We start from the raw sequence: 101,682 nt of genomic DNA, 5'->3' as shown, positions 1-101,682 counted from the left end.
TCAGTGAGGCCTTCCCCTGAACACCCCGTGTAAGGCTCTACACATCCACTCCTCCTCTTCCCTGACTTATTTTTTCTCCATAGTACTCGTTACCATCGTACAAGACTACGTATTCTTACTTATGTGTCCTGCTCATCAACTCTCCCTTCTCGCTAGAAAAGCCAGGTCCACGGGCTCAGAGGTCTGTATCTACGTCTCCATTTCCTACAGCCGCGCAGACCATTACGTTCATTAACTATTTGTTGATTGGGAGGGAGGGTGGGGAGGGGAGGAAGGAAGAGGGCGCCATTAGAAAGAGGCTGCTCAACTAGGGTGACCAACCATCCCAGTTTGTCCAGGACTGGGAGAGTTCCTGAAACAAAGGACTTTCAATGCTGAGACCAATAAAATTCTACTTGGTCACCTACCCTAGCTCAGCCAACCGCGTTTACTTCTCTGATGCCGGGACCGGACCGAGAGCTCTGAGGAATGCCTCCAGCTCACTATCTCTGCATTTCACACAGCCTCCCACAAAGTCCATCTGGGGGAGAAGGCAGAAATGTGGGCTGCAAGATAGCATGCTTAAGCTGTCTGCAGTTGGCCGAGTGGCCATCCCAGACGTATTGACTGATAGAGCCTGTCAAGGAGATGGGAAGGCTGCCGCGGTGAGCCACAGAACCGTGTCCTGGCTCCGTGGACGAGCACATGGAAGGCAAGGGGACCTCTCAGTGGCATGCCCTAGGGAGGGAGAGCTACTACACTCAACAGAAATCGTCTCAATAGATGGAAATGATAGGCCCTACGTAACACTTTAAAATTTAAGGGGAAGTAAATATTGCTTTCTATTTAGGGTTAAAAAAAAAAGGGCAATCTTAAATGTATAGAAGAGACCAGGCTTAATAGCTGTTTTGTTGGTTTTAGACCCAGCATGTTCAGTTGCCCACAGGCTCGGTCTAGTGTAGAAGCCGGGACGGCCAGTTAGGCTGTCTAAATAGACCTCCGGGGCACGGTCGCGCTGTCCCCCCCCCCCCCCCCCCGCCAGGCAAAACACACCCGAGCCATGCACCTGGCTCTCTGTGCCAGGGGAGAGGCTGCTCACTCTCCTTTCCTCGGTTTCTAGCTCTTCTAGGACACAGCAACCCGCAAGGTGCCTCTTCCTCCCTGTCCCCAACTGGCTACGGATGTCCCTCTAGTGGCATCTCTGTGACAGAAAGGAGGTCACTCGCTCCATCCTCTTCCACCTCGCCTAATTTCTCTGGGATGGCCACCACGTTTAGGACTGGGATTCAGAGGAGAGACAGGTTAAACCCCTGTGACTGTTTCTCCCCCCAAGAAGGAGGGATTCAAGGGTGCAAGCAGTATAAGCTCCGTGGCAACGGGGAGGCGGCTTTGCCGCGAGAGCCTGGATGCCTGAGACCAGGAGGGAGCGAAACCTTCTAGCCCCCGCAGGCCGGACTCCGTGGTTCTCCAAGTGTGGTCCCGAGACTCTGAGAGGAGCGCTGCCCTCTGGCTTGGGGTGAGTGTCCTCCTTCTAGGTTCCGTGGGGCCCGATGCTCCGTCTCCTGGCCTGGCTTCCACCTGCGTATACGTTTGCAATCCCCATGGCGGCTTGGAGCCAACCCGCGATGAGTCTGCCCTCTGGGTCTGTAGCACAGGGGCGCTCAGGTTCCGATGCTGCTTCTTCAGTCCCAGGAAACCCAGGGCCGTCTCAGCCCGTTTCCAAAACCAAAGCTGTGGCCAGTGGCCTCTGCCCTGGAGCGGCCCCCTTGACCGGGCACGGCAGCCCCCTCCCCTGGGCTCTATTGCCTTTCCGACAGAGACCCCTCTTCGCATTTGGTCCTAACAAGTCAATCTGTCTTCAAAACCAAAAAAGCAAAAAAAACCCCAAAACCAAAAAAAACCCACCAAAAAATACTGCAAACCAAACCAGGCTCATGGCAAATGATACCGAAATGGACCGGAAAGATCCATGCAGCAATTTCTTTCTCCCACAGCCTTCCCCTCCCCAAATCCTCTATCACCCCACTCCCCCTTCTGCCCCAGTGAGCCAAAGTTCTTGCTGTCTTGATGATTTGCAATTCTCTGCATGACTCTGCCTCTTGGGTTTGTTTAATTAGAAATAGGCCGGCAAGTGCTTCCTATGCACTGGCATGTTAATTGCTTATCAGGGAAAGAGAAGGGGTGACAATGTTTGGTGATGGAAATTTCCACTCCCTCTCCCTCTCTCTCTCTCTCTCTCTCTGTGCTTTCCTCCATTTTTCGCTCCCACCCTCTCCTTGCCTCCTGTGGTTCCTCCCTCTCCTGTCAGCCTCCCCCAACCGCCTCCCCCCACCCCAGCAGGCCCGAATTCAGACCTACAGGGAACACCTGTGCCCTCTGTCACCTTCTCCCTCTCCCCTCCAGTCCCTTCCCAGCCCCTCCCTCCAACCACCCCCTGGGTGTGAAGAGATTCCAGAGCACAGAGCTTTTCAGTTACACTTAGTATTCAAAGATTATCCTCCCTTGGTTTCCTTTCCCCCCTTACTATTGTTATTCTTGTTTATTTTTATTTTTTACAAAACAGGAGAAAAGAGTGAACTGGGTTGTGGGGAGGTGACACGTTTCTCCACAAAGGTACAAAATTGCCTATAGAAAGTCAACCTCAGAGTGCCAAACCGGCTGCCAAGATCAGGCGTTCCTGGGCATCCCTCTCCCCAGATGTCCTTCAGATCCGACCAGAGACCCACTTTGGGAGCGGTCACCCCATGGTGGGGAGGAGAGGCCTCCCTCAGCCCTTGCCCAGGAGGGGAAAGAGCAAGCAACTGAGACTGTGCAAAGAAAGAGAAGAGGAGGGGGCGCATCCTGTGGGCCAAGGGCCTGGGGACACAGGCAGGGGACATCCAAGCAGAAGCCCGGGAGCCTCTGGGCACACAGACAACTAGGGGGGGTGGGAGGAGGCTCTCGCCAGAGTCCCTCCTGTCCCTTGGAGATGCCCGTCAGAATGTCAGCGGACAGGCTCCCGGAAGGTAAGGGCAACTTTTTGGAGGCGGTGGGAGCGCCCCCCTGAGGCTACAAAGCCCGTCTGTCTTGGTCCAGCTGCCAGGCCTCAAGCACGCGGGTCCATGTCACTTTCCTGGCAGGGCATCTGGCCCAGATCGCTTCCCTTTTGGTAAAAAGTAGTCCTCGTTATTTGTCTACTGCTGAGAGCGGGCCGAGCTTCAGGAATTTTGTAGCAATAGTGGTGATGGTGTTTCCCCTTCCGAAGACCGGGACAGCTTCCTTCCAGGGTTCCAGGGCAAGACAAGGGGCACGGATACCACTCGAACGGAGGGGGCACTCCCCCAGCCCCAGAAAGCCCAGGCCGGAAGGAGAGGCCGCCCACCCGCCCCCTGCCTGGGCTGACCACCGCCAAGGTGGGCGGCTAGCCCGGCTGCCAGCAGGAGGACAGCCAGAGCCAGGATGGCTATGAGCCCTGGTCGGTCCCCTAAGGCTCTGCGGCAAGGAGCGGCCTCTTTAGTCCTGGTCCATACACATGCCAGCTGGGTGTGGGCATCGGCAAAGGCCACTTGCAGGCAGGCCCAGTACTCCGTGGCCTGAAGGAGGCGGGTGATGTTGTAGCTGTGGGTTCCCCTCGGCAGGCGGGCCAGAGCAGGGGCCCCCTGGCCCCGGGGGGAGGAGGCGCTGGACCAGGTGAGGTTGGTAGAGACTGTGTTGGGTGGGGGGACCCAAGACAGCAGGATGTGGTAAGGGTGGGTCTCCTGCACCCGGAGCTCCAGCCCCCATCCCTTGTCCCGGCCCGGCTGCGGGGGAGGCCGGCCGACGACCACGTTAACCGTCTTACTGTCAGCCCCCACCAGGTTCTGGGCCACACAGGTGTACAGGCCTGTCTCTTCTGCCGTCACCCTCCGCAGCTCCAGGGTCCCCTCGGGGTACACCCGGTACTTCCTGCCAGCACGGGCAGGCGTCAGTCGAACCCCGGCTGGCGTGACCCAGTAGATCTCGGGTTCCGGTTCAGCCAGTGCCCGGCAGTGTAGCACCAGGCTCTCTCCGCTGGCCACCTGGAGGCTGGGGGGGAAGCTGCGGGGGGAGATGAGGGGCAGGCAGTGGTCCGTCATCTCCCGGAAGGGCACCTCGCGGACTGGGCGGCGCTGGAGGTCGGGCGGCTCGGCGCACAGGGTGGACTGCGGCTCGATGAAGCGGACGCGGGTGCCCGTGGCGTTGGCCCAGCGGATGACGCAATCGCAGCGGATGGGGTTGCCATGGAGACCCACCTCCTGCAGGTTGGGCAGGGACTCCACCGTCTGCTGGTGCAAGGCACTGAGAGCGTTGTTGTTGAGCATGAGGGTCTCCATCTGGGGCAGGTGGTGGAAGGCGCGGGGGTGGATGAAGGACAGCCGGGGGTTGTTGGTGATGTCCAGCTTGGTCAGCTCGGGGAGGTTGACCAGGGCGAACTTGTCGATGGAAACCAGCTCCTCCATGTTGTTGAGACCCAGCTCCTTGAGGTGCAGCATGTTGGCAAAGTCCCCAGGCCCCACCCGCTGGAGCGGGTTCTTGTTCAGGTCTAAGAACTTGAGCCCGGGCACCTGCTCCAAGGCCCGCCTGGGCACCTGGGCCAGCTGGTTGTCATAGAAGGAGAGGCTCTCCAGGCTTTGCAGCCCCTCCAGGGCGTAGTCGGAGATCTCCCGAAGGTTCATGCCTGCCAGCACCAGGCTGCGCAGGTTGGCCAGGGGCCGGAAGTTCATGTCCAGGATGGCGTCTACCTTGTTGCCGCCAATCATGAGGATCTCCAGGTTGGGCAGCATCTCAAACCAGCGGCCGTCAACGGCCCTCAGCAGGTTGGAGTTGAGGTGCAGCCTCAGCAGGTTGCCGAGGCCGGCAAAGGCCCGGGGGGCGATGCGGTAGAGCTGGTTGTGGTTGAGATAGAGCTCCTGCAGGCTGGCGAGCCCCGCAAAGCTGTGGTCCTCCAGCCGGCTCAGCTGGTTCTCCTCCAGGTGCAGGCTCAGCAGCTGGGGCAGGGCGCGCAAATCACAGTCCCGAGCGTCCGAAAAGCTGTTCTGGGACAGGTCCAGCTCTGTGAGGTTGGCCAGGTAGTTGAGCTCACTCTGGTCCACGCGGACAATGCTGTTGCTCTGCAGCAGTAAGGTCTGCGTGCCCGCGGGCAGCCCGGGGGGCACCGCCGTCAGGAACAGGTCATTGCAGTCCACGGTGGTGGCCTCACGGTAGGATGACCGGGGCGTATACCAGGGCCGGATCTGGCAGGCGCACTGAGGGGGGCAGGGCACACGCCAGGGTACCACGGGCACGGCGGCGGCGGCACCGGCCACCCACGCCAGCAAAAGGGGGGCCACGAGGAGCCTCATGATGGAGCCGCAGGGTAGGGAACCATCCGCAAGGAGAGTCTGGAGTCCTACTCTTAGCGGTTCGCAGGCCGAGGGTCAGCAGCCTTGCCAGGGCCTGGGGAACCGCCCTCCCGGGACGGTCATTCTACGTGGGGATGGGTGGGCATCGCTTCTTGCCCTCCTGGGTACAGCTCTCCATCCTTGTCCGCTGGGGCGGGGCCTGCTCATTCCTTGCCACGCCCCATCGGGGCAGCCCTGGAAGAAAAGGATGCACAGTCAGGAGGTGGCAGAGAAGCAGAATCTACTCCCTCCTCCCGTGTCACCCCTGCTTGACTCCAGAGGGCAAAGGAACGGAGAGACGGGGACAGCCAGGGCTCCTGGGTTCCGTCCTACAGCCCTGAGGCTTGGGTGTCCTTTTCTACCATCCGCTGGGGGAGGGAGCAACTGTGAGTCTTCAGGGAAGGGGGGAGAGATTGAACTGGGAAGCTTCCGGGAGAACTCGGGAAGGGGTGTACGTGCACGTGTGTGGAGGAGAGGAGATGCTAGAATGACCGTCATCTCCACAGTCCTTCTGAGCCGAGAGATGTGGAGTAGATTCTCTTACCTTCTCACATCTCCCCTGCCTTCTTTGGCTCACTGGGTAAAGTTTCCAGGCATCCCTCTGAGCAGTGTGTGTGTGTGTGTGTGTGTGTGTGTGTGTGTGTGTGTGTGTATGTAGGGGATGGCGGTGGTTGTGGAAATAGTACAGATTCGAAATTCCAGGGTGGGCTCTCAGGACTCTGGAAGTAGAAAGGCAATGGTCCCTGACCCTATACCCAGACAGGCTGGGGAAGTTGGTGCTCCAGCCTGGGGTCGGCATAGGCTCTCCTAGTGTATGGCTTTGGTTTTTGCCAACTTTCCTGCCCGGAGGCAGGACCTGCCGACAGCCTGACTGAGCTCCCTGGAGGAAGGCGGTGGGGTTAGGAAGCCTGGGTCTGAGCTCCTGAGCCCTGCAGGTAAGACCTTACAGGACCTGTCCCTGGCCGATCTCCTGGCTTCTCTTGCTGTTCTCTTGCTGTTCGCCTCTCCTTCTATGACGTCCTGTCACACATATACATCCCAGAGGCCCTTGCCTCCTGCCTCCCACTTACCAACTATGCACAGCAACACTTTTGAGTTGAAGTTACCCTGACGTGCCCCCCTTCTCGTGTCTCCTCATGGCCTCCTAGACAAGTCCTAGTGGTTCTCCAAGCCTCTACTTAAGGTCAGTCACCTCCTACAGAAGCTTCTCCCATCCCCCTCCCCAACTCCCGGCTGGCTAAGGGGCCCACCTTACGCTCTTACAGTGTCCCATGCTCCCCTTCTGTCATAGCCTGGACCACACCACATGGAAATGTCTCCCCAGCTGGGGACCTGTCTTGGTCATCATTGGGCTTAGAGCACACAGCAGGTGCCCAGTGAATGTGTACTCTACGAATCAATCTCTGTGGCCCCAGAGCCCCTTCCCCCAAGAGGTCGCTCACCCCGCCCCCCACCCCATAGCCTAGAATCTAAGCCACTGTTTCCCACCTCCTAGGTATGGGTAATCCAGGCTCCCACAGACCCCAAGGCCAGGCTGAATCACCCTGGAGGCAAATCCAGCCTTGGTTTACAACGAACATGGGGGAAAAACCAGGGGGCCTTCCTGGGCCCGGTCCCCTCACGAGTAGAAGTCCGATCTGGGTAGTTTTCCAACCGTGGGTTATGAGGGAAGCACACCAACACTTACTCGTCACCTGAGATTTGCCAGGACTCCACAGACTCTGAGTATCTTATTTCACTTAACCGTCAAAACGAGCCGACAAGATAAGCATTAATATAATACCCCCAGTTTGCGCATGAAAAAATTGAGGTTCTTCGAGGTTAAAGAACTTCGCTGAAGACACGTAGCTGGGAGGCGGCAGGAGACGGGAATCCACCCAAGTTCTGGGGTTGTGCCATTTACATCACGTTTCTTCGTCCTCAGGTCCGGCCGCGGGCCGGGTGCCCATTCTAGTGTCCTGGGACGATGCGTTCTACCACCTTCCAGGCAGGTGCCGCTCACCTGGCCAGAGGGGCTCTTCGCCCACCTCCCCCTGCTTCCAGGATGCTGGGGAGGGGAGCGGCTGGAGGCGCCGTCCCTCCCCTGAGCAGGAGAGTGGTATGCCTGTTTACATTCGACTACCTCCCACCTTCCTCTGCAGCTATTTCTGAAGGTGGGAAAACAACCGTGACTTAAAATGCACAGAGGTTTTGCGTGGGGGTGTGTGTGCACTGACACGTAAAACTCAGAGCAAACAAACACACGTGCGCACACGCACGCACGCCCGCATACACGTGCAGCGGGAGCCCAGGGAACCTGGCCGCCCAAGCTAGTGACTGGTGGGCAGGGAGAGGGCAGGGGACTCTGCGGTGTACTGTGTGGGTGGAGAGGAGGCAGAAACGAGCCGAGTCCCAGGACGGCCCTGTCACCGAACGGGACCTAGGCCGGTGGGCCTGTCACACGTACACATCCCAGAGGCCCTTGCCTCCAGCCTCGACCCGGCACGAGAGAGAGCAGAGCCCACAGGCGAAGAGATCCTACTCTGACTTCCCACCTCCCGCCAGAGCACGCTGGGAAAACGGATCGGCTTCTCAGAGCCTCTGTTCCTTCTGTCTAACATGAGGTTGCCGTTAGGATTAAGGGAGCCGAGTGGGGCGCACCCAGAAAGAGCTCAATAAATGTCAGTTGCCTCTCGGCTCCGGTCCTCCCCCAGGGCTGGGAGGCTCCCCAGCTGTAGGACTTCTCAGGGGGAACAGAAAGTGCGTCCAGGTCCTCCACGAGCCCCTACTGGGCTTGCCCACCGTGGCCCAGCGTTGCCTCCGGGTGGCATGGAGGAGCGAGGAACAGAAATAGATAACACGTCACGACATTAACCTCCTCCACTCCGGCAGGGCTGAAAACTGCAAAGTGATTAGAAGAGCGCAGGACAGTCCCGAAGGGCAGAGAAGCCTGCAGTGAGTGGAGAGGGGTCTCCCGCCAGGCCGGGCCGGGCCGGGCCGGGCCTCCCCCTTGGCCTTCAGACACGATCTGAGCCGCAGGGGTCTCTCCTCCACCACCTTGGCTCTAACGCCTCCGTTCTGCGGAGGCTCAGCTGCGTGGCGGGGATGAAGGAACCACTTAAGACTGAATTCAAAACCTTTTCCTCCACCCCACGCAGCAGTCCCTCTGGCTGGATGGGTGAGGCAGTGCACCTGCTCCCCCGCCAGGAGCCCAGGGCGGGCGTTCGGCGCCCAGAGGGAGGCGGTGGCTCAATGACTCACGTTCGGCCGCACCTCTGATCCCAAGGCTTGGCAAAGGCCCAGAAGAGTCCTCCCCCTCGCGGCTGAGCGCACAGCCCCTTCCAGGGAGGAAGGCAGAGCTGCCCACTCACCTGCCATCGCCGTCTCAGACTGTCTTGCACCTGCCCACCCGTGCAGGCTGATTAGCAGTTTCTGCCGGGAGCTGCGGAGAAAGCTAATTGTCTTCTATCTGTGATCTCCGGGGTGAGCAGGAGTTCACACGACTGCGTGGACATTTTCCCCACCTGGATTTCGAGCTCCTCGTGGCGGGGGCCATGCCGCACACGCTTTCTGTGCCCCCACGGCACCAGGCGCAGGGCCAAGCACGCGGAGGGGCCTTGTAGATGGACGCCAGTGGGGAGCCCCCCCCCCCATCAAGCCCGCGCGTGGGCAGAGGAGGGATTTTGTAGTCTCATCCTGCAAGGGAAGCAACTGAGGCTCCGACGGGTCACATGACTCGTCAGAGGTTGAGCAAACGTCCACATGGCAGGGTTGGGATTAAAACCTAGGCCTCGGACTCCACAACCTGGGCCACCAGCCCAGCCAAAGCTTGCCGCCTGGCGGATCCAGGCCGGCCTTACGGGAGCAGAGCACGGGGCCGGCCCCGTGTGCCTTCAGAGATGACCTGGGTCCTCAGCTCCTCCGCCCCTACAGCCACCTGATGGGCCCTGCACACACCATTCCTTGATTCAGGGCTAGAGCGACCCCCTGCCCCCGACTTGGGGGACAGCAGAGGGAAGACATTGCTCCTGTGTGAGTGTGGCTGGGCCGGCATCGCAAACGGACAAACAGAGCCAGCGGGCTGCACGTGGACCTCGGCCTGCCCTCTGATTGGGGGCTGGGGGCTGCCTGCTAGCCTTGGCCTGCAGTGACAGGAGACTGAAAGCTCTGGGGCCACAGTCAGGGAAGCAGGGCCATCCACTCCAGGGTGGCACTGGTCCCTTACATTTCCTGTTAAACTCGGGCCCTTGGCAGAGCAACTAATGAAGACTTTGGGAAAAGCTGTGTGTGCAGCTGCTCCATCCGGCTGCTCCTACATGACAGGGGGCTCCCCCAGGAGGTCGGTCGGTGGACGTGGGCTCTCGCCTCGCCCTCCCCTCTCTCCCCTTCCCTCCGGCGCGGCCTCCACCCAGCCTCCAGAGCTGGAGCCAAGGGTCCGGAAGGAGCAGCGGCGGTGGTGATCGATGGCCTGGCCTTCGCTGCTTCAGCGTCAGGTCCCCCTGAGCTGCGGAGACAGATGGGCAGCGTAATTGAGTGTAGCGTTGATAAACTCCGGCCTCCTCACCGGCAGATAAGCGCGGGGTGGGAGGGGTGCAGAGGGAGGGAGGCCAGCCCTCCATCTGCGCACCTGGCCTCCTGCTCCTCCTGGGAGGGGAGCCCGGCCCCTCACTCCCACCTCTCATTTAATCGCAGACAAGCAGGACCTCAGAGCCGGAGGAGACCTCCGCGTTTATCTAGTCTTGCAGAGTCTGAATTCCATAAATAACTTATGCAAAGGAGGGGCGGTGGAGTGGGAGGCCCGGGCTCTGCCATCAGAGTTGGAGCCTGGCTCTGCCGCTTGCCGTGTGACCTTGGGCCAGGCAGGCAGCCTTCGGAGCCAGTGCCTGAGCTGGGAAGTGGGGGTGACAGCCTCCTCGCAGGGCCTCGGGGAGGAGTGCGGGAGTCCCGGTGCAGGAAGCTCTGCGTTCCCTTCATTCGCCCCCCCTCACCCCTGCCTCTCCTTCCATCTTACCACCTACTTCTCATCTCTCACCTCTTGTGATAAAGAAAAACATTCTGAAGTGTGACATATGTACAGGAGAGTGACTACATGGCCCTCGTCCCAAGCGCACGGCTCGATGAGTTTCTCCGTGAGTAGGTACCCAGACGGCCACCACCCGGAACAAGACGTAAATGTTTCCAGCCCTCCAGAAGGTTCCCGTGTGGCCCTCCCGGTGAGTCAATATCCAGCCCCCACCTGGACTTAACCATTGTCCTGACTTCCGTCACCATCAATCAGTTTCATCTTTTAAACCCAGAATTCCTCTTCCTTCTCCATCACAACTCGGGACCGGGGACTCTGGAAACAGTTGACTCTGGCTTTAGGGACCCCCAGAGCTTGACGCTTGAAATTCCCTCACTTCATCTTCCTGCCGCAAAGTGGGCTACACTTCTCGGGGTGTCTCGCGGGACCGGCCATCTCCAGGAAGGCGGGAAGGCTGGTTCCTCTTAATCCCTCTTTGTTCTTCCACAATTCCCATATCTGGAAATCGCTCTAGACCTCGGGTCCCCCTCTCCGGGGGGGCTCCTCGGGGCTGGGTCTGTGAGTGCCATGTGCTGAAGAGGGCGGGAATGACCTCCTGGCCCCACGCAGCTCTGTGCCTCTCACCCGACCTCCTTCACCCAAAGCCCTGCTGGGTTTTGGCCACCCCCCGGGGTGGCCCTATTGCCTCCTTTCCACCCCCAGACTTCTGGGTCTTCTCATTACAGAGTGTGGGGCACCAGGCAAGAGGACAAACGTGGGCGTGGCCAGGAAGGAGAGGCCCAGACCTGTGGCTAGCTGCCCCCGGACCCCTCCACCTGACTGCCTCAGAGCCTCTTTGCCTCGACTTGTCCCACACCCCATGTCTCCCACCAAGCCTGCTTTCGCTCCGGCCGCCCCATCTCTGTCCTTCGGCACCACCGCCCAGCAGTCTCCGAGGCTGGACATCTCTGCCACCTTGACCTGTCCCTCTCCCGCCTCCCACACCCACCACGGTGCCTGCACTTCCTTCCCCCTTTCGTTTCTTGTCTTGGCCCTTAGGATAGCCTCTCCTGGGGCCGCCTCCTCGCCTCCCTCCCAGCAGCCCTCTCCTTCCCGGGCACCCCATGCTCCCACCAAACAAGACTTGCTAGTTTCTGCCACGCCTCGGACCCCTCCACTCTGCACAGCCCTCCTCCAGCTTCAACCTCAGCCACAGAGGCCCGTCCCAAATGCTCCCTCCTCTGTGATACTGTCCACGATTCCCTCCAAGAACGGTGGGCTCTCCCACCGCCTCGCAGTCCCCGAGACTCTTGGGACAGACCTCCTCCTCCCCGACAGCACCTTCCTTACTGTCCGTCTGTGAGCCTGTTTTCCATACGAGGCTGTGAGCTGCTGGAGGAAAGGGTGCTTTGTTATTGATCTGCGTGTCCTTGGAGCGTGGCACAGCGCGCACTTTCCCGGTAGGGGCAGGAGATGTGCTGCGTGAACGGTGAATGGCAACCCGTCAGTGGGTCATAAAAACAACTTAAAGTGGGTCACAATCTGCATTTCAAAAAAATGAAACACAACAGAAAACGCCAGAGCGCATTGACGGTAGCTAGACTCAGCACCGTTTTGAGAAGTTTTATGCACACACATTCACACTTGGGTACAGACAAGAGCATGAGGCAAAAACCATGCAGTTTTTGCCCTTGGGTCACAGTGATCAAAGCTCGAAAACCATTATTCTACTGAACATCTCTCTTTGGTAAGGTGAGTCCCCTCCGCTCTGACGCCACTGGACGGGTGACATAAAGGAGAGTCTCAGGAGATAGACGGGACATTCCCGAGCCCCTTCTCTGTGCCAGGATTTCTATTCGCTCCCCACGACCTGAGAGGTGGCTGCTTCACAGACCAGAAGGCTCCGGCTCGGAGCCAGGGGGTCAGACCAAGGGCCCGCAGCTAGAGTGTAGAAAGCCCGGCCTGGAACCCAGGGTGTCATTCGCCAGCCCTTTCTATTTCCATGGCTCTGGTGCCACAAGCCGACATCTGAGAGTCCGGGGGTGGGGGCCTGGGGAGCAGGGAGGGAAGCGGTAAGGTATCTCCTGGGGAAAGGATGAAGGTTCCCTCCTCCACCGCTGCCCTACCTGCCTCTGCGATGTGAGGAGTCAGCGTTCAGTAAAATCCCCTCCTTGCCCCGGAGGACAGGGCCTTGTCCCAAGCAGAAGTCCCGGCTGGCCTGGGCAGAGGGTGCTAGAGTTCTGGGGTCCGGAAGGGAGCCTGCCTCTTTCCTTCTTAATTAGCAGGGGAGGGCGCCAGGAGGTAGGGCACAGCCACCGCTGTCTGGGGGCACTGCACACAGGACAGGTCTGCCCCCGCCCGGCTGCTAGGTCCTGCCGATCATCTGCCCACCCGCAGGTAGCCGGCCCGGACCCCTCTCCCCCTGTCCCGGCTCCCAGCCTCCCTCCATCATGAGCCGGCTGGTTGTCGGCCTGTCTCTCCCACCAGGACCGTGAGCCCCTCAGGAGAAGGAACTGTGCTCGAGTCGCCGGTCCCTCCCACGGTCTGGCACACAGTAGGAGCTCAGGAAACATCTGTGGAAGGACAGCGAGCGGGAGGGCAGGAGGGAAAGGAAGGCGAGGAAGGGCAGGTGGGGCAGAGCTTGCTTCCCAGCTCCCGGAGACCAGGCAGCTCAGAGTCTGGGCTCAGGCCCTTCCGCCTCCTTTCTTGCCACCCGCAAGGAGACCACACTCGCTCCCAGGGCCCGTCTCCCTTAGGTTTGCACCCCTGCCCCTGGCTTGGGCCTTCCCCTGGGCGGGGGTGGGGGTGGGGGTGGGGGGAAGAACGCACTGCTCTCTGACTCAGGCTTCTGCCTCTGGATTCGACCTGCTCCTACGATGGTCTTCACCCTTCTAGAGCTCTCCAGGCCCCTCCTCGGGAAGTCCCACGGACTCCATCAAATCCCGTGAGAGCTCGGGTTAGAGGTGCAGGGGTAGGCGCTAGAGGCAGCTCTGCGCCTGAGTCCTGGTGCTGGCTGTGTGACCTCGTGCGTCGTCACTCGGGTTCTCCCTCTGGACATGGAGCGGTAGCCTTGCTCATGGGGGAACCTGAGAAAGATGATGTCTGTAAAGTGCGTGGTGTTGAGTAGCGCCCCCTTCTTTCTTTGTTTGAGGCCCGGTCCCTGGCTTCTAGACCACCTTTGCACCAAGCCAGCACCGGACTGCCCCCGTCAGTGGTCATGTGGCCTCGAAGGCAGGCACCTTCTCCTAGGGACCCTACCACCGCAGGCTGCCGGTCCCTCCTTATGCAGCCAGCTACCCTCCAACTGTGGTCCTGTTTCTAGTCTCCAGGACAGTCGCGGAACTCAGCTCATTTACAGGTCACTGATGTCTGACACAACTCGCACTCAGGAAACAAGGCGGCTCCTCCTGGCTTAGGTGAGCAGTGCCTCTGTTTCCCCCAGGTGCTCCCTGGAAGCCGGGAGAGGGCCCCTCCTGCAGCAGAGTTTAGATGTTTCAGCCCGAAACATTCCACACTGGCCACAGTCCCAAGTCGGGGGGGGGGGGGGGGGCGGGCAGCCAAGCCTGGCTGCTGATCCACAAGCCTCTCCAGCCTCCTGCCCTGGAGCTCCCCTTGGCCCTCCTACGATCAAGTGGGCATGGTGGGAAGACCCTGCACAGTTCTGGAAAGGCTCCCTCCCACAGCCAGTGTCCCAGGACATCTCTTCAAACACAGTAGGTCCCTGGGAGCCAGGCGCAAGGGCAGGGGGAAGAGCGGGAAGATTTCAGAGAGAGGCAAACAATGCTCTTTCCTGCCCCTGGGCCTTTGCACGTGCAGGGTCTTTGCCCAGAAGTCCCATTCGTCACTCGCGCACCTTGGGCCTTCCTTCCCATCCCCGAGGTCTTCTCTGACCGCAGCCTCTCCTACAAATTAATCCATCCCTCGCTCCCCCCGCCATCCTCTGAGAACCCACGCCCAATATGATGTTCGATGTTCGTCCCTTCCCTCAGATTGTGAGCTGTCCCAGCACGGCACTGTGGCTTTGAGGCCCTGGAAGGAACGGAGGGAGGCAGCGCCGTCTGACGTGAATGGGGAACTAGGTGAGGAGGTTTCTCTCTCCCTAGTGTTGGGGTGCGGACGGAGGGAACCCCAGGGCACGCTGGGGCGGGGTCAGGGGAGATACCTGGCCGGGGAGGGCCTGGGGCCCCGGGGCGGCTGAGGAGAAAGGCAGGCAGAGCGAATGGGGAGCAGACCAGTTAAACGAGGAGAAAGGCCAAACCCCTTCTAACGGAAAAGGAAAATGAAATCAGAATGAAAATTGATGAGGCGGAGAGAAAAGGAGACCCGTTTCATCAGCAGGTTTGCCAGACGAAGCTCGGAGATAAATCACGCGGCGGAAGGAGCCCCGGTGCCCGGCGGGCCTCGCTGCCTTCTCCCTCTGTCAGCTGTCTCATGCAGCCTGGGAGATATATGGCTGCAGCTGAGGCCCCGGTGGAGGTGGTTTCTTCCCCGAACCGCAGCGAGGACGGCCTGTCAGTCCTCGCCACCCCCCTCCGGGCCTGCCCTGACCATCCCTTCGCCGGGTCCCCCTCCCCGGTGCCACCGGCCTGGCCCTCAGCAGCTCACGGCGGGCCTGCAAAGAACACTTCTCGGAAGCTCCGTCCAACCTTCCCCACCCCTCACCCAGCTTCTCGAAGGCCCAGAGGGGGAAGCGGAGGCCAGGCATGGGAGCCGGTGGTAGACGAAACAGGACAGGACAGGGCTGGGTTCCAGTCTCGGCCTGGGGACAGACCTGGGGTTATGCCCCCTTACTTCTCTCTTCCCTCTTACTTCTCGGGCTCCTCCCCGTGAAATGAGGCAGCTGGGCTGGAACAGCGGCTCTAAAACCGCGGTCCCCGGACCAGCCATGGCAGCATCACTTGCAATGCAGGTGACCCCACCCCGAGAATGGCTCCAGAGTCACGAGCTCAGGGAGTGGGGCCTCGTAACCCAGCGATGAGCAAGCCCTCCGCCGGGTGATTCTGATGGATGCTCCTGTTGGAGAATCCCTGGGCGAGATCATCTCGAAGGTCCCTCCAGCTGAGACCAGAACTCTGTACACAGGAATGGTGCAGGCTGGGAACGCTCAGCTACAGGCATGACGATGTGATAACTCTGCTGACGGTTAGGACCGCGGTATTCCAGATCCCCTCACCCCTTCTGTCCTGGCCACAGGGAAACTCCTTACCCAATGAGCATTAATAGAGCCCCGACTGTATGTTGGCACTGGGAAGGGTTCAGGATGCAAGGGCAGGCAGAGGGTCACAGATTAAAAAAAAAAACACCCAATCTACTAAAGCATGATAAAAGTGGTCATGGAAGTATATACCGAGGGCAGCAGGGGCATAGCCTAGAGGAGAGAACATGCCGGAGGCCTGATGTGAGTGTGCACCGAAATGACAGGGGTTACAAGTCCCTTCACAGATGTGAGAGGGTAGGTACTTCGCTCAAGAACATCCAGCTGGTGGTGACAGGACTCAGACGAGGTTCCGGCTGGTGCCAAAGCCTAAACGCTTCTCTAAAACCTGTGCTCTGAACCCCGACCTCACATCCTCCTCCTCCTCCTCTACCTGCCCCTGCCCAGTTCAGCTAGGGCTCAGAATGGAATGGGATTTCCAGTGACTTCTCATTCAACTTCCCCTGGCCTGAGCCAACGTTATCAGAAAGAAACCGGCTCCTGGTCTATGCTGAGCAGCTGTCCTTCAAGAGAAGGCCCTTTCCAATCGGGCACAGGCACCCTCTCCTCCAGGCCTGTTCATGCCTTCTGAGCCCAGTGCACCTGCTGGGGGACCGAGGGCTCCCAGACGCCCCCAGAGCCCAGTGGATGGAAACGCTTCCATCTGTGATCGATAACAGGCATAATTCAGTGACTGCGGCAAGTACAAAGGAGTGTAGGTTAAATCAATATTTAGAAGCTTCAAAATTAAACTAATTAAGAACAAGTCGTAGTGATTTTTACTGTCTGGGAATAAAAAAGATAAAAAGCCCACCTATATTTCATGATTCTACCTTAGTAACTTGTAATGATTTGGGAAGAGCAGAAGACGAACAATGCTCCCGGCCAGCCCCACTTTCTCCACTGCAGGGGAGGGGAGCCCCTTGTCCTCGGGGGAGCATGGGGAAGAGAGAGGGGGGTGGGATGGAGCATAGGAGGCCAAGAGCATGCTATAGAAGGCCACTGGCTTGGGACAAGGGCCATTGCGGGTTGAACTGTGGCCCCCAAAACGTATATTTAAGTCCTAACACCCAGTACCCGTGAAGGTGACCTTAATCTGGAAATAGGGTCTTTGCAGGTGTGATCAAGTTAAGATTATACAAGGTAAGGTCATACTGGATTAGGGTGGGCCCTTCTCCAATGTCTGGTGTCCGTGTAAGAGGAGGGGAGTTTGGACACAAAGAGGCACAGGGAGAATTCCACGTGATGACGCAGACAAGGACTGAAGCCCGGCAGCTACAAGCCGAGGACCTCCAACGACAGCCAGCCGGCACCGAGAGCTAGGAGTGCTCCCCGAGGGGTTTCGGAGGGAGCACGGCCCTGCCGCGCCTTGATTCCAGACTTCGGGCCTCCGGAACGGAGGCGATAAATTTCTATTGTTTTTAAGCCACCCAGTTTGTGATACTTGGAGATGGTAGTCCCAGCAAACTGATACAGGGCTCTTGGATTCTAGTTCCCGCTCTGACATTTACTAACCATGCAAGCTTGGCTTCACTTCTATGAGCCCCCGCTTTCTCCTCTGCCAAACAGGGGTAAGACCAGTACCTTCCGTCTTTTGTGCAGAGATGCGGTGCAGATGAGATGAACACATGAGTGTGAAAGGCACGCTCTGAGCCGCCGGGGCTAACACAAATGTCACCTAGGCTCGGTGGCGGCGGGAAGATTCTGGGAAGGGGCTCAGGAGTCCCTAGCAGCTCGCTGGCCTGGTCAAAAACCCGAGTCAGATCCCAGGTGTGAGAGGTCTGCATCGGTAGAGATATTATATGCACGAGGGGTATTTTTATTGTCATTCTCAACACTATTTTATTTGCTGCCCACTTGGCCCTGGTTTTCTCATCTGTAAGATGAGAAAGGGTTGGACAACGTTATTTTTATAGGCGTTTTTCAGGCAGATATATACTCGTTAATGTATATATTTTAAAAGGGCAGTGTCTCTTGAGAGCCCGACCTCATTCTCAGCCTTGAAAATCTCTCTGAAACCCAGTAGCCCAGGACAGCTCAGAGACGTGCTGGCTAAGGGCCGTAGCGGGAGATCAGGAGTGTTCTGGGGCTTTCTGCCCTCTGCCCTTCCCGCCTGGGTCAAGGGAGAGGGACCCAGAGCGGTTTTCCTCTGTCTTCCCTCAAGCGTACCGGTCAGGAAAGGAACGGGAAACCATGGAGGCGGCAAATAAAATCTCTACCGATCATGAGATGGCTGGCATCCCAACCAGGCTGGCTCCCAGGACTGTTCATCTTAAATAAACGTTCCTAATGACCCACTGGTACTTCATACCAGAGCTGTGTCTTGTTAAAGTGCAGCAGGACAGGGCGGCCGAGTGTGGAGCTGCTGTCGCTCTGTCGGGGCCTCTTCCAGGTCTCTGGGGGGGGGGGGGGGGCGGATAAGGTTCGCAGGTAGCTTCTCTGAATCTTGGAAGGAGCTGCCCCTTGCGGCAGCCGGGTCCTCAAACGGGGGGGACCAACCTTCTGGTCACGTGGCGAGCAACATTCTTCTCAGACGGTATTAGCGTGGGGAATGCGCGTCTGTCTGCACACCGCCCTCACAGCACAGGTGACCAGCAGCATCACCATGAGGACGGTCACCACCGCGTCATCATGACGGTTCCCCACCTGCAGCCTACCCTCTCCGCCAGTATCACCAGCCTCACCCTTGCCACACTCGCTGCCATCCCCGGACACCATCGCCTCCTCCGTCCGCTGCCACATCGGAAGTGCCCCATTCGTCACATGGAAACCTGCACGCTTTCGTCACTGTCACATGTACAGAATCTGAAACGGGTGTGGCCTTCGCCACTGGAAATACACATCAGACGGTGAGACGCCCGTGATCCTAACACGAGAAGGAGTGGATTCACATGCACACACAGGTACCCCCCAAAAGAAGCACGAATGTGGTTGTACGAGGTTCACACGGAGAAAACCAGGGGAAGGGAATCCGCAGGGGACAGACCAAGGTGCGGCCAGGAGACCTGCACGTTCTGCTTGGGGGAACTAAAAAGGACAACCCTTTGCGTCTCATTACCCTGGGTTTTTCAACTCTGGCTGCACCCCACAGAGCCATAGAGGGATCCTTTAAAATATTCTGATACCTACATGTAACTCCAGGCCAATGAAATCAGTCACTGGTAGTGCCATGCAGCCATGGTATTAGAAAAAAAAAAAAACCTCTCGGGGCGCCTGGGTGACTCAGTCGGTTGAGTGTCCGACTTCAGTTCAAGATCTCGCGGTTCAGAAGTTCAAGCCCCGCGTCGGGCTCTGTGCTGACAGCTCAGAGCCTGGAGCCCGCTTCAGATTCTGTGTCTCCCTCCCTCTCTCTCTGCCCTTCGCCTGCTCACGCTCTGTCTCTGCCTCTCAAAAGTAAAATGTTAAAAAGAACTCTCCAGGATTTCTCTATACGTAAATCTTACATCGAAAGAAAAAAAACTGCTGTAGAACAGGATTGAACTCCATTGTCATTGATACTGAAGTATTTAGGAAAAAGGGTACTGACGTCTGCAATTTATTTTGAAATGCACCAAAAATGAGATGGCTGGATAGGGAGAGGGAGGTGAGAGCAAGTCTAGGAAAAGGCTAAGGGTAGAATCTAGGTGGTGGGTATATGGTTGTTTGCTGTGAAATTCCTTCAACTTTGCTGGATATTTCAAATTTTTCGTAATAAAATATTGGGGAAAAAAATCCCCAAGTGGTTTAAGTGTGAAGCCATGACTGAGAACCACTGCATCTGATGGAAAAATCCATAAGCAGGGATGTTTCTCTCTCCTCCACCCTCCTCGTGTGAAAGAACATAATCCCCGCCCTGTGCCCACGCCCCCCCCCAACCCTGCCAGCCCCTCCGGTTCTCATCAAACCAATCAGGCTCTCGCCCAGCGCTTCTCCATCCTTCTTAGGTCACGGCACACACAGCAAAGTGTGTTTGTATAGTGCACCGGGGGAGACGGAGGAGGCCACTTGCAGCAGGAGCGAGGGCTGGGGAGAGGCCAGGCTGCCCCCGGGCCTCCCAGGGCTTGCCTGGGACCCACCGTGGCCCTGCCGGCTGGCTCTGCTCTGCTCAAATGCCCCTGAGTGTCCCCTTTGTGAAGCCCTGGCTCAGCATTCTTAGCAAGGATTCAGTGCTTTCCCAGGAAAACCAGACCAGAGTCTATTGCAGTGCGTGTGTGTGTGTATGTGTGTGTGTGGTGGGGAGGACACCGCGGGCAGGGCTGACCCCGCGCCTCATCTGTATGCTCCTCCACGGCCCCGCTGGCCCTGTGTGTGTGTGTGTGTGTGTGTGTGTGTGTGTGTGGGGAGGGGGGGCGAGTGCCATGGCAACACCGTGCCCTTTAAACACGGGAGTTTGTGCTGCCGTCGCAAAGCAGCATTAGGCAATTTAATTAAGGAGCTGGCAGCAGACAAACTTTGTGAGTTAAAGGCATTTTATTAAATCCCATTGTATTATGCAGCTCAGATCCCCCAGGAGCTGCAGAGCTGGGGGAGGCAGAGAATTTGCTGGGGTTTTCTTTTCTCTTCTCTGCTTTTTCTGGCCTCCCTTCTGCTTCATGAAAGCATTCACTGAGCGTAGGGGGACCCCGGCTGTGACTGCCACTCCCCCCAGCTTGGGCCTGGGCCTAGGTCTGCAGGCAGCAGTCTGGGGACCATGATCAGCAGCTCTGACCCTGTGTGTCACCTTTCGGAGAGCACCTCGAGGCCGGGACTCAGGCCCTGGCTTCAGGATCCACACAGCACACGCCTCACGCTGCGGACACCAGCTCTGTGCTTCCCGGGCATTATCTCAGTGAATCCTCCCACACCCTTGGAGTAGGAACTGCCGGCATTCCCATTTTATACCCAGGGAAACTGAGGCTTACGGACGCTAAGCAGCTTGCCCAAGATCTTGTGAGTAGAATACGTGATGGACAAGCACAGCCGGATAGGCTGACTGCAGAGGCCAGGGTCCAAAACATGACCCCAGATACCTCTCAAGGCTGGGGGTTGTCCTCTCCTATTTCAACCTAAAGGGTGGGTTCCACTCCAGCCACCCCGCCAGGAAAACAATCCCAGGGTAAAGCTGGGTGGGAGTGGTGGTGCCAGGACCCTGGCCTCCTAACCCCAGTAGGTCCAGAATGTGCGAAGGTGTCTCATGAAAGGCTACACCCGGGCCCCGGGAACCTGCTGACGTGCCCAGGGGGTCCGATCACTCTTCCTGGCCGCCCATCTCTGTCTAGGACCAAAGGTCAGGAAACCAGACGAACTACCCGAGGATGCTGCGGCTGGTTGTGGAGAAGAACTTTCTGGGCAAGAGACAGGTGGAAACGTAACAGGCGTGACCTGCCAAGAACGGCAGGACACCCAATCTGCCCTTAGTGGAGCAGGGCTTGGGGCCTGCCTGTGGGGGCCTGCCACCAGGCTCCTGCTCCCAGGCCTGGGGGAGGTTCTCTGGAATTCTGTGAGCCCACGGAAGGATCCCATCCTGACAGCGCCCTCCTCTGGCGGGCCTCCTCAGCTCCTCACCTATGGGAGTCCCTCTCGTGTGAGCAAGCATGGGGAGTCCAGCATGACCCCAAGCCGCTCAGGAGAGGCCCACTGCCTTCCAGGGCTCCAGTAGGCCCCTGGGCCACTGGGGCCTCCTCAGCCTCCCCAAGTGGTCAGCCGGGCTGAGGGGGGGAGCCCGGGCTCAGGAGCGGTGCCAGCAAGGGGCGAATCGTCTCTTCCCGTGCAAACATTTCCTGAGTCCCGCCCTGCGCACGGCACCGCAGAGATGATGCCACAGGGTGCCTGACCTCCAGACCTGTGCTCTCTCCTGGGCTCAGTCTCCTCAGCTCTAAAACGGGGGCAACGACATATGCCTTGTGTAGCTAAAACAGACGCAAAAAAAAAAAAAAAAAAAAAACAAAAAAACGAGCTAAGTTCATTAAGGCTGCCAGGGACTTTTGCCCCTCGTTATCTCTTTTTTTTTTTTTTTTTTTTTTTTTTTAATTTTTTTTTTTTTCAACGTTTATTTATTTTTGGGACAGAGAGAGACAGAGCATGAACGGGGGAGGGGCAGAGAGAGAGGGAGACACAGAATCGGAAACAGGCTCCAGGCTATCAGCCCAGAGCCCGACGCGGGGCTCGAACTCACGGACCGCGAGATCGTGACCTGGCTGAAGTCGGACGCTTAACCGACTGCGCCACCCAGGCGCCCCCCTCGTTATCTCTTAATCCTCATAATAACTAACTACCATGCCCACTATGCAGATGCCGAAACTGAGGTTAAAAGAAATTAAGCCTCTTTCCCAAGGTCATACAGCTAGGGAAGGGCAACAGCCAGTGCTCTTAGCAATGTGTATCTAGCTAAAACTCGAACACGTACGTGTGTGTGTGTGTATGTGCATTTGCACGTACGTATTATATGATTATATATGTTAGCAGCAGCTTTGAGATACAATCCATACACCATAAATTCACAATCACATTATATCTGACAAGTAAATTTAATAGCTGGATTTGCCACCAAGCTTAAAGATGTGTTATTGCCTGATAGATAGGAAGACGGGCTTTGTGAACGTGGGGTGTCTCATCTTGGAAGGGGCCCTCAGGAGCTGCAGCGAATCACGCTGGTCCCCGGAGGTGGCTGTGAGGCTTGTGTCCCCTTCCCTGCCCCACCTCTTTTCTCGGCTCTCCCATCTCTGCCCCTCCTCCACCCTTGCTCTCCATCCATCACCATCCTCTCCCTGCCCCTGCCAGACCCTCAGTTTTCCACCCCAGCTCCGGGGTCTCCCCTCCCTGTCCCTCACTGTCTCGCTCTACCCAGCAGAGACTGAGCCACGGGTTGCTGGAGCTATCCCAGGCGACACCCCCCCCCCCTTTTTTTTAAATCAATTAATTTATTTTGAGAGACAGACAGCATGAGTGGAGGAGGGGTAGATAAAGAGCGAGAGAGAGAATCCCAAGCAGGCTCCGCACCATCAGCACAGAGCCCGATGGCGGGGCTCGAACTCACAAACTGTGAGATGTGACCTGAGCCGAAACCAAGAGTTGGACACTTAACCGACCGAGCCGCGCGTGCGCCCCCCAGGGGACCCCTTTGGGAAGTCCCTGGAAAGGTGGCCATGTGTGTGGGGTTCTCCCCGGTGGTGGACACAGCTGGCTGCATGGGAGAAGCCAAAGGGCCAATTCAAGGGACCCCAGTCCCAAACTGCCACCAAGTCGGCCAGGGAAAAATCAGCCTCTGAAGGGTCTGGCAGTAAGAGATCCAGTCTGGGTAGAAATTCAGAGATGATTCTTCTTTTTTTTTTTTAATCTTTATGTATTTTTGAGAGAGAGAGAGAGAGAGAGAAACAGAACGTGAGCAGGGGAGGGGAGAGAGGGAGACACAGAATCCAAAGCAGGCTCCAGGTTCTGAGATGTCAGCACAGAGCCTGACGCGGGGCTCGAACCCACGGACTGCGAGATCATGACCTGAGCCGAAGTCAGACGCCCAACCAACTGAGCCACCCAGGCTCCCCTAGAGGTTCTAATCCCAGATCCACCATGTACCAACTTTGGGACAATCTCGCTGAGCCCTGTTTCTTCTCCTCTGTCACACGGCGACAAGAATGTCTGCCTTGAATTTCAATACAAACCATTTATTGAATGCTTATCGTGTGCGGGGCCTTTTACAAAGCTTACTTCTTACTTAGTCCACACAACCAGCCCGTAAGAGTGAAAGGGAAATGGGGGCTCAGAGAAGGTAAGCAACCTGCCCAAGATCACACAGCTACTACATGTGGAAGCCGTGATTCAAGTCCAGCACTGTGTGAGGCTCAGCCCTCAACTGCCAGGCTGCGAGGGAGCCCACGGAATGACGTGCGCGCAAGTGCCTGTCCGCAGAAATCTCCAGAACGCCAAAAGCAAGTCTTCCCGCGGACCTTCACGTGGCTCTGCTACGTGTAGCTTTACGAGTCTTCTTCCGGTGAGGAGGTAAGAACAAGAGTTCCGGGGGCTACGTGCCCTTCCCTGTGCTGGAGCACTGTGTGTGTGTGTGCGCGCATGTGTGAGCACGTGCACAAGGTGCATGTGTACTGGGGGAGGTGGCGGGCAGGGAGGCGGGTGCCCAGCTAGGTGAACCCGCTTGGCGGGGTGGCGGGGGAGGATCCGGAGGCTGTGCTTTGCCAGGGCTCGCTCCCCTGGGCACAAGGCCTAGGTGTTGGCAACTTGTTTCCACAGCCATTTCCCCAGGGAATGGACAGGGGAGCATGCTCCTCTGTAATAATGATAAAAATAATAATAATTAACACAGCTATAGCTTACGTTTCTCCAGAGCCTCTCTCCCCAGAACTCAGAACTCTGGGCAAGCAGCAAATCTGGCTTTATAGCCACACCCCAGGGCCCGGAAGCCTCAGTATCGCCCACAGTGTCTGACTCCTCCAGCTGGGAGGCCGGGGCAGGTGCACACGAGACTGCCCTGCCTCATGAGTGCCATGGCAGGGCTGGGGAATGATCCGGGGCCTCCCTGCTGCGTCCCCTCACGTTCTGGGATCACCTTGTGCCCAGGAGCAGCAGAGAAGGGCAAAGGAGGGAGCAAGGTGTCAGCCGTCTTTGCCTGACTTCTAAAAGCTCCCCCATCAACCCCGGGGCTCCCTCTCCCCCAGCCAACTCTGCCTTGGGGAGGAGTGCTTCCCTGCACCTGCCGCCAGCCAGGACACGTCCGGCAGGTCTGCTCCCTGCAGAGGACGGCTGATGGCTTTCTCTGGTCCCAGCCAGGAGTCATTATGCACCAAATGTCTAGTTTAAACAGGTGATGAGGCAGCTTTATTAAGAGCGCACGTGTTTCCAGCCAGGGAGGGACAGGAGCTCCCAGGGGCGGCCGGGGCGGCGGCGGGACCCTGTGGGAGCGGGCTTTTCTCCAAAGCATTTTTCAGTGAGTTCAGTGCAAGGTGGAGCTCCCAGGATTCTGAGGGCCGGCATCCTGAGTGGCGGGGAGCCTGACCGATTTTCAGACGGGGGCCCACCACGGATGGCCCAGGCAGGCTGTGTGCTCCCTGACGGATGCAAAGACCCTCAAGCGATCCAAATACGCAGAGAAGCCAGAGCGCTCATGAGGCCACTGACTTCCACCTCCCCCCACCCACTCATGAAAGCAGTTACTGGCCCTGAGTTCCATTTCCTTTGCTTTCTCCAAACACCGCAGGACCAAGAAGGGGGTGAGTAGGGGAAACACGGTCAGGAACTATGTTTATCATGAATCTATTCCCCCAGCATCTCCAGAAAGAACGCCCACCGAGCCTCTGGAGTCCACAGATGGGCTGAAGAGCGTGGAAATGCCTCCAACTGTGTGCAGACACACGTGCGTGTGAGCGTGTGTGTGCACACGGAGAGAAGGGCACCGCCTGCTTCAGATTCTCAGCGGGGTCTGTGACCCCCCAAAGCATTCAGAAGCACTGCCCTCCTCCTTGGGCCGTTCTGAAGATGGTGGGCTGGCCAACCTTTCCACGAAGTTTACTTCATCTTTCAGAATCGGGGTGGGGGTGGGGTTGAGGCCTGGATTCCACCTGCTTGAAGACGGGGGGCTAGGAAGGGTTCGGGGGGTGCAACCGAAACAGAACGACGACAGAGCCTTTTGCCAGGCAGAGCGGTGGCTGCCTCTAATCCGGAAGCAGTGATGAAGTGCCTTCCCCATCACCTCATTTTTCTCATTGTGACAGCTCCATATCTACTGTTCCCTGTCACCCTAGTGACAGCCTTCTAATGATGAAGGCAGCATCAGTGTCATATAAATTCCTCCAGAACCCCAGGGGCTAAAAGGAGATCAGGTTCAGGAAGCTGGGATCCAAATGCTCTGTACAGCAGGGGGGGGGGGGGGGCGGAAAGAACAAAGCTTTTAGAACATGGAAGACCTGAGTTCATATCCCGACTTCAGTCTCTTACTAGCTGTGTGACCTTGAACGAATTCTTTAACCTCTCTGTCAGTTTCTGTAGCTGCAAAATGGGAATGATACCTCACGGGGTTATTTTGAGGATTAAACGATGCAATACGGCCAATCTGGCACAGTGTGGGCACAGAGAAGGCGCTTGAATACGGGAGTTCTCTCCGCCAGCAGGCACGGGCGGAGCCCCGCACTCTCCGTCCGTCTGCTGCGTCGCTACGGTGTCAGAGGAAAGGCCTCCCCCCCCCCCCCCCCCCCCCCGGGGACACGGCTGCTTGGTGGCATGTGAATGGGGATCGGAAGCCGCTTTCTCCACACGGACCGGAATCTTCTGAGCCTTCATGGCTCGCCTGGGGCCCCTCCTCCTCCATGAAGTGTCCCTCACGGTGCTCCGTCCTGACATCCCACAGCTGCCATCTGGGCTTTCTGTCTGTATCACACACATCTTTTGTCTTGCGATGAGAGAGGTCACTGCTCCCCTCGATTGAAGGGCAGGGCCCTTGGCTACTGCAGCAGCGGCGCCCCCCCCCCACCCCAGTCGCATCCCTGCTCACCTCTCCACGCCCTCCCCTCCTCTTCTCTTTCCCCAAGCTGTGTAGGCACTGGCTGTTCTCTTTTGTGCTTTCAGGACTTTGAACTTGTTGTTTTGGAGTGTCCTTCTATTCTCTGCTTGGGGAGCTCTTAAATACCCCCCCGAGCGCCAGCTCAACTGTCCTCTCCTTTGTGGCGCGTTCTCGCCCTCCTCTTGCTCTCACAGCACCCACCCTAGTCCGGCGGGAGCCACGGAGTGAATCTCTGCCTCCCCAGTCCGAGCTTTTCCAGAGCACAGGCTGGGCCTGCGTCATCCTGGCTCTGCCTTCGCCTCGCACAGAGTCCCACAAGAGGTCGGTGCTCAATAAACGTGGCGGGAGGTAAACTAACAAACGACGTGCTTGCCCGTGGCTGGCAGCGGGGTCCCCCTTAACAGAAGGCTTTCTATGAAGGTGGCAGTCCCCCCTCAGGGGTGGCTCACGTGGGTCCTGCTGAAGTAGGGCCTAACCCCATGTCCAGACTAGATGCGTAGGCGGGCGACAGAGGCTGACGTGTCCATCCCGTTTGGATTCCACACGTGGCTAATCCAAGGCCTGAGGCGAGGGCAGAGGGTTCTGCCAGCCAGCCCGGAACCTGTTCCCCCTCACAGCTGCACAGGGAGAGGGAGAGGGTGGGGAGGGATGAGGAAGGGGGGTGGTGACCGCTGGTAGTGTTGGGTCTAGCTCTACGAGACTGGCATCCTTGGCCCATCTCACAGATGAGGACGCCGAGGCTCAGAAGCGGCTTCCTGGCAAAGAACCGCGCCTGAAGAGCTCAAATCGGAGCGGGCTGGTTCAGCTCCAGAGCGAGCATTCTTTTCTTTACGAGATGCTGTCTTCTGCAGAAATCATCACACAGCACCCGGAGGAAGCAGGAACGGGGAAAGGCTCACGCTGAAAAATCGTGTGTGTGTGCGCGCGCGCATGGGGTATTTCTTCTTCACTGATGACGAAGACAAAGAGAATCATCGGAGGATGGTTTGAATCAGTTGCCAAAGTGGTTTTGGACAGACATCCAACACGTCTGGATGCGGGTCAGCGCATCTCATGCTGGGGTTGATGTTTACAAGGTAACCGTCTAGACGCTTCCGTGGCCTGTGGCTATTTTAACATAGCGGTTTCTTCCTCTAACTCAGGGACAAGCCAGGAGCCTTTATGCCACCCGTTTCTAACCCACCGTATCTGTTACTTGCACTACTTGGCCCAAGCCTCAACCCCCAAAGTGTGGGGAGGAACCGTGGGGAGGGGAGGAGGAAGCGCTCCGGAGTGAGAAAAGAGGGGGACTCTAGACACAAGGGTGAAATGGGGGAAGGAGCCAGGAGCCGGCTGCTTGGACTGAACCAGCCCCGCCCATCAAGGACTTGAGTGGCCTTTATTTTTGATCAGAAATATGTGATTGGAAAAACCTCGGCTCTTATTTCTATGCTTTCTCGGCAGCCACAGGCAGGCTCTGGGCCAGGCTCTGGAGGGCTGGAGGAGCTGGGGCAGGGCGGGAGGGAGACGGGGAAGGGAAGGGGGACGGCGCAATCACATTCGGGAAGAGGAGGCTGTCTGCAGAGGAGGCTGGGTTTCCTCCCGGGTTCACGATCCAGGTGAGAGTCACAGGCGACCCCAAGCACCTGGGTTCAGGGCCCGGCGTGTGCCTTCTACGGCTTCCCGAAGGGGCGCCACGAGGGTGGTTGGCTTGACTCCTGTCAGAGCGGGAGAGGAGGTGCCTGAGAGTGTGACTTGCGGTGACTGGAAGATTCTGCCTCCGGGCGGGAAGGGAGGCTGGAGAGTGAAGGGAAAAGAAGCTTCGGGGGAGCCTAGTGTGGCAAGGTTAACGGTTTCTTTCCTTCAGGAGGGATTTCGTGCCATGTTAGATAAATAAAATACTACGCAACTGCGGAAGCCGCATTCCACAGCGTATTAGATACCACCACACCGCTACTGCCTGTCAGCCGCCATCAGGGTGACTGATGACTTATCAAAGGCCACTCTGACATTTCCAAATGAGATGTTTTGATAGAGGTGTCATTCACCGGGGCCAAAAATGCCAGATAGAACCTGAATGTAAATGAGGAACATTTGTCACCTTTGTCTCACCTATTTAAAGGTTTCTTGTCTGACAATAAGGCCTTCTCCAGGAGAGAGCTAAGGAGACAGAGGGGATGAGAGAGAGAGAGAGAGAGAGAGAGAGAGAGAGAGGTGGACTGGAAGATGGGCAGGTGAGAGGGAAGGGGAGAGGAGCACAACCCGGAAAGAGCCCGGAGGAAGGGAAGGGCTGCTTCCTGAGGACAGTAGGAAGTCAGGGGAGGCAGAGGCCAGAGAAGATGGCTCCGGATTTTATGCTGAGTCACCCTGTCCAATATGGTAACCCCATATATGGCCACCCAGCATTTGAAATGTGGCCAAACTGAGATGCGTTGCAGATGCAAATGAACACCAGCTTGAGAAGATTTAATACGGACAAAGGCTGCGGAATATCTCATTAATAAGTTTGTTATGCCGATTAAATGTTGCAATGATAATTTGGGGGATATATTGGGCCAACTAGCATTATTAATTTTAGCTGTTACTTTTATTTTTATTTGAGAGAGAGAGAGAGAGAGGGAGCAGGGGAGAGGGGCAAAGGAGGGAGGGAGGGAGGGAGGGAGGGAGAGAGAGAATATCTTAAGCAGGCTCCATGCTTAGTTCAGAGCCTGGCTTGGGGCTGATCCCACCACCCTGGGATCATGACCTGAGCTGAAATCAAGAGCTCGACGCTCAACAGACTGAGTCACCCAGGCGCCCCTCACTTGTTACTTTTTACTCTTTATTTATTTTTGAGAGACAGAACACAAGTGAGGGAGGGGCAGAGAGAGAGGGAGACACAGAAGCCGAAGCAGGCTCCAGGCTCTGAGTTGTCAGCACAGAGCCCGACGCGGGGCTCGAACTCACAGACCGCGAGATCATGACCTGAGCTGAAGTCGGACGCTTAACCGACTGAGCCACCCCGGCGCCCCCCCACCTGGGTCATTCTGAGGGGCAAGCAGCCGTAATGGCCTGAGGATGGGGGGTGCGGCATTGGTGCTCCCGTGGGTCCTAGGGTGACAAGATGTGCTTGTGCCTTAATGACAAAGACACCGCTGCTCTCTGGGCTGGGGTCTGGAACCCGTGAGGGGCTATGCTGAAGCTTCCATAGCATCCGTATGTGACGTGTGACGCCTGGGGCTGTGACCAGTTGAGTGAGCCCAGGTGAAGGATTCAAAGTGCTTGGATCACAAAGTATGTCCGCAAAGGTGAGAGGGGCCTTAAAACCTTTCGCTGGGACACCACAGCATTGCCTTATCCCCGGGGAGAGAAATACCTTTCCTACAGAGATTGTCCCTGCTCCCAGCTGCCGCCCCCCAAGCAGCCCCTCCCCTCTCCTGTGGCTCCCACTCCTCAGCCAGTGCAGCGGGGGTGCAGGTCAGGATTGCCAGGGGCCACCCAGGCAGGGAGAGGGTGCTGAGAGCAGCCTAGAAACCTAGGGTCAGTCGCTCCTTGAGGCCCCTGACAAGACGGGAGCAGGGAGCTGATGGTTTCTCTCTCTGCCCCTAAACTCCAGGGCCTTAAAGACAGGAGACAAGGGGCGCCTGGGTGGCTCAGTCGGTGACGCATCAGCCTTCTGCTCAGGTCATGATTTCACCGTCCGGTTCGTGAGTTCGCGCCCCGCATCGGGCTCTCAGCTGTCAGCACAGAGTCCGCTTCGGATCCTCGGTCCCCCCCCTCTCTGCCCCTTCCCCTGCCTCTCCCACTCCTGCACTCTCTCTCTCAAATTAAATTAACTTACAAAAAAAATAAGAGCAGGCGACAAGAGCTCTGCCTGGGGGATCCAGACCAATGTTTCACAGACGGTGGTCCAAGGTCTTTCCGAGCCACGATCATCCGGCCAGAGTGCCTGTTCATCACGAAGATTCCTGGAATCCACCCCAGTCTCCCAGAATGGGCCTCTCTGGAAGTGAAACCCAGGGGCCTGCATGCTTCCCTAGGTAGCCCTTGATAACCACAGATGGAGATCCCAGGTCTGCCCTCACCTCCCCACCCCCAGCAGGACACCCACTTCTCCACGGGGCAGGCTGCATTTCCGCGGACCCCATCGGCCGATGGGCATGAGATATCTGAGCAGAAGGGAAAGACCAGGTATGCGTTCTGGGGGGAGGGGGAGACACTCGAACACCTGGGGTCATGGCTCACGCTGCAGCAACAGGGGTTGCCGTGAGAACGTCCTGCCATGAGGAGGCAGCCATGCTGGAGGGGCTGGTTCCTGTTCTTTGGTGACAAGAGACGAGCGTCTGATGATGGGTTCTAAGCCTCCTCTGACGGGAACGGGTACTGAGGCTGTGGACCCGACCTCCCTTCCCTCGGGCCAGGCCCAGGAGAGGTGGGAGGCAGATGCGGCCTCCGCCGGAGCAGACGTGGGTGTGGGGGCAGCGTAGGGAGGAAAGAGATTCCAGGCAGGCGGCCCAGGTAAAGTCACCAAAGGCCAGACAAGCAGTGGGGAAGGGAAACGGGCTGGGGGCACGTGGGGGGGAGGGAGGAGATGATGGAGAAAATGCCAAGAGGAGGAGAATGTTGGAGAAGGGCAGCCTTCCGTCAGGAGACAGCAAGAGGGGCCGGGGCAGGACACTGACGAGGCTGTGAGCCCTTGCAGGCTGCCCTCGCTGTTGGAGGGGTCTCCACCACAGAACTGGGCTCGTCAGGGTTAGAAGCCGGAGACATGATCCAGCCCAGCGGCCCCAGGAAGCCGAGGCCGAGAGAGGGAGAAGCCCTTCCTCTCCCGCTTCCCCGTTTCGTGTACCTTCCACCGGCCCACTTGCCTCCACTGGGGTGAAGGGTGGCGCCTGAGAGGTAGGGACCACCGGGGCACAGTAATAACACTCTCCTAGTCGTGGGGTCCGTGGGCACCTGCCGCTTGTCCGCCGCTTTGTAAACACTTTCACCTGCAGGGAGACCTCACCACGCAGACAGCTGGTCGCCACCTTCCCCGCTTTGCAGATGAGGAACAGGAGGCTCAGGGCCTCCAGGTGACCCGGCGGTGGTGGCAGGCCGGGACCAGACACCAGCACATGGAACCGGGATGAGGTTGCGCCAGAGTCACAGAATCCAGAGGCGGAAGCTGCGGAACCCGGGGCCCTGGCTTCCAGACGGGAGAGCCCGGGGAAGGGATGTGCGCAAGGTCACATGGCAAATTGGTGGGGAAGCCGGGACAAGAGCTCAGGATTCCTGACTCCAGACTTACAAGCAGCAGTGACTCAAAGATGTGGGTGAGCTGAGGGTGGCCCTGCAGCCAGGGGCAGAAGCCAGAAGCCAGGGTTGATTCCTTTACCTGCCGCCACTCGGGATCTGGGGTCAGGGACGAGCCACCCACTGAGGGTTTGGGGCCCAGGGCTGAACCACTAGACTGTGAGGTCCTACAGGGCAGGAATGGGCCTTACTTGTCTCTGTGTCCAGGCACCTAGTATGCGCCTCCCCCCCCCCACCCCACCCACGGCTCCAGCAATGAACGAGTGATGCGTGAATGAATGAATCGAACCCACCTAACCAGAGCCGAGGCTAAGTGGGGGGAGGGGCGTGGTAGAAGAACACAGACGAGGACTCGGGCCCTGGCATTCTTCCTTCTCTCCTGTATCTGCAGTACCCCGGGCATTACGCTGGCTGCCAAGCCTGGGGCCACAGAGGAAAGACGTGTCTGAGGACAGAGGACACCATTCAGTAATAATAACAAAGCATGACGGACCCCTGTGTGACCTAGCACAGGTCCCTTCCCTCTCTAGGCCTTAGCGTGTTCAGTGGGAGTTGGCGTTAGACCGACCCCCGTGACCAGCAGGTGGTGGGCCCGAGAGCCCTCTCCAGCCCCTCTACGAAGAGCAGCGGGGTGGGTGAGGAAGAACAGGGCCGGGCAGAGGCGCCCTGGCCCAGGGGAGGCAGCCAGATGCTCCTGGAAGCGGGTCCCCGGAGACTGCGCAGCCAGAGTTAACTGGCTGTGACAGAGGAGCGAGCCAGTAGTCAATTCTGTTCAATAAAACTTTGATTGCCTGGGGGCCTTGTAAACAGGCAGCTCCCCTGTGGGCCGGAGGCACTCTCTTCTTCCCTCCCTCCTGCCGGCACCTGCTGTCTCCTGCTCAGCCCAGCCACGGCCCCCGTGCCAGCCTGCAAGCGTCCCTCAGCCACTCGTGCGAGGCGGGCAGCTGAGGGTTAAATGCCCCTGGCGGGTGAGGGCCCAGGGCCACAGGGCAGTGGGAAGACTGGCTCACTTAGCCCTCATTAGTCCAAATTAAAATCAGGAGTGAGATGACAATTACAATTTGCACTGGGCTAATTGTTTTCCCTCCGAAGCTGATCGTTTTGCAGATTGGGGAAATTAATTGTTTGAAGTCCCAGGTGGATTGGCTTTGAACCCAGCGGAGGCATAGCAGTCTCTGCCTCCTCCTGGACCGGTCCTCCACCTCTTCACCAGGCCTCGGGTGTCTGCCCTTTAGGACCCTCAGGCAGGGACACCGAGGATCTGGGGGTGCTGGGTGGGAGAAGGGGAGAATAAGTCAGAAGGGCAGGGTGGGGAAGCGGCAGGTCAGAAGGTAGAGCGGAAGCCAGCCGGGCTCAGGGCTCCAGCGCAGCTGCCAGGAGGGGGCGCTCTAGCCTTCGGGCGACTCCCTGCCGGACCGCCTGTGATCTGACCAGCTGAGGGGTGAGCTCTGGGAAGCCTCCTTGGACGTTGCCAGAAGTTCTCATTTCTACTGAGCATTCAGCAGCCCTTGTAACATTCATTCATTCAACCGACACCAGTGACCTACTGCGCGCCAGGTACTGTTTAGGGATGGTTAGGGACACCGTAGTGAACAATAGAGACACGATCCTTTCCCTCGTGGAGCTTAGGATAGGGGAGGAGGATGGACAATGAATGGAGAATCAGCATGTAAGTAAATATGACATCAGATGGTGCCAAGGGCTCTGAAGGAACATGGAAAGGAGGACGGCCCTCCAAAGATGCCCACCTGAGCGAACTCAGAAGCAGATTCTCTCCAGAGCCGCCGACACCTTGATTCTGGCCTTTTGAAACCCGGAGCAGAGGGAAACCAGCCAAGCCAGCCCAGATGGGCTTCTGACCTACAGAACCGTGGGCCGCCATGTGGGTGCTGTTCCAAGCGGCTAAGTGTACGGGAAGTCTGTGGCAGCAACAGAAAACGAGTCCCGTCACTCAACACGGAGTCAGGGTGGAGTGGCTTGGGGCCACTTTCCTCCGAGGGGCCAGGGAAGCCTCCTTGGGGAGGGGACACGCAGCCTGAGACCTGAATGAGGAGGAGGTGGGGCACGGTGACTAACTCATCCCTATTTCCAGGCATTAGCGCTTAAATCCTGAATCCCCCCAAACCCCTTCTGTCCCGGGCAAGCCAAGCGGTTGGTCACTGTCAGGCAGAGGGAATGGCCAGGGCCAAGGCCAAGGCTCTGGGGTGGGGGCTTCTCAGAAAGCATCCTGACCGAGGCGCTGTCGGACACACGAGCCGGCGACAGGGCTGACGGAAACTCTCAGAAAACTCTTTAGAATGGGGACTGGGTAATTCTGCCTAAGGTGCAGGGGTGGGGGTGGGGGGTGGGGACGGGAGGGGTGAGAACTCTTGGCACCTCCCTCCTCCCAAATGTAGGGCTTACTCATTACCTCCGCCTCCCCTACCCCAGCCCGGGGCTGCTTCCTCTCTCCCCTGCTCTGTCCCCCTTCCCCAGGTGTCCCCTGCGGGTGCCCAGGTGTCTCCACGGTGCGAGGGTACCAGGTGCCGCAGCTGCCTTCCCGGAGGGCTGTGGGCACACTGCCAGCAGCACACAGCAGGGGGAATTATTCCTGGCGTCTTTAATTAGGGAGACGATAGGAAGCTGGGAAGGAGGGAAGACGGAAGTTGCGGATACTTCAAGTTGCGGATACTTCACGCCCTGTCCAAACGGCTCCTGGGAGCCTGAGACTGGCCTGAGAGGCAGAGGGACAGGGCAAAGCAGTGATGGGCAGCGGGCCCCTTGTGCCCTCCGCTCCTCCTCTGCATGAGCCCCCCTCCCCTCCCAGTTCAGCAGGGCACCTCCAAACACCGGAGGCAGGCAGGAAACAGCCATTTAGGCCCTAAGCAAAGAGCCAGGCTTGTGCGGTAGAAGGGCAAAGAAGGACCAGAGTTAAAAATGTTGGCTCTTTGTCTGCTTAGCGGTGCAATGTCTGGCCAGTTAATTGCTCTGGGTCTCGGTTTTCTCTTCTGTACAATTAGAGTAATAATACCTACTTTACGGGGTGGTTGTTGTAAAGATCAGAGATGTCAAAAAGTGCCCCTCGTGGAGTAGGTGCTGGATGCATGGTCCTTATTTCGATTATGAGCGCTGAACCTCCTCTCCCAAATCCCAGCCCCCTTGATCCACCAGTTCCCAAGTCAACATGCCCAAGGGTCACCTGGAGTGCTTGTTCACATGCGAATACCCATCCCAGTCCTGTGGTCCCTGAGCCCAGAAACCTGCCGATGGAACTGTGACCAGTTCCGAAGCAGGCGATTCTGATTTGGCGGCTGGCTGCGTACTTGCTGTCCCAGGCCAGTGTCTGCCTCCTGGGGGAAAAAACTGGCCCAAGGCTGTTCCGCACCTGCACCCATTTCAGAAGCTGCGGGCGCGGGTGGAAGGAGGTGGCTGGGAGGTGGAGACTCCCCCCGTCTCTACCCTCACCTGGGGGCCCGCGCCTTGGGCAGCTTCTGCGCCTAAGCAAGGTGAGCTGGTCCTCCGTTGCCCGGGATGTTGCAGGGTCTCAGGTCAGAGCTGGAAGGCACCTCACGCCCATTTCATTTTGCGTCCTTGTTTTTCAGTGGAAGAAACTGAGGCCCAGAGCAGGGAAGAGACGTGTAGGAGGTCACACACTGGAACTCTGGGCTTCTGATTCTGACGAGGCCAGTAAAAGTACTTGGCCACAGGAAAGCTGGTCCCTCTCAACTGTGAAGTTCCATGTTGGCGGGGGGTGGGGGGGGGATGGGGGGGTGGGGAGATTATTTACAGCAGGAGTTGGCTTCCCCGGCCCCAGGCGGGGGAGCCCTGAGGGACGCCCGAGGCTGGTCACCTTCCTTGTTCTCTAGCCAACTTGATTTCCCAGCCAGAAGGTCTATAAAAACTTTATGGCATCCCGACCCTGGTCCCATTCAGTTTCTGGTTTACATTTGGTGGGGGATTTCTCCTTCCTAGTTTTTCTTTTTCCCTCCTCCCTCCCTCCATACATTCAACTGAAGCATTGATTCTGTGCCTGTTCTCTGCCAGGTGTCGGGGATAAACGAGATGAACAAGTCCCCGCTCTGTCCTGGGGCTGTTCTCAGCCTAGCAGAGCAGAGAGACCCTCACGGATCTGGAAATATGGAAAAACATATGGGGGAAATTTAAACAATCTCCTTTTCCACCTCCTCAGGCTAACCACTGTTATGTTGGTGCATATTCCTTCCTGCTCTTCCCTCTGGTGGTAAGTCTTCCTTCCGTCGGTGTCTCTCCCTGGGTTTCGTGTCGTTTTTCTCATGTCGGTGGGGCACATCCTTAAGGTACCGTCGAAAAAGACGTTTCTTGAAAATGTGCATGTTTGAAAATGTCTTCATTTGCTCTCCCTAATTAATTGATAGATTGACTGGAAATATAACTTTAGACTAAAAGCAACTTTCCCTTGCATGTTTGAAGGCATTTTTCCATGATCTCAACAGGGGACTGCTGGGAAGTCGGCCGCTACCCTAGAGCCGGTCTCTTTCTAGAGACTTGTAGACTCTTCCCTTTATCCCCGATGTTCTGAAATTTTGAAATGCGTCTCACGAAGACACAAAGGGTCTCTTTTCATCAATTGTGGGGCACCTCGGGGATCCTTGCAATTTGGAGAGTAATCATTTTCATTTAAGGAAGCGGAATATATAAGTTCACTTTATAAGAGCTCATTCTTATTCTCTGCATTTTCCTTAAAAAACAAAAATCACCCAAAATGCCCATCACGTGATAAATGAATGAAATGTGAAATATCCATACAGTGCAGTGTTTACTCAGCCCTAAAAGGGAAGGAAGCCCAGCTACCTGCCACCATATGAATGAACCTTGAAAACTGTGTGTGGAGTGGAAGAAGCCAGTCACAAAGGCCACGTCTTGTATGCTTCCACTTACGAAGTGTCTAGAATAGGGAGGCCCAGCATAGAGACAGAAGGGAGATCAGTGCTTGCCTGGGGCTGGGGAAGGAAAGAAGGGGGAAGTGACTCTTGTACGGGTATGAGGTTTCTTTTGGGGATGATGAAGATGTTCTGGAATTAGATGGTGGTGATGGGTGCACAACCTTGTAGATGAAAAACCACTACATTGTATATATTAAAAGGGTGAATTTTATGCTATGTGAATTCTATCTCAATTTTTTAAAAAGGCCGCTGTGTGTTCTGTGGGCACCCTCATCTTTCTGAGGATGTCAAGGGTGGTGGTGGTTTTTAAATGCTCTTTTTTATTTTTAAAATTTTTTTTTTTTTCTTCAACGTTTTATTTATTTTTGGGACAGAGAGAGACAGAGCATGAACAGGGGAGGGGCAGAGAGAGAGGGAGACACAGAATCGGAAACAGGCTCCAGGCTCTGAGCCATCAGCCCAGAGCCCGACGCGGGGCTCGAACTCACGGACCGCGAGATCGTGACCTGGCTGAAGTCGGACGCTTAACCGACTGCGCCACCCAGGCGCCCCTAAATGCTCTTTTTTAAAAAAAAAATTTTTTTTAATGTTTATTTATTTCTGAGACAGAGAGAGACAGAGCATGAGTGAGGGAGGGGCAGAGAGAGAGGGAGACACAGAATCAGAAGCAGGCTCCAGGCTCCGAGCTGCCAGCACAGAGCCCGACGCGGGGCTTGAACTCACAAACCATGAGATCGTGACCTGAGTCAAAGTCAGTCTCTCAACCGACTGAGCCACGCAGGCGCCCCTAAAAAAAATTTTTTTTTAGTTTTTTTTCAACGTTTTTTATTTATTTTTGGGACAGAGAGAGACAGAGCATGAACAGGGGAGGGGCAGAGAGAGAGGGAGACACAGAGTCGGAAACAGGCTCCAGGCTCCGAGCCATCAGCCCAGAGCCTGACGCGGGGCTCGAACTCACGGACTGCGAGATCGTGACCTGGCTGAAGTTGGACGCCCAACCGACTGCGCCATCCAGGCGCCCCTAAAAAAATTTTTTTAATGTTTATTTTTGACAGAGAGAGAGAGGCAGAGCATGAGTGGGGGAGGGGCAGAGAGAGAGGGAGACACAGAATGTGAGACAGTCTCCAGGCTCTGAGCTGTCAGCACAGATCCCAACGCGGGGCTTGAACTCATGGACCACGAGATCATGACCCGATCCGAAGTCGGACACTCAACCAACTGAGCCACCCAGGCGTCCCAAATGGGTGGTGGTGGTTTTTATGTTTTCTTTTGTGCCTTGCATAGTACTGGCCTCTTCGGGTTGTTTTCCCTTTACTTTGGCTTATGTTTCTTTTTATATTTGATGCTCTTCTCAAAAATCTAGTAATCCCTGGCTGTTGGCTCATATTTACGAGCAAGGCATTTAAAAGCTGACTGGGAGCTCTGTGTGCATCGGCACAGCTTGTTAACTGCTGGTCTCACCATGGGGAGGGGTCGGTGGAGCCCCCAGATGTGGCCATTTGCCCAGCCACCAGCATTCCTAAAGCCAACAGGAGGAAAAGGGTGGGGGGGGGGTGTCTCCATTTGGTTTGCAAACTTCCAGGAAATCCCCACTTTTCCATATATCGCCTCACCTCCTCTGGGGGATCGCTTTCCTGTTTTTGGCCGTACTCCCTACCCTATTTTCACATGTCACCAATGTCTGAGCCTTTCTGCGGCTCTATAGCAAGAATCCGCCCATTTCTGGGGTGCCTGAGTGGCTCAGTCGACTAAGCATCTGACTTTGGCTCAGATCATGACCTCACAGTTCAGGAGTTCGAGCCCCATCTCGGGGTCTCTCTTGTCAGCGTGGAGCCCTTCGGATCCTCTGCCCCCCTTTCTCTCTGCCCCTCCCCTGCTCGGGGGTGGGGGGTGCACACTGTCTCTTACTCTCTCAAAAATAATGAGTAAACATTTCAAAAAAAAAAAAAAAAAAAGAATGCCCATTTCTCGTTGGTGCCTCTGGGGTCTCCAGGTTTTTCTCTATCAACCCGAGTCAGTTAGCTTCTCAACTTCCGAAGCGGTATAGGCATTGCTGATTGCTTTCGTTCTCTCCCTTGCCCTTGGGGGCTTCTGTAACTTTCCCACTCCCTCACCCTTATTGTGGCGTGGCAGCAGGGTGGAACATGGAGATGTTGGGCCTACCATGTTTAACCGAAGTCCCTTGTGGCTGTGTGGTTCGAAAAGCAGCAGACAGTTGGCGCTGTCCAGTTTATCATAAAGTGATTTCTCCTGCAACAAGCAAACCCCATCTGATACGGAGCGGTGCGCAGTGCTGAGCGGCACGTGCCAGAGACCCGTCCAGGGAAACGTCCCGGCAAGTAGAGCTCGATGACTCTGCCCTCGCTAGCCACGTCCCCCGTGCAGCTCCCCGTCCTCCTTGGCTGTGTTTGATGGGGAAAATTACATGGCAGTCTCCACTCCGTGGATCCAGGAAGGGCTATGATGTCTCCCTCGGGATGTAAAGGGTCTAGTGTACCTCTGTCACTATGGAAACTAGCTCCCTGGTGGCAGTCGGGCTTAGTGACATCCACGATGGCTTGATGCATGTGGATTCTGGCTCTGGTAACGGGCAGACAGGGGGCCACGCTCCCCCTAATGACCAGCCATCATCTTCAGGGCATCTCCTGGGTCCCTTTCTACCTGAGCACCTAGCGTGGGGCCTGTCTTGGAGCACTTCAGCTTAGAGGATGAGGACAAGGACAGGGAGAGGGTGAGCCGGTCTGGCCCACGATCTGGACTCATTCAAGCGTTCCCGGAGCTGCTTCCAAATCTAGCCCCCCGCAGGACTTCTGCGTCACGTCACCCCAGCAAGGGAGATTGGGCTCAGAGCTTTTCAGTGGTCAGCTTTCACAGTGTGTGTGTTGGGCTGCGGTGGGGAGGAGACAGAGAGTCCAAAAGTCATTCTTGCTTGGCTTTGAAATGCATTAGTATTCCCCCTCCCCCCGCATATTTACTATGCAAATGAACTAATACATGGTAAGTGCTTAGAACAGCCTGGCTCATTGTAAGTGCTTTATAAGTGTTTGCCATTATTATTATTATTATTGCAAAAATTGTATTTAGCTTGGATCCATATGAAAACAAATTCGTAGTCCCTGCCTCTCTGCAACAACTTGGACTCAGAAAATGCACGAGTTTCCAGGGATTGAGAACTCCTGGGTTTTTCACTCCTCTTTACACAATGGGCAATACGCCCCCATCTGAATTTTTTACTCATTGGTTGTCTGGATGGGTGAGTTCACTCCCTGCCAGCCACACCCCTCCACACTTCACCAAGAACCGATCAGCTGTTGGTGAGGCTTTCTGGTCAGGCTTCCCTCGTGGTTGGCCTTCCCTGGTCCAGGACTTTGTACCCTTCTGCTCCAGGACATCCCTGGTCTTGAGATGGCCTTGGCTTGCCTGGGGTGGGGGTGGGGGTGGGGATGCTCTCACTCCTCCTTTCCAGCTGTGTGTGCTCATCGATGTCCTGCACACCCTCCAGCTGCTCCTCCCTTGTTTCCTTCTCTTCTCGCTTTTTCTCTCCTCCTCACGTCTTTTCTCTCTCTCCTTCCCCTGGGCTGGGAGCCCCTTAAGGGCAAGCTTTGTCTGTTGTTGTAATCTGAACACTCAGCACAGGGCCTGCACATAGTAGGTGCTCAAAACGTTATTTTTTCCCTTCTTTTTGGAATGACCGAATCCTCTTTTTTTTTTTTTTAAATTTTTTTTTTTTCAACATTTATTTATTTTTCGGACAGAGAGAGACAGAGCATGAACGGGGGAGGGGCAGAGAGAGAGGGAGACACAGAATCGGAAACAGGCTCCAGGCTCTGAGCCATCAGCCCAGAGCCTGACGCGGGGCTTGAACTCACGGACCGCGAGATCGTGACCTGGCTGAAGTCGGACGCTCAACCGACTGCGCCACCCAGGCGCCCCCCGAATCCTCTTTTTGTACTGTCCTGTTTCCGTATCTGCTTTGGGTCCTCTGCCTGTCCCCTCCTACCCCTCCCCTCGCCTCCCCCCTGCTAGCTTCCCCTCAAAGCTTCCTGGGCTGCTCCTCTGCCTGGCCCTGGCCAGATGCGAAGGGGTTGGGGTTCACCGAGGCTGGGAAAGCCTTTCTGACCTCAGCTGCAGGGAAAAGCCTAAAGAAGTTGCTCAGCTCAGCATGTCAGGACTGATACCTACTGATGAGAAGTAGGCTTGTTCTGTGCAATTTCCATCTCATTTGTCTTTTCATTTGTAGCTTAAATTGGCCAATTTCATCTGGAATGTGCTTGGACTCTCTGGCAGTCCACACACAACAAATGAGTGGTCCCGGCAGCTGATGGAGAGATCGGCAGGGGAATGGGCGGCCAGGTCCTCCGCGGCCGCAGAGTGACAGGTCCTGAGCCTCCAAGAGCACTAATGCTTGAAGGCCGGTGACCGAACGTGACTTCCACAAGGCTCGAGGAGGGGAGGACAGAGAGGAAGCTGCAGCAGAGGGGTTTAAGGTCAGGACCTAGAAGACTGTGTTTCCTTTCTTTCTTTTTTCATTTGTTCCTATCTGCCTGCCTGTCTACCTACCTATCTTGGGGGAAAGGGCAAGTGCAGGGAATGGAGGAGATGTCGTCTGGGCCTTTAAGAGTAAGGAGTATTGACGTAACATTGAAAGAAGCCAATGCTCCAATCATATGAAATTTGAAAACAGCGAGACTAGCCCATGTCGCTGGAACTCTGAATAGTGGCCATGTCTCCAGGTCACATGAGGGAGCCTTCCGGGGAGCTGGAAGGGTTCTGCATCTCCATCTGGGCTGGGGTAACCTGGGGGGCATCACGAACCCTGTGGACAAATTCATCAAGTTGCACACCTCACGATTTGTGTGTTTCACTGTAGGAGTCCCACCTCAATAAAAATGAGAGAGGAAAAAAAGACACCAACGGCTTTCAAATTTTACTGTGCGTAAGAATCACACGGGGACTTATTTAAAATGCAGATTTCTGGCCGCTCTGGAATCTATTTAGTTGGTCTGGGGTGCTGTCTGGGAATGTACATTGTTAATAACATCCCTGTCCTCCCCAAGGGTGATTTTTGAGACACGTGGTCCACAAACAAGACTACAGGGGCTTGGACATGTGCCCAGTCAAATGGCCTAAGTGCCATCCTGCTGGGAGCCATGAGGGGTGGCGGGGTGCTTAAGGACTCCCAGATGCCCTTGGCAGGGAGGGTTAGAGGTTGGCCACACTCCAGCATAGAGGAAGCAGTAGTGGGAAATGTGGGGCAGCTCTCTGGGCGAAGAAGGATCAGGACAGGGAGTGGGCCCCCTCATCAGGGAAAAAGAATTGTTCTGACAAGGAGCCCTCTCCAGCACTCCTGTCCCCTGGGCACCCTGGCAAACATCACGGGGCAGCCTGCTGCTGGCTGGGAAAGCAGAAGTGGAGCACCACGGGATGGCCCTTGGACAGAAAGAAGAAACCCAAAGACTGAAGACACAGGCTTAAAGAGGAGACCCTGGGGAAGGTGCCGACAGTGTGGCATTTCCACAGCTAAATGCCAGGACAGGCTGAACGTCTGAAAATGTATGCAAATGATGTCTTCTGAGTCGACCTTGACTTGAAGGCCTGGGAGGGATGAGATACAGGACAGGGAGGAACATTTTGGGAGCACTTACTATACGTCTGACCCTTTACAAACACCATGTCATCTGGACCTCGCGATAATTCCCCGACCCGGCTTACTTACGTCCACCTTATTAAAGATGCAATCAAGACTAGGACACATTCGCCAACTCGTCCAAGGCCACAAACTCTCAAATAGCTGGCCTGTGAACTCTGTAGGACTCAAGCCCTTGATCTTTCCCTGTTCCCTGCCACCTCTCCCTCTCAACCTCTAACTGTGACAGCACATTTGAGAATTTGCACAATGCTTTCTCACATGTTATCTTATTTTCCCAAACATCTTGGTGTTAGGGTATAAGTCTTATGGATAAAAAGTTGACCTGGAGGTAAAGAATAATTTCAAGGTCAAACAACTGGTAAGTAGCTGGGAGGAAGGCCTTAGACACAAGTCAGGCGGCTCTAGATTAGCCAAAGTCCCTGTCTGGACCCTGAGACACAGTCCAGCCCTGTCATAAGTCTGGGAGGAACTAGGGATGCCACTGCCTAGGGCACAGCACAGCTTGGTTTCATGACGACTGGAAACCGGTTCTACTAACCTCCCTGCTCAAGGGACTGAGATGGAAAGATGACATCAGCAGGGACACGGAGGCCCTGAAAGCTTTGGTGAGCTACTCAAGATTAGACAGGACACTGAGGCCGGAGCGGAAACCAGAACCCATGTTTCCTCAAATGGATCGTTTCCAGAGCCTGGATATTCCTTCAATCTTATGTGCTTTCCCTTGGAGGCCCTTTCCGGCCTTCATTTGGACCACACACTAATGCATAGCAAATGTGCAAAGGAAGCATCAACCAATGTTGGGGGTGGGGGGGGAGAGGGAAGGGCAGCAGTCCCTGGGGGTCTTCATAGTTCCTCCAGCAAAGAGCATCCAGAGGCATCAGCCTGTGGACTTGGGGAATGTCAGCAAGGTACAGGTAGGGACAGGGAAGTCCTACTGGACCGCTGCCCCGACATTCCTCCTAAGGGATTTGCCAGCCATTCTCCCTGGTTAACATGGCCACGAAGGGGTCAACACACAAGGTGTGAGGAATACGTTGATCAGGAACCTGCCAGCATCTGGGCTGCTCTGGTGCCTCAAGTCTTAGGACGGCAGCCATCACAGACCCTCCATCCTGCCTGTGCTTGCACTTGAGGATTATTGCCTTGGTGGCTTTCCAACAAACATTTTTTGCCCATCCTGGTTTCTCCTCACTGCCTACTCTACTCTGGGAAATGCAACCAGCGTTCTCCAAGCCAGACGTAATTAGACCAGCAGATCGGAGGCACTGAGGTCACCACAGCACATACCAAGCACGAGTGGAAATACCGTTCGGATTATCCTGCAAGCTCTTCCCTGTGCCTGTTTGTCTCCTTGGATTATCCATTGTCTGTTCCCCGCCTTCCATCACCTCCCTCACGGAGAGGCCCGGGCAGTCCCCCCACCAGCCGGCATTCATCTTCCCCGTCTGACCCTCTTGCAGGCTATTAAGCTGCGGCCTCAAGAGCAAGGAGAGGAGAAAAATGAGAACAGGGCAGAGAGAGCAGGGGAGGGCAAATGCGGCTCTTTTAGAACCGGGCCCACTGATAAGTCGGGCCAAGGAGAAATGGCCTCAAGCTCTGCAAAGTGCAGAGTTCCCCAGGCGACAAGGCCGGGTGAACCGACCTCCTCGCTGGGTCGTTCACAGGAAGAGGCCAGGCTGGGAGGGTCTCTCTGCAGAAGGCTGGGCAGCCTGGGAAACTGAGGCCACTGCTGCCCCTGTCTCAGTTCTCCCTGCCCCCATCTCTCTCCTCCCAAAGCATCGCAGGGAGAAGTACGGAAGCCGACAGACCAGCCCTATTATAGATTCATGATTCCGGCTTCACCCGCCCCCTCTGCTGCAATCCGTTCATTCCTCTCCTGCTGCCGCCCTGGCGCACTCTGCAGAGCCCTTGTCTACACCTGCTGCTCGCTGTGCTTCCTTCCTTCCGCACCCTGCGCTCCGAGAGATGACCTTGCCCACCTCAGGGGGCCTGTGCCTGTGGCGGGCGTGACCCCCTTTGCCCGCCCCCTCGCGGCCCACTCTCTCTCGCTGCCCTCTGACTTGGGAGAGAGGTTTCCTCCCTGTGAACACCACTCTCTTCCCTTCCCCCCTCCTCAGGAAACCTAGTCCTTCATGTATCCTCTCTCCACCTTTGAGAACAACCATCAGAATGCCCCTTCTGTCTGTTACTCCCTCGAAACACACAGCTTCCTCCCTCTCCCGGCCATGCGGCCATGCACCATCATCCAGCAGCGTTTTCTCAGGGGTTGGTGGGCTCTGGGGCTCTGGGGCTCTGGCCGGAATCACCCAGGGTGGCTAAAACCCTTCCTTTTGGGAGCTTTCTTCCCGGCTTCGGTGCTCCCAGCGCTCACCTTCCCTCCGGGACCAGCCTCTCCCCACTCTTCCGTGGCTGCCTCTCCTTACGGCCTCTGTGCAGCATCTCCCCACTCCCCCCATCCCAGCAGCTCTACCTCTATCCCAGTCACCGTCCCAGGGGTAGCTCCTCCCCATTCAGTGCCCTAAAGTGCCGAACCTCCACCTGAGTTCCTTAGGACATGGGTCTCCGATCACACATACCCTCTCCCCAGTGTTGGCCCCACTGCCTAACTTGCCCTTTCCCCCCAACAGACCGTTCTGCCTCCCCAACCACTCCCAACTATCCTCCCTTCCTCCAGCTCTTCCTCAGAAGTGCCTCTGACAACAGAGAGGGGTCATGCATTCCCAGGGGTCTGAGGACACCATCCCGAATCGCCTGCCGCAAGGTCAAAATTACTCTGAAGCCTTGTTTCATGCCCCTTGGTGAACTCCACACTAGCTCCGTATTTGCTTTCGGCCAACGCTTTCTCCTGGAGCCAGGGTCACTGGTTTAGCACCACTGGGAAGCACGTTCCCAGGCTTATTCTTCAGCTCAGGCTTGCGGGGGGCGGGGGGGGGGGGGTACGTGTGTGTCTCACCTCCTCCAGGACATGTCCTCCAATTATGCGGTCTCTCGTTTCCACCCACTACCATAAGCTTTAGGGCCTGTACAATTTAGTTCCTGCGTTTAATTATTCTTCCTTGCTTTGAGCGGAGGTCAACCCATTAGCAGTTCCTTGAGGGCAGGACCTACCTGGACCTACCCTTTTTATCTGTCCCTCTAACCCCGGGCCCTTGGTAAGGCCTTGGTTGGAATAAAACCACAGGTTCCCCTGGAGGCCCTGGGACACGTTTCCCAACACCCTCTGTGAAAGTCTCGCCCTGGAGACCCCGCTGATCTCCGATGTGTCCCTGTCGCTGGAGCCCGGGGCTGGCTCTCTGGCACCTCACCTCTCCCAACCGAGGGAGGGCAGAGGTGCTCAAGCGAGCCCATCTCCCGGGCGCTGTGCCCAAGAGCGAGACTAGTCTGACTTGTGGTTCCCTTCCAATCACTTAATCGCATTTGGCTCTCCACACCTGAGGCTGAGGACTTCCAACAGCTCCACAAATCCTCCTTAATTAAGCCTCCGGAGGCCCCTGCCGAGTGGCAATAATGCGGCTCCTCTTCTACAGGAGAAAACGGCCCGGCGGACTCTTCAGCCTCGGGTGGGTGAGTTCAAGACCCGACCCACTGTTTCTGCAGGCTGTAGTGGCACAGCCTGACCCGGGAGCAGCTAAGAGGGCAGCGGCGACAAGAAGCAGGAGTTGTAAGGGTTTCTCCGCGTTGTGCTAAAATGAGCAACCTGCAAATTAGATGCAAACTACCATGCCAATATGGCACATATTAATTTGGAACCAATGGCTTTGGGCATTTTAGGCAATTAAGTGCCAGCCCTGTGTATGACCATATTTACTGTCCCAATTTTCCTTTTCTGATATTCCAAGAGAAACTGAAAGTGCAGTTATGTAAGACATTGAGAGGGACCTGGTTCTCTCTTGTGAATGTCTAGGCACAGGGCTAGGTTAGGTGTGGCTGCACCCATGTAAATATAGACGCCGTCTCATTCATAGCCTCACTGGCAAGCATCTCTTGAGCACCTACCCTGTGTAAAACACCAGAGAAGAACGTGAAGTGTCCTCATTGAGCTGAGCTTGGTACAATAAACATCTATTAGGTGCCTGTTACTAAATGTATACTAAGTGCCACTTCCTAGTGGAGCAACCCCGGGCAAGTTCGTTTTCTCACTCGAATGGGGTAATGCAAACATACTGCGGTGCGTGAATGGTTAAACTATGGCACATCCCTATCACAGAATACTGCTGGGCAATGGAAAGGAACAAACACTTGACATAGGCAACAACCTGGATGAACCTCAAGGAAATTATACGGATGGTAAAAGAAAAAAAAAAGCCCAAAGCAAAAGATTATAGACAGTGCGAATCCATTTAGGTAACATTTGTGAGGTAATCGTAGCCATGGGGGCAGGGGGCAGATGCCAGGGGTTAGGGATGAGTGGGTGTGGTTAGAAATGTTGGCATAAGGAGCCTCGGACAGGTAAGTAATCTTGATTGTGGTGCTGGTTACACAAAGTTACACGCACACAAACGAACGCATATATGACCGGTGAAATTTGGATGAGCTCAATATATCAATGTCAGCTTCCTGGTTGTGATATTGCATGCTAGCTATGTATGCTGTTAACATGGGAAGGGCTGGATGAAGAGAACTCAGGACGTCCTGTACATTTCTTTGCAGTTCTAGTGAATCTACACATATTTGAAAATAAAACATTTTTTATTTTTATTTTTTTGTTTTTTTGAGAGAGACAGGGCACAAGTGAGTGAGGGGCAGAGAGAGGGAGAAAGAGAGAGAGAGAGAATCCCACAAAGAGCAGAGAGAGAGAGAGGGAGCGGAGCTCACCCGAGGGAGGGCTCGAGCTCACCCAATGTGGGGCTCAAACTCATGAAGCATAAGATCATGACCTGAGTTGAAGCTAGATGCTTAACCGACTGAGCCACCCAGGTTCCCTAAAAGTGTGTGTGTGTGTGTGTGTGTGTGTGTGTGTTTAAATTGGTATAGTACCTACAGCATAAGGCTATTTTTGAGGTTCCCTGAGTTAATATAAAGCACTTAATATAGCGTCTAGCACATCGTAAGCCATTATTACATATTGTTGTTGTGACTACAATACGCCGGGCACTGGAGTCGCAACATGGATATGTCACAGTCTCTGTCCTTGAGGAGCTTCCTTTTCGGCAGAAGAGGAAGACACAGCAAAGAGAGATCTTTAACAGGATGTGCTGAGTGTGCCCCCACATGGGAGGAGTTCTGCGGGCTTGGGGGAAGGTTTCCTGGAAAAGATATCATTACAGCCAAGTATCCAGGCATGGCAAGAATCAGCCAGGCGAGGAGAATATGAAGGGCACCCAGGCAGAAGGAACAGTCCAAGCAAAACCTGGAGGCATGGGTGGCACAGGATGGCTGTGGAACCAGGGGCAGTTGGTTTTACCTGAGCATTTGGGAGGCGGAAGGAAGCAGGAAAAGAAGCTGGAAAGGAGGCATAAGTCAAGCCAAGGAGGCCGTGTATGCCTCCAGAGCCCAGACTTTGTCCTTGGGGAGGCAGGGGTGAGGAGCCATTGTCCCCCACCAGCCTCAACCACCCTGGCTCTTTACTGTGTGGATTCCCCGGGCACTCCGGCTCCGGGGACCCCAGAGAGAGCTGGACCGCTGAGTCTATCCCAGCACTGAATGACGAACTGTAAGTATTTGAGCGAGTGAGGGGCCCAGCACAGGCACCGCAAAGCTATCCCGGACTGGCCTTAATCACACAGGAGGTCAGACTCCTGAAAACCAGACTGCGCGCCACCCTCCAGACCCGCCCTCTTCTTCCCACACCACGTGGGTTTTTGCTCTTTGTGGACTTTTCCTTGGTACCACCGCTGCAGATAAGCCAGAACCCGCAGCATCCTCTTCTCTACAAGCCTGTGTGGAGAGCATGGAAGTGAGGCCACAAGCACCGGGTTCAAGTCCACCTTCTCACTGACCAGCCCCGACTGTGGGAAAGCCGCCAAGCCTTCCTGAGCTACAGGTCCCCCCACTGTGAACCAAGGGTCCGTAACACACAGGAAGCTGGAGTGTGGCTCAAAAGACATAGAAAACTCAAACACCACAACATACGTGGAAGAGCTTTTAGGCTGTAAAGAACTGTTCAGATATAAGAGATTATGGCTATTGCTGCTGAAAACTATTGGTGAAGAGGGGCCTGTACCTCTGCTTGGAAAATCGGAGTAAATCCCCTTTGAATCCGGGCAGAGTCTTTAGGGAGGTGAGGGCAGAGAAGGGAAAGGAGGAGAGAGAGGAACAGTGGGGCCAGGCCTGGTCAGCTGGTCTACCAATGCCTCATTCGGGGTTGCTTTTCCCTCTGGCTTTTCCCATGAGATCCATTTTGTATCTAAAGACCTTTCACTAAGGAAGTCACCCCCCAAATGTTCTCTGAACGCCTCATACGTGCCAGGAACCAGTGCTACAATGGTGGACTGAACAGATAGGGCCCTGGCTCTCATGGCGCCACAGTCTACTGGCAAAGACAGACATTTATCTAGTAAACAATTATATAATTAGGTAACATGATGCATCTTATGAAGGAAGCCTACAGGACATGATGAGAGTGTCTAACACGGGCCTGAGAAGATTCTCGAGGTACCCTGGGGAAACTCTTCTAAGAAAGGGCTATCTGGGCTGATATCTGAAAGACGGGAGGACGAATATGAGGTGGAGAGAGTGACCAAGGGCCAAAGAACAGCAGGTGTAAAGGCCAAGAGGCAAAAAAGAGGCCAGCAGTCCAAGAACTGAAAGAATCCAATGTGCGGGGTGCAGAGCAGGAGAGGGCACTGGTACCACTGGAAACACTGAAGTGTTTTGAGAGTTTGGGAGATTGTGATCAGATCAGATCTGTATCCCTTAAAGGTCACTGCGGTCGCTATTCCGAGATGGGACTTGAAGTGTGAGGGTAGATGCGGGCATACAAGTCACAAGGTAACCCCAGTGGTGCAGGTTGGGGTAACGTGGAAGCTTTGAAGGGGTGGCGGGGTCTGGGTGCTACCCAGGGGACCAGACAGCCACTGGTGAGGGGCTGGACACCAAGGGGTGCAGGGCGGGGGTGTGGGGAAGCTGGACAGTGACTCCCCGCGTATCCAACTGGCTGCAGGAGGTGCCATTCTCTAACACTGGAGGGGAGCCGGCAGGGGGCGGAGAAGGCAGTGAGAGATTTAGGACGAGAATCAAGACTGTCTTTCGATATGCCAGGTCTGAGGTTTCTCGGGACACCCAGCTTCGTCAGCTGGACGGGTGGATGTTAAGGATACGAACGGAGATGAAAGGATGCAGGCTGGGTGCCACCTGCACGTGGCTGTTAACAGACGCCTTTCATGAGATGGCCTAGGGACAAGTGTCTAGTCGGAAGAGAGTGCCTTGAACCAGACCAGACGGAACGCCAACGTTTAGAGATGGAGAAGGGAAGGATGAGTCAGCAAGATGACTTGGGAGTGAGCAGAAAAGCCAGGAATATGGGGCCAGAGAAGCCAAGGGAAAGGAATGTGTCAGAAGGGAGTGAAAGATGCTTCTGAGAACTAAAAACTGTTCCTTGGTAGAGCGCTCTGGAGAGCAGGACGGGGGAGGGAGCCGGGCTGGAGCGGGGCAGGGGGAGAAATGGGAGGTGCAGACACCAGCAAGAGGAGAGGAGCGCCAGGGCGGTCAACTCTCCCGGGAGACCTGGAGACCTGGCTCGGCAGGAGAAAGGAGACAAGGTGCGAGGGAGCAGAGTTGGGTCCTGAGGAAGGCTTTTGCTTTTGTTGTTGAAGATGGGAGAAGCTTGAGCATGGTGGGAAGGATGTTCCCAAGGAGACCGGAGAACAGGATCAAGAACCCAGCTTGGGGGACGAGTGGCCTCCTCCGCTGACACAGGAGGGAAGGAGGGAAGACAGGCACCGAGACAGGTGTGTCTGGGGGTCTGGTGTGACGAGCCGAGGGGTCCTGCCCGAGGCCTTGTGTTTCTCTGTGAAGAGGGAGGTGAGGTCCTCTGCGAAGAGGGAGGTGAGGTCCTCTGCGGAGAGTGAGGGCGAAGGTAGAGGTTTAGGGAAGAAGGTGGGACACAGGCCTTGTGGGGAGTCAGGAGAGGGACAACCAGGGGAATGTGGTGGGAACACCAGGTGCTTCTGGAGAATAAGGTGGGTTGGTGATGGTGAATTTCTGGAGGTACCGATCTGCCTTAGTTTGTGCCTTTTTCTAGAGGGTTGAGTTATGTGGATGCGGGCAGAAAGCAGCAGAGAGTAATTGATCCAGAACTGGGACTTCGCCAGACTGGGGTAATAAAAAGACAGAGGGTCAAGAGAGTTTAGGATATTGGAGGGGGCGGTTCCTAAAATGATGGAAGATGGAATGTATCTGGAATCAGGGAAGGGAAGGCGGAGGAAGGCTATATCTGGAGAGAAAGGAGAGGTGCCAGTGGACCCCAAATCCCAATGGGGTTACAGAATGGTTGTGGGCGAGTCATCGGACAAGCAGGCTGGGAGACCAGAGGTGGTGACCAGAAAGCAGGATGCTCTAATAGGTGATGGCAGCTTTGCAGGCGACTGGCTGAGGTGGGAAGGGCTGATGGGTCTGGGCGTAGTAAGAGCGGCCCCTGAAATCACTGGTCTCATCCAGGACAGCAGATGGGCTCAGAAAGGGGAGGATGTCTATGGGTGGATGCCAAAGGCTTCGCTGAAATAGGAGGGTGGCTGGTGATGACGGTGGGGGGGGGGGGGGAATGTAGCCTGATTTTATGAGATTTGGGGAATCATGGTCTCAGAGAAATTCTATTCCCTTGCCATCTGAAGCATGTTCTCCAGGAAAGAAAATGGAAGGAGTCTTTAGAAGAGGTAATAGAAACAGCACAGGGTCAGAAAGTTGGGAGATTTATATGCAGTCCTGATGAGACGAACATGCTATGTGACCTCCCTGGGTCTCCGATTTCTCATCCATAAAAATAGGCTGGGGGAACTGGCTTGACTAGACCTCCCCAACTTATGTTAGGGGGCCGCAGGAATGGGTTTGGGTGTGCTGAGATGTTGACCGCCCCCCTTAGCCCTCGGTCAGAGTCCCGGAGCCATCATCGCTGTGTGTGTGTGCTATAAAGTGAATGAGAAGGTGGGGGAAGCGTGGGCCAGACACCCTCCAGGGCCCCCGCCGTGTCTGACGTTCCGTTTTGCGCATCTCTGCCGCTCGGTCTCGGAGGGAACTGCAGGGAGGCTGATAGAAGAACAGACAGACTCCTGCTGCAGGCATAAGTCCATCTGCTGGCAGAGGTGGAAGCCAAGTCCCCCGGCTCCCCCGCTGCTCCCTCGCCTCCCTCCCAGCCCAAGCTGAGGGATCCGTGATCCGCTCAGGTGCCCCGGTGAGGGCAAGCCACTTGTCTCCGGTGGCTGAGTGGTCCCTGGCGGCCCCCTCAAGCCTCGGCAGGGGCTTATGAAAGTAGGGGAGTAGCCACCCACTGGCTCCTTCACCCACTTTCCAGTTCCCAAAAGAGACTCACTGTTTCTGGGGAGTCAGGCAGCAGGTCTCGCTGCACAGGACTCAGACGGAGCCTTTACAAGGCACACGTTTCCCTTGGGGCCGCCACGTCTCAGAGATCCACGGAAGGTCCACTTATGTGGCTGATCTTGGCCCGCTCTCCCTGGCCTCCCTCTCCTTCCATCTCCTGTCAGAGGCTATATGCGTAGAGAGTATACACGCAGCCTAATTCCACCCTCATCGTAAATTATCAGGGAAGACCCAGCACTTGACCCAGTACTTTGCACACGTAGATACTCTATAAATATTTACTGAATAAATGAAGACTATTCTCAAATATTTAAAAAAGAAAACCCTACTGAGCCCACTGGAATTTTTTAAATTATTGATCACATCGCTCCTATTTATTTGGGTGGATAAAAGATCACTTTTAAAATTCTTTCGTATTTATTGGGGCTAACTGTGTGCCGAGCATTTTACAGGTATGAGTGGGTTTCCTTTTCACAACCTGCGCGATGGGTATTTTAACTCCATTTTACAGAGAAGCAAACCCAGGCTCAAAGAGAGGTTAAGAAACATGTCCAAGGTCATAGAGCTGGGAAGCAGGGGCCACAGGATCCTAACCCAGGGCCAGCCAACTTTAAAGACGGTGCTCTTTGTGGCCCACCAGGCTGCCTCTAACGGTATACAAACAGAACAGAATGGACAGAGACAGAAGGGAGGGGGGAGGCAGAGAAGTGTGCAGGAAGGTTGTTGCAGCAACGTGGTCGGAGGCTCCCTACTGCCTTCCCCTGGGGAAGTAGTTTTGAGGCTGGGTAAGTTCTGCTGAAGAAAAGTGAAGCCAGTCACCCCCCAACCCCCACCCCATCTCTCCCCCTTTGATTGTTTGGCTGGTTCGCCCACTACCTATGCAAGCTGGCATTTCATCCAGCGCTGCCCAGCTTGGTCCTCTGAGCATATGAAGGGCCGGGGAGCTGCCAGGACTCGTCCTGAGGACAGACCTTCCCTGCTTCCCTTCCCGTGAGGCAGAGAGGCTATGGGGCCTGGGGAGCAGGCAGGAGAGCGTCAGGAAACACAAGCGGTCTGACCTGCTGGGGATGAACACGGCTGTTGTCCCCCACCCCCTGCCTGCCTGCCTCTGCCTGACAGGTGAGCAGCTGTGCTCCACATCTGTCTGTCCATCTGTCTCCTTCTCAGGGGCCTGGAGAGAACGGATGCTCCTGGGGGTTGGGGGGGAGGCCCTGGACCAGAAGCGGCTCCCTTACTCCAGATATTAGTCAGCAGGGAATAGGAAGGGTGGGGCGGGAAGGAAAGTGTGTCTCTGTCTCCATCCCAATCCCCAACCCCCGCCCCACTGCTGCGTCCCTCTTGCTGCCCCCCACCTCCTCACCAGCCCCCCCCCCCCAGCTCTGCCTGCCAAGCTCTGCAAATTACCACACTTGCCAATAAGTCATTAGAAACCAGACCGGCAAATGCGGGGTTGCCATGGAGACCGATACCAGGAGCCTGGCAGCCCTGGGGGCCGGCCTGTGGCTCAGGTGTGCTGTGGGGAGAGCTGGGAGGGCCTGGCAGGGAGGAGATAACGTTATGCTATCGGGGTGCTGATTCTGGGCGTTGGTCCCCTCCTCAGGGCCCAGCCCTGCGCCCCCGAAGAGCGTCAGGTCGACAGATGCTGCAGGGCTGCAGGGGGGCAGGTGAGCCTGGGCCTGGGGGGCCGGGCCCCTCCCTTCACAGAGCTGCACCTCTACCTGAGGAGGTGCCTGTGATCGGGCCAGTTGGGGACCGGCCCTAGGGCCCTAAGCACCCTGTGCGGAAGGCCTGGGTTTGGAAGAAACGGAGTTCAGGGAGGAGCCGAGGGCAGGATCAGCACTCGGGCAACGCTCTCCCACCTTCCGGAGCTTGGAACTTGCTTTTGCTTCTGCCCAGTGCTTAGCACAGCACCGCGTCTTTGCAGGTGAACACGCACACGTACGTTTGTTGAAAATGGATGAGTGGACGAGGGAATTGTGTGTAAGCGCCCGAGATTTCTGACAAGACGGGCGCAGGCCCTGGATCGCAGTTTGTGCGGTTCCGCTAACTCGGTGTGACCTCTGACAGAGGCCCTTCTCCTGGGCCTCAGTTTCATCGTCCGGAAAATAACCGGATTGCGTTTCACACACAGTGTGTTTCCCACCGAGCTGTCTAGAGCGTGTGAGTTGTGAAGCGATTCCTCTGGGGTTATGGGTCAGGAGGAGGCTGAGCCCGTGGGGCTCTGGTCCACTGGCTTTGCTCCACCTACAGCCGCCTCATATTAATTTCCTGTGGCTGCTGTAACATATTACCACAAATTTAGTGGCTTAAAACAACACATTTATTATCTTACGGTTCAGACGGTCAGAAGTTCAAATTGGGTCTCACCGGGCTAAAATCAGAGTGTCAGCGGGTCTGTGCTCCTTCTGGAGGCTCTCGGAAGAATCGGCTTCCTTGCCTTTTCCAGCTTCTGGAGCTGCCTACATTTCTTGGCTCATGGCCCCTTCCATATTCTCAGGATGAAGGTCTTGTCAAGTCTTTGCCCCATCTCATTGCTCTAACAATGACTTCTGCCTCCCTCTCCCACATTTAAAGGACGGTTGTGATTGACTACACGGGACCTCCCTGAGTAATTCAGGATAACCTCTTTATTTGAAGGTCAGCTGATGGCAACCTTAAGACCCTGTGCCACATAACATGGCAAATTCATAGGTTCTGGGGAGTTGTAGGTGAACACCTTTGGGAGACCATTAATCCTGCCAACCCCACATATATCATTGACCCTTGGACAACACAGAATTCAACGCATCGACGCCCCCTCCCCCACCACGCACAGTTAAAAATCCACGTATAACCTTTGACTCCCCCCAAACTCGAACACTTAACTGTTAGCCTCGTGTTGACCTTCCAGAAGCCTTTCTGCTAACGTAAAACTGTTGATTAACACATATTTCACATGCTCTATGATTACATACTGCATTCTTACAATAAAGCTAGAGGAAAGAAAATGTTAAGAAAATCAAAAGGGGGTTCACCCGGGTGGCTCAGTAGGTTAAGCGTCCGACTTCGGCTCAGGTCATGATGTCACAGTCCGTGAGTTCGAGCCCGGCGTCGGGCTCCGTGCTGACAGCTCAGCGCCTGCAGCCTGCTTCAGATCCTGTGTCTCCCTCTCTCTCTCCCCCTCTCCCTCTCGCACTCTGTCTCTCTCTCTCTCAAAAATAAATGAATATCAAAAAAAATTTAAAGAAAATAAAGAGGAAGAGAGAATACACTTACAGCGTTGTGCTGTGTTTATTGACATTGCAAGTTTCTGTCGTCTGTTTGTAAGATGAATCATCGGTCAGGACCTATATCAATACATAATACATGATACAAAACACTATAGATGTGCAGATGTTGTGCGTGTTACTAATGCCACATGTCAAAAATGAAAACAATGTGAAAGAGAAATTCATATTTACTTACAAAATAAAGTTTTTCCAATGCATATATTTTTTCTGATATATTTATGGGGGAAAAGAATCCATGTACAAGTCGACCTGCGTAGTTCAAACCTGTACTGTTCAAGGGGTCAGCTGTACAATCGTTCTGAAGAAAAATGTACCAATTTCTATAAATGTGTGCAAGCCACATGGCCAGAAGACTCTCTCAGTTGCCAGCAGTTTTAAAGTGTTAGGACTTGGATGCTTTTTTCTCCCTGGGGGATCCCCGCAAGCAAGTTCAGAGGAGGTCTGTCGACTGCCCTGAGGGTGAACGTTGGCAGACTTGGGCTGTCCGGCTGGGGTGTGCAGAGACCTGGGTCTCCGTGTCCACCGGAAGAGGAGTATCCGGGAAGGAAAAAAGGAGGGACGTTTCGGGGAACCCACCTGGCCTCAATTCTCTCCTCGCCATTCCATAGGCGCCCATATATTCAGACTAGTCTGCAGTCCTCTGTTCCTATTTTTATGTCTGGGTAAGGTCAGATAGAACCGTGCGTGCATGCGTGTCCGCACATGCACGCGAATAGTCTCTCCCATCAGACTGAAAAGTTCCCTGAGGCCGTGACCTTGTTCTTCTTTGCTCCCCATTACCCACCTCCTTCTCTTGGCGCTACACCTGGTGCAGAAGGTATACCGGTTTAATAGTCATAAAGTTGAGATAGCATCCTTGCTTCCCACACCTTGACCTTCAATACTGTCTGTCTTCTTCCTAGATTTATCCAGAGAAGTCCCCAGATTTTTCATAACAAACTCTGGAAACGGTACCCGAGTTCAGAAAGCATACGTCTTACAATCTTCCTACTAGCACCCTTCCGGGCCCAGAATGAAATACTCCAGCATTTGGAGGTGGGACAGGCTTTGACGGCCCCTGGGGGACACGGTGGCCTCTCATTCTCCTCCCTTGCAGCACGGCCTCTGTTCTTATGTCTGCAAGGCACCCTCTGCTGACCGCCTGGGACCCAGTGGGGCTAAACAACAAAACTCTTATGAGAAAGGTGCCCTGGGTATTAATCACAGCCCTGGTGTTTTAAGATTTTATGCAAATTCCTCACCCTCTCTCAGCCTTATTTTTTCCCTTGGTACAAGCCGACAGCTCATTCTCGTTGTTCCCTCTGTCATATGTCCCAGGGGGTGCTGGAAAAGAAATGTGATGTGGTAGGGAGAGCTATTCTTTGGAGGAGTGGCGCTGGGGAAATTGAGGAGAAGAGGAACTCACATTTATCCAGCTTCTGCTTTGTGGCGGGCACTTTACATAGATTAGCTCGTTTAACACGGCGGTTGAGAACCAGGGCTCTGGAGTCAGAAAGGTTTGGGGCTGAATTCTGGCTCTGACATCTCCTGGCTGTGTTACTTTAACGTTTCCCAGCTCGGTCTCCTCAACTGCAAAATGGGGGGAAATAATACGTAACCCACGGCGCTCTGTGGATGAAATGAGCTGAAGGCAGTAGAGTTTTCGGCTCTCCCCAAGCACCCGACGAGGTTAGCTCTTGGTATTAACGACCCTATGAAGTGGGCGTTATTGACCCAGATGTATGGAGGCTCAGAGAGGTTAAGTCAAATGTCCAAGGGCCTGCGGTTAGGGAGGGACTCTAACCCAGCTCTGGCTGATCCCGGCTCCTCTGGACGGTGAGGCACGAGGAGCCTTGGGTTCAGGCCTGCATCTTCCAGGTCGTTGTGCCAGGAGCCTCTGGGGCAGCGCTGGTGGGCTCTCCCTCTTCCCCGGGCTGCCCACGGCCCAGAGGAGGGGGAGAAGGCTGCTGAGCAGACCGCTTTGCCCATGGGACCCTTGGCTCCTGCTCTTTGCCCTGCCGCCGCGGAGAATGGGGGGCGGGGGGAGTGGGGCAGAGGGTCCGCCTGTGTCTCCAGTACGCAAGGGCACTACCAACGGATCCCACTCCACTCCAGGGCAAGCTCTGCACACATCGGGAGTGAGCCCAAACTGCCGAGACCCAGGCAGCCTCTCTCCAGGGCGAGGGCAGACGCCCCTCATGGGCGAACGTTTGCTCCTATTGGCTCAACTTGACTTCCAGTTCATCCTAACCGAAACTAACTGGAATGTTCTAGGAGTAACTCATCAAACAGGAGCCCAGGCGGTGAGAGGAAAGAAGAAAAGAAGCCAGCTGCAGGCTGGGTGAAAAAATGGAGTTCAATGGGGCAGGGGTGGAGAGATTGGGGGCGGTTGGGGGGGGGGTGTTGGGAGGAGGCTGGCGGATGGTGGCAGACCAGGAGAGCGCAGATGTATGAGAACCGCTGGAGAGCTGGAAACGGGACCTTCTCAAAGCAAGAGGGCTTCACGGGACCGAGATGCTGGCCCTCCGTAGGAGAGGGCAAGAGCCGTGCGGCCCGGTTTTCATTCTCCGGAGGGCTGCTCTCCTGTCCCGGGATGGTGGGGAAAGGCCTGTACCGGGGACCAAGTGCCTGTCCTGGGGGAGCTTCTATCCTGGCTGCGCCCCACCCTGCTTGGCCCCCCCTTCTCCCCCTCTCCAGCTGTAAGTTCCCCACAGGAGGGCCCCCCCCCTGCAGAGCCACAGCCTACCCCCTTTTCCAGGCCCAAGTCAGCCGCACCTCCTGGAGGAAGCGTCCCCTATACCCTCCCACACACAGCTCACACTTCTGATAACATTTATAGTCGAAATCACACAGTTTAGCACTTGGTTTTAAATAACTGTCTGGTATTATTCCCTCGTTATTTCTTGTGAGTGTAAGTTTTGCCTCCCCAGCTGACTGGTAGGTTTCTTTAACAGTAAAGACTGCGTCTTTTGTTTCTTTACATTCTACACCACCACCACCCCCCCCCCCACCCGCCTCCCCGCCCTGCCCCACACCACAGCCCACACTGCTCGGGAGACAGTACCCACGAAAAAGGGACTTAGTGGGTAAGTTCTGATGGACTGACTAGCTTTGCTTCGATGGCTGGACAACTTCCTGACTAGCCACCCAGTGAAATGCTGAAACGGATGGCTGAAACCTCAGGTTTTAAAAGACCCGGTCATGTCACCCCTGCCCTAAACCCTGCAAAGCCTCCCCATCTTGGTCTGAGGAAAGAAGAAATTGTTCGTTCCACCCCCAGGGCTCTCCGAGGTCTGGCCTCCTAATGTCGCCCAAACCCACCAGACACGGCCCTGCCTCTGAGCCCCGCACCTGCTGTTCCCTCTGCCTGGCGTGACCTTCCCATCTTGCTTCCACTTCCTCTTTACTCACATTCTCAGCAAGGTCACCTCGGGCCCGCGCTGTACAAAATTACGAACTCTCCTCTTCCTAACACAGACTCTCCTACCCCGCCTCCTTCCTTCTTTCCTTCCTCCCTCCCTTCCTTCCTTCCTTCCTTTTTTCAGCACTTGCCACTCTCAAACATACAATTCTTTTTACCATATTCCCCAGACCATAAAGTATAAGCTCCTCAAGGGCAGAGATCCCTGGTTGCTCACTGTTGCCTGTACTCCCAGTGCCTGGGATAACTACTTGCTGAAGGAAGAGACCCCAGTCCCACCCTGCGTCTGAGATGGCTCAGGCACGGTTGTGCTCAGAGATGGACGATGGGCAGGAAAATTCTGGATGTCCCCTCTTGAAGTGGGATTCCAGCATTCCACTCCTGGACTAACTCTGGGGAAGCACCTTCTGAAGTTCAGAGGCCTGAAGCTGTGTGAACCACCTTCATCCCACCGGGAGGTCTGTCCGGAAGTAGAAGATGGGTCAGGGGCTGCCAGGCAAGGTCAAGTGCCTCCCCTCCCTTTATGCACAGCTTTTAAATTTCTAGCTTGCCCACCAGCTGCCCCTCTGGGGTCTCTCTCTCCTGGACATCCCACCTCTGCCCCCCCCAGGCCAAAGACAGACGCTTCATCACTTGCCTTTGAATGTTCACTTTGAGAGCACTTTATAGAGGAACATAACCTTTCCTGCTTTCTTCTCTCTTCCCCTCTTTTCTTTAAAAAAGAAAGGGTCAGGTAGGACAGACCCACTTTTCCTGGGGGACCCATGCTGGCTGTCTAACACTGTTGCCCCTCCTTACGTGTGTTTTTTTTCCTGAAGGATCCGCCTTGTGAGATGTTTGTAAAGATGAATGATTGTACTTGTTCCTCCCAAGACACATGAGCCTCCCTACTTAGAGGCACCCCGCTGGTATTTCCAAACCATCCCCACCTAATCTGGGGTCTGCATCCCACCCTCACATCTCCCAGAAGTCACCCTCATATTGGTTCCCACTCCTGTGGGCGTGAGGACTGGCTGTTAGGGTCCCCCTTCCCTAAGGCCACTGGCTCTGTGTGGCCTGGAGGCACTTAGCTGAAACAAAGAGAACCAATGTTGGCTCTCAAAGAGCTGTGACCTACAGAGGCAAAAAAAGAGAAGACCCTCTCTGAAGGTCCCCCAAAGGGGACAGGCAGTTCCTAGCTTGGACAGGATTTGGGAGCTTCTCACCCTAGGGAGGGAGGGGAATGGGCTAGATGCCCCCTGAGAACCTTCCAGGACCAAAGGGCACTGGATTCTGAGAGTGGATAAGGGGCAGGAGCCCTCGGGTCAGAGAGAACTCCTTTGTTTTATCTAGCTCTTTGTCCTTGAGCAAGTTACTGAACCTGAGTCTTGGTTTCCTTGAGTTTAAACTAGAGACAGGCATGCCTGGGTGGCTCCGTCGGTTGAGCGTCTGACTTCAGCTCAGGTCGTGACCTTGTGTTTGGTGAGTTCGAGCCCCTCATAGGGCTCGCTACTGTCAGGGCAGAGCCTGCTTTGGATCCTCTGTCCCCACCCCCCCCCCCCCCGCCCCTCCCTCCTCTCAAAAATAAAGAAACATTTAAAAAGTAAATAAATAAATAGAGACAATAAAAGAACCTACCTAATGGGGGTGTTTTGGAGGATTTAGTAGGATAACGTAGGTAAAGCCCTTGGCACGGTGCCTGGCACACAGTAAGTGCTCAAGAAATGCTGGCTGCTGTCGTTGGTGCCATTCCAGTATGACAGGTAGAGGCTGGGAAACAGTCGTCACCCCAGGAGCCCTCTGCCTTCTCTGCTCTTCATCTCAGGACGCCAAGTCCATCGAATGCTGATCAGCAGGGAAAGTGTGGGTGGAAGAAATGTACAGAGAGCAACAGAATTCTAAACCAAACCTGGTTCAGCTCACCCGCTAAAAGGCAGCTCCCTCAGGCCATCTGAACATCTGACGGACTATGGTCCTGAGACCAGTCCCAGCAGGGATGCGCCAGATCCCTTGCCCAAAGGCCAACAGTTCTAGGCTGAAACGTGTGGGGCTGTTCTGGGCAACCTGCCACCTTGGGAGCTCAGCTCTGAGCCCTGGAAACAAAGAGGCTAAGGAGGGACACGTCCAAGGTGTTCCTGATGTCCATAGGAGGCAACACGCATACAGCACGACACCTTTTCATACCCAACTCCGGGGTCCCAGATGCCCTCGGCACCACGCTCCCCAGACCCACCACCTGTGCCTGGTGGACTCAAGCCTTGCCCCAAATGTCACGTCCTCTGAGAACCATTTCCTGACCTGTGGGCAGAGACGGCCACCGCTTTAACTGCCCGTCCCTGTGTTATAGCACTGGCATCATTATTGCTAGGACTGACCGCCCACTTCAGCACACAGCACTTCCTGTGCCCCGCCCTGTTCTGACCCGTTACATGTATCAACTCATTTAATCACCATGACAACTCTATGAAGTAGGTGCTATGATTATCCTGTTTATATATGAGAAAACCGAGGCTCAGAGAGGTTAGATGACATGCCCACTGTCACCCAGCTAGAAGCGGGAGAGCCTGGATTAGAGCCCCAGCCGGGCGGCTCCAGACTCTACAGTCTTCCTGTGAATTCCTGGAAGGCGGGGGTGACATCTAATTAGTCTCCGTCCCTAGCACCCAGCGCAGGTACGTGGTAGGCGCTTAGAAAAGATGGGCTGACTGCATAAGCAAATGCCTGCTTCAGGCTAAGCTGGTGAATATTCCAGCCTCTGAGCTGCAGGACAGAGAAAGCGAGCCCCTCAGGGAAGTGTAAGATAAAGGTACGCCACCCCCCCCCCCATTCTCCTTCTCTTAGCATTCCCACCGCAGCCTTGTCTGTCCTGTCTGCTTCTGTCTTATCGTTTGCCTTCTGTTTTTCTGTTTCTCAGTTTATCTTCTGCCTTTGTGCTTCTCCTCTTTTGTTCCTTGGTCACTCTCTCCCTGTCCTGCCCCATCCAGCCCCCACTCACTGTTCTTCCCAGTAGCTCTTGCATGCTTCAAAGCCACCTCCCCCCATTCTTGGCGTTGGAGCGCTTATGGAGCCCAGGCTTGCCCAACGAGGCTGAGAGCCCAGTGATATTGACTCATTACACTGGCTGTGGACCAAGCCTCTACACCTTGACCCTGAATGAAAACAGCAACTTCCCATCAATTCTACCTGGATGCAGAGTGGGGGTGCAGGTTGGGGGGGGGTGGTTAGTTGCCTACCTACAGCTAGTCACGGATCTGTATGGGACAAGGAAGATCCACTGCTCTCCCTGCCTCCTCGCTCAGGGTCCCAACTCCTCCAAACAGTCTCGCCTGATCACTTGAGACAGTTTATTCATGCAACCATTCAGCGAATCCTTATATATTCCAATACTCTTACTGAGAAGAGGAGGCGTGCTTCTGAAAAACTTGGTTACGATGTAACTTCGGATAACTGTGCAAGTGACCGGATGTCACAGACATCATAAAGACCAAAGGAACTGCAGACAATCAGTGATTTTAAAAGAGACCTATATGACCTGGGGCCAGTGGTTTATTCTCTGTGGTCCTCAATATCCTAGCTATGAAGAAGGGGATGATAATCTAGACCTTAGAAGGTCAGGAGCATTGAATGGGATAGTTTTTGTAAAGGTCCTGATGGATTGGTGCTTGGTATGTGCCAAATAACACGTTTGGTTCTTTCTCCCTTCTCGGTCTAAAACAGTGGCCTTCTCCTCCACCTCTAAGATAAATGGTGAGATACGAACGGGCCCAGCCTTTCAGATCAGAAATGTCTTAAGGACAGGATGACCCTGGTCTGTAAGCTTTGTGGTAAGTGGTAGGTTGTGGAGACGGGCCTCTCATGCTAGAGGTCACCCACTCACTGTGATGATGACAATTCACTAGAATTGTCTCCCCCCCCCCACCCCTTTCCCCCAAGCAGCGGGTCTTTGAAAAAGCCTGGTGGATGCAGAACTAATCAGGTGGGAAGTCCAAATACAAGTTCGGTTCTGCCCTGAGATATGGAGGTTTGTTGAAAGTGTATTTATTTATTTTAAGAGTGGCAGAGACAGCATGAGCAGGGGAGGGGCAGAGAGAGGAAGAGAGACAGAATCCCAAGCAGGCTCCGCACTGTCAGTGTAGAACCTGATGCGGGGCTCGAACTCCCAAACCATGAGATCATGACCTGAGTCAAAACCAAGAGTCAGACACTTAACTGAGCCACCAGAGACCTCGACGTAGAGGTTTGTTTCATTGCTGTATCCTCAGTTCTTAAAATAGTACCAGGTACATAGTAGGTGCTCAACAAATTATTGAATCATTTATTTTTTAAAGCAATGGGTTTTCTTTTTCTTTCAAATAAAAAGATGGGCGGGGGGTTAGAAGGGGCAAATGGTAGGGTTACAGGGGGCATGCCAGGGAAATGCAGCTGCCCGGCCTGCCAGCCGTGGCTCCTCTTCTGCAAAAGGAATACAGCAAAGTCAACAGTGCATGTGTCCCCCCCTTCAGGATGTTGGGGAGCGCACATGCCTGCCTTGTGGTTTACGCTGCAGTTTTCAGAGGAGAAGGGGGGCAAAGGTGGAGACAGAGATCAGGGAGGGAGGAGGGGGAGAGGTCCTGGAGAGCAGGGGGACAGAAAGGGAGACACGGGGATGGAGATGCGGGTAGAGGAAAGAGAGTGAAGGGGAGGAGAGAAAGAGGAGGAGGGAGGGAGGCACAGGGAGAAAGAATGGAAGTAGGGAACAAGTGTGGACAGTTCCAGAGGAAGCCTGCTGTCTCAGCAGACCCCTGGTTCCCACTGCCTCTGCCGTATCTTTCCGGTTAGGCTGTGCCAGCGAGTGGGTCGATTTGGGGATGCTCCTAATACCGGGTGTCCACCAGGCCCCTGGCAGGGCACTGAGGCCTGAGTTCCATCCCTTCCAGATAATGAGGTCCCATCCAGGTCCGGAGGGACCCCCTAGGCAGGAAGGAGGAGACTCAGTGTGAGCCAGCCCAGGGGCAGGAAGGCTGAGCCTGGAAGGCTCAGACCCCTAGCTGTGCCCTTCTCTTTCCACCTTCCCACATAAGGGCACCTGGCCAGCCGAGAAAGTGGGTCAGGCCACCTACATCGGACTTTTTCCTAACAACAACAGGGCCCACAGGCAAGGGGGGCCTCAGTGCCCTATACACGGCCCTTGATCACCCCATGCCCAGTGGTCTTTGCTGGTGGGACCTTTAAGAAGGAGGGGGCAGTGGAAACGGATCCTGGCTTTCTCACTCAGGAAGAAGACACGGGGGGGGGGGGGGGGGCAGGACCCATCCCAGGCTGGCAGGGAAGAGGGAGTCTGCTGTTGGTCCGGGTGCATGGAAAGACCCAAATCTCAGTGATGGTGACAGAGCTGGTGGGGAGCCACTTCTCTTCCTCTGACCCGGGGCAGATGTTCTGTCTACGACCCCACCACCTGGGGGCCTCAAGCTGCGGCCCCACCGGTCCATCGCTGGCCACTGAATGCTGTGTCCGGCCCACCCCCTCCGACCCTGCCAGTCGTCCAATTAGAAGCTGCGTTGGCTCCAACAGATGGGAGCTGCGGCAGCCTGAGGAAGAGAGCACAAAGCCCAGCTGACATTTTCCTTCCTGCTCCTTCCGCGGGGGAGGAAGAACAGGGACATAGGGGGAGCACAGCAATACCCCTAGGGCCCACCCCCAGTGCCCAGGTCTCCTGCACCTCTTTAGTTTCTCAGCTCAGCCCTGAATAGAGGTCAGTCCCCCCATCTTCCCCCCCACGCAACCAGCGGCTCCTCGCTGGCTGGGCATCAGAGCCTGCGCCGCCCTTCGCCTGCAGGACAGACGGACCACCTGTGGCTGGCCAACCCCTCCTGTCTCCTGGGTGCTGCGGTGGGCCCAGAGCTGTCCTTCCGATTCCGCTTCCCACTCCCAGAGCCCCCAGGCTGGGCCCAAGCCCGGCCCATCCCCCACCGCAAATGTCCCATCCCAGGCTGCGGACAGACCCCTGCCGGCCCGGGAGAAGCCTGGCTCCTGGTTCCAGATACTTCGAACAGACACATCAAGGCCACCTTGTCCCTCCGCACGGACACCCGAGCTCCAAGGAAGGGGAAGTCCCCGCGGCCCCGGAGAGCTTCCACCCCGCCAGTCGGCCCCTGTCCCGCCTTCCCTATCCCCTCGGCCACCGCTCGGGTCCCCGACATCTCCAGGCGCCGCTCTGCCACGCAACAGTTTGGGGCGGCCCGGGCCTCCCCTGGGGCGATTAAGGCCCCCCTGGGGGATCAAGGCCCAGCCGCCCCCTCCCCCGCCGCCTCGGGTGCTGCCCGCGCGGTCGGCCGCCGTCTTTACATTCTCGAGCCCCGCTTCCGTCTGCCCCGGCAGCCGCCTCCCTCCCCGAGTCCCCAGCTCCCCGGCCGGCGTCCCCGCGGCCCGCCCCTCCCCCAGCCCCCGCCCGGCCCGGCCCGGCCCGGCGGGGAAACCGGGCGGCGGGGACCCGGGCCCGGCGCTCCCCCGCCGCGTCCCCCGCCGCCACGCCGACGGTCCCCCCCCCGCGCCGCCCGGGGCTCAACCCGGGGCCGCACACTCACCCGCGGGCGCCGTCCGGGCTCCCGGGGCCGCCGTCCGCCGCCCGCGCCGCCGCGCCCCGTTCGGCTCCGGCTTCGGCCCGGGCTGGGCTGGGGGAGGCCGGGGCGCGCCCTCCCTCCGCGCCGCCGCCGCCACAGGCCGGGCAGGGTCGCGGGCGCCTTCCCCGCCGCGGAGTTGTCCGGGGAGCGGTCCTGGGCCCGAGCCGGGCGAGCGCGGTGGCAGGCTCGCCGTCCTCGCCGCCCCCGCCCGCACCGTCCGCGCCCGGGGCTCCGCGCCGCCCTGCGCGTCGTGGCCGGAGGCTGGCGGGCGACAGGCGGGCGCTCCCTCCGCGCCGCGCGGCCGCAAGTGCACAGAGCAGGCCCTCGCGCGCCCCGGCCCCGCCGCGCGCCCCTCCTCCCGGCTTCGCGCTCAACCTGCTCGCCCGCTTCGCCGCCGCTCCCCCAACCTCCGCGGCCCGCTCCGGTCGCCTCCTCCCCGTCTGCAAGCCACGCCACCCCCCACCCCCCTCCAGTCCCGCTGCCAGTTTAACTCCTGAGTGGCCAGAGGCCCCCTCTCCCTAACGCACACGCACACCCGGGAGGGAGGAGTAGGGTGGGGCCGATGTTGAGGCTGGAGTCTCTGGGGCCGGTGGTGGTCTCGTGCCTTTGGACGCTAGGTTTGGCTGGAAGAAGGGGACGCGGCGCCTGGATCTGAGGGGGAAAGGGGTGGCTCTTCTGACACTGCCTCAGCCTCTTGCAAAGGCCGGGAGGACAGAAGGGAAATTCGGCAGCTTTTAGAGGACAGGTGCATCTCACGGGCATAGCGCTCCGAAGACCACATTTTTTACTACCCTCCCGAAGTTAACAGCGGACTAAGGAATGCAGTGGAGGGTAAGAACGCGTTCCTGGGCACAGGCACCTCTCATGCTAAAGAATGAAGTGAGATACCTGTCCCCTCCCCCCCTCCCCCACCAGTTCTCATGCCCTTCCAGAGCTGGGCAGTTCTGGCATTCTGGAAGACCCCATCACGACCCTAAGTGAAGGATGTCAATCTACATCGGTGTGAGGCAGGAACTGGCAAGTCCCCTCAGGGGCTCGGCTTTGGGGGATGCCCATTCTGGGGACTGTGCTATGAGCACTGGGAAAAGGAGAGCAGGGCTGATCCATGCTGCAGGTGGGTGCTGGGCTGCTGCCTGCCTGGTGCCTTAGAAAAGCTGGATCACTACCACTGAAATCGGGGCTTAGGAGAGTGGGCCTCCTGCTGGAGCCAACCGCTTAAGGCCCTTGCCCTGGTGGGGCCTTCAGCCTGGATCACTCAGAATGCACACAAGCTCAGCTCCATGATGGGTTTTGACCAGAGTGTACAGAACACATCATAGGGGGGTGGGTGAGGGGGACCCCAAGGTATAGGGAGTCCTGCCAGAAGTGACAGCCATCCAGTCTGCCTTCCTTCATTCAGGGCTTGAGCGAGCTCAATGCCTCCCGTGAGCTGAGCTCCGGATGGAACACTGACAGAGCTTTCTGGTTCTGTCTTAGATTCCAAGGGCACAGCCAGTGGTAATTCCATGCCTGGAGGCTTTGATAAAGTCTGCTTGAAGGTCTGTGTGTTCTGTAAGCACAGAGCGGGTTCTCACCTTCGTATATCCAATGAGCACATATTACATTCCCATTATACCTCCTAAACCACCCCCCCTGCCTCCACCCTCCACCCCTGCTGTGGGGCATAATGGTCTCAAGGAGCTTAGGAGGACGAGTTGGAGGTATATGAAACAAATTTTAACATCTCAAGGCAATGGAAGTGTCATAGAAATACAGAACGAGAAAGCCATTATCGGCTAGGATTATTCACAGAGGGTTTTATCGGGGAGTTGAGACTCAAGGTGAATCCGGATGGCGGGGCAAGATTTGAAGTGGCAGAGAAAACGGGGACCAGCAAAGGCAGGAAAGTGGAGCCAGGCAGAGTAGAATGCATTGTGAGGAGGGTAGGTGGCAAGAGGCGATTTATAGAGCTACTATTAGATGCCAGGCCTGTTCACATATTTCTCTCATTTTCCCCTCCCCGTTTAACAGACAGGAGAATGGAGACTCAGCGGAAGGTCTACAGGCAGAATTTGAACCCTCTTCTTGAAACACACGCTGCCCCGGCTGTAGCACCATCTCGGAGATACGCATGCAGAGCGGGGGCAGCTGATGAACCTGAATTGCCAGGCTGAGCAGTTTGGTTGTGGCCCAGCACACAAGGCATTTGGGACGAAAGAGGCAGGGAGATGGGAGACCAGTGAGGAGGCCAGTGGAGAGCGGTGGAGAGGGAGCCGTGAGCATGGACAGTAAAGACCATGGGCCTTTGTCAGGAAGATCTGGCAGAACTCTGACGCTGAGTCAGAGTCGTTGAGTCAAGAGGTGAAAACCTGACTCCAGACTTTTGAGCATGAGTGTTTGGGTCCCATGGCAATTCAGTGGGGCCACCTCACCCTCCGGAGGGCCAGTGTCAGTGTATTCACAGATTGATCGTGAAAAGGAGATGTTACCTGCCCTTTACCCTCTCAGTGGCCTGAGCGCTCAATCCCGCGTCCACCCCTCCCACCCCCCCGAAGTATCTGTCATGTGTGTTTCAGCTCCCAACCAGACCATGTGCCTATGGGGGACTGAGACTGTCCTGTACAGTATCAAGTCAGGACTAGTACCTTAAAGTAGACGCTCAGTAACTGATTACTGAGAATAGATAGGGTGGGGGGCACCTGGGTGGCTCCGTCGGTTAAGCGCCCCACTTCAGCTCAGGTCACGATCTCACGGTTTGTGAGTTTGAGCCCCGCATCGGGCTCCCGCAGAGCCCACTTCGGATCCACTGTCCCCCCCCTCTCTCTGCCCCTCCCCCATTCGTGCTCTCTCTCTCTCTCTTTCCAAAATAAATAAACATTAAAAAAAAAAGAAAGAGGAATAGATAGGGTGAAAGCAAGGAACGTTTGCCAAGTGGCTGGGTCCTGAGCGACAGACCCTGTGAGACACATGGTGAGTAAAGCAGAGATTGAGGCAACGTTCTCCTGAGTTGACTCTAAATTTCATGGACTCAGTGGGACCGAGGCAAGAGCACAGGTTTTGAAGCCAGAGGTTTGAAACTATTTATCACTTCCTTTGTGTCGCTTCCGGAAAAATGCTTAACTTCTCTGAGCTCTAATTCTTTCCCGTGTCACAATGTTAATTCAAGTAATAGCAGTTGATGCTTGGTGAATACCAACACGTAAGCCACGAGGCTAGGCACATTTGTGCATCAGCTCATTGAAAATTTCACCACCCCGAGGACTCTGGAGCCAGGGGAAACACACATTTCGCATTTGCATAACTCGTAGTGATAGAGCGGAGCTCGAAACCCAGGGTGATCGGACGGCGAAGTCCAAGCGCCGAACTGCTACCCGGCAACATTTCTTCAAGATGGGGGTAGTAATGAGGGTACTAAGTCATCCTCCTAGGATTGTTGTGAGATGTAACAGGGGTTACACGTGCCTGACAGGGAGCGCACCTCGGTAAATGGCAGTCTCTCTCTCTCTCTCAACCGGGCTCCCATGGTGGCCACGCTGAGCCAGACGCTTTGCTGGGAAAAGATGGGGACTCGGTTCCGACATTTGGAAGCTCTTAGGTAATTACTCCCGAGGATTTAATGGCCCTGTTACTGACCTTGCGCCCTGTAAGTTTAATCTCTAAGCTTAGCCATGCATAACTCCCTGCCAGGAAGGCTGGGGCTCTGTGACACCAGTGTCTCTGAAGAAGGATGCTGTGCACACGCCTCTGCAAGCGATCCTTGGTTCATCTCCCTGGGCTCTTAAAGTAGGGGTCAGACACTGAGCTGGGTGGCATGGGGGCGGTGAGGACCGGAGGGCTCCTCCTGGAGCCTGGCAGATGAGCCGAGTCAGGGCAGGAAGGCTGGCGATGTGATGCACCTCCTTCAGTGGGAGCTCTGCTTCTGTAGACAGCCTCTGCCCAGCCCCCACCTCAGGAGACCCTGGGCAGGGCCTTTGGAGTCCCAGAGGCCTGTTGCCCCACCAGCGGCCCGAGTAGGGAGAGAGTGTGGCTCAGAGCAGCGGCCCTTAGGCTTAAGCTTCACCTACAGCCTGTGTGCAAATGCAGACCCACGGGTCCTCCTCGGAGTCTGATTCTGCAGTTCTTGAAATCTGCATTTTGGCAAGCTCTCCGGGCGATTCTGATTCAGGTCAGTGGAGGAGCCCTGTTTTGAGACACACTGGCCCGAGGTGCCCGTTGCTTTCTGACCGCTCCCTGCTTGGGCTCAGCAAGTACAGAGCCCTGTTCTGGCTGTTGGGGAACAGCTGAAAGGGGAGCAGAGGGTCTCTACCAGAAGCAGGTTCATGGGGAAGCTGATGAAGCTTAAACTTTAGGGTCGCTCACTTGTGGGATGACGGCGGGGGGGGGGGGGGCGGGCGGGCAATGAAAGCTGGGAGTTGTAGAATGTTCTAGGTGGGGAGAGGAGGCCATTTTGCAAATAGGAAGCATTTTTATGTAAGCATTTCTGGTCCACCGAACGAAGAGCTATCGGAAGAAAGGGATCTGAGTTTCCCAGGCTTGTGTACTTTGCTGTGATCTCTCTAGTTCTAAAGAAATATCACCATTAGACTGAATTTTGTATTTTGTTCTTTTTCTTGAGAGGCCCCCGAGAACCCCGGCTCCTCCCTGGCCCCTGCCTTCAGGGAGCTCCCAGGATCCACAGATACCCTTGGAACACAGAAAACCAGAAGGGCAGGAGGACAATGCAGATGCCAGAGCTGTGTGGAACAGCAGGGATTCCACAGATTCCTGGAAAAGGCACTGCAGGTAAAAATGATTGAGGTTGAATCTGTTTTTGCCCAGAAACAATGTGATAATGGAAATTCCATTCCTCATCAAGGTCCCGGTGCCCAACTTTTTCTAGGAATAAGTATACATACCATAAACACCATATTTAATCAACTGTAAATGATACACTTGTGCTCAGTAAAATTGCATCCGAGTATACAAAACAGCTAAACTGGGCAATATGGTAACCAAATCCCATTCTGTTTAATTTAATGTATACAGAAGATTCCCAGGAGAATTGTGATTTTGGGGGGCAGGAGGGAGCGGTGGAGAGGATCGGAGAGACTCCCCCTTCCCTCCATATGGAACCTGTAAAGGCAGGAGGGAGACTCTCAGAGGTCCGAAGCTGAGGGACAGGGTTTTGTACCCCCCCTTCCCCCCCCGCTGCACCTCTGAAAAGAGACCAACCAGGCAGCATCATCTGGGCGCACCTAGCTGATTCTGAAGTGCATGTGTGTGAGTCAAGGACCGCCTACACACACACCATGTGTGGGAGACATTTAAGAGGGCTTGGGGTGCTTGAAGTTGGATGAGGGTGATCTGGAATGATCTTTCTGGAGGAGTACATTTTTGAGAAGATACTTGAAGGCAGGAGCGGGAAATGGTTGGGTATCCTGAGAGGTTAGCATCAGGGAGGTCCGACACATTTTCATCTGACTTTTTTTTTAAACATTTATTTATTTTTGAGACAGAGACGGAATGCAAGTGAGTTAGGGGCAGAGAGAGAGAGAGAGAGAGAGAATGAGAGAGAGACAGAGTCCGAAGCAGGCTTCAGGCTCTGAACTGTCAGCACAGAACCCGGCGCAAGGCCCGAACTCACGAGCTGTGAGATCATGACCTGAGCTGAAGTCGGATGCTCGACCGACTGAGCTACCCAGGCGCCCTCATTTTCATTTGACTTTTGACCCACCTCACCATGACCCACGGGCTGTCAGAAGACTTTGTATCTAAGCGTTCATTTCCCACCTCCTGTCCTGTTCAGTGGTTTTCAAACTATAGGTGGGGACCCATTAGCGGGTTACAATGAGAACTTGTTTAAAAAAAATTTTTTTTTGGGGCGCCTGGGTGGCGCAGTCGGTTAAGCGTCCGACTTCAGCCAGGTCACGATCTCGCGCTCCGTGAGTTCGAGCCCCGCGTCGGGCTCTGGGCTGATGGCTCGGAGCCTGGAGCCTGTTTCCGATTCTGTGTCTCCCTCTCTCTCTGCCCCTCCCCCGTTCATGCTCTGTCTCTCTCTGTCCCCAAAATAAATAAACGTTGAAAAAAAAAATTAAAAAAAAATTTTTTTTTAATGTTTCTTTACTTTTGACAGAGAGAGAGACAGAGCATGAGCGGGGGAGGGGCAGAGAGAGAGGGAGACACGGAATCCGAAGCGGCACACAGCCTGACGCGGGGCTCAAACTCATGAACGGTGAGATCATCACCTGAGCCGAAGTCAGATGCTCAACCGACTGAGCCACCCAGGCACCCCATACGAACTAGTTTTAAAAAAATGAAATGGGATAGGAAGGAATGTCTTTCATTAACACTCTTGTTCATTTCATGTAAGCGTATGTGTGTACCGAGTTATGGCATTCAGTGTATTTCTTACCATGGGTCTTTATCAAATCTTGGCTTTTTAGTCCCAAAGCCTGCAAATAAGATACACGTGGGGGTATCTCACGTGTTAAGAATAAAGTATTTACTCAAATCCGGCCTTTTTACTTGGCATTACTTCTGTTGTCTTCTTTTCCAATCAGACTCTCTTCATTTCTGAACATTTCATTTCAGAAGTGGTTCACAGGGCAAAGAAACTGGGACTCCATGTATCTGAATCCTGTCCTTTTCTCTTTGTCCTGTCTCTGACCCCTCTCTTTTCCTTCTTATTTTCTCACAGAGAAGGAAGTCTTTATGGTTTTACTTCCAATATTTGGACTAATTCCAGCATAGATCTTAGAGCTCACAGGGCTCTCCAAAAATCATTCCTAAGGTCTGTCCCAGCAGCCAGCACCTGGGTCTATTTTTGCTTTCTAAACTCATGCTTCTGAAGCTGTGTGTGCAAAAGAACCACCTGGGGAACTGATTAAAACGTATTTCCTGGATCTCACCTAGTAGGGCTGAAGTGGGGCTCCTGCATTTTTTTTAGAGCTCCCCAAGTGGTTCTAAGGATCACCCTTTGAAGAATGCTATTAATAAACCATGGAGAAAATTCCACTTCTTCCAGAAGCTTTCTCCCATCACTCCTGATTCTGATCCCTCCACTGTTTCCCTTCCGCAGGAATAGTCTTGGTTTATGCCACTTTGTGTTTATTTGCGATCATTTGCACCTCGTCTGAGAAGTTACTCAGTACTTGTACTGAGAAGTACCCCGCCTTCCCGATTAAATTATAAACTCCCCCAAGGAACTGATCAATCATTACTGTTTTCCCAGAGTGCCCAGTAAGACCTTGCTCCTGGCAGACTTCCCTTATCAGAATCCTCCCATATATCCTCCCTGCCCTTCCCGGCCCTTGGCCTCTGGGTGGGGGTCCCCACCTAGCAGTTTCTAGGCCAGCGGTAAGTGTCTGAGTTGTTCCCTGGATCAAGCAGCACTATTGATTGGGTGATTTCGGGTCTGTCTGACTTTGTCCTTTTCATCTCACCTCTATGGGTTTAGGGAGAAGTGAATTGGTAAAAACTAATGAGTCCAGATGACCCCCTTGGGATTGTAGCTTCATCACCTACTGTTATATCCTTCGGGTCTAGAAACACATCGAACAGCAAGGGCAGAAGACTGAACAGCTTTCTAGAACTAGAACGAGGCAAGCTGGCGCCTAGGGGGCAAAATTTAGGGAAGCACGCACTCTCCGGGGCTGACCTTGCACTTGCAGGGTCCCGAGAGAGGGTACCCTCTCTGGGTGCTTCCCTGCCTCACCTTAGTCCCAGCCCTGCAAGGCAGCCTAAAGCGAGCTCCCTGGGCCCTAAGTGCTGACTGCCAGGCCTTACAATGGACCGAGGGAGAAAGATTAAGCGGTTCTTCAGGCGGAGGTCAGGTTGGTCCATTTTTCTGTCCCGAGGAGCCGTCCTGCGTGATAGCAGCTTGGGTAGAATTGACACTGAGCTCCTGATTCTGGGCCGTGAGTGTTCGCTGTGATGTCTCACTTAGTCCTTATGAGGCTCTCGGAGGCTGGGCTCCCGGCGAGGAGCCGGCCCAGATTCTCTGGTGGAAGTCCACTGGATTTGTTTGGTTTTATTTTGCCTTTCTTCTCCCTCCATATCCCCCCCTGCCTCTCCTGGAAAAGAGATCCCACACTCCCCAGGCACCACTTGTCAAAGGGTTTAACATGTTCACTTTCAGAAATTTCATCCTTATGTTTTATCCTTACAGCTCCTTCTGCCACGAATCACGTTTCTTCCCGTCTGACCCCCGAGGCGATGATGAACAGCCTGTCACTGGGCACCAGCCTCTGTGTGTGGGGACCCCGGGGCCTTTTGGTTCATGAAGTCTCTTTTGTGCGCTTTTCTTCAGGCACTATAAACTCCTCTCCTTTGCTGGGGTTCTCTTTTCTTTTCTGGAAGAAGAAAAATTAGAAGGAGAGGAAAAAGAGAAGCGGGAGGAAGAAGAGAGCTGAGGAAATAAAGTCATGGCATGTGTCCCTGAGCTGAGGGGGACTGATCTTCCTGAAGGGGAGACGTGAGGAGGCGGCCCCCGAAATACCGGGCTCCTTGCAGGCAAGGACTCGCGGCAGAGAATCCAGGAGCTTGGGCCACTTCCGTGGGCTTCTGCACAAGTAGCTCCCGGTCCGAATCCCTTCACAGACCCCAGGCTCCTGCCTCTGTTGGGTGGCTTTCACCCTGGATGCCTTGGTCACAGAGGAGTGGAATTTTCAGCCTCCGGATGGCAGGACAGAACCCTCAGGGCTGGGGTCAGGCACCCAGCTCCTGTCCTTCTCCGCCCCCTTGCAATGTCAGAGATGGTGTCCCCACACACTGAGTTGGGTGGCTGGAGCGGATGACTAATGCACGTCATTTTCAAGATGCTCTCTCTGCACAGGAAAAGTACATTCAGATCCAGGTTTTAATTGTGTGTGATTTTAGCTGAGATGGCGTTAATTTATTTCCTTTGCTACTTCAGCGGCTTTTCCTCTTTCATCGCGGTGAAATTATCTGGAATGTATCTTTTTTTTTTCTTAAGGGCCAAGAGAAGAAGCTGATCTGGCTCCTTTTCCACCGATTGAGGTTTACAACATTCTAGGGGCTGCCAGACGACGTTTAGGGGGTGCCTCGGGTCGGAGACCCTATCGTCTCCCACTACCCGCTCTCCCTGCCTTCCAACTGCCCGATTTCCCGAAGGGAACGCTGGACTTGTGGGACCTGTACTACCCAGGCAGACCCTCCGACCAATTCACCAACAGAGTGGATTTTTCAGTCAGGGCTGAGTCCAGTCAGTTTCTAGCACGAGAACGCCTTGCTTCCTTGGACAACCTTAGAGAAAAGGGGGAACAGCTTGACATCGACAAAGGGCTTCTTGGAGGAAAGAGACTGTTAATCAAAGAAAGATGGGGCAGGAGGCGCCAAAGGCCCCCGACTGGTGCTGCAAAGCTCCCGCTTTCTAACTTTGGTTGAGAGAGGGTCTTTCGGGTAAGAAGGTGGGTAGGGCCAGCGTGGGGATGATAACCCCCTGGTACAACGCTGGGGGGTGTGGTGTGTGTTTTTTTTTTCCACTCAAACTCTCTTTGTGATGAGCATAAACATAGCACACACACCTTCAGAGATTCTGCTGTGTCTTGTCCCAGAACTTTGCCCTCTTTGAGAATTATCATTTTTCTGCGTCTCTGCTCTAGCTAAAACCATTTTATTAAGCCTGACTTACTCTAGTTTTTACTATAAAAATAAAAGGATGGTTATTTTCCAAATGTAGAATTATAGTGTCATTTCGAACATGCTTTTCAATCTCTATTGAAGTTCCAAACCGGAGGTTAAACTTCCCTGCACCTCCCTATTGGAGAATCACCGAATCATTGCCCAGATATCTAGTACAAGAAGTCAGAAAAGCATTGACTATGCCAACCTGGGACCATCCTAGGACATTTTTGTCTCTTGTCCTTCTCCTCATCCTGTGAAATCAGTGTCTTCCTTGGTCATTCTGGCACATAGTAGGAAATTCAAGAAGTATCTGTTGCATGAGTCTTATAGTATTAAATTATTATCTGGTGGGGCGCCTGGGTGGCTCAGTCAGTTGAGTGTCCGACTTCAGCTCAGGCCAAGATCTCGAAGTTGGTGAGTTTGAGCCCTGTGTCGGGCTCTGTGCTGACAGCTCGGAGCCTGGAGCCTGCTTCAGATTCTGTGTCTCCCTCTCTCGGCCCCTCCCTCCCTCTCTCTCTCTCTCTCTCTCTCTCTCTCTCAAAAAAATAAATAAACATTAAAAAAAATTATGTTCTAGTGCTTAGCACAGTATACGGGTGCCTGACAAGGTGTCCAGTGAGTGTTAGCCATTGTTCCTCATCTGCATGTTCTAGATTCTGCCCTTTTCAGAAGCTCCAGCTGGTGGAGATGTTCATTTTCTTCGTGCCCTGGGACAGCCCTCAACATCCTCTTGTTCTGCAGGACTTAGGTTTTGCCTCTAGATGCTTGCTGCTTGTTCAGATACCAGATTCTTTTAGGTATAGTCAGAAGCCTAGCACAGTGCTATGCACATAGTAGGACCCGAGCTAATGTCTGTTGAGAGAGACAGTGAATGGTCCAGGGGCCTCCACCTGAGAGCCTCTGTGATCAGGAGTGGCTGCGTCTGGACCACACAACTCCTTGGCAAACAATTAAGCTCTCTGATTGTGCTCTTTGTGTACAGGGCCCTGACTTACCAGCACGTGATTATGGCTTGAAAATCATTCTGGTCAACCCATCATTCTAGCATGGTTAAGGGGGTTATTGGAGGCCAGTATCACTCTGCTGCTCACAATCTGTTTCTGAGTTCTCCCTGGATTGCTTTGCATAGCTTTGGAGCTCAGACAGCTCTTCCTTCCAGTTGCCTGTGGCCATTTCCTGGCGGGTCCCCGGCAACCTTCGTCTTTTTAGGGCAGTAAGTATACGTTCCCTTCCCAGCCTGCTCTTCCCGATGCGTCTCTGTCCATTTGCCCCCAGCTGCTGTTTCTTAAAAACTAAGCATATACTTACTATATGATCCTGCACTCCCTTCGCTAGGCATGTGTCCCAGTGAAATAAAAACTTATGTCCACTTAAAATCTTGTACAGAAACGCCCATAGTCGTTTTATTTGTAATAGCCCTGAATTGGAAACAGCCCAAATGTCCTTCACTGGGTGAATGACCAGACAAACTGTGGTCCGTCCTTGCCACAGAATAAGACCCGGCAACAAAAAAAGGGAACAAACTCTTGATACGTGAAGCAATCTGGATGGATCTCAAGGGCATTCTGTTGAGTGAAAAAAGCCAATTTCAAAAGGTCACATACTGCATGATTCCATTTATATGACATTCTCAAAGTGATAGAATTATACAGATGGAGAACACATTAGTGGTTGCCAGAGTTTGGGGTGGTTAAAAAAGAGAAGCGGAGTATGGTGGGATTATAGAGGGACAGCACCAGGGACCTCTGTTCCCGTGTCTTGATTATGGTGGTGGTTACGGGAAGGGACACATATGATAAAATTGCCTAGAACCACATACATGTGCACGCATATGAGTGCACGTGAAACCTTTGAAATCTGCATGAGGTCTGTGGGGGGTCCCAGTGTTCATTTCCTGGTTTTTGTTTTTGTTACAAAAAAAAAAGCAGCTGCAGGTTTTGTTACCACTCTATGTCAACCCCTGGTCTCCCTTTGATCTCGGGCCTGACGCTCAGGGTAGGTTTGGAAGGGCCAGATCCTCTTGGCGTTCTCAAATATTAGGAACGTAGCTGAAATACTTTAGTTCTCCTTCTAGCCTACAATGAAGCCATTTTCCCAGAATCACTATAGTCTCATCTGGGAGCTCTATGTATTTCCAGCCTATGCCTCCTCTTGGGGTATTGTATTCTAAGTGGATTATCTACCCTGTGCAGTAGGACTATAAACTTATTTTGTTTATTTGATTATCCTAAGCCTAATCAGCTTCACCTTCAAGTTTAAGGAGGATCCTGAATTCAATTACCCTAGTCTAGGACTTGCAGGTATACGGTTGCTTTATTTCGGGGCCAACTCTCTGAACTCATCATGTGCTCCTGGTGATCTGAGGCTCCACCCTGCAGTCGTCATGGGATACTTAGTGCTCCCTGGCCTGGGGGTGTCCAGGATGGGGGGGGGTGGTTCTGAAAGAACCATGATGGTGAGGAGCCTGCTCCGAATTCTCTCTCTCCCTCTCTCTCTCTCTGCCCCTCCTCCCACTCTTGCATCCACATACTCTCTCTCTTTCAAAAATAAATGAATAAACTTAAAAAAATCATTCCATATTTGTGTCCCTCATGTTTCAGCTTAGATAGCATTTGCCATAGAAAACCTTGCCTGGCCGCACAATAACGGATGGAGCGCCCTCCTCTGGATCCCCTGGCCCCTACGCTTGTCTACCTGAATATTTCCACATCGTCGAGTTGGTCTTGCCAACTAGGCTGAGTTATTTGAGAGCAGTGTCCACACTTTTCATCTCCCTATGCCCAGGGTTTAGCACAATGCCTGGCAGATAGTAGGTGCTCAAGAAAGATTTATTGAATGGATGAATGAATAAAGAAATGAAGGAGTGAATGAAAGGATGATACAAAAGGGTGGGACTTGATGTGCCCTCTCCATACTGGAGACTAGTCCTGCCTCTGGGGCTTTGTATATTCCATTTCTACCTTCCAGAATGTCTGTCCCTACCTATCCCTACCATCCTTCAAGGCCTATCTGGAATCCTGCCTCCTCTGTGAAGCCTTCCCTGATTATTCCAACCCACTGTGATCCCTCGTGGGTCAGACTCACATGGGAATTATTGGGCATTGATTTGGGCTGTCATTTTCTTTTCATATTTGTGTCCTTTCTCCCCAAACTCTAAGTTCCTAGAGGGCAAGGGTTTCACCTTATGTTCTTCATATCCCCGGGGTACTTTGTAAACCTCAGGGGATCACTAAATGAGTCTGGCCTGAGAGTCAGAGGAACTGCATATGAGGCAGAGGGGCCAGGGGTGCTCCCCAACTGTGAGCTCATCAAGGGCAGAGATGAGAAATCAGTCAAGGTTCCCCCACCGGTGTCTCCCATTGTTCCCACATAGAGGAGGCCCACACTGCTTGTTAGACTAGCTGAGCGATAGACTAGCTGAGCTTTGGGGGTGAGTGGAAAGGAGGATGCTGGTTAAGAGTGAGGGGTGTGAGGGCGCCTGGGTGGCTCAGTCAGTTAAGCGACTGACTTCGGCTCAGGTTTGTGGGTTCAAGCCCTGCGTCAGGCTCTGTGCTGACAGTTTGGAGCCTGGACCCTGCTTCAGATTCTGTCTCTCCCTCTCTCTGCCCCTCCCCTGCTGGCTCTCTCTCTCTCTCTCAAAGATAATAAATAAATGTTAAAAAAAAGTTATTAAAAAAAAGAGTGAGGGGTGTGATGGATGGAGATGGGAACCAAGTGCAGTCGAACCAGCGGAGGGAGCCTGGCCTGGGCAAGAGGGAGAAGGAGGAGGTCTGTCTCCTTCTGGTCCGTCTGTGTCTGGGTTAAAGAATGCAGACAGCAGCGTCGCTTAGGCTGGCACTTCTACCGGAGGGATTTCTGAATGGGTCTATAGGTGAGCTTGTGGTTCGAGTGGCGGTGAGAGAGGGTGGTGTTGACTCAGAGCTGTGGCTGGAGCTGGTTATCTGTGTGGAACCGGAGCAAACAGGATTCAGCAACTGAGTTGCCATGACCTACCCAGCTTTCCACGGCTTGAAATCGCTGTGGGCCCTCCTCCAGCCAGGAAACTCAGCCTTTGAAGCTCAGCTCTGTGACACGCTCCTGGACGCCCCAGGAGAGGCGGTCCCTCCTCTCCGTGCTCCCGTGCGCGATTAACGAGAGGCCTTGACATCTCTTCGTTGACATGCAGGAGAGGCCGTCTGAGGCCCTCAACGTCTAGCCAAACACTTGATGTGTGCGAGGCCCCCCAGAGAGGAGAGGCTGTCAGAAATAACCAGCTCCCCCTCCCCCCCCCCCCAGAGTCCAGTGGGAGGGTCCAGAGTGGGACCAACTCCTCCCTGGGGACCCCCTCACATCCACCCGTTGGCTGCCTCCTTCGTGTGCTCTTGCCCGCGTTCCCTCCTCGAATCATGTTGGTTCCTTTCTCACACACATATCCACCGCCTTCCTGCCCCGGGCCCTGCCCAGAAGTGACAAGAAGGGGTCCCCAGAGCTGTCATCATTTCATAGAAGACACAATCCCCCACAAGGGAACAGCAGCATACAATCGAGGGCTAATCTGGGGGCCGTCTGTTATGGACCATGAGGGCGTGGGCAGTCACAGCGATGGCTGGGCTGTCCCCTGGGGATAGCACGTGGCCGTGGGGTGATGACATTATCACCCCCTTCTTTCTGCCAGACATCATCCTTGGCCCCAGTCCCCTCGGCACCAGGGAGTGGCTGGCCAGGTAGCCGCATAAAGGGCCGGGGAGCAGTTTCCACATATGCTCAGCCAGGAGGCAGCGAGGTTTGGGCCTGTCCTCGTTTCTCCGCGGGGGGCTGGGGAGCCCTCACTGAGGTGCTCCGTGCAGCCGTGAGCCAGCTCTGGTTTCCCTGCCCTGACCGGGCCCGAGGGAGTCGCTTGGGAGGGTCTGTCCCAGAGGACCTGGGCTCCTCAGCGCCTTAGACAGAGGCCCTGACCCAGCAGACAGGCTGGGAGGGCCCAGGCAGAGGGGAGACATTGTTCCTTTGGCTACTTTATTTCTTTGGTTTGTGGCCGTTTGACAACAGCAGTAAAAACAGCTTATAAATTAGGCGGCCGGCTGTAAACTGCAGAAGCAGCCGTGGCGCAGGAAGCACGGACGGGAGCCTCCCTCCGCGTCTCCCCGCGCTCTCCCCAGGCAGGCCTGCACCCCACCCTCTACCAGCACCCCCAGGCCCCGAGGCAGGCAGGGCCGGGAGGGCTGGCATCTCTGACCTCCAGCGCTTTCCCTGATCACGGAACGGCCAGGGAGCCACTGTCGGTTCCTCAGGGGCTCTTCAAACAGAGAGATGTTTATATCTTTTCGGTGCGGTCCAAATTACAAGCAGGAAACTGGAGCCTGGGGAACATAAACCAGGGGATACAAGGTAGGGATTTTTTTTTTTTTTTTAAAGCTTGATTTAAATCAACCTCCAGAAGCTCTCAAATGAGGCCAGCAGGGAGGAAGAGCTGCAAAGAGGGGCCTGGCTGTCATGTCGGTGTGACCCGATCCACGTGTCCTCTGTTTCCCCCTTGGTGCCGTGGCTTCTCCCTCCCAGCTGGTTCTGGGGGCCGGTTGTTTTCATGCAAGGACCCAACAGAACCGAGGATGGGTGTCAGTGCAGCTTTGTGGCTGCCCCAGGACAGGGCTGGTTTTCTGGGCCCAGCCCTCTATGGAAGCGCCTCCTCTCTGCCCTGGCCCCTTGCCACTTCACCTTCCTGCTCCAGGCCCAAAGGGAGCTTCAGGACCTGGCTCAGAGCCTGTGGGGTCTAAGCATCCTCCCCCCGCCCCCCTGCCTCCCAGGAGTGCTCTTTGGAGACCGTACGTGGAGGGGGCTCAGGACTCGTGTACCCACCAGAGCTTGGCCTGAGAGTTAGCTCCCGAACACAGAACACAGATGTTTGGACCCAGCACCCTCGGTGATGCGTCTCTGTTCATTCCATCCACCCCCTGGCATGGCTTTGTAAAGCTTCCGCAGCTGGCTGATTCCTCTGCATTTGTTTGTTTTCTTTGCCTGTGTCAATCATTGTGTGTGTGTGTGTGTGTATCCTGCCCACATGCGCAGAGCTTGGAGCGCAGGCACGAGGGCTTCTCCCTCTTCTAGATCGGGGGTTCTGCTCTGGGAGCAGGCCTAGACGTAAGGAGGCTGCTAGGCAGGGAGAGGACATCCAGGGCAGCCAGGGAGAGGGCGCCCAGACGATGTGGACGTGGGCACACGCAGTGACACTGACGTGCGGGTCACAAGTCTTGTGGGCGCTGCCTTCTTTCAGGGCATTTTAGTTTTTTACTTATTGCCTCATCTTGTAGGGCTGCTGCCCACACGCCTCCCATCCTGGCCCAAGCCCAGGAGGTCTTAGAGGGGCAAATACCCCAGGCTGTGTTAGGCCAATGTTAGACCAATGAGCTACAACGCAATGTGAAAAAGAAGACATTGCTGACCCGCTGGAAACATCTGGGAAGTACTCTGTCAAATCTAATAAGCTGTGTGACCCTGGGCAAGTCACTCAACCTCTCTGAATTCAGAGCTGTTCATCTTGGGAGTTGGGAAAGTGATCCCTGTGAAATTGCTGTGAGGAGCAAGTGAGATAGTAGATGAGAGAGCGCGCTGAAAAGTCAGAATGCGCTAGCGTGTCTCGAATTTGGTAACAACCACAATAACCACTATGAGCAGCAGCTGTGAGCTGGTGGGCACCAGGAGGAAGCCAAGTACTCCACAGGCCATACTGGGTGTGCGTGCTCATCACTGGTGCCTGCTGGTCAGATCCTCTCTCTTCTGTGTGTGTGTGTGTGTGTGTGTGTGTGTTCAGTCACTTTACACACACATGCACACACATGTGCAGCTCCACGTGCTGACTGGTCGTTAACACCCCACCATAGGCCCTCGGGGGACCCAGAATCCGCGTTTCCCCCTAGTGTGGGACCCTGGACCAGGAGTAAAAGCTCTTGGGGTGACAGCCCCACTCCTTACCTCCCACAGCCCACACTCTAGGATCCAGGAGGCACTTGGGTGACTCTGGATATAAATCTGGATCCATTGTGGGGTGGGGGTGGGGTCTTCTGGGGCCAACAGTTCCTCTGGGGGGGGCAGGGTGACATCCTGGGACACTCTTTGGCTAGCCTATGCCTGGTGTGGCTACCCCAGTTGGGGAGAGGCTCATCGGTAAGTAGTTGCCCCCCAAAGGTAAGAGTCCGTAAGCTTCAGGAAATGAGTTTATGGGCCCTTTGTAACGGCTCCTATCGCACTGGGTGGGTTTACAACTTTAGCAGAATGGGACTCAAAGGGCCTTCTTTATTACTGCACTTCAGCTTCCGTTCTGGAGAAAGTTTTCTCAACCAACGTGTCCACACCAGACATTTGGGACAACCCGTGTCCTCCCTCCCGGTCCCAGGTGTCGGGCCATCCGACACACAGGCCTGGCATATGTGTTCCAGCAACTCTGGGAGCTTCCCAGAGCAGGGACACCCCCCCTCCCCCCCGGAGCAGGGACCCAGGCCTCCTCCCTGCCTCCTGGGTACATCAGTACACGACTCCATCCGTGGGGCTCTCGGGTGGCTTCAACACATGCAGAATACCTAGGATTTCTGTGGGGGGCTGGACCCAAGATGAACCACACTTAGGAAAGTTCCAGTTTCCCCCTGGGTCTTGAATCACAATGAGCTATAGTGTGGCCCACCAGATGGGGCTGGGATGTGGTCCCTCTCTCCTTCCTTGTCTCCTGGTCAGGGAGGGACCGTGTTGGGTTGGGGTGCGGGCTGTGAGTGCCAGGGTTGCGTGGGTGACCTATATCCCCATGGTAATGCCTCTCGGGATCTCTGCTGTGGTTCTACTGTGGCAGAAAGCAAAAAGCCTACCACTGAGCCTTCCTTCCTCCCTGCTGTCCCCAGCGCCGTATTTTTCCACCTACTCCTCTGGCTTTGGTATCGATTTAAATAGAGAAGGCAGGTGGGGTGGGGGGAGGACCTGGGGAACAAGAGGCAGACTGAAGCAGAGAACGGAAGAGGAGGAGGAGCCAAAAGTATGGTAGGTGGGCAGAGAGGAAGGGCAGGCAGGAAAGAAGGGAAAAGCTGAAAGGGAAGTTGTGCAGAGAACAGGGGAGCCAGAGGATAAAAAGGAAGGGGGCCAAGGTGGGGAGCGCAGCTTCCCTGGTGGCCGGTGGAGACTCCTCCCGGGTCACCCCTTCCCCAGCCAGCTGGAGGGATCTGCTATCCTGGGATTCATCTGGAGCCCAGTGCCCCATCCCAGGGAGAATGTGGCCTCACCGGGGTCCCGGTCCTGGAGATGAGCCCCTGCAGCTGTGTGGGATATAGGTGGGCAGAGCTCTGCCAACTTTTTGCCCTCCTGACAGGAACCCCCTCCCCGACTCCCCACAGCCCCACCGGTCCCAGTGCGCAAACTGTGTGCATAATCATTAGATTCATTTCTATTAGTTCAGGCCCTTTGCATCCGAGGTTTTCCTCTGCTCCAGGGGAGAGGTGACCTCTGAAAGGATCCCCCGTTCTTGCTCCTGTTGGGGGGCCCTCGGCCCCTGTACAGTGCCCAGCCATGCTAGGTGCAAGCTCTTTGGTGGTGATCCCCATAACCCAGGCCCCGCTGTCCCCCGTTCCTTTCTGTCCTGGAGCTTCGGCTTAGAAAAAGACTCACACACTGGTGTTTATGGGCACAGTTGGATTTGTCTGTGTTGCCATGACAACAGTGAGGGCTGCCCCTGTTCTCTCTCCACCCCATGCTCTGCTCCTTTCACAGGCTAAAAACCTCTCTCTGTCTCTGTCTCTCCATCGTTCTCAATTTCCCTCCCCACCCCCCCACCATTATTCCTAATTTCCACGGGACTTAAATCTCCCTCCCCCGTCTGTCCCTCTGGAAGGAGTAAGGCTGTGCACATTTCTCCTCAGTCCTTCTGAGACTATAGGTTCTCAAGAGCTGGTCCCAGCCACTGATGGGGCTGGTGGCCCACACTGTAACTGGGAGCAGAGGGCCCAAGGGCCCTGGGCCAGGATCGTGGGAATGATAAAGCCTTAGGTTTCCAAGTATCCCCTCAACACACCCCATCCCTGTCCCTGGGGCACCCGAAAGGAGCCCTCCGTCTCCTCTGTCCCTCCAAGACCTGTTGCCCTCTGATTTCCAATTCCCCGTGAAGATTCACCACCCCCTATAAGTTTTCCCTGTTTAGCTCCACCTGACCTCAAGCGCCAGGATCCCTCTCAGCATTTGAGTGCACTCTGGAGTATTGATTTGCACTTGCTTCTGTCATACACGTCCACAGCTACGTTCTGGGCTAGATGTGTGGGTCCAGCCTCCTCAGCAGTGTGTCCGGCACAACTTGCCACCCTTCCCCCACCCCTGTACCAGAACTCTTCCCTATGGCAAACCCATTCTATTGGCCCAGCCCACTAGCCCGTCCCTCCTTCACCCTGCTCCCTCTGCCCAAGGTTGGGGGGGGAGGGTGGCAGGGGCGCCTTGGTCAGGCCACAAAGTACCTTCTCTGAGATCTGATCTTAGGACGTGGGCTCTTCCTCCGGACTGTGATCTGTAGGGCAATTTAGCCTTGGGCTTCCAGGGCCGCCATTCCCACAGCATGAAAAGGGACCTGTAAATGGCAGGAAGCAGTGTCATGACTAATATATTTATCCATCATTCTGGGAACTTCTTAAGGGCAAGGGATGTGTCACCTCTACCAGATTGGAACTCTCCGGGAGTGAGAGCTGGGTTCCCCCATCAAATTGGGATCTCCTCAGAGCAGGAGTGTTTCTTAAGTAGATTAGGTGCTAAAGTCTTGGTAGTTTAATTGGTCAAATATCGGGCATTTAGGGCTCATCATCCAGGGTTTAATCATTTACTTGGATAACTTCATAAAAATTGCATCTGAGCATAAACTCCACTTGGGTAGCATCTGTCTTGTTCACCATGCAAGGTGTTGAGTCTAGAGAGGAGAGGCAGGGTGACCTCCGCCCTTGGGGATTTGGTAGAACTTGTATGGGCTCTGACAGAGGTACATATAGTGTCCAGCAGGGGGCGCTGGGAGAAATGGCAATGGCCTCTGAGGGCAGGTGTGGCGTGAGCCTTTGTCTTCTGGGCTTGTGCAGGAGGACTTCAGGGAATGCTTTTCAGCTGCTTGGCAATGGGCATCCTTCAAGGCGGAGCAAACTAAAGACACTGGGCCATGCACCATGCTTCCAAAGACCACAGTTCTTAGCCCTTGCCCTTGGGTTACCATTAGATCTCGTTGCAAGTCCCAGTAACCAACTCTCTCTATCAGAAGCATAAAGAAAATATGAAATTATCAAAAGATAGCTGGTGTGATATGCTTTATCAGCTCAGGGTACAAATCAGGTCAGCTGTTTTTGATCCTTAAGTTAATCCTTTAAGCATCCATCTGCCCGATTTATCGAGAAGCCCAGTATCTCTTTCTCAACGTTCCTCTCTTCTTCCCCAACTCCCGCCCCTGTACTTGTTAAAAAAGGCCTAGCCCTTGTGCAGGTGGGAAGGGGCCTGTGAGCAGATACTTGGAGGGCCTGACCAGCCCATGCTCCTGTCCTTGCTAATGATACAATGGTCGCCATTGGTTGCACACAACGTGCTGAGCTTTCGGTTGCTGGTCAGATTCCTGCACAGACCCACCTAGGAGGGTTCTGGTCTTGGGCCCCGGCCATACTGCACATGAATATCTATCCATAGGATCAGCCACTGTTGCCAAAGATTGCCGGCTAAGTAGCTGGGTCTAGGAGAGTTTCTAGCCACAGCCACACTCTGTGCCAGAACCAGCCACTCTGCCACTGAGATATTTTAGACCCCAGTAGTGATGAGGGAGCTTGGGGCAAGCTGAGGGCAAAAAATACAGGCCTCGGGTGGAACATGTGTGGTATTCCTCGGACACTCCTGGCTACCCAAGAACAAAGGAAAGGGGTTTAAGTGCTTGCCATGGTGACGTGGGAAACTAAGGCAAATGAAAAATTAAATTCCCTTACCGCCTGTAGCCCACTGACGAGTCCTTGACACAGGCAGACTGACCTCCCCCTGGGAGCTCAGCTGCCTCGATGATGACACTTTGCTGGGGGCAAAAGAGAACATTAGCTTAGCGTCATCCCAACCTTGAGGATCCTGTAAGTGTACTTCCTTTATCTCAACTCCCCCAGGATCTATGTGGCAATCATACTCCAAGGTTATGGCCCCCCCGATATACAACTAAAGGGTCTCATGACTGAGGTTTTATTAAATGGTGATAAATGGCGTTTCCCTAGCAACAGCTAGCCCCTCAAGGTCCTGGAAGCCTTGCTTCCAAGATTCCATAGAGACTTACTCTATCCCTGACCCCGAGGGTATATAATGAGTTACCCATCATGACCCCAGTGCAACTCTTCCTGTCTGTGAGTCCTGTCCCTGTGCTTTAAGAAAATCACGTTTTTGCACCAAAGACATCTTCAAGCATTCTTTCTTGGCCGTCAGCTCCGGACCACCTCACCACCACCCCAAAACTTCATCAGTATGAAGGCCAAATGGTCTAGATCAGTGTGTCCACAATTTGACTGCATGGTAGAATCACCTGCAAAGCTTGTTTGAGTACAGATTTGGGGCCACACCTCTAGAGATTCTGACCAAGCAGGTTTTGGATGAGGCTTAAGAATGTGCATTTCTAGGGGCGCCTGGGTGGCACAGTCGGTTGGGCGTCCGACTTCAGCCGGGTCACGATCTCGCGGTCCATGACTTCGAGCCCCGCGTCGGGCTCTGGGCTGATGGCTCGGAGCCTGGAGCCTGTTTCCGTTTCTGTGTCTCCCTCTCTCTCTGCCCCTCGCCCGTTCATGCTCTGTCTCTCTCTGTCCCAAAAATAAATAAACGTTGAAAAAAAAAATTAAAAAAAAAAAAAAAGTGTGCATTTCTAACGAGCCCCCACACCATGCTGATGCTGTCCGTCCAGGGACCACCCTGCACAGGGCTAGATTCTCCTTTCCCTCGGGGGCCCTTCGTGTCTGTTCCCACCAGTGGTGTTTAAAGTCAGGACTTACTGAATCTGAGGAAGTAAGAGATTGACGTCTTGACCCTTTTCCTTTCGAGAGGCTCCTTGGGCCCCACGCCTCTTCCTCCCAGGCTACTCTGGAGCCACCTTTACCAGCGGTTCTCAAACTGGGGTTCCTGGGCCGGCAGCATGAGCGTCACCCGGGGCTTGTTAGAATTCAAATTCTCGGGCCTCACCCCACACCTCCTACATTGTGTTCTTTTATGTGACGTTCGGTCGGATGCAGCCACAGGAAGAGATGAAGGAGAGGCTCAGGAAAACAAAGTTTCTTACACTCACAGCTTCCAGAAACAGGAAGCACACCGTTCAGGGCCACACGGGGCCACACCAGTGTTGTCAGGAGGCAGGAAGAGCAGGAGCAAGGGGGAGACGCCGGCCCACGGGCTTTATTGGGGTTCCTGAGGACAGGGCAAGGCAGGGCAGAGTCAACAGGTTGCCATTGGCTGGTGTGAATAATTTTGGCGAGCTCTAAGCCGGAGGGGTGGGCCCTGAGTGCCCGCTACCTAGCCCTGGGCCGGAGCGTCTGGGAGCAGGCAGAGGAAGGGTGGCTTGGGATTAGTTTGCACGTCAAATGTGTGCTCCCCCCAACTCTTTTCTACCTTTGAGAATTGGTTCCTCTCAGGAGGGCAGTCTCTCTCCCCAACCAGAAAAGTTTTTAAGATGTCAAAACAACATCGTCTACAGAAAATAAAAAAATATAAACAAAACACCTACTGATTCAGAAACTCCAGGGCGGGGCTCCACACTATTGTCGCCCCCCTCCAGGCGGTTCTGGTGCCCACGAGAGTGCGAGAACCATCACTCCCCGCCGAGAGATATTAGAAAGGCAGCCATTGTTGAGCCATAGAATAGTTCTGTTAAATGTTTCCACATGGGAGCCCCTTCCCCTAACATTATCACGCAGGGGCCGAGCACTTGACTTCCCTCAGGTGACCTGTGGCGGTGTCCCCCTGCTGTCAACCACACAGCCTGAGGGAGGGAGGCCCGCGCCGCCCGGCTGCCAGGTCCTGTCATGGCTGCCTCGCGTCTCTAGGCTTGTCACCAACTTCTTCGTGTCTCCTCAGCAGAATGTGGACACTGAACCTGATGCTCCGGAAAGTTTCTTCCAGGCCTGCCTATCCTTGGTTCTCCTTATCGCTCTTCCCGGTCCTTATCTGGGAAATAGAGATAATGCCCAGCCCTGGGATCACAGAGACGAGGAAATGAGGTGATACATGAGGAAGCACCCAACATGTGCCCGAGGACTGATAAATGTTTGCTGAATTTTAAATCACTCTCTGGTCCTCCCCGTCTTGCCCAAACCTCTTCTCCATTCTTGCTTCTGCCCCACTCTGTGCTTTCATCAGGCCTCAGGGGGCCCCCCTTCTCTTTACAGAATTAGCATCTTTACACCGTGTAAATAGCGGGGGGAGAGGAGCCCCCTGTAGACTTCCTCAACAACTGCATGAGGGAGGGAAGAATGGGGTCACCTGCACCAGGCACCCCAAAAGATGGAAGGAAGGAAGGAAGGAAGTCCTCAGGCGCGTGTCAGGGCCGACCTGCTCCAGTCCTCTGCCCTGCAGCCTCCTGCTAAACCCAAACTCCCCGTCCCCTTTGGGGCCTCGACTGGCACCTCCGAGTGGCAGCTCAGCGTATCTGAGCCCCGAGGCCTGAGCCTGCAGGATACCCCTGAGTTTCTTCCCTGCCCGTCACCACCGCACTCTGTCTCCTCCCCCCGCCCCCGCCCCTCTCTGCCAGGGCGCCTCTGCCAACGGCGGGTTATTTATATCCCGGAGCAGCTGCTGACAGACAGCTGGGAGCTGGGAGGCGGCTGACAGGGATGAGCGAGCAGAGATGACAGGGTGGTGGGCGATGCTGTCACTCTTCGCAGGACTGCTGGGCAGAGCCTCCTCCCCGCCCCGTTCACCCAGGAGGTGAGCCTTAGGCAGGGCTGGCAGGGGCATCTGGGGAGGGGCACCTCAAAGGCAGCAAGGACTGTGAGCCTCGGGAGGGGGAGGCAGCTGGGACTGGAGGGAAGAACTTCGTCCCAGGGGACTCTCTCAGAGGGGAGGGATCCGCTCGGGCTTCATTATCCGGGCCCTTGTCCCGGGATGCTGCTCATAAAAGCCGGGCGACCTTGAGCAAGTCCCTTCCTGACTCTGGGTAAAGTGAGATGGTTTGATAAGATGTTCTCTTGAGTTCTCCTGAGCCATGTTAGCGCGGAGGTCACCAACATAAACCCTGGAGTCTGAATCTTGGCTTTGCTACTTGCTTGCCGTGTGACCTTGGACAATTTCTGTAACCATTTTGTGCCTGTATTTCCCTTTCCATAAAATGGAGGCTTTAAAATTTTTTTTTAAGTTTATCTATTAGTGTTTATTTATTCTTGAGGCAGAGAGAGACGGAGCATGGGCGGGGGAGGGGCAGAGAGAGAGGGAAACACAGAATCCAAAGCGGGCTCCGGGCTCTGAGCTGTCAGCACAGAGCCCAACACGGGGCTTGAACTCATGAGCCTTCGAGATCATGACTTGAACCGAAGTCAGATGCTTAACCGACTGAGCCACCCAGGCGCCCCTATTTATCTATTTTTGAGAGAGGATGTGCATGTGCGTGAGGGGTTAGGGGCAGAAGGAGAGGGAGAGAGAGAATTCCAAGCAGTCTCCACGCTCAGCAAGTGTGGAGCCTGACACAGGGCTAGATCCCACAACCTCGAGACCATGACCTGGGCCAAAATCAAGAGTTGAAATGCTTCACCGACTGAGCCACCCAGGTGCCTCTAAAATGGGGGCTTTTAATAGCATCTACATCAATGGCTTTTTGTAGGGATGAAATGAGTTAATTAATACATGTGATAGCATGAGAGCAGCGATCGAGTCGAAACAGAACCTCAAGTCTACAATGCTTTGGATCTGTCCCCTTGCTCTGAGAAGGTACCTATATCAGAAAATATCAAGAGAAAAGCGTGGGATCCTTTATATATAAAGGATCCCTCTGCCTTGTGCCATCAAGTGAGTAACCTGCACACTGGGAAATGTCTGGGCTAAGGCTGCACTGGTTCTGAGCCTGAGTCCTTGTCTTGTTACACTCCACCTGTGATCTCGGGGGACTGTTGTTGGCTCAAAATAGCAAAAAGGTCAAAAGGTTTTTGTGCTCTTTTTCCAGCGCTCTGTCTATCATTCTTCCTAGTCATCTTTGCCTCTCCCCAGCTCCTGTCTTTCTTCCAATCCCTGGCTGCCCTTCTATTTTAAAAACTGATACCTGGTCTTGGAGAGAACAGAATCCCAAGTGTGTAATTAAGTCCCTGGGCACAGCTGTGTCTACAGCACCAGCCTGGCTGTCGGGGTGGGGCGGGGGCTGAACAGGAATCTGGGCGTAGGGGTGACCTTGGAGCAGAGAGCCCATCCGTCCATGTACCAGCTTGAGCCTGGCTGCAGGCAGACAGGCACACGGGTTTTACAGCAACCCGTCTTCAGCTGCGGGGTCTGGGAGCCATTGAGGTGAAGCTGGTGTGGACCATGACCCCTTCTCTCTCACTAATCTTGGCCCTCCTTGTTTGAAAAAAAGAGTTTCTCCATAACGGAGGAGGGGGAGAGAGAGAAGCAAAGGAAGCTGATGGGTTACCATGGCAACCCGCTGAACACAAACTCTTAGCTTCAGCTAGTACTTGACTTGCAGAAATACTTCCATACCCACAACTTAAACGAAAACACACACACGCATAACCTTGTGAAAGAACAATTGTTGACTCATTCTTCTCTAATCATAGCAATTAGTTTCTAATGTTGGGGTCCAGATGAGAGGTGAGGTAGAGATGAATTTGTTCCTTTTTAGAGAAGGGATTGCCATCATTCTCTTCTTGGAAACGGGGGGGGCCTTGGTTCCAGTAGCCTAACGTTGCCCGGAAGTCACGTGTGAAGGATTACGTCCCCTAAATCCCTTAATCCTTTGCTGAGTCATGCCTGTTATAGACCTAAATTAAGATTGCTGGTTTCAAAGAGTCTCCTGCCTTTGGCCGATGTCACAGCACAGGGGAAGAAAGGACAGTCAAAAATGGTTTGTCATGCTTTAAACATTTCCTGGTCACCCACTATGGGCCAAATGCCAGGAATTAAAAATGATAACAAACATAATAAAAATCTGGTCCCTCTCATCAAGGAGCTCATAACCCAGTCAGTTGGAGGTATATAATGCAAATTACCTGTTACTACTGATAAGGGATCCACATTTGCAAATGAGTTTTATGTATGCACAAATGTACATTCAAGGTGACCCCCATGATGCATGCTTTCTTCAGGGGAGAAAACGGGGATTGGGAGGGAGAGGGTGAGAGCCGGATCTAAGACCGTGGTCCCTAACACCCCGAGGCCTTCCACCCTGCCATCTTTGCTCACACTGTCTGCAGTGATGCAGGCCGGGTGTGCCAAGCTCCTTCCCTTCCAGGGCGAACTGCCTTCTCAGCTACAACAAAGACTACATCCTCGCGCACGGAGTCAACTTTGTGCCCGACTGGAAGCCACACAGTGGCTGGAAAGGTGGGGAGGTGTCTTTCAAATGAGCATACTGCCCACGCGTTCAACCTCTGTTCATTCTTACATGGTGTCTCTCATGTGATCACCAACTCGCCCTCCAGACCCCATTTCACAGGTGCATTGCTGGACCTTGGAGAGGTCAATTGTGCACAAAATTTAGGGTAGATCCTCAGACTCCAGTTTAAACACTTTCAGTCCTGGGTCCAGACAGGCAGAAGAGGCAGGTGGCCAGGTGGAGTCAGGCCTGGACGTCCAGCTCGCTTTCTGCAGAGCTCTGCCCAAATGTGCCTGTATCAGAGCCCTTCCCTGACTACCTTCTCCAAACTGCATTATCCCCATGGCCTTCTAGCCACCAGGAGAGATGGCATCTGAAGAAGCAGGCCCGGAGACCATTCCAGGAGCAGTGAGCTGGTCCCCTCTTATGGGTCCCGGGAAGCACACACTCTGTGGCCAAGGCTGTCCGTGAAAGGGACAGGAGTTTCCCAATAGCCCCTGCTCAGAGACAAGATAAAATACAACAGTTTGGGATTTGGGGGTTGGAGTTGTTTCCCATTCCCCTGCCCCCACCCTGCATCAAATCTGCACAGGCCCTCTGCTGCAGAGGGACCTGTCGCCTCTCCCCCCTCCCCCACAGTCTCTGCTCCCATCCCCTGAGCCAACTTCCTCCCGCCCCACACGAACACTCCCAGAGCTCATCTGGAACCTTCTGATTTGCATCTCCAAAGAAATAAAACAAATTCCACTAAAGGCTGTTTAATTTTTCCTTCTGTTTGCCCTGAGGCGGGCCTATTGTGGCTCCTGGGATCCGGAGTGGGTAATCAAGGTGATTTCCATGGTTAGGGGGGAGCTGGGGACCTCAGGGATCTTCACAATAAAAAAATGAGAACTGCAAACTTCAGTTTGAAGTTGGGGGGGGGGGGGAAGATGCGGGTGGAGGAAAGATAAAACGCCACCAAAACCTGCTTGACACAATTATAGCCACATTTGCATAACAGAGACTGAGAGCTCTCTTAGAAGGAGTGGTAATTAGATTCTCCAGTGATTAGGGACACTTTCCAAAAGTGGGGAGAGGAGATGGAAATCCAACCTTGAAGTGGAAAAAGAATAAACAGAACGGAACAGAGGGTGGCTAGCAGGTGGCAGGCAGGACAGGAGGGACAACAGACCAAGAATCAAATGGACTTGGGGCCTCCCCCTGCCCACAGGTAAAGGTTTCCGACCCAGATCTTCCGTGTGTCTGGACCCGGGATGGGGGAAGGGTTCAAGACCTACAGACCTGCTCTCTGGGAGGTTTCCCAGGCAAAGGGAACGGTACTGAGCACAGGCTCTGCTGGGGCACATCCAGGCTTTGGGAACAGCCAGGATCCCTGTGGCTGGAGCTGGGGGAGCCAGGGGAGTGTGGGAGGAGAGATCAAGGCTCAGGGAGACCTTGGGCATCATCTATGGGTCTTGGATTTTATTCTGAGTGAGAGAGAGGACATTGGAGGGCTCGAGAAGAGCAGTGACATGCCCAGATTTTTCATAAGGACAATTAATTCCAGCCGCTGTTTGGTAGACGGGCCAGAGCAAGGCCAGAAGCAGGACACCCAGCTCAGGAGGCAAATGCAGGAGTCAGAGGGCCTGGGTGGTAGCAATGAATGCGGTAGGGCATGTCTTGGAGCCAATGGAATCGGTTGCTGGATTGGATGGAGAATATGAGACAAAGAAAGGATTCAGGGATGACGGCCAAGGTTTCAGCCTGAGCAATTGGGGGTACCCTTGACCGAGATGGGAAAGAATGCAGATAAAAGCAAAGAGAGAGATAAGAGTTCTGGTTTGGAGATGTTAGGTTTGAGATGCCTGCTAAGTATCCCGGTGGAGATGTCAAGAAGTGAGAAATTGGAGGCTGGAGTTCAGGAGAAGAGGTCTAGGCTGGAGATACAAATTTGCATATAGATGGCATTTATAATCATGAGAACAGAGGAGATGTTTTGGGAGTGCTTGCTGGTGGCTAGGAAAGGTCTGAGGCTGAGCCCCAAGGCAGAGCGGCTTAAAAAGTCTTTCTGGGGGCACCTGGGTGGCTCAGTTGGTCAAGCGTCTGACTTCGGCTCAGGTCACCATCTCACAGTTCATGAGTTCGAGCTTCGCGTCGGGTTCTGTGGTGACAGCTCATAGCCTGGAGCCTGCTTCGGATTCTGTGTCTCCCTCTCTCTCTGCCCCTCCCCTGTTCACACTCTGTCTCTCTCTCTCTCAAAAATAAAGAAACATTAAAAAAAAATTAAAAAGTCTTTCTGGCAGATTGGTGGAATAGGAGAGGTAAACTGGGTAACCTGAAGCCTAGGTTTCAAGCATCCTATCCCTTCTACCCCCACTCCTGCAAAACTCTCAGGGCCTCAGGTCCTGGAGATGTGAACAGAGGCAGCCCAGTGTCACTGCGGGAAATAGAGATAGGACGGAGGCTGGATGAGTCCCTTCCCCTCCCCGGGCCTCAGTCTACTCCCCTAAAAAAGGAGGGGACGATGCTTGGGGTCCAAGGGCCCTTCCAGCCACCTCCAGAAAGTTGAGGGCACTCAGGAAACAGAACTGATCTCAGGGGATGGTTGGGTTGATGATACCCCCTCATCTGTCTCTTATTATCTGCATCTGCAAAGTATAGCTGATCCTTGTTATCTGTGGATTCTGTATTTGCAAATTTGTCTACTCACTAAAATTTGTTTATATGACTGAAATCAACACTCAGGGTGCTTGGGTGATCATTCACAGAAATGTGCAGAACATGAAAAGTTTGAGTTGCCCAAGGTGCACGTTCCCAGGCGAGGTCAAAGGAGGAGCCCTCTGCCTTCTTGTTCTGACTTTCATACTCTAAATAAGTGCCTGTTTCATGGTCTATTTACTGCCACATTTTCCACACCTTTGTGCTTTGTGGTGGTGATTTCACTGTTTCAAATGGCCCCCAAGTGTGGTGCTGGGGTGCTGTCTGCTGTTTCTAGCCTCAAGAAAGCTGTGATGTGTCTTGTGTAGGAAATACGTGTTTAGATAAGCCTTGTTCAGGCATGAGTTATAGTGCTGTTGGCTGTGGGTTCCATGTTAATGAATCAACAATATATATTAAATTAAGGTGTCTTTGAACAGAAACACATGTACAACAAGATTATACATTGATTGATTAATGAAAACATTGTGGCCAGGGGTTCACAGGGACCTAACCCTGTATTTCCCCTAGGAGCGGCGGTTCAGTATTTGCTAATTCAGTGTTTGCAGGGATTTATAGACCACAACTACTGTGAATAAGGAGAACCAACTAAATTTAGTTGTTTGTTAAACCCGAGTATACACACACAACATAGTTTCAGGACGGCTAACCCATACCCTGTGGGAAGCAAATTTACTAACTAGACTACAGAACCTGGGTACAGTTCTTTTTGTCTTTAGTCCGATGGTGCCCAGTCAAAACTATTTTTCCAAAGTTACTTGGTTCTTTTCTTTCCCATCCCCTTCAGTGTGGGTAATAGGATTCATATTATTATTATTATTATTATTATTTTGAGAGGGAGAGAAAGAGAATCCCAAACAGGTTCTGCACCGTCAGTGCAGAGCCTGATGCAGGGCTCGAACCCACAAACCCTGAGATCATGACCTGAGCTGAAATCGAGTCAGATGCCCTACCGGCTGAGCCACCCAGGCGCCCCAAGAGGATTTATTTATAATGCAGTTTGGTTTATCTCTTAGTTTCTATTCCATCGTGGGTCCTCCCAACATTCTGGTGATTTTTAAAAATTTGCATACAGTAAAATTCACTCTTTGTGGTATAGAAGGTAATAGGTCTTGACAAATGCAGAGTCGTGTATCCACCCCCACAGACATGATACAGAGCAATTCCATTACTCCCCAAATTCCCTCGTCTTGCTCCTTTGTAGTCAGCCCCTCTCTGTATCTCTAACCCTGGCAACCACTAGTCTGTTTGCTCTCCCTGGAGTTGTGCCTTTTCCAGAATGTCATATAAGTGGAATCGCACAACAATAGCTGTCTAGATCTGGCTTCTTTCACTTAGCAACATGCATTTAAGACTCCTCCACGTTGTGTGTCAGTCAGTGGCTTGTTCCTGTCGACTGCTGAGTACTATTCCACTCCCTCGCAGCCCTACACTTTGTTTATGAACTTGCTGGTTAAAGAATGTGTGGGCGGCTCCAGTTTGGGGGGGGGTTTGAATAAAGTTGCTACAAACACACATGAACTGGTTTTTGTGTGAACGTGAGTTTCTGTTTCTCTTGAGCAAAGAAAGGCGGGATCGTAGGGTCATAGGGGAGATGTATATTTAACTTATAGGAAGCCGCCAGACTGTTTCCCAAAGTAGCCGGTCCATCAGCGGTCTTGCTGGGAGTGTGGGAGAGCTTCTCTTGTTCTATAATCTTCCCGGCACTTGGTTTTGTCCGAGTTTTTAAAAAATTTTAGCCATTCTCGCAAGACTCCCCTGCCCCTTCCCTTCAGGTGCCAATCACAAGTCCAGATTGTTACCTGTGCTTCTGACGTACTGGCTGGAAATCAGAGGTTCCCATGACTCCCTTCTTCGGTTGTATTAATTTGCTGGGGCAGTTGATAGAACTGGAGGCTACAGAAAGTCACCCGGGAACTTACAGGAAGGCCTTGGACTTGGCACAAGTCACAACGGTGGGGAAGGGTGGTTGAGCCAACTTCAGGCAGCCCTTCTGGGGAAGGGTGAGAGCCCAGCTGACGTCCAAGTACCCTCCGAAGCGACGTGCAATTTCTCTCCGACGTCCCGGCTGCCCGGTGAGGTAGATGCTGCAGTCTGGGCTGGAAGCCAGGTTGACTCACTGGCCCAGGGTAAGCGTCTGGGAGAAAGCTTGTTTTGTTTGCTCTCGCAGGGAGCCCTGTTGCAATAACAGCACCAAGGTGTCCCTGTGCTTTGCTCCCTCCCTGGACTCCTAATGGAGATTGACAGAATCTAGCATCCCAGGTAATTCTATTGTCAGGTTCAGCAGCCTCCTGTACCTCATTAGACAAAAGTGGAGAGAAATGAGCAAAGAAAGAGTGTCAGCCCCAGAGCAGAGGGGGCCTGTTAGAGCAAGCAGCTTTCAAGAGATGACAGGGTAGTGAGGAAATCATCTGGGCCTTCCAACCAACCCCTCTAGGCCCTGGGTGGGAAACTGGGACATCTGTGATGATGTTCTGCAAAGCGGAGCCAGGGTGGACTGTTCAGTTTCAGCCACGGGCCCGGCTCGCCGAGGGACGGAATGAGAGGGGACTACGAGAGACTGCCTTCTGGACCGTCCGGCTGTTGGATCAGTGGATCCTCCTGGAAGAGGGACCCATCGGGGAGGTGTCCCTGGGTGGCTTGGCTGTGAGCAGCGAGTGGATGCAGTTGGAGGTCAAAGCCTGATGTGATATACTTAGACTTTTAAGGTTTCACTCGGGATGGAGAAATGGTAGCTAGAATCCCAGGCCTATAGGAAAGTAAGAGTTGCGTCATTGTCCCCAACCTTGGCCAGAAGCACATCCAGACCTACGCAGATGCCCACATCACATGCCGGCACGCGCATACGGAACCTCATGTTCACATATGTACGACACTCACCCAGGTGCTCGGACACGCCTGTAAGCGCACAGAACCCTAGACCAGACATCCATGCCAATGGCATACACAGGCGACATAGCCAGGCTCCCGCTGAGAGCATTCATTTGCAAAGTTTTTGTCTGTGGCTTATGGCGTCAGCCTCTCTGCCATCTATTTACGTCTTGGATGTGTACAGCTCACACACACATTCACACCCACCCACCCTTCTCACAACACGCAGCACGCACTCAAATGCCACAAACACATTCACATGCACACAAACATACGTGCCTCTTTCATTTTCCCCGGGGCATGACAGCTCCTGCCCAGACCTGGTCCCTCTGATGCCTGCTCACGCCCCATGTGTGCACGCCGAGGCACCCACACTCTCCCCCACAGGCTCTCACAGGCTGGGCCGGTGTATGTGGAGACTAGCAGAGAGGGGAGCGTTTCCCACCTCCCTGCTGTCATTGACATGCAGCACTTGTCCTGTCTGTAGTTCTCTGCACTCGGCTGCGACTGGGTTGAACGCCAGAGTCTCCTGGCTCCGAGCCCAGAGCAGCGGCCCCGCAGCAATTGTCCTGAGGGAACGAGCCTCCGTGAGCCTGGAATGGGTGCGTGCCAACTCTGGAAGGGCCATCAAGGGAAGAGACCCCCGTGGGTCACCCCTACTCCTCACCAGGGCTCTGGAGAGCCACCAGGTGAGTCAGCACATGCCAGCCTCTTCCCATCCCTCCCTCTCCTCCTCAAAATCAGGGACATTTTGGGTATTCCAGCCTTTCCTAGAAGAAGGTGGGAGACCTGAAAGAGATGCAAGCCTAGAGAATCCGGAGTCAGTCTGGGCTGGGGCATCTCTACTAGCCTTTGCTTGTGCATCACGAGAGCCCTCTGGTCTAGAACATGGCGGGAAGTACAAATCTTCACTGAAAAAATACGAATGCCCACTAGTCAACTCTGCTTTGTCTGTCAGGCTCTCCGTCTGTATGTTATAAGGAGAAAGGCAAAGATGAGGAATTTTTGTAATGTTTATTTATTTATTTTTGAGAGAGAGTGAGAGCGAGAGCGAGAGAGCGAGCACAAGTGGGGGAGGGGCAGACAGCGAGGGAGACACAGAATCCGAATCAGGCTCCAGGCTGTCAGCGCAGAGCCCGACGCAGGGCTCGAACTCACAGACCGTGAGATCATGACCTGAGCCGAAGTCGGACGCTTAACCGACTGAGCCCCCCAGTCACCCCAAAGATGATGAATTTTTCTGTAACTGTGACCAACACCAGAGAGTGAATTACTTTCTTCCCCAGTTCACATGTTTCTGGCTCTGCCTACCCAGGGTACCTTGCACTCGTTGTAATACACTAAGTAATAGTGTATTATTATTTGAACATCTGGTATGCTCCAGGTACTATACTAAGTACTTTACGAACATCTCATTAGCATCATTGTTCAATGAATGTTACTGTCCCGTTTGACTGTCAGGCAATCTGAGGTCTTGAGAGGCTGAGTAGCTCCCCCAAGGTCACAGAGCTAATGAACAGCCAAGAGAGGATTTCAATCCAGGTTTCTCAAGCCCCTGCCTTCCCTGCAGCAAGCTTACACTTACGATCACCAATCAGAGAAAGCAAATTCTGTTCATATACCACCACCTAAGCCCACACCCCCTTTCTGCCTGTGTCCATCTGTCAGTCTTAAACTGTAAGCCAGACTATACACGACAAGAACCATGTTCACTGAATTCATTTCACAGTGCCCAGCATGCTTTCAGGAAACTACAGTAAAAATTCCTTTAAAAATGGCTCCTGTAAATTTCAAATTGTGTCTGGAGTCAAGAGACCAAGTTCTAGTTCTGTTCTTCGAAAAGAACCAACTTCAGCACGGCCTGGGTGTGAATCCAGCCGTCAATGGTCACCATTTTGTAATGGTGGTCATGTTGCGTGTCAGTTACACCTCAGTGAAAAAGTTTTGGCATTCCCCTCTCTTAACATCACTGCCCCCCATGCAGCCTGGTTCTTTCGGGCCTCACCATCCTGGGGTGTGACAAAATAATGGACCACAGAGTGGTTGCAGACACTAAGGCTCTAGGGCTCCTCAGGAAAAGCACTGGAGGCTTAGTCCCCAGATACTCCTCTTCTGGTTCAAAGACCTCTTAGAACAAGAAAAGAAAGTGGTCGCGACACTCCTTTTCCTCTATACGTGACGTCTGCCCTGTGCCTTGTTTTTCTTCAGTCATCTGCTCACTCTCCCCCTTGGCGGGTCTCCTGTGACCAGAAGCTCCGGTCCCTGGACTGTGCAGGCAAGTGTTTAACCACCAGCTTTGAGGTGAGGGGAGTGCCTGATCTGTAGGGCTTGCCAATTGCCAAGGTGTCAACTCCCACGATAGGCATGTTCAAGACACCAAATGCGGTGTGGCTGCATGGGTGGCCAGGAAGGGAGGCACAGAGGCACACTGTTACATTGTATTGTCATCACACAGATACAACAGACATAAACAACCTCAAGAGCACAGGTAATGATAAAATGTGGTGAAAGGATTAGGAAGTGATGGATTTTGAGAATTTCTGACCTTTGCTTTTATAATTTATTTAATTGTAACTTTACATAATTTACTTTTTAAATTTTTTTTTTTCAACGTTTATTTATTTTTGGGACAGAGAGAGACAGAGCATGAACGGGGGAGGGGCAGAGAGAGAGGGAGACACAGAATCGGAAACAGGCTCCAGGCTCTGAGCCATCAGCCCAGAGCCTGATGCGAGCCTGACGCGGGGCTCGAACTCACGGACCGCGAGATCGTGACCTGGCTGAAGTCGGACGCTTAACCGACTGCGCCACCCAGGCGCCCCCATAATTTACTTTTTAATAATGGCGGTAGCTTAACAACTGTCTCACAGAATTCCTGAAAAAGATGCCTGGTCCTCCCCAGTTAGTCCTGCTCAGATAGGAGGACTGCACATGCCCAAATTGGCAGAGGTACGTAGTTGAGGCCCCCGCTACGGGAGCCTTCTGGGTAAAGGAGGGGCACTGATTCCTTTATTATTTTATTTCTTCATTTTTTTAATGTTTTTATTTTTGAGAAGGAGAGAGAGACAAAGACAGTGCATGATCAAGGAGAGGCAGAGAGGGAGGGATTCACAGAATCTGAAGCAGACTCCAGGCTCTGAACCGTCAACACAGAGCCCGACACAGGGCTCGAGTTCACAAACTGCGAGATCATGACCTGAGCCGAAACCAAGAGTCAGATGCTTAACCGACTGAGCCACCCAGGCGTCCCACTCCTTGTTTTCAGGTTTATTTTTATTTATTTTGAGAGAGAGGGAGAGAAAAAAAAGTGAATGGGAGTGGAGGAGGGGCAGAGAGAGAGAGAGAGAGAGAGAGAATCCCCAGAAGGCTCTCTCTGCACTGGCAGCGAGGAGCTCAATGTGGGGCTTGAACTCATGAACCGTGAGATCATGACCTGAGCTGAAATCATGAGTTGGATGCTTAACCTGCTGAGCCACCCAGGTGCCCCAGCATTGATTTCTGCATGCCGGTTTTCTCTCCCTCTTTTAACCTCAGTTTTGCCATCTATCATATAAGATATTCCATCCAGATTCTCCCTCCTTTGCAGGGATGGTATTGAGAGAAGTAACCTTACAGCTTACCAAACCCAAATCCTATGAGTTCTTATAGTAACTGTGAAGTGAGATCGACTGAGCAGTGAAGTTATCGGTGGGCCATTTCACACCAGATCAGCACACTTCCTCTGCAAAGAGCTAGAGAGTAAAGAGTTTGGGCTTTCGGGGTGCCTGGGTGGCTCAGCCGGTTGAGCGGCCAACTCTTGATTTTGGCTCAAGACATGACCTCGTGGTTTGTGGGATCAAGCCCCACGTTGGGCTCTGCGCTGGCAGTGTGGAGCCTGCTTGGGATTCTCTCTCGCCCTTTCTGTCTGTCTCTCCCCTGCTCTTGCGGTCTCCCTCTCTCAAAATAAATAAATACACTTAAAAAGAAAAAAAGAGGGGTGCCTGGGTGGCGCAGTCGGTTAAGCGTCCGACTTCAGCCAGGTCACGATCTCGCGGTCCGTGAGTTCGAGCCCCGCGTCAGGCTCTGGGCTGATGGCTCAGAGCCTGGAGCCTGTTTCCGATTCTGTGACTCCCTCTCTCTCTGCCCCTCCCCCTTCATGCTCTGTCTCTCTCCATCCCAAAAATAAATAAACGTTGAAAAAAAAAATTAAAAAAAAAAAAAAAGAAAAAAAGAAAATCACCACCCATGAAAAAAAAAGAAGGGTGCGGGTGTTGTGGGCTATGTGGCCTCTACTGTAACTACCCGATACTGTGGTTGCAGGTTGAAAGCAGCCGTGGACAATGCGTAAAAAAATATCGAGAGCAGCTATGTTCCGATCGACTTTACTTATGAACAACGAAACTTGGATTTCATGTAATTTTCACGTGTCACAAAATTTTATTCTTCTTGCGATTTTATTTCTAACCATGTAAAAATGTAAAAATCAGTTCTCCACTGTGGGATCCTCTGTAATCCCCGGGGGCTTGTGGGTCACCTTCCCCTCCTGCCCGTTTCTTGGTCTTTAACCGTAGGTGTCCTTCCTACCAGAGTCCCACAAGGAGAGGCTTTTGACAAAGTTTTGTTATAGGCGATTTGTAACCCTGTTCTCCTTCCTTTAGGGCAGGAAATAAAGAGCCCACAGTCTTTACAACTTGATTTTATGACTCTGTCCTATTTTCTTTCAGGTAGCCTAAATTTCTCACAAAGCAGGGACTGCCTATCTGTGTATTATCTTATATTCCCAAGTGTCTAATCCAGGACTTTTCCCTAGGACGAACTCAGTGACTAATGACCAAGCACTCAGGAACCATGGTGACTTGCACCAGGAGGTGGGTGTGACCACCCATGTGATTTATTTTCCCTCCATTATCATGAAAAATTTCAACACCCGGAAGAGTTTAAGAACTGCATAGTGGACACCCTTATGCCCACCACTGGGTTTCCATAACTGATATTTTGCTCTCTTGGCTTTATCTGCCCATCTATCCAGCCACCAGTCCATTCTTATGTTTTTGCCCCATTTTAGTGTAAGTCGTGGACAGCAGTGCATTTAACCTCTAAACACTTCAGCCTCTTGTCGTTAGAGCCCAGTATTTATTCATCCTTCTTACTTAGTTTTCGACCTGGTATAAATTTGAGAGGCTTTGGGAGCTGCCTCTAGGAAAGAGCTCCCCACTACACTGACCCCTAAAGACTTTACTTGGATATTTCTTTCTTTGGCCTTTCCAAGGCTTTGATAATGCAAACACCTTTGGTGGGGAGAACCCAGCTCCACCAGGGGTGGCTGGTGTGGTAGACATAACTTCCGGTCAGGCCTGGTTTGAGCCCCCGCCCCATCACGTAATAGTCGTGTGTCTTCTGGCAAATTTTTGTTTTCAATTTCTTTGAACCTCTTCCTATGTCAAACGTGGTTAATAATAACTATCTTGAGATACTCGCAGTGAGGATCACAAAATTGTGCCGGTGAATTACCTGGCACCTG

At 54.3% G+C, this 101,682-nt stretch overlaps 1 protein-coding gene across 1 annotated transcript; it reads right to left on the bottom strand.

Moving 5' to 3' along the window:
- Positions 1-2,485: 2,485 nt before the first annotated feature.
- Positions 2,486-64,876, bottom strand: LRRN2 (leucine rich repeat neuronal 2). The gene is made up of 2 exons (XM_086694486.1): positions 64,484-64,876; positions 2,486-5,552 (listed from the first exon to the last, which is right to left on the bottom strand). Exon 2 carries the CDS (start codon positions 5,316-5,318, stop codon positions 3,177-3,179), a length of 2,142 nt encoding a protein of 713 aa, XP_086550612.1. The 5' UTR covers positions 5,319-5,552; positions 64,484-64,876; the 3' UTR covers positions 2,486-3,176.
- Between the last annotated feature and the right edge of the window lie 36,806 nt (positions 64,877-101,682).

Source organism: Puma concolor, chromosome E4 (genome assembly GCF_028749965.1).
Source record: "Puma concolor isolate L17-30 chromosome E4, mPumCon1.1.hap2, whole genome shotgun sequence".
In the NCBI taxonomy this organism is placed as follows: Eukaryota; Metazoa; Chordata; class Mammalia; order Carnivora; family Felidae; genus Puma; species Puma concolor.
Note: the sequence above shows the minus strand (reverse complement) of the source record. Positions and strands in the feature narration are given on the sequence as shown.

Bases quoted from the DNA above. Each gene is read 5' to 3' on its own strand.
- LRRN2 (XM_086694486.1), bottom strand. From the start codon at position 5,318: ATGAGGCTCCTCGTGGCCCCCCTTTTGCTGGCGTGGGTGGCCGGTGCC.